A 144,179-nucleotide genomic window follows, 5' to 3' on the forward strand; every position below is an offset into this window, starting at 1 on the left:
TATGGGATTGGCAAGTTACTACAGGAGGTTCATCGGGAACATCTCACACATTGCATATCCTATCACATCATTGCAATATAAAGGTAAGAATTTAGAATGGACAGAAGAATGTGAAGCTAGTTTTGAGTAGCTTAAGTAGTTTTTGACACATGCACTAGTGCTAAAGATTGCAGATCCGGACAAGGAGTTTGTAGTGTGTACAGATTCTTGCAAGAGAGGATTTGGAGGAGTTCTCATGCAAGAAGGATAGGTAGTGTGCTATGAGTCATGAAAAATAAATGAGAACGAGCAAAACTATGAAACACGTGATCTTGAGCTAGCAACGATTATATATGAATTGAAGATGCGGAGGCACTATCTTCTTGGCAGAGGTTCTGCATTGATGAGCGATCACAGTGGGTTGAGGTATTTGTTTGATTAGCTAAATCTAAATTCCAGGAAAGATGGATGGTTGGCTACCCTTACTGAGTTCGACTTTGACATCAAATACATCAAAGGGAAGGAGAACCAGGTTGCGGATGCTCTTAGCAGGAAGGTATAGGTAAATCATATAGTAGATATGAGCTCTTATGGGACAGATTTATAGGATAGGATCTTGTAGGAAATACAACAGGATGACAAAAACATGGAGATTATGTACAGGTTACAACAGAGCATAGGTACAGGTATAGGTGAAGGTACAGGTACATGTGATCGGAATGCAGATTATCATCTCGTGAGAGATGGTTTGGTGAGATTTAGAGATAGGATCTATGTGCCAAATTGTAGTGAGCTCAAGAAGCTTATCTTGAGGGAGTTTCACACTAAGCCATACTCGGGTCATCCAAGATATCAGAATATGTTGACGACGATAAAGAAAAGTGGCAGAGTTCGTGGCTAGATGTTTAGATTGTCCACTGATCAGCGCTGAATGTAAGAATCCAGGTGGTTTACTATAACCTATAGCAATTCCAGAATGGAAATGGGAGGTCATTTCCATGGATTTCATTACAGGTCTTCCGAGGATGGTAAAGCAACATGATTTTATTATGGTCATGGTGGACAGGTTGAGCAAGGTAGCTCAATTCATTATAGTAAAGACTACATATTCATATAATGAGGTAGAATAATTCTTCATCACAATGATAATGAGACTGCATGGTGTTCCAAAGAATATTGTGTCTGACAGGGATGCAAAGTTCACTTCCAAGTTCTAGAAGGAGATATTTGCAGGCTTGGGAAGAGAGTTGGTCTTCAAGACAACTTATCATCAATAGATAGACAGATAGACAGAGAGGGTCATCAACAGATAGATAGATAGACAGAGAGGGTCAACAAGATCTTGGAGGATATGTTGATAATGTACATGATGCACCAACAAAAGAAATGGGAGGTGTATCTTCCATTGGTTGAGTTCCCATACAACAATGGTTATTAGGGGTCATTGAGGATGAGTCATTTCAAGGCATTGTATGGGCAGAGTTGTAACACTCCCATCAGCTGGAGTGATCCAGTGACCAAGGTACTTATTGGACCAGACATGTTGGAAAATTTGGAGCAAGAAATGTTGATTATAAAGAAGAATCTAAAGGTAGCACATGATAGACAAAAGTTCTATGTGGACCAGCATAGGGTGTTCAAGGAGTTTGAAGTTGAGTAGCCTGTGTATTTGCACATCAAGCCCAAGAAAATCTCGTTGAGGATTGGTTCATGTGCCAGGCTGGCACCACGGTATTGTGGGCCTTTTGATATCCTTGAGAGGATTGGACTAGTGGAATATTAACTTGCACTACCTCCAACAGTGAAAGTCCATGATTTTTTCCATATTTCATTGCTTAAGAAGTATATAAAGGATGTTGATCATGTTATTGATTGGTTTGTATTGCAGGTTGAGAAAGAAGGAGAGTTCTAGCTAGAGCCTCAACGAATATTGCAGGGGAAACAAATCATGCTCAGGAATAGAGCCATTTAGAAAGTTAAAGTACAGTGGAACCCCTCCAGGCTTGATGAAGCTACATGGGAGATGGAGGATCATATGCGAGCCCTATATCCTTCATTGATTACATGTTGAGCTAAAGTAGTTTTTGTTTGATGTTGGTATATGTTTGGCATATGTTTTTATGATGTTTTGTTATATGTATATATATATGTATATGGATGTAAATACTGCCATGAGCTAGGCTATAAAGCTCCAATAAGCGGTATGGTTGTTATATTGTCATGTTGTCATTATTTTTTTTTAACATGCGTTTCATTGTAAATACTGCAACAAGATAAGTTAAAAAGCTCCATGGGCAGTATGTTTTCATTTCAGCAGTTTTGCTAAGGCCATCGTGTGGTTTAACACTGAGGATGGTGTTGCCCAAGGGGAAGGGTTCTGTAATAGTTGTGCTGAAACTTTCGTGTAATAAAAGTTAATAAAGGAAAAATAAGACCATAGGTAAGGGACACTTATTTCAAGTTGAATGTTGGGAAAATATATCCTATTGGGCATCACTGGATGTGTGTTTTGGCCAAGGAAAATTGGGAAAGGCTAAGGCAAAGGCATTAAAAGGAAAAAGGGCATTTTTGGCACATTTATTTATGAAAATAAAGGAAATTAGCTAAAAGGTAACTCGTTGCATGTGAGGAGGACATTGAAGAAAAATAATGGAAAATGAAGAAAATAGAGACCTCATTCATAAAACTCTTATGAGGATAAGTGGGCAAGTTTTTTTGCTGACTTTTTTTCAGTTCAAGTATGGAGCCTCTCATTATTCTTTCTCTTTCTCACTCTTGGTCACTTAGAATTTTCTTGGAGCACTCTAGTTTTGGATCAAGGAAGAAAAAGAAAGAAAAGGGAAAGGGAGGAAAGCACAGATCAAGGAAAGGAAAGCAGGATCAAGAAACTTCAATAGTAATACTTGCAGGTAACCCTTCTCATGTGTTATTTCCTAGCTAGTTTGGACAGGCATGACTTTGCATGTTGGTGTATGGTTCTCTTATTGTCAATGGCATGGTTTTTATGGGTTGTGACAATGTTTTTGAACCTAACCTTGTCTTTTCCGGATGTCATGATATGTTGGGATGTTTATCTCGATTTTTCAGCTTTGGTTTTCCAAATGGATTTCGGAATATGGTGTGGAGGTGGTCTCAAGGTTCATTCCCAAAGGTCTAGGAATCTGTTGACCATTTTTGGTGGGATACATGGTAAAGCCTAAGGGAGAAGTCTCCATTTAAGGCGTAGTGATCCAGGTTTGGATTTTGGTAAATCCTAAGAGACTGGTATTGTTTTAGGGCCTAGTGATCTAAGATTGGATTGCGGTAAAGCCTGGGAGACAAGGAGATGGAAAATTCCTTAAGGATAGTGATGGATTCCGAATGGCATTCCAAGTTTGGTTTGGTTGTGATCAGAGCACTAGTTTTGGTGTGTTCACAGTTTGATGAGGATGGAGGTCTTTTAACCTCTGGATTCCCTTGATTTTTCTTGGATTGTTTTTTCTATGAGAGCCCACATTCATGCTTGGAATATGGCACAGGGGTGACTTGCTGAAAGAGAGATTTGGTTCAACCATGTCTATGTTTGGGTGGTACATGGAAGTCCTGAACTTGGTTGGATTTTCCTGTGATTAATCAAAGTCAATTTCTCTTAATTTAGCATTGATTTATAAGTGGATTTAATGGTTATCATACCTCTGATATTTATATGGTTTTGTGCTGGTTATATGACTGGTTCATGTCATGGTTATTTGATGTATTTACTTGTAATTGATGAATCGATGGATGAAAGACCTAATTGATGATATAATAGTTCAATGGAGAAGGAGTTGATCCTTCTGGTTATGTTTCATAAGATCTGTCAGTCATTTATGCTCTGTCTTATAACCTAGACCTATAGGTTGCATTGATGCCAAGTGTTTGACAGAATGTCAGTCTTGGTGGGGACACTCAGGGCTAGTCCTGAGGTTGATTGCTTATTTATCAACATTATTATCATGTGTTTGATGGATTATGAAGGTTGTAGCAAGTTATTGGAAGATTCATATATTCTGGGCTAGAAAAATGGCTGAAATCTCGAGGTCATTACTACAGGTTTGTTGAGAAAAGTCCACAATAATTGAAACATAGGCCTATGAGAGCACCTTTGGGTTGTTGGACATTTTCATGCCTATAACATGAGAGTGAATTTGAGTTAAAAGGCTTAAAACATCAATGGAACCCAGGGGCAGGATGTTTGAGTGGATGACATGTCTTCTAGGGGTGTTGTTACTGATGTGGATGGGTTTGTTTGATGTGTTTTGTTGATTCCATTTCCTTAAGGTTAACAAGGATATTGAATCCCTTATCGTGACCTCTCCCATCATGTGCTTTCCTCAGCTGGTTGGTTGCTTGGATGGACCTGGGAGGAGGGGGTGTTATAATGACAATGTGTGGTTTTCTGATGCTAAACAGATGAGTTACCAACATGAATCTTCTTATGATATTTAGTTATAATTAGAATTTCCATGTACCATTTATGAATAACACCATAGTTTAGAGAGAGTGTTGAAAACTCTGTAACTAGATTCAGTCTTCATAATTTTGATACTTGTAAATTTTAAAATGAAAGAAAATTATTATTATTATTTTTGGAGCATGGGTTTCATGCTTAAGCTATTTTATTTTATAGGTCAAGCACCCATCAAGTGATTCTAGGTTTTGTCCTAGGAGAAGAAGTCAAAAGAGTCATTTTCATAAGTTGAAAAACCCTTCAGACACATTGTAACTTGTAAATAATATTATCTTTGTCCTTAAACATGTAAAAATACCTTGCAATATCAAGTCATCCTGGCAACTGCCAAGTCAGCCTAATTTGAGTAGCCACATCCACCTTTGAGAAGCATATATAAAGGAGGAAATTACTTGACCTCCCTAGAGAAAATTCATCTCTCAATCATTCAAGTGAAAGAAGAAGAGGAATAAGGCCGCAAAGAAGGAAGGGGATGAAGAATAATTGGTTTTGGGCTATTTCTCTCTCACACATATGAAGGAAGGCTAGGGTTTGTACACTTGATCTAGGGTTTTCCTCTATAAGTTCGATCTTGAAGAATAGAAGAAAGAAGGTCAAGCGAAGGTCACAAGAAGCCTTCCTCAAGCTCCAAAAGTTAGAGAAAGCCAAGTGAAGGTCTAAGGAAGTCATATAAGGCTAAAAGAAGCTCACACGTGTGCAGGCAACAACTGCTGGAGGGGAGAAAATTTTAGGTCTATAGTGGAGGTCAAAATTCTACAACTGGAGGTCGAAGTTATGTTATTAGAAGAGATTTAACTGGGTTTGACATGGAAAAGAAAAGCACAACATCTAGAAAGTTTGGTCTTAGTCTTGGAGGGAATTGTTCTTGGTCTAAAGGTCTTGGAATTCATCAATTGAATAATCTATAAGGAAGAGAAGGGATTTGTGGGTTTTCCTCTCAAGTGGGGAGGTTTTGGCCCTGACTTGTAGCCAATGTTCTATGTTCTTGTTCTTCTTGTGTTTAGTAGTTGTTTTATGATACAGATACATAATAATAATAAGAGAATATTATAACTAAGATAGGTAAAAATACATCACAAGAAATTATCAAAGAAAGAGAAATCACTTTAATGATTTCCCTCTACATTTCTCAACACAACATTCTCCTACTTGTTGTTTTATTTCCACACCTAGGGTCACATGAGAACTTAGTCATTGGTCTAGGGATACAACAACCATTGTTTCTCTATGCAAAGAAAAATTCTTAGTGCTCACAAATTTTTTTAATGCATCAATAATTTTTTTTACAGTGCCCACCTTTACCAACAATACCTTTTTATCTTCAATCATATCTCTCACAAAGTGATCCTAAACATTAATGTGCTTTTTATTTGAATCATAATTATGGTTCTTTTCCAGGAAAATTGCACTTTTTCTATCACTATGTATCCATATAGTTTGTTGTGCCAACCCCTTACTTGAACAAAATCTCTACAACCAAACTACTTCCTTGCTTGCATGATTGGTTGCCATCCATTCAACCTGTGTTGTTAAAAGTACCACTATAGATTGTCTCTTGCTCATCCAACTAATTTCTCCTCCAAATAGGTTCAACACGTACCCACTTGTATATATTCTCCGATCGAAATATCCAACCTAGTTTGTATCCAAATCCATGTATATCCAAAACTATGTCTAATCCTAGTCTTCCTTGGTAGCACAAACCATAATCACTAGTGCCACACAAATATCTGAAGATCTGCTTCACTGTTTTCTAATGTTCCTTTCATGGTTTTGATGTAAACCTACTAAATACTCCCACTGTATGTGCAATGTCTGGTCTGGTGTAAACCATTGCTTACATCGGGCTACCAACTAGACTCGCATATGGAACATGGGACATGTCCTCTTCCTCTTCACGTGTCTTGGGACACTGTTGAGAAGATGACTTTATACCTATGGTAATAAGAACCTTGACCGATTTAATATCATGCATATTAAACCTCTATAATATTATCTTAAAATACTTTATCTGGTTTAACAAGAGCTTCCCATTTTTCTAATCTCATTTAATTTCCATGCCCAAGTTATAGTTTGCAGCACAAATATCCTTCATGTCGAATTCAAAAGACAATTGGGTCTTCAAATCCTGGATAATTTCTTTGTCATTTCCAATAAGAAACATACAATATTGTAGGTTTTAACCCTATATAGAAACTACCTGTAAATGAATTCTTAAAAAACATAAAATATATAATGGCGAGAAACACAAAACAAATACACAAATATTTTCCGCTGGATCCCAAAAGCGGGACTACTCGATTTTTTTTATTTATAATTATGTTCCTTTTAATGTTACAATAAATATATATACATGTTGAAGCATTCTTAAACCCCAATCCATTCACCATGGATTAGAAAATAACCATAGTTTCCTTGACCACATCTACAAAATACCATGGCCAAAAAACCATAATGCCCAAAACCATGTGAAAAATAGATGCAGAAAAACATTGGTAGGTCTGGCCACCAAATATAGGGTCCAAAAATTTTTTTTGAGGGTGTTTCCCCAGACTTCATACAAGGGGGGATGATGCCCCCCCTAAAACCCCCCCGCCCCGTGACAAAGACAATAATTAACATCGCCCCCAATTAATTTTAAGTACATACAGTGATCTTATTTTCTCTTGCTAAAGCCAAGTCCCCATATATATGTATGAAATTTTTTATACCACATCCTTAGTGACTTCTTTTACCAATACAAAGACATTTTTAACTTGCATGCCAGTTCTTTATTACCCTTCACTAGAAAACCTTTTGGTTTCTTCATGTAGATTTCTTCTTCGAGATCCTCATGAAGAAATGTTGTCTTCACATCCATCTATTCTACCTCAAAATCAAAAGTAGTAGAAATAGATAAAACTAATATAATAGAAGCTAACTTTGCAAGAAGAGAAAAAATATCTCCAAAATTAATTTCCGACACTTGGGAATAACGTTTTTTTTGCAACCTATCTTTGTATTTATCCACCTTACCTTTTTCATTCATCTTCTTCTTAAACGCCCATTTTCTTCCAATGGGTTTCCTTCTATCCAAAAAATGCATTAGAACCGAAGCCTCATTTTTTCCTAACGATGAAATTTCTTCAAACATAGCCTCCTTCCATAGTTTTCCATCCTCTGAATCTAATACCTCCCTGATAGTTCTCGGATCATCATTAGTAATGAATAAAGAAAAATTTGAATAGAAAATAGATGGATTATACCTCTCTGGTTGCCTTCTCCCTCGATCTAATCTCCTAAAAAATGGACTGCGTGGTTGTTCCTCGTTTGATTCTTGTTATTTTATATAGTATAATACCTCCTCCTTCAACTCAAACTCTATCTTCTCAGGTTCCTTTCGTAGGACTACATGTTTAATAAAAAATTTCACCTTTTTGACCTTCCTTGTTTATGGGTTCCAAATGTTATAACCTTTTAAACCATTGTTATACCCAATAAAGATGCATCTTTTATATTTTCTATCTGATTTGGTCCTTTTCTCCATTGGAACATGTACATATGCATCACAATCAAATACCTTGAGATGTGAGAGAGAGGATTTCTTACCAGTCCATACCTCATGTAGAGTCGTATCCTCCAACACTGATGAAGGAGATTCATTACATAGCTATCATGTAGTATCCACTACCTCTGCCCAGAATTCTTGTCCTAACCCAACACCACTAAGAATTCTTCTTGCATTTTCCATCAACGTCATGTTCATTCTTTATGTAAGTCCATTTTTTTAAGGTGTGTATCGAGTAGTTGGTTGTCATTATATACCACACTTATTCCATAAATATTCAAATTCCTTCTTGCAAAAATCTCCACCATTGTCTATCCTCAACACCCTAATCTTCTTCTTTGTCTCATTTTCCACTAGATCCTTAAATTCTTTAAACCTATCAAAGACTTTGGATTTTTTCCTGAGGAAATATATCCATGTATTCCTTGAGAAGTCATCTATAAATGAGACATAGTACACAGAATTCCCTAGTGATTGAACTTACACAAGTCCAAACACATCATTGTGCACAATCTCTAATATCCCTTTTGCCATCTTAGCACCAAAGGGGAAACTCACTCGATTCTTCTTCCCATATACACAATGTTCACATAAATCGAAATCTAGAGAGAAATTACACATACCTTCTACCGTACCATTACCATGTAGTATTGGAATGCCCCTCTCTCCAATATATCCAAGTATTTGATGCCAAAACATAGTCTTTTCTCTAGAGGCCACTAGATTCTCTACTCCACTTTCAGGAACCACATAACTGTTGCACCCATAAATAATAGTGCTACCAAAAACCTTGTACAAAGTTCCCATCTGAACTCCCCACATCAATATCAGTGCTCCTTGAACCCGATTGCGGGTATCTTCCTTGAGAACTATTCTTACACCTCCATAATCCATCTTGCTTAGAGAAATTAGATTTCTAGCTAATGAAGGAATATGTAGAACACCAAGAAGTGTTCTAATCCTTCCACCTTGCAACTTCATCTTGAATCTTCCACATCCCATGAGTTTGACCTTCATATCATCACTTAGGAAGACATCACCACGATCATATTTCTCCTACTCGTACAAACGCTCCCTATGGGGAGTGAAGTGAAAGCATGAACCCAAGTCAATTAACCATGCCTCGTGATTTACATGTGTACTTGAAGAAGAAGCCAAGTACACATCTCTGCCATCATCTAAGGTGGTTTTCGCCTCTACAGAAGTAGCGTCATCAGATCCCTTTCCTTTCTCATGAGCTTTATATCTAAAATCCTTTTTGTAGTTCCATTCTTTTTCCTGATTCCATCATACCTTTATAACTTTTCCTAGAGATTTATATATCCCTCTACATTTAGATATCCCACTTGAGGACTTATTTTTGTTTATTTTCTGGGATAGTCCTCTTACAGACAAGGCATCTCCATTTTGGATCTCCATATTTTTTCGTCTCATTTTCTTTGAAAACAAGGATGAAAATATTTCATCAAACTTCAATGTAGTTGTATTTCTACCTATGGAAACAACCAGACTATCCCATGAATCTGGTAGAGAACAAAAAAAATTGATGCACTTATCTTTGTCTTAAATTTTAATATCAATAGGTAACAACTAGATTACCACAGTATTAAAGGCATTCAGATGCTCTGTCATTGAGTCTCCATCCTTCATCCCCATGTTATACAACCTTTTCCACAAGAATAGTTTGTTCACTAGAGACTTAGATTGATATAAATCCCTAACATGTCCCATAAATCCTTTTTCGTAGATTCTCCTGATACATTCAACAATATTGAATTTGAGAGGCATAATTGTATTGTGGTTCTCACCTTCTGATCTAACTTCGCCCAGTCCTCTATAGACATTCTTGTTGGTTATGTTCCTGGATCTATAACAATCCACTCATCTAATTCCACCAATAGATCCTCCATATTTAGCTTCCACGACTCAAAACTATGACCATTAAGTATCTCGATCTCTATATTTACACTACTCACCATCTTCTTTCACTACAAGAATTGATCCCACAGATTTGCCACTGAACAAGGTCTACCACAAGCCCGAGAAAAACCCCTCAACAAAAATGGTGTGCCCTTAAATCCAAAACTTCTTTGGTACCCAATCAATGCTTTAACCCTATACACAAGTTACCTATAAATGAATTCTTAAGACATAAAATATACAATGGTGTGAACATAAAACAAACCCATAGGTGTTTTCCCCTAGATACCAAAAATGGGAATACCAGATTGATTTCTCAGTATGTTCCTTTCAATGTTACAATACATATATTTACATGTCGAAGAATTTATAAACCCCAATCCATTAACCCCAAATTATAACATAACCATAGTTCCCTTGACCAAATATACAAATACCGTGGGTAAAAACCATCATGCCCAAAAACAATGCACATAAACCATGACACGTGGAAAGAATATAATGCACACCCATCACAATATATTGATCCAGATTTTGATGTGAATTCCAATTATCTTTGTCTTTGTGAAAATCAAGGAGATTTTTTATTGTTAGAAGAATTATATGAGTTAAAAAAATTAAAATATCATAAACAAGTAGCCATATTTTTATAAGCCTTCAAGATTATTTAAATTTATTTTTGAAGAAAAATCATTCTTGACACTATAATGCAGCTTATTTTGTCTTCTCCCATTCTATGTTTAGCAAGATAAAAAATGAACATTTTTTGCTTAAAAAAATATCTAATAACATTAAATGAAATCTCAAAACCTTCTGAAAATATCCTATTACGTGGAATAACCTTGACACAGTTTGCTAGAGAAATTTATGGGCCTCCACATCTACAAAATTAACTAAAGTAGTTAGGGGATTGGAAGGCATGAGATGAGATGATCACTAGAATGAAATGGAAAAGGTTTGAAAACCAATCTAGAAAACCAATCTAGATAACCTTTACAACACCAAATGCAAAAAAAAATCATCATATAGGTTCCATGGATTATCTTGGTTATCATGTTTATAATCAACTAAAAATCTCCTTATATCTGAAGCTTTATGAATCCTTGAGATATAAATCTATGAATTCTTGCTCCAAGGAACCATATTTTAGTAGTGTTGTTACTTTTAAGGCAAATATTACCATTGTAGATGGATATTACATTACGAGGGTAATTTTTTAAAGACTCCTCCAATAAAGGAATCTTCCCCTAGGTTTCCATTAGAGGCCCCATAACCATTGAGTTGGATGAGGTCTTGAGAGGGGAAAGTGAAGAATCCAACCTAGACTGATGGAGATAACGATGTGGAGGTATGGAATGAGGGTGACATAGTGATGTTCCACTAAGTGATACTAATTGCTTCATTTTGGTCTCTTATTGAGTTGGAGATGGGAAATAATGAATCATCTAAGGTCTCCTTCATAATATTCCAAAGGGATTAATGAGAGAGATAAATAAGTTTGAATATTAAATGATTTAATTATTTACATAAGACAAAAGGGAGGGCTAGGAGGAGGGTCTAAAAAATGTTGAGAATCGGGTTTTGAAAGGGACTATATTTATAGTGCTTAATAATGAGAGGGCTAATTCTTGGATTATGATATGTGGAACACAATTTAATCCAATATGGTCCAAAATTATGAGGAATGAGGACAATGATTGAGGATATATCTAGAGTTCTCAACCTCATATTTTCAAAGAAAATACAAGGATGGTTGAATGCAATTGAATTTAAGGATATTTTCTTAAATTATATTTCTCCCTTACACAACTAGCCATAGGAGGAAGTAGACATTTGGTGAGATATTTTTTGTTCAATCCCCATATCAATTTCCATATGGATTCCCTGAGGTGATCCTAAGATCCAACTGCTAGATTGTAAACATCCTTTGTATAAAATATATTTTCACTTTATATCCTCATCTTATTTTATTAGGTTAGTTGAAACTGGAGATATTATGACCATGAATATCTCTCGAGAGAATGATAACCACACATCTTCATCTAGGTTGGGAATCCAATGGTCTTGAGCTAACTGTTGCATTTAATAATATCGAATGTTATTAGCTATGTGATATTCTACAACTTTTAGTTTATTAGTTTCTACCATATGAGTCTCCAGTGCTTCAATCCCCGACATTTTAATAAGTTTGCATGATTGTCACCATGAATCCTCCGATAGTAGAGTTGATTTTCCATGACATTATATGACTTTATAGAAAATTCCATAAATATATGGGTTGAAAGCGACTTCAGTAATCAACCTCACCATTTGGAATATTTTAAGGAATGACTGACATAAAGGGAAACCATTATTCCATCTAATCTTTTTCTCCCTTCCATGTAAGCCATTTTTTCCCGAGAGATAAAACTAGGTAAAATGGGTTTGAGGTGATTCTTGATGAACTTTGTTGTCACTTTATAAACCACATTGAATGAATCTATGGGTTGAACTTGAATTGAATATTCAACCTTGATTTTTCTAGGTGCTAACATGAAAAGGGTGGAATTTAAGGTTGGGAGATAGAGAGAGAACATTTGTTCTACTTAATAATTTTCTAGAGATCCTACTAGATGGTGGACCAATAGGCTTGGATTAAGTTTATGGTGAATGAACCATGACCTATAGCTTTGTTTTGGGAATAAATTTAATGGTATTTTCCACTTCTTCTTTTAATACACTACATAAAAGTGCCTCATTTTTGTTATCTAGTAATAGGAGATGTTATGTATTGAAAAGTACTTTGTTTTTTCTATTCTCTAGTTGTTCTAGGATTGGTCAGTAAATTTCAATAATAGTCAATTAAAAAAATTTCCATGTCATTGTGATCTTTAACTTTTTCACTTATACGTTCCTTGAGGAGGATATGAGATTATGACATTTGTGCTAGGGCATAGGTTTGTGAATTAAAGAGTTTTGTTCTCCTTCTTTTAGTGAGTGTATTCTATACTTCTATATAAACAAGACCTCCACATGCTTTTGTTTGTCTTCATTCGTTTGAGGGTTTTTTCTTCAACATGACTTAGTTCCTTGGATCTACCATTGTCAACATCTTCCAATTGTGTTATCGACTTAATACTACCATTCTTTTATTTTCACTTGGAATTGTGGATGACCTAACCAAAATATTTCAACTATAAATGTATTATTTTTTGGGCTAGATTGAATGATTATTTATAGATAAATGGGTTAGTAATTTTAGTCCCTTTATGGAAGAATGTTGGCTTCAAAAAAAATATCACAAACTTGAAGAATTTTCAAGATCAATAATTTCTTTAATCTAGGTGCAAGTTGTTGGGAACATCACCAATAGTTGTTCTAGATGAAAGTTTCATTAATAATGTTGAGATTGATTACCTATTTTGAAATCAAAATATCTTCAAATAGGTAATTTTTTGCTTATAATTTTTTAATAACCCTCTTTTTGTTTGGGAGATTTTTAATGACATTGAAGTGTCCCTCAAGGATCGAAGGAGAATATACAAGGAGTAAATTGAGCTGACTTATGGTTTTGAAAACATGTTCTTTAGTTTTATGAAATATAGGACCATAAAAATTTAGAAGGAAGTAAGTTTACATAGAGCATATGAGTTCAAATTTGACCGCAAAAACTCTTTAGTTTATGAACATATCTAAAACCAAAACTTCTTATTAACTCCAAAATATCGCAAGACCCCCTAGTTGTCCTTGTGCATAAATAGACATGTAGTGGAAATTACTTCCCCATTTTGAGGCTATCACTTCTATGGATTGACTCGAGCATCTATTTCTTCAATCATACTAAAATTTGATTTACCATAGATCCACTTCATTTTACAGAGACTTTGCTTCCTACTATATTTAAGTCCATGTATGTACTAGGAGATGGTTTTCAGTGGGTAGGTGGGTCAGTGGAGGGGAAGATCACTGAGGTCAACATAACTTGGCTATAGTTAACTAAAAGAATTTTCTCCACCAGTTCTATAATTTATTGATTGTTGTTCCTTCCCTTCTATTATTCCTCTTTGTGTGGTTTAGGGGAGACTTTAAGGGGATTCATCTAAAATGTTAGGTAATAACTTGATTTTTTAATACCTAAGGCTTCCTTCTAAGCTTGGAAATTATATTTCAAGAGGATTTTCTAAGAAATTATTCTCGATTTTTAGGGATGAAATTAAGATCCTTATATTTCCATTATTTTTTTATACCTTAGAGGTCTAGGGAGTCAAGGTTTTTATCCTCCATTTCCCCTTTGTCTTGATCCATTTCTTGACCAACCATAACAATTAATTGAAGGATATGTTCCTTAAAATATTTATTGTTAGAGTGGATTATGACTAATTCCAAAGGGGATATCGGGAGGAACACAAATCCTACATATCCAATTTAGAGGGACATACATGTTTATTCAAGGGGAGTGTTGTAGGATGTTATGTCCAAATGAGAGAGGAGGTCAAATTTGTTTATGAGTTTGAAAATTCTTCTAGGGTGTGGAGGTGAAAGTTTGGGCTAAAATGAACACTGATAAGGGGGGTTAATGAATCCCTTTGAATCTTTATTTCTAGATTGAGTTTCTAGGGGGGTATAGGTTAGGAGTGGGAAACTTCTGAAAATATGTTCATATTCATGATACCAACAACATCTAAAGGGGGTAAGCTCATAATTTACGGTTTTCTACCATATATCATCTTAGTAATAGATGTCAATAGATTTTGCATTAATAAGAGATATATTTATATTGCTTAGTGGCCTTAGATATTCTGATGACATTCCCCAAAGCATTACTGGTCGTTTCTAGGATTTATTCTTCCTAGAATTTGTTTGGAAACAAATACATGCATATACAAAATAGGGAAGTTTTGAAGTCCTCCTTTTTTGATAGAAATATTTCAGTCCAAAATAAAAAGTATAAACCAAAAAAATTGACAAAAGAGGATATGTCCTCAAATATACATGGTTGTTAGTCATAATTGACAAAGATGATGGTGAGGAAACCATTTGAACAAAATTCAAACTTGATTTATTTTCTATTCCTCCATTATTGTTGTATACACTATGTGAAACCTCTTTTAGTTGACTAAACTCCTAAGAATTTTCCAATAAGGGCATGATCTCTCATGTATTGAATATAAAGGTTGTTGCTAGGAGGGTGTCATCTAATTTAGGTATAAGTCATTGACATTATTGTATTATTTGTTTTTACAGGGTTTGTTGATGCATTAACGTTGGATGCACAAGTCCCTAAAATATTTTTATTCACTGAATTGGTTGTCGCATGAGACAACATAACTATGAGAAGGATTGAACCCATAATTGTAAGGAGGCACGAGATAGGGTTTTATAGCAATGATATTTTCTAAATTTCTCTTGGATATTTGATAGAGGTTAAATCACTTATATCCAATTATTAATTATTTTAAGGATGACCTATAAGATACTTACCTATATCGATAGGATTTGGTGTAATGACTTGCTGCCTATTTTCAATGTTATGGTATTTGTGTATGATCATTTTGGGTTCCCTGGCTTTATATGAGTATGACCTACCATTGACAATGAGCCCTATGCCGATCCTGTTATATTTTTTAGAATCATGCATCGATCTGGGCATTTTATCCTCAAATAAATAATGTGGCTAGTTGTTGTCAATACCATAGATATGTTCATTTACCAAGTTTACTTCTTGCTCACTTTACTTTCCTTTATGACCCAAAAGTTAATGTGTTAAGTTTTTATATGATTTCCCCTTTCATAATGCATCTAGCATTGTTCTATGCCACCTTTAGTCATCTCTGAAGAAACAAAATGCCTCTTTCCTTTTTGGTTCTTCATATGATCTATTGAATTGCCTTGCTTCATTCCTTGGAGTATACCGAAGAGAGTCATGTCTTCTTGCATTATGGTTCACTTCAGCTTGTGGAATAGACATACATTCCTTGTGTCTTTATTCCTTATAACTTCCTTCTCAAATTTCCATTGTTCTCTTTGGAAAAAGTTACTAAGTTGGTACAAAAAGGTCAAAGATGAAACTATAGCAAAAATAGATTTGTACAAGCCAAAGACAAAACTTGCACTAAGATGTAATGAAACTATATGCCATCATATTTATGTCTCATGCCTTTTGGAGGAATTACTTATCTTTTCAATTATGTATGACTAGAAATTTTTAATTCTATTTTAAGTTTTTTGGATCATCAATATTTCCCTCAATTAATGAGGTTGGTATATTTAGTTATAAACACTTACAAAAAAGGGGGAGGGAGGTTTATAAGGTTATGGTTGAATATATATATATATATATATATATATATATATATATATATATATATATATATATATATATATATATATATATATATGGTTTGAATTATTATGGTTAAATATTTATTGTTTTAATATTATTAAGTGAAAGAGTAAAGATTAGGCATAAATAATGGATTTTATTTAATGACAAGACAAACATAAATTCTCGAGAATCTACAGATTTAAAATAGTATTAAAATGAAAGATATGGTTTGAATTATTATGATTAAATATTTATTGTTTAAATATTATTAAGTGAAAGAATAAAGAGTAGACATAAATAGTGGATTTTCTTTACTGACAACACAAACATGGAAAATGATAGAGGGTATAGAAAGGCATAGTGAAGAGGGAAGAGAAAGGGATAGTGGGGGATATAGACGGATGAAGGAGAGAGGAAGACAACAATGAGGCATGTGTGCATGAGAGAGAAAGAGGGAGAGTGGTGAGATATAGAGGGAGAAAAAGAGAGAGAATGATGATGGTATAAAGAGATATAGAGGGGGGGAGGATATAGTTGAAGAGAGACAGTGAGTGAAAGAGACAAGAAATAGAAACAAGGGAAATTAGAGAGGGTAAAATGGAGGGAGAGGGGAAAGGAGGCACAAAGGGATATAAAAAGTAGGGCATTTTCGAGGAGGGACTTGCTGAAAATTGTAACTAGGTTCAGTCTTCATAATGACATGTAATTGTGACTTTTGTAAATGATGTAATAAACTTATTTTTGTAAGCCTTGCTTCAATGGTTTCATGAGAAAATGATTTTATTTTAGGTGGATCCCATTGAGAGCCTTAGGATTTGTTATTAAGGTCAATGAATTAATTTCATGTATGAAGAGCTCTTCTTGAGCATATGTAAAATATATGTGAGTCAATCTAGCATCTAGGAAGCTCTCTAAAAGACAAGCACAATCCTCTTGATGTCAGCCAACAAGATGAATTAAATAACACATGTTGGCTCACCTAATAAGACACATCCCTTCGCTATATGATATCTTGGCTCACGTAATAAGACACTTCCCTTCCCTATATGATATGTCACCTCACCTAATAAGACACATCCCTTTTCTATATGATATTTCATCTTATATGTATGACAAACTACTATATATAGGCATGTAAGGATTTGCATTACAGAAGTACAAAATTTCAATCATACCCTGAATTTGATGGGCAGTCATTGTATTCAATTCAGATAAGAGTGTAGAAGATAGTTCAGATAAGAAGCTCAGACTATGGTACAATAGTCAAGGAATTTTAGATGTCTCTGTAATTTTAGGTGAATAGAAGCAGTGAAGAAGATGACTATTTCAGAGATAAAGTTTTGGTATCCTAATAAGGAATCATGGTTCAATGAAGATGATATAGTTCAATGGAGTTAAGAGAATTTAGAATTATCTGCAATCACAATGATAAAAAGAGTATTTGTGTTACATAATTTGGACAAGTATAGATATATTATAGTTCGATGCTAAAAGGAAACTACAGTTCTGTTGTGGCCATCAACAACCCCCCTTTTTTATTAAGTGCTATTCCTAATACTAAATAAGAGGGGACCCTTAGTTAAAAATATAAAAAATTAAAATAGTGTTTAAATTTCCTTTTTTGAATAAAATTACCATCATAAGCTTAGGAAACCCTCTTGGAAAATCCAAAAAAGCTAAGTCTTATGATAAGGTAAGATAAAATCTTTCCTTAGGAAATATCGCATCGCATAAGATAGCAGGATGCCACCTTACAAGCACAATTCCAACATTTGCGAGATCGCGATATGCGATAATAAACAAATATCGCATCGCATTCACCACAACTCTCATTGAAACACTTCAATTTGTTGATATGCGATGACGCCGATCGCAAGATCGCATCTCACAGGAAACAAGTTAACAAAGATTGTCATACATAACATTTTTGCGATTTGCGATATTGTGATATTGCGATTTCGCGATGCAGCGATAATACTATAATGCGATGTCACGAGCGATCAATTTTGTGATGCAGCGATAATACTATAATGCGATGTCACAAGCGATCAATTTTGCGATGTTGCAATATTGCGATTTCGCAATGTTGCAATCTGCGATATTGCGAAGCAAATCGCAAAATCGCTTCATCGCAGATATTTTGGGCGCGTTATTCAAGAAAAGTATTTTCCTTAAGCTGACACCTAGTTATGCTCTTTAATGCTAATAAATGAGGTAGTTGCCAGTTATTATGGACTATGGGTGCATGTTTATCGAAAGAATCATTTCATGTAAGGTGGTATGCTTGATATGTCTGCAGCATTTAAAACTTTTCCCATCACCCTTCCTTGTCATTCATTTTCGCTTCACTTGTGAATTGCAGGAACGGACAATAGAAGCCGATACAAAGCATTACACGGGTTGAAATGGGAAAGAAAAGCAAAGCCCCGAGCTCAGAAGAGAAGGAAATGGCACCCTTATATACAGACACGGCCTGTAACAGAGACGCGGGAATAGCTATGTGGGAAGGCATGTATAATCTGCTCGAAGAGGAAAATCCGAGAGTAATGGAAGTAGTTGCTACCGCGAGTTCAAATGGTTCTTCAGAAGCATCCCTTTCGGAACTAGCCTGCTCATTCTTACACCGGATAGCAGTAAGGCAAAAAATCCTCCCATACACGGACATGGTCAAATGGATACTGGACAGCGCAGAAATCAGAAAAAAACAGTTTAAGACTCAAGGTCAAGAATTCACAGAAGTATTAGTTTTACAAATTTTTAACTTTATATCTGTTGGAAGGAAAAAGCGCAAAAGGCGAAAAACGTATCAAGGAAACCTGGATCGAGAAACAGAGGTAGTTTCCAATGCGCATCTCTGAGAAAAATTTTTAAAAAAGGAAAGTTGCTAGTTGCCCAGTCACCTGCAAGTCCCAAAAATCACAAGAAAGTAAAATTTCAGGCAGATTAGAAACAGAGAGCTCAAGAAAAGGCACAAGCAATTCAAGGATTAACCAGGTTGAACTGGGATTATTACTGGGCTTACTTGGCAAAGCCACATAGCCACTGGATGATTGTTAAGTCTATCATCAATTCGGTCGAAAAGATGGCGCCAGCGCTTGTCGATTCGGTTTTCTCATCTCAGCTAAAAGCGGAAGTCAGCCAGCCGACCCTGCTCAAACAGATGCTGCATGCATGTGATTTCAAGGACCAAATACAGAAGTAGTTTCATGTTAGATTTAATTTTAGCTTTAATTTTGTTTTATTTTCTTGAAAAGAGGACGGTCATTTAAACCACATCCTACATTTTTGTAATAATTTATTTTTAGAATTACTTTAGTAGTATTTAAACCCCTCTCATGCATTTAGAGAAAGGTCCTGAAATTTATCAAAAACTTAACCCCAGAACATGCACTTCTGTACCCTCTAAGGAATTCTTGATGAATGAATGGAGCATGATTTATTAATGTTTGCATTTGATATCTGCTACTGATGTTTCACTTTTGTACTCTTAGTAGATATTTGATCAAGGAGAGATAAATCATTATCACTTGAAGCTCATGAGTAGAACTAGTTATAAATGGTATTTCTATCTCTTAACTATTTCTACCTTGTGTTAGAGTGATTTCCAGTTCAGTTATTTATATATTAATGTATGAATGCCTGAGTTATCATTCGGCACTTTTGTATGTTGATAGCTATTTATTTATGCTTAGTGTACGAATAGCTCATTATGCGATATGTTTTGCACAACTGTTTCGTCTAACTTTTTATACGAAGTGGTTCATCTGTACTGAATTCTCTTCTCATAATGGTTGAATGATCTTTATTACCAGTTGTTGTTCGAAATCATTTTATATCGCATATAAGAAAAATCACACCCCAGGTTAGTGTAGATTTACATATTCCTGTTATTAGAATATAGTTTCCTTATTATTACACTAGAATTAGAGTAGAAGTATTCCATTTAGAAACTGTTAGAAACAGAAATATCAATCTTTCTCACACACACAAATTGGGAAACTAGTCCCATTATCCCCAGTCGGACCTGCTATACCAAATGGAAAAGGAGCTGCCAACCAAGGTCCGGACTGGGCGAGTATCCCCCTTGTTGTAGACCTGATTTTTGGGGCTTAAACATATTTGGCGCTAGAAGGAGGGCCCGAACTATGAATGGCAAGAAAATCCAAATCTAAATACCATTCTGAGAGTAAATCACCCTCACCATCTCCTCCGACTTCTCCATTGCATTCAGAAACCTTAAATCCAGAGTTAGAAGTCACTGGATCAACAGCCGATGCTACAAACCCTCACATTTCGGAACAATCTACTATTGAACCTCCTGAAGTTGAATCTTTGATTCACAAAATTTAGTGATTTTCTATATCTCCTCGGAAATCTGATAAATCTCAAGGCAGCGTGACTTCGCAATACAACCCTGCTCATCCTCTCACCAGGTTAAAGAGCGAAAAGTTTGGTGTTCAGCCAACTGAATTACCTCTACCTTCTAGGAAGAGAGCAAGGAAGTCTCCTAAAGGATCCGATAGTGAGACTCTTTCATCATCATCCATCTCAACTTCTTCACCGTGAAGTCAACCATCCACTCCTCCACTTCAGGTCATCGTCCATCAGTCTATTGCAACTTCCTCAACTCCTTCTCAAACATCTGGAGTTATAATATCCTCATCTTCTCAACCACAAGGATCATCTTCTGCACTTTCCTCTGTTAGTAGTTCAACAATGGCCCAATCTCCATGGAATAACCCAGGGGTAGTCCTAATGCCTGCACCCTTAAGTAAGATACCGGCCCATCCTCAAAAATGGCTACCGAAGTTTAACCCTGAGGTAGGTATGCTAGCAGAAGAACATATAAATAACTTTATGTTGTCCATAAATCTCAATGGAGTTACTAATGAGGATGATGTTGTTCAACTTTTCCCTTACACTTTGGAAGGGATAGCCAGATCATGGTATTTCTCATTACCATATGGATCTATTACTAGTTGGGACATCTTCCAAGAACAATTTTTGACCAAGTTTGGCGATGACAGGTCCACAGCGACACTGATCAATGACTTGTCTAATCTTAGAGCTGAGTCAAGAGAACCTATCAAAGATTTCAGTTTACATTTCAATAAAATTCTAAACAAAATACCTACTGCCTCTTAGCCTAGTGAAGAAGTGCGATGTGAATGGTATATTACTGCTTTACCATCAAACTTAGCACTCTTTGTTGATAGGGCTAACAAAACAACCTTAGTTGAAAATATGAAAGAATAAATAATAGTAGAGAAACATATTACGGCCTTAGAAAAGAAAAATGCGATGGAAGAACAAAAATCTAAGAAGGTCTCTTTCAAAGGAGATCCCAAGAAAAAACAACCGAAAGATCCATTCGATTTAGAAGGATTACAAAAATTTTTGAAGACCATGTCTAACGAAATGGTTGACGTCAAGAAACAGGTAGCAGAAACTTCTTCTAAAAAGCCATACATGTCTTTTAAAAGAAATCCTTCAGTTGATTCCAAACCCCCTAACGCTATTTCAAATGCTGAATCAGAAGAAGAAGAAGAGGAAAATGCTACTGAAGAGCATATCGATGAAGAAGAAGTTGTGGAATTACAAGGTATGTGGGATTTCATCCTCCCAAATGAAGAATATCAAGAGGTATTCCTGGTTAGTACTAGTAGCAGAAATCAACTTGGTCCTTCTCAACCTACACCTAAGCCAAAGAGCGCAAGTTTAATGACTAAGGATAAAGTTGCAGCCAAGAAAAAATCACCTAAAGCGACTCAAACCAGCCCAGTCCAAATAGACACATCTGCTCCATCAAAAACGCTAATTGTTTTGGATGAAATGGAGTATAACATTGTTGAAGACATGAAAAAGACTAGGGAAAATATTACTCTTCTTGAATTGAGCAAGTTAAAACACCAGCAAAAAGTAATTTTGAAAGAATTACATGCTGTGTCAGTTGCACCTTTACTAGCTGCTGTAATCTCTCAAGCTTCCCATGATATGGGAAGACCTCCAACTAATATGATAAATAAAGTTGATCCAAATGATATCGCATTAATTGGAGGAAGATCGAGATCTCATACTCCCCCATTTCTCCTTACTTATGAAATCTTCAATAAAAATGTGCATAATTGCTTAGTGGATTCTGGAGCTTCATCAAATATTTTACCGAGATCAATTTGTGCAAAATTGAATGTTCAACCACATAAATCCGTTGTGCGCATAGTTCAACTAGATTGATTGCAAGTCGAAGTGATTGGTGAATTAAATCAGGTTACCATAAGGCTGTCATCCAATCCAAAGGTATGTCAAGTTATCAACATTTTAGTTGCTGATATTCCTAAATTTTATGGCTTAATTCTTAGCAGAGATAGGTTAGAAAAACTTCATGGATACTTTGCAACTGACTGGTCACATATGTGGCTGCCTTATAATGGTAAACCAAAGCAAATAAAAGTTTAACGCGAATGACATCAAAAATACATAGTAACAGAACTCGAGGGAGAAAATGAACCAGTAGCATATAATTCTAACATTATTGGAAATTATTTAGTAGATTCTTTCTTAGGAAATTTTAATGCTCATACTTCACCTTACTTAGAACATTCTTTTTTGTCTCAAGTAGAATTTTTTTCTCAAACAGATAGTTCTAAATGCATTAATTTTATAGATAGTCCTGTAAATAAATCTTTGTTTTGGAAATTATTTTTTGATGGTTCTAAGTCTAACGAAGGAGCAGGAGCAGGATGTGTGTTAGTAAGCCCAGAGGGAGATAAAACCATGTTAACTTGCAGACTCAAATTTGAGTGCACCACCAATACTGCAGAATAGGAAGCTCTAGTCCAAGGCTTGTACAAGGCAATCGGATTAGGTGTCAAATACCTGCAAGTTTTCGGAGATTTTGAAATAATAATTAGACAGGTGCGCAATAATATACACTATTTATCAGGTCATTTAAAGTATTACCAATCTTTAGTTCAAGATCTGACTGAACATTTTATAGCATTTAATATCTCGTCAATCCCCAGACTCTAGAATGCTATCGCAGACCTCTTAGCCAACGTAGCTTCCAAGCTCATTCATTTAGAAGATTTTAGTCCTGACCAATTTTCAATTGAGTTAATTTTTAGACCATCTATCCCTAATAACATCACCAATTGGATAATTTTCAATGACGATCCTGATATCATGAGTTTTCTCACATCTGAAGGATCCTACACCAATCAAATAATTGACGAAGACCAGCATGACCAACAATTGCAACAGGATAGTACTAACAATGCTATACCTAAATCAGTAGTCAAATTAGAAGACCTTTATGATTTGAAATATCGATTCAAAAGGTCTACTAATTCAAAACTCCAAAGTTCAACTTTGAATTATGAATTAGTAAATCTAAGAACTGATGCCAAACCACAGAACATCAACTTAGGCCTTGGCCTAGTCCCTGAAGAGAAATTAGCATATATTCATCTCTTCAAACGATACAAAAGTGCCTTTGCTTGGAATTATGATGAACTCAAAACATACGACACCTCCATCATCCAACATACTATCCCAATGATTTATAATGAAAAACTTGTCCAACAGAAGTTGAGAAAGATACATCCAAATTTAGAAAATCAGATTAAAATTGAACTCAACAAGTTACTGAAAGCCAAGATAATCTTTCCCATTAGACATTCTAAATGGGTCTCCAATATGGTACGTGTTAGAAAGAAAAATGGAGATATTAGAATCTGCATTGACTTTCAAAACCTTAACAAGGCCTACCAAAAGAATAATTTTCCTTTACCTCCCATGGAACAAATACTGCAGGCAGTTGTGGGCTCAGAACTAATGTCATTCTTGGATGGATTCTCAGGATACAACCATGTATTGGTACATCCCGACAATGAGTTGAAAACTACATTCAGAACTAAATGGGGCACATACGCATATCAAAAGATGCCATTTGGTTTGATTAACGCGGGTGCCACATTTCAAAGAGCCATGGACATCACATTCAAAGGGTTAGTTAATAAGTCAGTAGTAATCTATTTGGATGATATTACTGTTTATTCCAAGAAACGAAACAACCATCTCAAGGATTTAAACAAATCTTCCAACGTTGTTTAAAGTATGGAATTTCGCTTAACCTGAAAAAATCCTTTTTCGCATTAAGTGAAGGAAAGCTTCTAGGATTCATAGTGTCAAAATCTAGAATTCACATTGATCCTAACGGAATCAAAGAAATTTCCGCAGTTCCCCTACCTCACAACAAGAAAGCCATGCAATCTTTCCTTGGCTAGATCAACTTTGTAAAGAGATTCGTCCCAGATTTTTCTAGAATCGTGTCTCCTCTACAAGCCATGATTAAAAAGAACGCAAACTTTAAATGGGGCCAAGAAGAACATGAGGCTTTCAATCTAATAAAACAAGCCATTATTAATGCTCCATCGTTAGCAACTCCAAATTTTTCCGATCCTTTTATTTTGTACACTTTTGCCTCAGATAAATCATATGCTGCGATACTCACTCAAGCAAATCAAGAGAAGGTGGAAGCCCCAATTGCGTTTTTCAGTTCCAATTTACAAGGTGTTGAACTGAATTATTCAGATGTGGAGAAACAAGCCTATGTTGTTTTCAAAGAAATTAAATATTTCAGACCTTTCTTACTCAAGACACATACCAAGATCATAGTACCATTTCCAGTGATGAGAAGTCTTCTAGTACAGAAGGATGTGGGTGAGAAAAGGGAAAATTGGGTTACTGCCTTACAAGAATATGACGTAGAAATCAAACCAGCAAACATTGTAAAAGGTCAAGGCTTTTGTAAATTGTTGGCAGGAGCATTGCTAATGCCCGGAAATCCATCTGAAGAGGTACAAGTATACAAGGTAAGCCTAAATGATGTTGAGTCACTATATGCTGATATTATTTATTATTTAAAGAATGGATATGCTCCTCCAAACCTTGATCACACCAAGAAAAGAGCCCTGAGGATAAAAGCCAAACAATATCAACTTGTAAAAGACGTTCTTTTTAGAATAAATTATGATTCTGTTCTACTTAGATGTCTTGAGAAAGCTGAAGTTGAAAAAGTTTTGCAGGAACTCCATGATGGTCCAGCAGGTGAACACTACACTGGAGATGCAACTGCTCACAAGATCTTACGCGTAGGCTATTACTGGCCCACATTGTTCAAAGATGCACATAACTACATAAGAAAAGGCCAAGTCTGTCAAACTGTTGTCGGAAGACAAAAGAAACCATCCTTGCCACTTCAACCAGTCACCATCGAACAGCCTCGATCAGTGGGGATTGGAAATAATAGGTGAGATCGTTCCTCACTCTTCTAAACAGCATAGATACATCCTCAAAGTGACAGATTACTTTACTAAATGGGTAGAAGCAGTTCCACTCAAGACGGCTAATGCTGAAAATATCATTGAATTCATAGATCAGTTCATAATCACCAGGTTTGGATTTCCTTCCGCTTTAATGTTTGATAATGCATCATACTTTTTTGGTAATACAATGACTGAATTTGCACTTAAAAGAGGTTTCAAACTTAAATACTCAGCCAATTATTATCCACAAGGGAATGGGTTAGCTGAATCCACAAATAAGAACTTGATTAGAATCATCAAGTGAACCATTGACCAAAATCATAAAAATTGGCATAAGTCTTTGATATATGCTTTATGGTCAGACCGAATAACACAGAAAGCCTCTATCGGCACTTCTCCCGTTAATTTAGTTTATGGGAAAGAAGTGGTTCTTCCAACGCATCTGGCAATCCCTTCTTTAGCCTTAGTTCAGTACATTGATGAAATACCAACTTCTTCTTTACAACTTAGGCAGTTGCAATTAATTAAATTAGAAGAACAACGAGAAAAGGCTAAGATTACGCACGCGCATCATCAAGCATTGGTGAAAGCCTCTTTTGATTCCAATATGGTATACAGAAAATATTTTCAGATAGGAGATTTAGTTTTAAAATGGGACAAGGCTCATGAAGAAAAGGGAAAACATACAAAGTTTCAAAGAATGTGGCTTGGTCCTTTTCAAATTGTAGAAATTATAGGTCCACCGACCTTCATGTTACAAGATTTAGCAGGGAAGAGGGATTCTCTACCTGTTAATGGTCAAATTCTCAAGAAATATTTTCCATAGAAGATCATGATTCTATTTTTGTAGAATAGTTGTTTTTCTTTTCATAATAAAATCAGTTGTGAATGGTTACGATAGGCATTTATGAAAAAGATACAAATTCTCTTTCAAATTTTGATCTTTCGCTTGTATAAATAGCAAATCTTTTGGAAAATTGATCTTTATTATTGAAAGATACAGTTAAAAACTCTGGCCTAGATATGATACTAGTTTCAACTTCATAAGATTTGATGAAAACAACCTGTAGTGAATTTTTTTTTTATATCAGTGCAACGAAAGGTATCAATAACAAAATAAAGATTCTCTGTAGAACAGCTATTTCCAAAAACTATACTATTGTCGTCCAGAGCTATCTTAAGGAAACAATGACTTCCTCCCTACTAAGGGAATCACAACTTTCAGAGGAACAATCCAAGGATATACTTTATCTTAAAGAGTGAGAGGTCTCATCACGAGCCGACTTATCATAATCACACATATTATAACTTGCTGACTTTGCCAATACTGCATACCACAACAGGGCAAAGACTTAAGATTGTTACAATCAAAAGGCAAGGGGTCTCATCACGAGCTAGCTTGTTTATCAAAGTTATAAATTAATGAATGACTGTGTCATAAATTGGCCATCAAACCAAGACATTGCTCTTTAAGAATAAAAAAGAAAATGAAAGTAATAAGTGTGGATATGGATTCTTCTTTGAGAATTGTGGGTTTCTTTAAGTAGGATACAGGATCATTGCTGGGTAACACGTAACCCTGTCGAGGCTATAAATGCCTGCTGGCAGCAGAGGCTCTACCTACGACAAATGAGCATATCTAAAACTGCTTTACATAGAAGACTTTATTTTATCTTTACAAACCAAGTAATGACTGTGTAAATACAAGGACTAGCTTGAGGCAGCAAATAATCAAAGTTGAAAATAGTTGAAACAAAATGTCATTGACATGTTAGAATATAATGTACTTTATCTTTCTATAATAAAGTTTAACTTTCTGGAAAATTTTCTGTTTTGGAAGTTTTGAAAATTCAGAAAGCAGCAGAGATAACTTGTTCTTCCAAGTGAATCGCCAATTGTTGTGGCCATCAACAACCCCCCTTTTTTATTGAGTGTTATTCTAATACTAAATAAGAGGGGACCCTTAGTTAAAAATCTAAAAAATTAAAATAGTGTTTAAATTTCCTTTTTTGAATAAAATTACCATCATGATCTTAGGAAACCCTCTTGGAAAATCCAAAAAAGCTAAGTCTTATGATAAGGTAAGATAAAATCTTTCCTTAGGAAATATTGCATCGCATAAGATAGCAGGATGCCACCTTACAAACATAATTCCAACATTTGCGAGATCACGATATGTGATAATAAACAAATATCGCATCGCATTCACCACAACTCTCATTGAAACACTTCAATTTGCCGATATGCGATGACGCCAATCGCAAGATCACACCTCACAAGAAACAAGTTAACAAAGATTGCCATACATAACATTTCTGCGATTTGCGATATTATGATTTCGCGATGTAGCAATAATACTATAATGCGATGTCACAAGCGATCGATTTTGCGATGTTGCGATATTGCGATTTCACGATGTTGCGATTTGCGATATTGAAAAGCAAATCGCAAAATCGCAAAATCGCAGATCTTTCGGGCGTGTTATTCAAGAAAAGTATTTTCCTTAAGCTGACACCTGTTTATGCCCTTTAATGCTAATAAATGAGGTAGTTGCCAGTTATTATGGATTATGGGTGTGTGCTTATCAAAAGAATCATTTCACATAAGGTGGTATGCTTGATATGTCTGCGGCATTTAAAAATTTTCCCATCACCCTTCCTTGTCATTCATTTTCGCTTCACTTGTGAATTGTAGGAACGGACAATAGAAGCCGATACAAAGCATTATGCAGGTTGAAATGGGAAAGAAAGGCAAAGCCCCAAGCTCAGAAGAGAAGGAAATGGCGCCCTTATATACAGACACGGCCTGTAACAAGACGCAGGAATAGCTACGTGGGAAGGCATGTATAATTTTCTCAAAGAGGAAAATCCCAGAGTAATGGAAGTAGTAGCTACCGCAGGTTCAAATGGTTCTTCAGAAGCATCCCTTTCAGAACTGGCCTGCTCATTCTTACACCAAATAGCAGCAAGGCCAAAAATCCTCCCATACACGGACATGGTCAAATGGATACTGGACAGTGCAGAAATAAGAAATGTTCAAACAGTTTAAGAATAAAGGTCAAGAGTTCACAGAAGTATTAGTTTTACAAATTTTGAACATTATATTTGTTGGAAGGAAAAAGCGCAAAAGGCGAAAAACGCATGAAGGAAACCCGGATCAAGAAACAGAGGCAGTTTCCGATGCGTGATCTAAAAAAGGAAAGCTGCTAGTTGCCCAGTCATCTACAAGTCCTGAAAATCACAAGAAAGTAAAATTTCAGGCAGATTAGAAACAGAGAGCTCAAGAAAAGGCACAAGCAATTCAAGGGTTAACCGGGTTGAACTGGGATTATTACTGGGCTTACTTAGTAAAGCCACATAGCCAATGGATGACTGTTAAGTGTATCATCAATTCGGCCAAAAATATGGCGCCCGCACTTGTCGATTCTGTTTTCTCAGCTCAGTTAAAAGCGGAAGTCAGCCAGCCGACCCTGCTCAAATAGATGCTGCATGCGTGTGATTTCAAGGACCAAATAGAGAAGTAGTTTAATGTTAGATTTAATTTTAGCTTTAATTTTGTTTTATTTTCCTAAAAAAAGGATGGTCATTTAAACCGCATCCTACATTTTTGTAATAATTTATTTTTAGAATTAGTGTAGTAGTATTTAAACCCCTCTCATGCATTTAGAGAAAGGTCCTGAAATTTATCAAAAATTTATCCCCAGAACATGCACTTTTGTACCCTTTGAGGAGGTTTTGATGAATGAATGAAACATGATTTATTAATGTTTGCATTTGATATCTACTATTGATGTTTCACTTTTGTACTCTTAGTAGATATTTGATCAAGGAGAGATAAATCGTTATCACTTGAAGCTCATGTGTAGAACTAGTTATAAATGGTATTTCTATCTCTTAACTATTTCTGCCTTGTGTTAGAGTGATTTCCAGATCAGTTATTTATATATTAATGTATGAATGCCTGAGTTATCATTTGGCACTTTTGTACGGGGATAGCTATTATTTATGCTTAGTGTATGAATAGCTCATTATGCGATATGTTTTGCACAACTATTTTGTTTAACTTTTTATACGAAGTGGTTCATCTGTACTGAATTCTCTTCTCATAACGGTTGAATGATCTTTATTACCAGTTGTTGTTTGAAATCATTTTAGATTGCATATAAGAAAAATCACACCCCGGGTTAGTGTAGATTTACATATTCCTGTTATTAGAATACAGTTTCCTTATTATTAGACTAGAATTAGAGTAGAAGTATTCCATTTAGAAACTGTTAGAAACAAAAATATCAATCTTTCTCACACACACACACAAATTGGGAAACTAGTCCCATTATCCCCAGTCGGACGCGCTATACCAAACGGAAAAGGAGCTGCCAACCAAGGTCTGGACCGGGCGGGTATCCCCCTTGTTGTAGACCCAATTTACATGGCTTCAACATATTTTGCGCTAGAAGGAGGGCCCGAACTATGAATGGCAAGCAAATCCAAATCTAAATACCTAAATCACCCTCACCATCTCCTCCGACTTCTCCATTGCATTCAGAAACCTTAAATCCAGGGTTAGAAGTCACTAGATCAACAGCCACTGCTACAAACCCTGACATTTTAGAACAATCTACTATTGAACCTCCTGAAGTTGAATCTTTGATTCACAAACTTCAGTGATTTTCTATATCTCCTTAGAAATCTGATAAATCTCAAGGTAGCGTGACTTCGCAATACAACCCTGCTCATCCTCCCACTAGGTTAAAGAGAGAAAAGTTTGGTGTTCAGCCAACTGAATTACCTCTACCTTCTAGGAATAGAGCAAGGAAGTCTCCTAAAGGATCCGATAATGAGACTCTTTCATCATCATCCATCTCAACTTCTTCACCGTGAAGTCAACCATCCACTCCTCCACTTCAGGTCATTGTCCATCAACCTATTACAACTTCCTCAACTCCTTCTTAAACATCTGTAGTTATAATATCCTCATCTTCTCAATCACAAGGATCATCTTCTGCACTTTCCTCTGTTAGTAGTTCAGCAATGGCCCAATCTTCATGGAATAACCCAGGGGCAGTCCTAATGCCTACACCCTTAAGTCAGATACCGATCCATCCTAAAAATGTCTGCCTAAGTTTAACCCTGAGGCAGGTATGCTAGCAGAAGAAGATATAAATAACTTTATGTTGTCCATAAATCTTAATGGAGTTACTAATGAGGATGCTGTTGTTCAACTTTTCCCTTACACTTTGCAAGGGACAGCCAGATCATGGTATTTCTCATTACCATCTGGATCTATTACTAGTTGGGACATCTTCCAAGAACAATTTTTTACCATGTTTGGCGATGACGGGTCCATAGCGACACTAATCAATGACTTGTCTAATCTTAGAGTTGAGTCAAGAGAGCCTATCAAAGATTTCAATTTACGTTTCAATAAAATCCTAAACAAAATACCTACTGCTTCTCAGCCTAGTGAAGAAGTGCGATGTGAATGGTATATTATTGCTTTACCATCAAACTTAGCACTCTTTGTTGATAGGGCTAACAAAACAACCTTAGTTGAAAATATGAAAGAAGTAATAACAGTAGAGAAACGTATTACGGCCTTAGAAAAGAAAAATGTGATGGAAGAACGAAAATCTAAGAAGGTCTCTTTCAAAGAAGATCCCAAGAAAAAACAACTGAAAGATCCATTCGATTTAGAAGGATTACAAAAAGTTTTGAAGAACATGTCTAACGAAATGGTCGACATCAAGAACGAGGTAGCAGAAACTTCTTCTAAAAAGCCATACAGGACTTTTAAAATAAATCCTTAAACTGATGCCAAACCCCCTAACGCTATTTCAAATGCTGAATGAGAAGAATTAGAAGAGGAAACCGCTACTGAAGAGCATACCGATGAAGAAGAAGTTGTGGAATTACAAGGTATTTGGGATTTTATCCTCCCAAATGAAGAAGATCAAGAGGTATTCTCGGTTAGTACTCGTAGTAGAAATCAACTTGATCCTCCTCAACCTACACCTAAGCCAAAGAGCGCAAGCTCAATGACTAAGGATAAAGTCGCAGCCAAGAAAACATCACCTAAAGCGAGTCAAACTAGCCCAGTCCAAACAGACACATCTACTCCATCAAAAACGCTAATCGTTTCAGATTAAATGGAGTATAACATTGTTGAAGACATGAAAAAGACTAGGGCAAATATTACTCTTTCTGAATTCAGCAAGTTAAAACACCAACATAAAATACTTTTAAGAGAATTACATGCTATGCCAGTTACACATTTACCAGCTGCGGTAATCTCTCAAGCTTCCCATGATATGGGAAGACCTCCAACTAATACGATAGATAAAGTTGATCCAAACGATATTGCATTAATTGGAGGAAGATCGAGATCAGATCGCATACTCCCCCATTTCTCCTTACTTATGAAATCTTCAATAAAAATGTGCATAATTGCTTAGTGGATTCTGGAGCTTCATCAAATATTTTTCTGAGATCAATTTGTGCAAAATTGAATGTTGAACCATAGAAATCCGTTGTGTGCATAGTTCAGCTAGATCGATCGCAAGTTGAAGTGATTGGTGAATTAAATCAGGTTACCATAAGGCTGTCATCCAATCCAAAGGTATGTGAAGTTATTGACATTTTAGTTGCTGATATTCCTAAATTTTATGGCTTAATTCTTAGCAGAGATTGGTCAGAAAAACTTCATGGATACTTTGCAACTGACTTCTCACATATGTGGCTGCCTTATAATGGTAAACCAAACCAAATAAAAGTTGAACATGAACGACATCAAAAATACATAGTAACAGAACTCGAGGGAGAAAATGAACCAATAGCATATGATTCTAACATTATTGGCAATTATTCAGTAGATTCTTTCTTAGGAAATTTTAATGCTCATACTTCACCTTACTTAGAAAATTCTTTTTTGTCTCAAGTAGAAATTTTTTCTCAAACAGATAGTTCTAAATGCATTAATTTTATAGATAGTCCTATAAATAAATCTTTGTTTTGGAAATTATTTTTTGATGGTTCTAAGTCTAACAAAGGAGCAGGAGCAGGATGTGTGTTAGTAAGCCCAGAGGGAGATAAAACCATGTTAACTTGTAAACTCAAATTCGAGTGCACCAACAATACCGCAGAATAGGAAGCTCTAGTCCAAGGCTTGTACAAGGCAATTGAATTAGGCGTCAAATACCTAGATGTTTTCGGAGATTCTGAAATAATAATAAGATAGGTACGCAATACTATACACTGTTTATCAGGTCATTTAAAGCATTACCAATCTTTAGTTCAAGATCTTATTCAACATTTTATAGCATTTAATATCTTGTCAATCCCTAGACTCTAGAATGTTATCGCAGACCTCTTAGCCAACGTAGCTTCCAAGCTCATTCCTTCAGAAGAATTTAGTCCTGACCAATTTTCAATTGAGTTAACTTTTAGATCATCTATCCCTGATAACATCACCAATTGGATAATTTTCAATGACGACCCTGATATCGTGAGTTTTCTCACATCTGAAGGATCCTACACCAATCAAATAATTGACGAAGACCAGCATGACCAACAATTACAACAAGATATTACTAACAATGCTATACCTAAATCAGTAGTCAAATTAGAAGACCTTTATGATTCGAAAGATTGATTCAAAAGGTCTACTAATTCAAAACTCTAAAGTTCAACTTTGAATTATGAATTAGTAAATCTAGGAACTGATGCCAAACCACAGAACATCAACTTAGGCCTTGGCCTAGCCCCTGAAGAGAAATTAGCATATATTCATCTCTTGAAACAATACAAAAGTGTCTTTGCTTGGAATTACAATGAACTCAAAACATACGACACCTCCATCATCCAACATACTATCCCAATGATTGATAATGAAAAACCTATCCAACAAAAGTTGAGAAAGATACATCCAAATTTAGAAAATCATATTAATACTGAACTCAACAAGTTACTGAAAGCCAAGATAATCTTTCCCGTTAGACATTCTAAATGGGTCTCCAATATGGTACCTGTTTGAAAGAAAAATGGAGATATTAGAATCTGCATTGACTTTCAAAACCTTAACAAGGCCTACCAAAAGGATAATTTTCCTTTACCTCCCATGGAGCAAATACTACAGGTAGTTGCGGGCTCAGAACTAATGTCATTCTTGGATGGATTCTCAGGATACAACGATGTACTGGTACATCCTGACGATCAGTTGAAAACTACATTCAAAAATAAATGGGCACATACGCATATCAAAAGATGCCATTTGGTTTGATTAACGCGGGTGCCACATATCAAATAGCCATGGACATCGCATTCAAAGGGTTAGTTAATAGGCCAGTAGTAATCTATTTAGATGATATTACTATTTATTCCAAGAAATGAAACAACCATATCAGGGATATAAAACAAATCTTCCAACGTTGTTTAAAGTATGGAATTTCGCTTAACCCAAAAAAATCCTTTTTCACATTAAGTGAAGGAAAGCTTCTAGGATTCATAGTGTCAAAATCTAGAATTCACATTGATCCTGACAGAATCAAAGAAATTTCCGTAGTTCCCATACCTCATAAGAAGAAATCCATGCAATATTTCCTTGGCCAGATCAACTTTGTAAAGAGATTCGTCCCAGATTTTTCATTATATGACAACAAGAAGGTCTCACAAAAGGAGATCACGATGTGAAGAAAGTGACAATACCTCAATGGTGACTACGTCTTGATGGTAAGAAGGTCAAAGAGAAAGAAGAGTCAATAAGAAGAAGGTTAATTGTCAAAGATAACATGTTTCTTAGTCTTGGAGCGGCAAATAGGTTAAGTGTCATGGTCTTGGTATTCATCAATTTGAATTTCTAGAAGAAGAATTTGTTTGGCTTCTCCATTGAAAGAGTGAGAGGTTTTGGGCCTGGATTATAGTCTACATGATGTGTCTCTTGTGTAATTATGTTCATTCATTCGTTATTGTATGATTAATAATGAAACTAATAATATAACGCCAAGAAGATCCTAATATAAAGAAGTAAAAAGCATTCACATTCAGTCACTAATGAAAGAGAAATCAACTAACACTAATGCCCTAGATTTCTCAACATGGTTTCAGAGCTAAGGTGCTAAAGTCAAAGGAAGGGCATATAATCAAAGATACATTCAAGGATTGAATGGAATCAAAGAAATTTGAAGGTTATCAAAAAAAGATATGAAGATCTACATTGAATAATCAAACCCTAGATCAAAGAAGCAGTCTACAACAACAATAGCTTTTGTTTCTATAGTTATCATCAAAAGGCCACAAACACCTATCAAGTTGTCTACAAGGAAATATATATATATATATATATATATATATATATATATATATATATATATATATATATATATATATATATATATATATATATATATATAGATATAGATATAGATATAGATATAGATATAGATATAGATATATATATATATATATATATATATATATATATATATATATATATATATATATATATATATATATATATATATATATATATATATATATATATATATATATATATATATATATATATATATTAGTGGGAAAATGGTTGTACGAACCCTTAATTAGATAGCTCATTTACAATCTATATTTTCCTTCATTGGAACAAGAATTCCTTTGGAGGAATCTCCCATTTAATTTTCATGAAATTAATTCCTCCTCCATATGAAAATATAGACTCTAAGATTTTGATTTTGTTCAATAATAATACAAATTGGTTTATTCCATGGGGATATTGGTTTAAGAAATGTTTGATCCTTCAATGGCGCAATAATCTTGGTGAGGGAAGCTTTTTCATTTTTTAAATTTGGATTCATCCTCTAATTTAAAACGATAAAACTATATATATATTTTAAATGTTTCTAAAAATAATATGGAGAGCTGTAATATGGGAGGATATTTTGTCAAGAATGGAAATAATAGAAGGAATATTGCTACTTGAGTAATCAAAAGGCTACCTTGTTATAGTCAAGTGTTATTTTCAATTCCGCGATGGATTGGCACTAAACTCATAGCGCAAGGAACTATTAGACTCCTTGAGTACTATAATGATGTGAAAAATATTGTGGATATTCCCCTTGAAAAAATCATCATAAAAAATATGACAAAACTATTAATTTATGCAAACTAATTTTTGTTAGATCTCAAATTAATTATTTACTATATTTTCTTGAATTTATGAAATAACTAAAATCTAGAAATGAAAGAATAGGAACAAGTATGCACCATCCACAAAAATCAAAATGAGATATATCTTGAGAAAAATATATGAGAAATAACCACACTACAAGATGAGGCTTATTCTCTTCTCTCCTTGTTTTAACTATAAAAGGCACATATATAGGAATGAGAACACATTACCGAGCCACCTTTTAAAATTATGGCCTAAATGGATGCTACATAATCCTACATTATTATGATGTCCAAATATGACTACCAAAATGTTTTCTTACATATGGAACAAGATAAAATTGAAAAAATGGAACCACTTCTCCCTTTAATAGCCTATATATAACATAACCTACTAAGAATCTAGGTTTAGGGTTTTGACTTGATCAAATTTCAATTAGTGATAATTTTATTTGGCTATATAGAATATACTTGAAAGTATACATATTGTTACTCATGTAGTCATCAGTAATGGGTATGTGGCATTCACCCATACCATGGTGGTCAATAAGGTAGGTCAAGTTTTGGGAGGCATAATTTTTGCATATGAGCTATGATTGAGCTAATTTTTGTACCATTTTAAATGTCTCCATGTGCATGTCAACTACAAGGATATGTGCATAATATTTGGAAATTTTGACTTCAAGAAACACCATTTGATGTCTCACAATGGATCTATAAGGTTCCACACCTTACATTCCAAATTAGAACATATGATCTATTGCTTATGGTTGCAATTTGTGTTTGGTTAGATACACAAATTCTTGGATTCAAAGAGTTACAGCACAATCATGGCCTTTGCAACTATTTGACCTCTTCACAAGATCCTTACAACACTGGTAATTTATACATAGAGTAATCAATATGGGGGGTTTAATCATCTCCCCTCTTCATAAAACATCAATCAAAAGTACAATATAAACACACAGTGAACAGAAAAGATAACTCATCAATATTGCATTATGCAGAACAAGAAATTACATAGATTTTATATTCCATTACATAGGCCTAACACTATTTAGGACAATAGGATTTCCTCTCTTTTGCTCTCTTCTCTCATCCTCCCTAGCTTAAAAAAATATCCAGATAAAAAATGGAGGTTGTAACAAACAACCCACTCATATTCCTACGTTTGTCCCTATTCCAGAAGTTAATTCCACACCACTAAATATAATATTTACATTTTTCCCAGATGGAAGCATCAACATAAGGTTTGAAAAAACATATGTTCTTGTAGGTAAATATCACTATTTACATTAATTACAAAAAGGAAAATTTTCCTCTGAGTACATTCTTTTTCTTTGTTAGGATGTTCATGCATCAAGCTCTTGGGGAAGAATAAATATCTCCATCAAGTCTTTATCATCTAAGGCTAAATTTAGAAATTTCTACTACTAGACCACCTAATTGACATCTTCTATTGTATGATTTTTCCATTTAGCCAACTACTCAAAATATTATTTTCATTTAGTCCTCTTAGTCATCCTCTTTTCTAGTACTTCTTTAATCTCCTTCTATTTCTTTTTTTGGTAATTTGTCATCCCATTGGTAGGTCTGTCCTTCATCATCTGTAGGTTGATTAGTTCTCTCCATAAAGGGATATAGATTTTACTCATTAAAAATGATTGAAATCCCAATATCTTCTGGAAGCTCTAGTTCATAAGCATTGGAGGAAAAAATCTGTAGGATTTTACATGGGCCAATTTTCTTAAATTGAAAATTTTTGTATGTTCCTCTAGGAAAAGTTTCCTTTACGAGATGAGCCATACTAATTTTCCAACATCAAATTTAGGTTATCTCCTTCTTGTATCTTCTTTTCATTTGTGTGTGTTGTTGGTTTCTTGTAGCTATTGTTTGACCCTATTTTGCATCTTTTGCATACTAGTTGCAAAATATTCACCTTCAACACTCTTAATATCATGTTTTCCCAAGTTCCTCAACTCATAAACTCATGTTGGGTAAATTCCATATATAATATAGAATGGAATCATAACAATACTTCTAATTGTAGAGTCTTTATAAGAAAATTTAGCTTGAGAAAGAAGTACTTGTGGTGTTCACTTACCAAACTTCTCAATATGTTTCCCAAAAATCTATTTACGACCTTTGTTTTCTCATCTATTTGGGGATAGTAAGCTAAATTTTAATTTTAATTGGTTCCTATTTTCTTCCATAAGATACTCCAAAAGTTACCAACAAACTTTATATCTCTATTTGAAACAATGGATCTAGGAAAACCATGCAATCTTACAATTTCATTAAAAAATAAATAAATTTGCAACACTGGTTGCATCAATATACTTTGTATATGGTATAAAATGATCCATTTTAGAAAACTTATCCATAAACACAAGACCAAAAACGTTACTTCTCTATGCTCAAGGTAATCCCAAATCAAAATCTATGCTAATAAAATCCTAAGGCCTACTTGGAATGGGTGGTGGCTAGTACAATATTGTATTTTTCCTTCTTCCTTTGCAATATTGGAGAAATTTACACTTTCCACAAATTTAAATGCTTGAACTTTCATACCTTTCCAATAATAAAAATGATTTAAGAAGGAAAAAGTCTTGTCACTCCGAAAATGTCCTAACAAACCTCCACTCTATTTCTCCTTTGTTAAATTATCTCTCATGGAACATTTTGGTATGAAACATTAGTTGTTTTCTAACAATAAGACATCGTGGATCATATGGATTAACCTCTATGTTTTATTGATGTTGGCTTGGTTTTCACAGGTTGGATATGCATCCATAAAATTGACATCATCCTTGTATATTTCTCTCAACTCATGAATTCCTAGAATATTAATTTACAATTCTTACATCACCAATTTGATCATTCTTAGAGTACCTTGTTTTTTGCACCACTCATATGCTTAATCACCAAAATGAACTATAGAGTATGGTTATCAATGCACAAAAAAATTCCTTTAGCATAAGGTACTATCTCCACTTCTTCAAAGCCTAAACTATAACATAGAACTCTTTATCATAAGAAGAAAGCCTATGTTTTTATAATTTATATTCTTGTCGAAATAAGAAAATAGTTGCCCTTCCTAACTCAAGAAACCTCTAATAGTAACCCCATGTGTGTCCCTTCAACTTGGAAAAACTTGTTGAAGTCTTATAGAGCCACAATAGACCGCTTTGTGACCTTTTACTTAAAAAAATTAAATTTTATATTGGACGCTATAGTCTAATTAAATGGTTGATTGATTTATTTGATGGTTTCTATAATAGATACACAAAGTCTGCTAATTTTTTTATTTAATTTTCTATATGAACTTGTAAGACCATGAAAATTCCTAATCCAAAAAAAGGTTCACAGGGTAGGCCACTCAATGATTTCTCTAACCTTTTCATGGTCCATCTTGAAATGAGCTTCAGAAAATAGGAAACTCAAATATACAAATTCTCTTTTCATAAGGATAAATTTCTTCAAATTAATCAATAATTTCTCCTCCTATAATTCCTTCAAAAGTGATATGAGGTGTCTCATATGCTCTGTTTTTGTTTCAATATATACTAAATCGTCAACCAAATAAATAGTGGAAAAATTACCCATAAACTCCTTTAATACTTGATTCATTAGTATTTTGAAAGTGTTAACCAAACGACATTACTAACCACTCATATAGTCCATCATTGGTGATCTGAGAGGATTTGAAAATGTCTAAAATTCATAATTCCAAAAACTTGATGGAAACAACACCATGTCAAAGAGTTGGATGAGATGATTCCAATGCAATGTGAATGGGAAAAAATGGATTTCGTACTTGAAAGTTATCACATTCTAAATTTTGCATGGAAAAGGCAAAAATGTTGGTAGGGCTAGAATGTTGTAGCAATAGGAATAACCACTTAACACTATATGATTTTTGATGTGGCAGGATTAGTTGTTGACACATGATAAGGGCCATATGTTGACATGGTGATATGCGCTGATGTGGCAGAATAGGCAGAACACTAAGGAGGTAGGTTGTTCATATAGACACATCAGAGCATAGGTGGTTGACATGGTAGCTATGGGTAGTGAAATGTGGCACCCTATTAGCTAGATGATATGGCATTGTAGTGGCACTTGTGTGGCATTCAATAGCTAGTGATGTGGCACCCAATTATTATATGATGTGGAGGAAGCTAATGTGGGCCAATTAGAGGTTGCCACATGCCAGCCTCCAAATTTCCAAATGGGTTACAAAAATTTCTAAAATCATTCTCAAAACAACTAGCTAGGGAGTTGAAAATGTAACCTATGAGATTGTATGTCTAGATTCCACCAATGAGCCATCAATGGAGGCTATTGATTATACATGTCAAAAGTTTTTAGATATGATTAAAAGGGGTGGGATACTTAGTCATGTATGAAAATATATTATGATAAGACTAACCTAAGTATGATAATGATTCAAATAGGATTTAAAAATGGTTTCTACAAAACGTATTAAAATCTATGGTTACTAATAGTAATAATATGGAATGATGGAGGTAGTACTATTGTTGTTTTTAATTTTTTTATTAATATAATTAAGAACATTATTACCTTTTTCTTATGAAATTTGGAGAGCACTTATCACTTCAATTTGACTGGAAATTAGTATGTTCATGCTAGTGGGTTGTTAGTTACAAGGGTATCAATACTACTCCAACGACCCGCAACATGTATCTTGGATTGTTGAATTAATAGGGAAATAAATTAATTGCAATTTATTGAATTCTTGTAGAGAGTCAATATATGAACAATGAACTTAAATTAAACTCCTTATTATTTAACTATATTTATCTTCATATAACCATTGTTAAACACTTCATAAACCATGTAAATGGCAAGACGATGAGTGGTGAACTTTCCCTTGAAATCCTTGAATTTGAATTCAAACAGGAAATCCAAGTCACCCACTTTGAATTGCCTTTTATCAATAAATATACCATGCCCACTTATCATTTCTTGTTGAATTAAAGTATTTTGTTGTAGAACATATTTTTGCATTTCATCTACCTCATTTAGTTGAACGATTCTTTGATTTTGTGCCTGAGTTAAGTCCATTCCTATTAAACTATAATTTTTAAAGTCTGAATTTGAAATTCAATAGCAAGCAGGATTTTCTTGTCATACTCAACTTCATAATGGGTGGAGGTAGTAGTATTCTTCCATGTTTTCCTAAAGACCCAAAAAAAAATTAGGCCCATATGTTTTTTTGAAGTCTATCTACACAATCCTTCAAATTAAGCAATATTGGGTTGCTTATTATTGGTTCTAGAACCTTATTTGTAGATTCCACTTTGACATTTTCTTATGGATGATAAGGAAAAAAAATTGGTGCCTTAGTTTGTATTTTTATAATAATTTCCCTTAAAATATTAGAAGTAAATTGTGCTCCCTGGTTAGTAACAACTACTATTGGAACTTCAAATCTAATAATAGTATCTTCAAACAAGAAATTTGTTATTCATTATTCATTTTCACATGCTAATTCTCTCACCTCCGCACATTTTGGTAACATAGAAGTGTAAACTAGTATGTATCTTTTTACTTTGTACATAGGATCAATATCCCCTATAAATTCTAAAGACAATAATATAAAAGGATCTAGAAGAACATGTTTTTGAAGAGGAATTCCATTTGCAACTATTGGTCACCCCATTTATTGATAACTTTCTCAACTTCTAAGATCCTTTCAAGGATGTTGAAAAGGAGTTGACCAATAGTATCATAGATGAAGCTCTTTGTAAGAAATCCTCTTGTCTACAAAATGACCATGTCATGGTTCACCATGACATTCTTTTTAAATATTAAATATTTCATATTATTAATATATGTAGAGTAATTATCAAATATGGAATTATGTAGAAATTTCCTTTGTGCCATAAGCATTCAGCACAATGCTTTATAACCTTCTTCTTCTCTCATGGTGAGAAGTGTATTAGTAACTTATTTATAGATAATTAATTAGCTACACCAAAAAATCATGGAAAATAAATAAATATAACATATAAATTATCATCTAAGGAGGTATCTTGGGGTAGAAAAACCTCACCATAACTATTAATGCAAGACAGCAAGTCTGCCACCATATTTTCCTCTCCAAATTTCTCTAGGATAATTATGTTAAATTTCTAAAATAATAAACTTGTCACCCTACCATTTGTTATAGATCTATTCATTTAGTAACTAATGGAAAATAGTCTATATGGACAAAGACTCCATAATCAGTGATATAATGTCAAAATGTATTAATGCCATGAATACTTTTAAATGTTTCCTTTTTAGTAATGGTGTGACTAAGCGCATCAAGATTTATGATTTAACTAATTAAATAAATAGAATGGGTTTGAATTTTTTGATTTTGACCTAAAAATTCTCCTACTAATATATTAGAGTCATATGTAGATATGTGAAATAAAATATTACAAGTTGGACCTCTCAATACTAGTGATGCTGAAAGTTTTTCCTTGAGTGTTTCACAAACAATTTGACAGCTTTTATTCCAATAAACTACAACATCCTTTAAGAGTAATTTAAAAAATGGTAGAGCTATTTTAATAAAATTTTATTCAATAATATCCCTCATAATTTTTATTTATTTTTAATGTTTTTATGTAATTGGTAATTTGATAAATCTTGCTTAGTTCTAGATGTCTCCATACAATAGACATGTGATGACCAAGATAAATTCCATTAGTTAGAAACATAAACCACTTTTCATTTCTAAGTTTTATATTTGTCTCTAAGCATCTTAGTAGAAAATGTTTTGAATTAATTAAATATTCATTAAAATAATCTCCATATACTAAAAAAGCAATCCATATAGACCTCTAACCATTCATCTATTAAATAAAAAAAATGGGATTTCCCTATGAAATGTCGTAGGTGCATAAAATATTCTAAAGGGAAGTGTTTTATAGGAATATTTCCCCCAAGGACATGTGAAGGTTGTATTTTCTTGGGCCTATAAAGATATTTTGATCTTATTGTATGCACTAAATCCATTGAGGAAAGAAAACTATTTGTTTTCTGCCAATGTGTCTAGGACTTGATCAATGAAAGGAAAAGGGAATCAATATTTTAGATTTTGTAATGCCCCACTTAAATCTTATCCTACAAATTTTGTTAATGTTTACATTATCTAAAAATATTGAGAAATATTGGTCTAATATAAAATTCATGATTTCCATTATTCAAATTCCCCACTTACCTTCTCAAATTGAATATTAGGTAGGATATGGTTTCCTTCCATTATTTCAAAATATATGTATTCATTTCACATTCCCCAATGTACCCTCACATTTACTAAGGGGAAGACATGGTCCTCTCCATGTAATTACATCCCACATTCCCCAATGTACCCTCACATTTACTTGGGAGAAGACATAGTCCTCTCCATCTTATTATAATATATATATATATATTTCACATTCCCCAATGTACCCTCACATTTACTTGGGAGAAGACATAGTCCTCTCCATTTAATTATCAATATATATATATATATATTCACCTCACATTCCCAAATGTACTTTTCAGATTTACTTGGGAGAAGACATGATCCTTTCCCATTAAATTCTCAATTTTATATTCATGTCACATTTCCAAATGTACCCCTAGCTTACTTGGGAGAAGAGAAGTCAATTGTAAGGATGGATGAGAAGTTAATGACATTAATGAGAGGTGGTTGAGATGGAGAAGGGAAGGAGGATATAAAAAGGGAAGGGGGAAGGAAGAAAAGGGGGGTGGGAGTCTTGCTTAGGATTGTGGGGGTTGGGTGTGATTGTTTGGCCTTGTCATGATTTTGGGAGACCTTGGAAACCTGTGGAGGTTTCTTGGGTTTGAGAGGAGGAAAGTATCATTATCTAGTTTGGCACATTCTTCTTGAGGACACACTGTATCTAGTTGGACTTGGACACAGAGGGCTAGGCAAATTGTGGAGGTTTCCTGGGCTAGGAATTTATTTCCTAGTTGGCTGGGAGGTAAATCCGGTTGGGTCGGTGAGAAGGAGCGTTCAGCAGGAGATATAAGACAAAGGTATCATCATCAACCGCCGGAACAGGTATTTTCCATAGACTACTCTTGTAAAGTTTATTAGAATGAAATATTCACCTTAATTTATGTTGATTGTAATGTAAATGATAAAATTTTATTTGTTTAAAAGTTGTCTAAGTAAGTAAGTTATCACCTCTTATCGCATTTAATTTCAGAAGAAATTAGATCTGTTAGCAGACCCTAGGATAAGGCTCTTACAGATTTGATTTGTTTAATTATTTATAGCATATACATATTCATCGTACTATATTATTTTTAGGGAGTATCACCAAGAGATAAGCCTCAGGTTTCACTCTAGATCTATTTGTTACATTGAACATTGTGGGTGTAGGTCAAAGATTGCATGTATTCAATTTTCACATTATTTCCATTGTCACTGCATTAATAGCTACACCTAAGTCAATTAAAGTTTTAGAAATAGAAATATTTTTCATGAGAATTTTAACCATTGGTAAAACCTAGATGAACATATTTTTGATCATATGATTTTTGCTTACATTAGATGAGTTAATTTTCCAACAACTTGCACTAATGGTGGATCTTTTCTTTTTTTTCCTAATTTTCTAAATCAACATTCCATAATTATCTTTGCATAGGTTGGAATGCATTATGTAGCTTATAATAAGGAAATTTTAACATAAATATTATTTAAATTATCTAAAAAATGATATTCAAGTGGGATGATTGGTTTTTCCAAAACAAATCTCCCTGAAAAATGAGGTAATTGGTTACCTATGATTGATGTTGTTGAGAATTATGTTTGATTGTTGTGCTAGTTTTACTTGGATTCACATTTTCTTCTTCTTATATCATTATCGAGGAATTTTTTTTGAACTATTCTTTAAAAACTTAAGTATATATCATATAGAAACAATTAAATAAGTAGGAAAAGTGTTTACACTAGCATTATAAATAGGTTTATCTAGTTTATTATTAGGATTTGCCACTAGTTGAGTTGGTAATGGGTAGGTCTACAATGTGGTTGGCTAGAAGGAAATTGTAGTTGCTAAGGTTTAGTTATTTTTTGTTCCTGGATTATAGGATATATGAGCTACATAAGTTGAGAATACTAAGTAAAAATAAATTATTAATGTTGAGGGTACTACTACTATTGATATGGTCAAGAGAAATCTTGTTGTTGGATTCGTTTTTTAGAGAAATCTTGACATTGGAACGACTGTTAATAAGGATTGGTATTATGTTTGAATATTATAAGGAGGCTAATTTGTGTAAGTACATCCTTACCAAGCTCATTAATGGGGTTGACTTTGGGCCTGATATGAAGCTCATGCGTACTAAGGGATAACAACATTCTATGTATTTTATCTAGGATTTGAATTATAACATTAAGGAAATTGCTAAGTAGTAATTAAAGTCATATATATTGTTTGAGGCTACTCAAAAATTTTAGGTGTAACATTATATAGATATTCCATCACTTGATTTTCTAATATGTAAGCTAAATTTAATTCTAGTAGCCTTGGAATTTTTTTGTTGTATGTTTTTTATGGAGAGATGTCACAAATTGTAAAGATATCTAATGGAAAGTCTCTTAAAAATGATTTTCCTACATTTAGGAGAAAATATTGGCAATGGTTCAATATTTTCTTCCTACGTATTCCTCACTTTTAATGTATCTATCTTTGAACAAATTTTACATAGGATACCATTTTCAAAAATCTCTAATAAATTGTCTAATTATACCCTTGTAATGCTTCCTCTAGATGAATGTTAGTTTTCTAAAACCCAACTAACTAATTTGTAAATTTTCTCTATGTAAAGAGCTTAAAATGAAATAGAAATTTAGTTCCCAAATATGTTTATCTTCCTCACAATCATTTAGTGTAAATAAGTAACAATTGAAGACAAATGCACAAGTGAAGAATACACAAAAAAGATTAACTAGGAAGCCCCAACTGAGTAAAACATGAAATCTTGGTGTTTTTTATATTATTCATATCAACAAATATTCAAAAATATATTACAATCATGAGGGAAAAACTTTTCTTTGCCTTTGCAAACCCTCTCTGCATTGGTATGCTCGCTTCTCACAAACGCGACCTCACTTATGTGCCCCTATACAAAATCATACGACCTGAATATCATCATATGTGTATTTATTGTAGCTTTTAAAGAAGTCTATAAATTATTGGAAATGATATGAGGCTAAATTGGCCTCTCTTCTCTCTCTAATTATCTAATATGAAAGCCTAGTTCTTAGTTGAATACTCCTCTTCTTTCTTCAGTTCAAAAAATATATCTTCTAGTGCGTAATGACCAAGTTCTATGCCCCTTTTTCCTCTTAGAAGTCATCTTAGTCCCAACACTGTCATGAATGGCTAATATTAAATCTCCTTGAAGGGTTAATATTGATCGAACTTTTTACTATAGAAAACTTTAAAAATTTCCTAAGTCATAATAAATAGAATGAGTATTTTTATGTCTTGGCCCCACTTGTGGGTCCTGATACCAATTTTAGTGCACCTATTAAATCTATACGAACCCTTCCTCCTATAACTTCCTTTAACACTCCCTCTTAGAGAGGAAGGTGTTCTAAACTACATCTACTTTTTCCCTAAAATAGACAAAGCCATGTTTATGCAAAGTCTTAGTTAATATGTTTGTTATCTTCCTTATTGTATGAATGTACTGAAGTCTAATCTTGTCCCTTTGAAAATAGCATATGGTATGATGGTATGTAATATCTATGTGCTTGGAGTGGTCATGCAACAATCAATTGTAAGAAATATTAATGCAACTCTAATTGCCACAATGTATGACTGTAGGCTCCAAGCTGTAACAAAAGAGTCCAACAAGAATATTCCTCAACTAGATGACCTCACGAAATTCCAGGATAGAAGACATGTATTTCACCTTTCTTGATCTTAGTGCCACTGATTTGTGCTTCCTACTGAATGAGGAAATAGATGTTGACCCAACACTAAAGGAGAAACCTTAATTACTTTTCCACTCTATGATTTGAGAATCCTTCCAACTTCACTCCATCAAACTATATATACATCAAACCATAATCCATTGTGCCTCTGAGGTATATAAGAATATGTTCAACAGTAACCCAGTGTACTCTAGTAAGCTATACCATGAACTAATTTAACTAGTTCACTGAATAGGAAATGTTTGGTCGTGTATTCACCAAACACATATATGACCCTATAAGTTTCTTATACAGAGTGGAATCAACTTTCTCTATTATGCTAGCATTTACCTTATTTGATTTTCTCACTAGAGGAATGAACATAAGTATACAATCATACATATGTAACCTCTTGAAAATCTCTAAAATGTGCATTCCCTATATTAAGAACATTTGTCCATCTCCCTTCCAAACCTCCAACCCAAGGAAATAGTGCATGAGCCTTATATCCTTAATGTCAAACTCTACTACAATATCCTTCATGTAGTCATAGATGAGCTTCTCGTCATGTGTCAATGTAATGTCATCTGTGTACAATGAAAGAAGTAGAGGTTTCCCCCCAACCATGATGTAGTAAGATTATGGTTAGCTTCACTGTTGATGAAGCCCAATCATAGAAGATAGTTTTTAATGCAAGAGAACCATGCTTATAGGGAATTCTTGATCCCACATAGATCTCTTTTGATCCTACTATGAATATCAAACCCCTCTAGCTACTCTATGTAAATCTCTTCCTCAACCAGACCATTGAGAAATGTAGTCTTCATGTTAATCTGATATATCTTCCACCCCATCTGAGTTGCAAGTTCTATGATGTTCCTAATGGATGAGTAACAAGCCTTGTGTCAAAAACTCTCATTATAGTCACTACCCCCCACCTAAGAAAACCCTTTCTCTAGGAATCTATCCATGTATTTCTCCATGCTCCCACTATATCTGTGCTTAATCTTATAAACCAACCTATATCTAATCATATATCTCCCCTCTGTTCTATGTGAAATATCCAAAACATCGTTCTACATGATGGAATAGTACTCTTCCTTGATAGCGTCACACCAAAACTATTAAGGGACTTCCTCCTTATAGCTAGAAGGTTATGTGTCTATGGAATCAGTCCTCAATGCCATAAAACTTGATTATCTCTAAGGCTATTTGATCTACATAAATGTGGATCTGAGTGCCCGAACCTTATCATAAGCTTCCTGAGTCAATTGATCATCCCACCTTAGCTTCCCTCTACTTGTGGTAGTTGTCACTTCTGGAGTGAGACTCACTCACTCACTCTTCTCTCTCCTCTAGTTCTTGTACAAACTCCCCATTTGGCTGTTACATGACCTACCCAACAACTAGTTGTAATGTGGCATGAGGGGTTGGTTGATCCTCCTAATTATGAGCTGCAATCTCCTCCACCTATGTCGTAGTCTACTTACAATCCAAGGACTTCATAAGAGCCCTTTCCTCTTCAAACTCAACACCACGCTTGATGATAGTTTGCCTATATGCTAGTATGTACACAATGTATTCCCTTGATGTCTCAATGTAGCCCATAAAAATACCTTCTTCTATTGTATCCTCCAACTTCTTTTGGCTCTCAAAGGACACATGACAATAAATGATACTACCAAAAATCTGAAAATGTCATACATTTAACTTGTTGGTAAAAGCATCCTCTAGTGTAACTCATTCAAGCACCTTATGTGGACTCTTAATTTGTAGATAGATTGTAATGTTGCATGCATCTACCCAAAGGAATAATGAAAGACCTTATTCATGCAACATGGAAAAGGCTACTCCAACAATGCCCCTATTTTTATGCTCTACTGCCCCATTCTATTGATGGTTATAGCGTGTGGTGATCTCTCTTCTAATGACCTCCTTGGAAGACAAATCCTTGAAGGAATTGGAGATATACTCCTCTTTGTTATCTAATCTCAGTGCTTTCACAGTCTATTATTTGAACTCCTCTAACTTCTAGAGCACTTCATCTACCTTCTTCATGAAGAAGATCCATGTCAACCCCAAATGGTCATTAATGAAGGTGATGTAGTACTTGTATCCCATGAGGGAAGTAAAAGAGAACAAACCCTTTCTTGGCTTAGCTTTCACTACTAGGAAAAGACGTCTTGTCATACTTTCCAAGTGTGCAACCCTTGCACACATCATCCTTGTCTTTGTTTCACTGACGTAATCCTATGGCTATATCCTTAAGGACTTTTAGTGCTCCATGTTGTAAATTTCCCATATTGTCATCACCCAAAAAATGATCATCTACCCATTTCATGTTAGGTGGATCCAAATACACCATGTAGGATCAATTTTACCATGGTAAATTCACTTTCACCATAGAAAATAATTTAGTAAACCAGTATTATTAAATTATTCCTCATTAAAATTCAAAAACCCCATTAGAATAATTGAATAAATCATTATTTATTTAGTTTTCTCTAGATATAATTACTAAATCATTATTTGATAATTATTTCTTAATCAATTTTGATCTAATCACCTTAGAATATCTAAATAAATCGCTATGTATTTATTATTCCTTGTTTATTGTATATTTTCCTTATGAGATAATTATTAAACTAGTATTTAATAATTATTTCTTTCTTAATTACTTCAAAAAATTTCTAAATAAATATATTTAACCCTTTTGAATATCTTTTTCCTCTCCAAAAAATATAATAAACTATTCCAAATGGCTAGATTTTGATTTTGTCAATAATATTTTATTATTTTCCAATTCCTAATATAGCATAATACTTTGTTATAAATAAGAAAGCTTTCGATTTATTCTTCATCATGATCATTATCATCGACAACACTTATCGCATTTAAGCTCCCACTTGGGTTCTATTTTGCTTTTTGTTTTTTCTGCATATTGAGAGAGAGAGAGAAACAAATTGCTAAAGCACAAGGACATCAAAAAAACCCATCCCACTAAGGGGGATATACATACCCGCATTGTAAATCTTCCTAACCAGGTGTTTTAATAAAATCAATATTCACATGATGTTGTTGGGAAAAGTATCCAATACGGAATGACCCTATCCCACTCTAAGGGTGATAGTACCTCAACAACAACTGAATGCAAAGCTATTCAAGATTACTTCTTTATGAGATGAGAGAGAGAAGAGAAGGATGATCTACTAACCGTTATCTTGTGCTAATAGTCGATCCAATCCTCACTCCTTGCTACTTGCTCCTAGCTCCTTGCTCTTTCACCGGCCCAGCTACCCAAAGATCCTGTAAAAGCACAAGAAAAGGAAACTACAAGAAGCATACATCCATAATCGATTCAAGGATTAGCATAAATCAAATATACAAGCATCAATTCACCATAAAGACACATGCATATAGAAGAACCTCAAATGCTTTATTAATGGAAGAAGCAAAGTTCTGAGAGAGTTACAACCATAATAGGCCCAATCCAGCAACACCTCCCAGCAGAAATAAATCTCCTCTTCACCTCCTTCAAAGAAATCACCCAATAGTTCTATACACAAACCAACAGCACTTCCTTAATTGCACAAAATTCCAGCCCTCCCTAGACCTCATGAGAGAGCTCTATATATAGGAGATTTGGAGAAAGGATGAGTCAGCTTGAGGCTGGCATGAAGCTGACTAGTGTCCTCTCCCACTTTAGTTAAACTTCAGTTCTTGAGTCCACTTGGAGATTCTTGCTTCCACTTGGAGATCAAGACCCTCTTACTCATCACAAGGCGAATTCCTTGACCCAAGTGTCAGTTTGGAAGCTTCCTGGGCAATTGACACCTTGCAGAATGACTGTGCCACTTGGCCAATCTCGCCCAGCGCAGGTAGCCTTCATTAGATTTGACATTCAGCGCAGGTACAGAGTGGAGCAGTTGACATTCAGCGCAGATGCTCAGTGGAGCAGCTGACATGATCCAGAAATAGCCTGTTTTTGAGTGTTTTCAGGTGGAGAACTGATTTTCAGTGCTGTGGTTTGCTGACCTTGTTCCTCTAAGGGTAAGAACAACATGTTTAGGGACTTTGGATCCCTCAGATTATTGACATTTCATGCTCCATGCTGTTAGGCACAAAAATGTCTATAACAGTTGCCCCCTAAAGTATGAGGTCGTTTATCGGGTGAAATGCTTTATCAGGAGGATCCGAAGTTCATTCAATCGCTGAGAGGTGCCCTGTAATAAAATACAATACAATACATTATTTTTCATTCTGCTTTCATGATCTAGCTGAGGCGGGCATTCCCATGCTCAGCTTTATAAATTCATTTTGGTACATAGAACAGACGATCGTCTGGTGGTAGACTGATAATTCTCTGCTGAAATTATCATCCTTTGAGTAGGATGATCATCTGTTGTAATGATGTACATAACAAACGTCTTTATATCCTGAATATATATCGCAGCCCAGATGGATGAAACTAGATCCGGGGTCTTCAAACTCGTTCGATCTTCACTCTAAGTACAAGTCGATCCATGTGAGAATTGCGCTGAAGTCGAACATGGAAAGACATCGCTTGATTACCGGTCAATAATGTAAATCGTTAACAAGCGCGAGAGGAATCACCAATAATGACAATGATCCTCAAGGTACTGCAGTACAATTCACGTGGTGTGAATAAAGGACTTGGCGTCGAACACCACGCAAAATCTTCTGGTTGAAGGTCATTGATGTATACCTGTCGCTGGAAGTGAGAAACTTGCCATTGAGGCATGCAAGCTTCAAAGTACTGGGGGGTTTGTTCCTAGATCAACTTCTTGGATAATGAGCTGAAGTCGACAAGAAGCGATCCATCAAAGGAGGGCCTTAATGAATCCCACATCAGTGACACGGAACGGAGTTAATGATTTTAGTGGAGGTGAAAACAATCTGTGAAATATGATTCAAGGTGGCGATCATGGGTGGATGAAGGATAATGTATGGCAGTGGATGGGACACGGTTGACTCTTTCTGAACACATCTCTTGAACATATAACGACACTTAATGTGATGGATCGGTAGCATTACCCCAAATGTGGATGGTTTGGCGAGGACCATGGTGATGAGACCGGTGAATGAAACAACCCAACTCGATGTGATACGGAGGACAAAGTGTCATGTTCAAGAGCGACTTGCTACCATTAAAGCTTTGAGGTTCTCCCAATTTTTCCCCAGTCATTTCTGACCAGTACCTCTTTATTTTTGTCAAGCTTGAGGAGGATAACATATGCTTGTTCTATAACCTGCCCTTCGGGCAAGCCCATCACTATGTTTTAACGAGCTTAGCGATAGGGAAACTCGTTCTCGTCTAAAGACAAGTTTGTCGCTATTTAATCATTTTAATGAGTCTAACTACAAGGAAAACTCGGTCCTTTTCATTTTTAGAGAGTCTGAAAAGGTACAAAAAGTTAACTCCAAAATTCCTTTTTCGTCATCTAATCCCTTAAGTCCGAAAAAGTATAAAACAATACAGAAGGGATGAGTTTTCGATAATTTTAACGAGCCGAATAAAACAAGCGCTCGACCTTTTTGTGCAATAATCCCTCAGGTCCAAAAAAGATTAAAATTTAGAGGAGGGATAGCTCTTCCGGTCACTTTAACGAGTTGGAAGGCCAAAACTCGGCAAACTTTTCATATTTTACGAGTCAGGAGAAAAGAGCTCAAAGAAGACTCATCTTTTGAGGAACGAGTGATAAACAGGGATAGCAGCAGATTCCAGGTACAGGTTGGAATTTTCCAATCATGGCAGTGTCACAAGGATGGCTAAGTGAAATCACTCTTCGCAGCTGTTCCTCAAAATGGGTAAACAATCATATGGAGGTGAACGATTGGCCAAATGAAATGGAGGTGGCGGGTGCAAAACACGACCAAGGCTTCTATGGCTAATAAATTTACGATCACAATGGTTATTTACCGGTACTGGGTTCATTTTTTAAAGAGTTTGAATGCGCCAAAACACTACTCAAAAGCTTATGTTTATTTTTTAACGAGCATGAACTATGACGCTAAAACTGCTCGGATCTCGCTTTTCTATTTTTAACGAGCATAAATTCCGCGGTAAAACTGCTCGATTATACCAGTCATAGGATAAGAAATGTCTTCCTGCAAGATTCCAATTTTTATAGAGCTTGCACCTCACATAAGCTATGCTCCAAATTTAGCAAATTTTGACCTTTGCCCCACATCCTTTCTTTATGCAAGTTCGGAAACGACTAATCCAAAAAGCAGATAAACAACCGCTCTTTACTTGCACTCCAAAAGGTTTGCATGCCCCCAGGTATAAAATACAATTTCAAGGCTGCCCCTACTTATCCTTCAAAACATTTGTTTTAATGGGTGAGGCTTGCCTCTTTCTGGTTACCCAAAGAAAGGTTTTATTTGCTGCCGCAAATGAAACTCTTTCTTCGGCGATGTCTATCATTAGGTTACTCAAAGATGGTTACAGTTTGTTGCAGCAAAGGAATCTCTTTCTTTGGAGGCTGCCCCTACTTATCCTTTAAAACATTTGTTTTAACGGGTGAGGCTTGCCTTTTTACCCAAAGATGGTTACAATTTGCTGCCGCAAAGGAATCTCCTTGGCATTGCCTACCTGTTTAGACAAAGTTGAATGACCTTTGTCAAACAAGTAACCTTGACAAAAGAATCCTGTTCTAGAACAACCCCTCTTCCTTCTTTCGGACGGGGTACGAACTAGTCATATTCTTTCGCGGAAATTCTACCTTATACCCAGGGTTTCTTCTGCCCGAAGCAGACCAGGATGCATGCCCCCTGGGTTCCAGTCCCATCTTTCCGAATCACTCACATTCATCGGGAAGGAGGACTGGGGGTGGAGACATTTCTTGGGTGAATAGACCATTCAGGGTTGGCATTTGACTATTTGCGATGCGTGATCCCGGAAATGAAAGTTGGTCTACGAGCTTGACCATTCTTCCTTCGTGTGGAAAACACACTACTCTAAAGAGTGAGGAGACTATAGCTCCCATGCAATATATATAGTTTCGTCCAAGGAGTAGGTTATAATCCAAGGGTCCTTGAACGACCATTACGTTCAATTGAACGGTCTTCCCTTTCAATGTAACAGGCACATTGGGGAGGATCCCTAATGGTCGACTGGTTCCTTTATCAAAACCCGAGAGATTTCTTATCTCAGGCAAAAGCTCTGGGGAACCCAGTGCTTTCCAAGCAATAGAGGAAAGGATACTCACAGATGCCCTTTCATCAATGATAGTTCCAGCCAATACCATTCTGTAGATTTGGACTATGATTCTGAATGGTATACTGGCTGGTAACTGGGGTCTGCCTAGTTGGTTCCAATCAAAGGACACAACCAGGTTGCTTGGTGGTGGGACCGAATACACGGCCGGATACGATCCTGACGATGTTCCTTCCTGCGATAAAGGAATGGGCGCATTGCCCTGATGCTCATCAGAATCTGTGTTGATGAAAAGAATCTGGATGGTGTCATCCTTATTCTCTTCAGTGAGGGTGTCATTTGAAGATGAATCTTCAGTGACGGTGTCATTTGAGGATGAAACCTCTGAAGGAAGAACTGGGTCAACTGCCGTATCGACCTTTAGACTTTCGTCTGGTCTGGATTCAGTAGGTTCATTTTCAATGACTGACGCTTCAGCTGACCACTTGAGCAGGCCAGCTGTATTTTCAACCAACGAAGGACTTGGCACGAGTTTTTTGTATCCAGGAGGAAGTATTACCGGTGAAACCGGACGATCTTCCAAAACTCTCTTCGCTTCGTCTAAGAAGGGACAACGGTGGATGGCGTGATCGCCTTCACACAGTCTGCAGGGGGATCTTGCTCCCCCTCTTTGTCTTGAACCTTCACTTTCGCTGGTTGACGGTATGCAATCAACATGGCTATCAGAGGTTGATGCTCCCGAATTGTGCAAACGAGGTGACCAGTCCCTTAGTATCCGGGGGATACAGGGACAATCTCTATGGAAGTGGTCTCCTCTACATATGACACATGGCGATTTAGGCCCGGTCTGTGTTGTGTGTGGGTTTTTGTCAGATGTCTTTTGCTTGTCCCCAGCCGCCTTAGGCTCTTTCTTCTTCTTCTCCTTCTTCTTCTTCTCCTTCTTCTCCATGGGAGCTTGGCTTTTGCCAGCTTTACCTTGCGAAGAAGAAGGATTAGAGGAAGAGTTATAAGAAGTAGAAGGCTGGTGGGCAGCTCTAGACTGATCTAACTGTTGACTCGACTGCTCAGGAACCATGGTGGTCTGAACTACATTAGTTGAGAATAGCCAAATAGGCAGGCCAATTGTCAGTCCTGGAAGCGACAATGTGGCCATGTGGGGCGCACCAACTTCTCCCCAAGAGGAGAATGGACTAGGATTTCCATCATGTGGAGTTCCTTGGTTGGGGCGTTCCATGTTCTCAACTTAAGATCAACGCGGGAATAGGAGGTGATTATGTTCCGTTTAAAATAAATTTTATAACGACACTTAGACACAACTTGCTTTTTCACTTTTTAAGAGTCGAGAAAAAGCTAAAGATGACTCTAGTCTCCTTCGATGTTTTAACGAGCCCGAAGTGACAAATGCTCGGATGGACTTTTTCAGTTATAGAGTTTGAAAAAGGCCAAAAGAAACTGCTCTAGAGTTCTAGGCAGAGGGTGTGCCAAACTTTTCGCAAAACCACAGAATACGTTTTACGGTACGAGTGATAGATCTTCGTGAATGCTGTGTTCACTGCATTGCGATCAGTAGGGCGGCCGACACGGTTTCCTATTGGATAAAGGCTTTGTTCCTATAGGGGTCTCCCAATATATACGTGACAGTACGTGGGAGCACAAGTCCGTATTGATACTTATCGCTTCACCGTGGAGGAATCACCCAACCACTCAACGCTAAGATATCACGTTTAACGACGCCGGAACACGTCTCTAGCTTAGACCTCTAGATGTTTGCGTTATGTTTCAATGCGTTGTTATGTAAATTCAATTTATTTTAAGGTTGATCTTGTTTAGTAGTTTGCCTTTATGGATCACCACGAGATGTATGATAACACTCCTAAATGCCGTCTAAGATGATAAGCAAGCTTTTCAATCTTTCAACTTTGAAAACCTTAACTACTGAGGGAAAAGAAAGATAACACCTTTTCACACAGATCATAGAGCACACACTAATGCATTTTTTCCTAAATCAACATGCAAGCTGTCATAATGCACATGCACAATGCAAGTATTTCTTTTCTCTTTCTTAATGTTGGTGAAATGCAAAAAGAAAGCTGTTGTATAATTTTGAATTCAATTTCAAGTGAAAGCAAACAAGCTTGTCCAAAATCAAAAGACACCTTAAGATTTACTTGTTTCGACACTAGAAATATATAAATTCAAACCATATGACGAAAGTAAAAGCTCAATCAGCTATGAACAGCAAATAAACTAACTCTTAAGATCAAAACGACACTTTATCACAGGTCTAGATCTAAGAGGCCACAGCAAGACTAGTTCAATTTCGTTATGGGAAACTATAAATGTATAAGAAATACACAAAGAACAAACACAGTTTCTTTATACAACTGAGGCGGAATCGTGACAAGGAAAGTTGGTTTCAGATAGGCCTACTGACTGGTAACAAACAGCAAAAATAAGAGTGAAAACAAGGCAAGACACAGCAGGAAACCGCAGCAGCACAAGGCAGGACTGGTCCAGCGCAGGTGGAACACTGCCTGTTTGACCTTCAGCGCAGGTAGCCCCTTCGGGAACTGCGCTGAAATGCAAACAGCCTTTGTACAGCCTGCACTGAAGAACGAAACTTTCGTTTCTGGTGGTTTCCGGGTCACAGATTGCTAAAAAATTCACATTTTTTGCTCAAATCAGAAGCTACCAGTCAAGGACACACTAAGGGATGACAAGGAGGATGAAAAGCTATCACTAAGAGCTTATTAGAGTCCTTGTGGATCAGCTCTTCAAATCATAAACTTGCCCAGAAACTGAGCTAGAGTAGCTGCCCTCTACTTTGTATTTGAAAGATTCAAACACAGTTCGATTCGGTACTCCCTTTGTTTATGAAATGAATAGCAAAAAACACAATCAACCAACAAGATACAATCCCCAGTGGAGTCGCCAATTTGTTGTTGGGAAAAGTATCCAATACGGAATGACCCTATCCCACTCTAAGGGTGATAGTACCTCAGCAACAACTGAATGCAAAGCTATTCAAGATTACTTCTTTATGAGATGAGAGAGAGAAGAGAAGGATGATCTACTAACCGTTATCTTGCGCTAATAGTCGATCCAATCCTCACTCCTTGCTGCTTGCTCCTAGCTCCTTGCTCTTTCACCGGCCCAGCTACACAAAGATCCTGTAAAAGCACAAGAAAAGGAAACTACAAGAAGCATACATCCATAATCGATTCAAGGATTAGCATAAATCAAATATAAAAGCATCAATTCACCATAAAGACACATGCATATAGAAGAACCTCAAATGCTTTATTAATGGAAGAAGCAAAGTTCTGAGAGAGTTACAACCATAATAGGCCCAATCCAGCAACACCTCCCAGCAGAAAGAAATCTCCTCTTCACCTCCTTCAAAGCAATCACCCAATAGTTCTATACACAAACCAATAGCACTTCCTTACTTGCACAAAATTCCAGCCCTCCCTAGACCTCATGAGAGAGCTCTATATATAGGAGATTTGGAGAAAGGATGAGTCAGCTTGAGGCTGGCATGAAGCTGACTAGTGTCCTCTCCCACTTTAGTTAAACTTCAGTTCTTAAGTCCACTTGGAGATTCTTGCTTCCACTTGGAGATCAAGACCCTCTTACTCATCACAAGGCGAATTCCTTGACCCAAGTGTCAGTTTGGAAGCTTCCTGGGCAATTGACACCTTGCAGAATGACTGTGCCACTTGGCCAATCTCGCCCAGCGCAGGTAGCCTTCATTAGATTTGACATTCAGCGCAGGTACAGAGTGGAGCAGTTGACATTCAGCGCAGATGCTCAGTGGAGCAGCTGACATGATCCAAAAATAGCCTGTTTTTGAGTGTTTTCAGGTGGAGAACTGATTTTCAGTGCTGTGGTTTGCTGACCTTGTTCCTCTAAGGGTAAGAACAACATGCTTAGGGACATTGGATCCCTCAGATTATTGACATTTCATGCTCCATGCTGTTAAGCACAAAAATGTCTATAACACATGAAGGCCTCCATGAGGTGCTACATATTTTATTTTCGCTATTATATTTTTTTGGTTGCATATGATCTTTTTTGTTGTAGTTTTTTTGTTGTTTTGTCATTGGAGATCTGAAGTGTAAACAACCATATTTTGGTGTTAGGTCACTTGTCACTGGTGACTTAAATGAAGTAGTTTTGGTACACTTTCTAAGAATTCCCACATTAAAAATGATGACTCCATCTTGGTGATTTTTGTTTCACCTATCTTCAATGTTTTTTCTAGCTATTTTTTGCCCTCTCAATTTATATTTTTAGATCTCCTTTGTTTTTTGATCATTTTCTATTTCTATTTGGGTTCCATATCTTTTCGTAGGTCATAGGTACCAGATGAGTAGTAGAAAACACATTTTGGGTTAGATCTACCAAGTGAGAGAAGCGAGAGAAGGGTGCACTTTTTAGCCCAATAACTACACCTAGAATGCACTTTTCTGCCCAAAAACTACACTAACACACTTTTCCGGTTAGTTTCTGCTCCCTGTCATTTTTTAGAAAAGTTTCCAAAAGTTTCCAGTTTTGCTAACAGTGTTGCATGTGTGTCGATAAGGGTTTTTTTTCTTTCCCGAGTCATCCCTAGGCCTATATTCCCTTAGTATTTTCTCACTGAGGAAGGAAATTCCCCTTAAGGTTTAGAGTACACCTCCACAATTTAGGAAGATATTTGTTGAGTTGAGTGTTGGGTGCAACATTTTCAACATCCGATTTTTAGGGTTTTTTCAACTATTTTACAACCATTTTGGATAGGTTACTCCATGAGTTTACTCCCTTTAGAGTTTAGCGTTTCCTCCCCCCTTAGGATCCCCTTGTGTATCTTGTCTTTTGGAGCTTCTTACCTATCCTTCTCCAGCATTTTCAATGGTGATTTTTGCTAGTTTTCTGCACCATTTTCAACAACCCTTTTCCTTTAAATCCTAGTCCATTAGACATTATATCTTCTGTCCATTTTATGTGTCTTTGAGTTGCTTATTTTCCATCTCTTCTTTAGTTCCTTGATAGCCTTCTTGGGTGGGGTGTTGTGTGATTGAATTTGTTGTTTATTTTATTATCCATTTTCAATATTATTTATAGTTTTAAATACTTTATTTTGAGCAACAAATGGCATCATAAAAGATTCTCAATGAACTCATCCACTTGACACATAATTCTCACACAATCATAACCTAAGAAAATGTGAGCTTGGTTAACACCGCCAAGCCTAGACTTGAAACATTGCACCTTAATAAATCAACTCACATAGATCAAGCCCACTTGGGAATCAAGGCCAAACAATCTTTGTATTTATGTGTAAGATAGTATTCCAATAACACACATTGATCACTCACATTAAGACATAGAAATTTGACATATTAGGGAGCTTAAAATCCTTCACCATCCCACGGTCCAAAGTGGGAGTGCATTAGGAACCCAATTAAGAGAAGATTAGGCTACATCACAGTGCAGGTAGTTCTCCCCCAGGCTACCCAACCCATGTTAGGGAATTCCATGCCATGTTTGATCACCAAGAAGCTCAAGAATTGACCACCCCAGGATGAAGGTAACCTTCGCAGCTAATGTTAGGAAAACACCCTATAGGACTAGATGTGTGCAAGCAGTTGGTCCTCTACCCCACCTTTCTCTAGATAGCTCTACTTGTGATGATACGATTATATCAAGTAAGAAGTCTTTTAGAATGCCATCTAAAATAGTATACCAAGGAATTTCTTGAGGATTTAGATCACCTTTAGGTGAGAGGTCATTTTTCTTTGATAGGACATGTTTTTCGAAAGTAGAGTGGCATATCATTATACTTAGTTTGCACTTGCACCAATACACTAGTGTCTTCTTGTTGTTTGTTACACTTTTCTCCTCTAATAACCCATTAGTATATTGATTCATCTTTATTTTGACACCATTGCTCCTCCTAGGTGTTTGTCACCCTTCAGTATCCTTTAGGACATATTACTCCTCATCAAGTTAGAGTTCATCCTCTGAGGCCTCGATTAAGTCCCTATACTAAGTATAGTTCTTATGATTCTTCCAATTATTCCTCTGATTCTGTTAGATACCTATACCAATAGGTTTCATATTTCATGATTGGCAAAGAAAGGTCCAAATATGCTCTGCTTTGATGATGCAAAGATCCCATATTTCCAAGAGAAGACAAGGTGTGCATATAGCTTGATGTGGACTCAATTTTGATGGATGATCCAACAGCCTAATCTGGATCATGCCATGTTTTAAATTTTCAGTTTTAGAATAGAGAAAGAAGTCTGTCCAAACTGATTAATCTTGGCAGACAAGTAGCTTAGGTAGAGAAGTAAGGCTCCCAACTGCTTAATCTGGGACCTTGGAAGCAATAAGGGTAGCATTAGATAGAAAATCAAAAGGAAAAAGCCAGAGAAAAGAAAAGGCAAATAAGGGTCTGCAAGTCTAAGTGCACCCTCCAAGAAGAAACAAAAAATGCTAGGCAAATAGATGGATAGGCAGATGGGGTTGCAGAACTGTCCTTCCTTACAATTGAAGGTGTGCTAATCTATTTCACAAAGCAAAATCAATGGATTGAGAAGATCTTCTTCTCCATCAGGTTGCAGCAAAACAAAGAAGCATGTCTAACCTCCCAATTTTCCCCTTTCCCATTCATTACTAACATCCCCTCATCAGTTGAGATTCATGGAAGAATTGGTGGTTTTATGGTGGTTCTTAGTCCTTTAAAAGCCACATTTCTTGTCTAAAATTCTTTTCATTTTGATATACTCCCTAAGCTAAGTGATTTTCAAATAAACTTAGTGTTATCACTCCCCATCCACCCTTTTCATCTATATTAACCCCTAACATCTATTATATAATTCCCCTATGTTACCCTTTCCCTACTATTATAACACCATGGTGTATAAACCCCAAACATGGTATAAATATCCCTCCCCTTGGCATTATAGCCATATGTTCTCTGTCAGGGATCAAATGGACATCTGGTCAGTTTGAGAAACCTAAGCCTAACCCCCTTCCCCCTTCTGAATCCATTTTGACCCATTACACCTTCATTTGCTAAGAAAAACATATGAAAAACCCTTTTTACCCATAACCCGCTTCATTTGCAAAAAGCGCACAAAAACCCACTTTTCCATTTTATCCAAAGTATCGGCGTGGTAATATTTTTATTTATATTTTACATTGAAAAACCATATAAACCCACCGAAACCCAAAGTCCCGTTGGGCACGCCGTTCAAAAGAAAATAATATTTTATTACCTCCCCGCTGCCGTATCGTCCGCACTGTTCAACGACCCGTCAACCGTCCGATCGGGTGCCTTTGATCGGACGACCATTATGCATATCGGGTTGGGCCCGATGTCCGAAGATTAGCGCCCGAGAAACTGTCAGAGGGTGACGTCAGGCCTTTGCCATGCGTCGCCCTCACAATTTCTCGGGTCACCCTCTGACAAAACCCTGACCGTATCTAAGGCGGACTGAGAAAAAACCATTACTGCTTATAATTTACAGCCGGTTTTGCTATGCCTGCGTCATCACCACGTCAGACCCACGTCAGTGCCACCTCGCCGTTGCGTCAGCACTCTTGTCCGCCCCTGCGCTGATATGTCTGCCACCTCATTATCCCCGTGGACCAATCACAGCTTGCCACATCACCCGGTGATGTCATGCTGACGTCATCCGACCTTGACCCCACCTGATGACGTCATGCTGACGTCATCCCAAAAACGCGCCATTATGCCAAAAATCCATATTTTAGCCAAAAAATGCGTGTTTTTTCCCACTTTTGCCAAAGCAACTAGTGATTTTCCTGCATGCATTTTACGACCAAAGCAGCCCCAACCTGCACAACTCAACTCTGAAACCGTGGGCGCCTCTGTCGTACCTGCATTTACAACTGTTATCGACAATTCGCAACGTATTTCTCAAAATCGTTCCCTGCACCTGGTTTTATCCATATTTCTGCAAGCAAACTGTTTAAGAGAGTGTAAAACACCGAAATCACCATTAAGCATCCAGTGACCTACACTCATTTCCAACTAGCAAGGCAACAAACCTTCTGCCAAGCTTGCATTTGACCAAATTGACCTGAATTCACAGGTAGTTCGCGCAATCGTGAACTAGAAACCTCCATTACATAAATTCACCATAGAAACACTCTAGTCACTCCTACTACTGTTTCTATCAGTCCTATAAACGGTATTTCAATTGTTGTTTGCTCAATTCGCCCTCTGTTCCCTACAATTCACAGTTACATTGTAAAGAAACTCCTCTGCGTTCTTCTGCTCACTCAAAACAGTTTACATACAATTCAGAAGCCTTACTAGCCATGGAAACACCAATAGCCTTGAATATCCAGCCTCTGAATGCCCCTCAAAGGGAGTTAGAATGGAAAGCCCTGGGAGATGTAGATTATCAGATGATAGACTGGTTCCCAATGGGTTCTAAGTTTAATATTCACATGCTAAATGAATTGAAAGCCCAACACCTTGGTGGAGCTGATATTTTAGGGATTTGGGACTCAAATTTGCCCATTTACAACCTTCCTCAAGTCAATGCCCTTCCAGACTTGATCCACAAGTGCCAGGAATGCTATGATCCATGCCAAAGAGCTATTCTCAGTCCTACAGGATCAATCTTGTTCCATATCACCCCAGAAACCATAAACGAGATGCTGCATTTCCACTCTGCAAGGCCATTGACCCCTCTCTCCATGCTGGACTTAGTAAAGAAGGGGAGTAATTTGTCAAGTGCCCAAATCATCAAAATTAATCAGTTATTCATACAGCCAAGCTCTGAAACTATGAGAACTCCTCCTATTGGATATCACTACCTGAATGACTTGGGCAGAATGCTGGTGGATTTGATCAGCTACGTTCTGGGGTACAGGGGAATTGAGGATGTTGATGACACTATAATGGCAACGCTGTCCATATTCTCTCCTGGAAAGCCTCTAGCTGTACACTATGACTATGCCACCTATATTGCAGAAAAGATCCATGAACAGCTAATGAATCTACAGAGGGAAAGGGTGTTTAGATACACCTCATACATCTACCACCTGTTCTTGTTTTATCAACCAGACAGTTTCTCCATTCCCCTCAAGAAACTTAATGCCCAGGGGAATCCAAGGTCAGTTGCATTTTGGACTTCAGTTTTCCATAATATTTCTCAATCACCATACACATACTGTGAATTTATAGACCTGTTCATTCACCCAGCTATGACATTGCTATATGGTGTCCCTCCTCCAAGGTTGACCGATGACATGCAGAGAGTTCTCCATCTCTCCAAGTCCTACAGCATTGGTGATTGGTATTTTTACCAACATCACACAGTAATCAGAATATATGGCTGTGAGTTGGACCCTTATAGGCTACCAAGGTATGTCCCTATGAGACTTTTTGCCCTAGAATACTTCAGGCAATTTGGAAATGCAGACTGCTTCCATTTCCAAAGTAGGAATAAGAAGGTGCAGCTGAAGGTAAGGAACCAGCTAGGCCCTTTTCTATACAATAAAAGAGAGGAGGGGTGGAAGGAGGCAGATATGATCTTAGAGCGCTTCAAATTGCAAACCAGCTTCAAATGGACACCTTATGACCCTAATCATTTTATCTCCCTCAGAAGGATAAAATACAAATTGGGTAACTATTCACATGTTAGGCTGCCTCATGTTGAAAAGTATGCAAATTCCTTGAGCTGGAAAGAGGGCACTCTAGAAGAGCCAACTACTAGAGAGCAGATGCTAGAAAGAGAGGCTAGGAATATGCAAAAAGAGGCTGACTTGGAAACTTGTGGACAGGTTCCCTTCTCTTATCAAAAGCAACTTGGAGCAGCTGCCTCTTCTTCAACTACACATCAGCAAGCTGCCATGGACACTCAACAGACATCCAGCAAAGGCAAAGAAAAGCAGGTGGAACAAGAGCAACCACCTCCCATGACTGAAGAGCAAACAAGAAAAGAGGTGGAACAGCAAGAAGGAGTGCAGCAGCAGAAAGTACATCAACAACAACAGCAACAACAAGAAGAACAAAGACAGGAGCAGCCTGTGCAGCAAGAGCAGACAGTGGAAGCCCCAAAATCCACTGAGCAACAGCCACAACAAACTGTGCCTCCAAGGCAAGAAACATCAGCTGAAGCATCAATCCTCCAAACTCCACAAAAGGAGGATACTAGCAGGAAAAGGGACAGAGAGACTCCCCTTACAACATCGACAACTTATGGGGAGAAAAGACAGAGAATAAATCCTTTCTCAGAGGAGGAAATGCCAATGGGACAGTCTTTTGGCATGGGCCCACCTAGCAGGGAAGCATCCGCAAGTTCCTTCCAACAGGAACAGGACAGAACAGTGGGAGGAGAAGTCAGCTCCTCAAGCCAGCAGAGAGAAGGTGAACTGAGCATCAAACAGCAGTTCATAGACATAAAGAGGAGGAATGAGCCAATAAAGATACAACTATACAATCATTTGTTGAAAATGGCTCCCACTAACCAGCAAAGACTGATGTCTGCGTATGATGTTAGTGAAGGAAAAATGATCATGAGTCATTTTTTGCCAGCTGTAGCACAGCCCCAGTCCCTTGCAGATTATATAAGGAACAATCTTGAGGTCCTTGCCAAGGACATGCACCCTATGGACAAAATTGAATTACACAAACAAACGGGTGAGATGGTGTATGCCTCCTTGGCAGACAAAACATTGGATAATTATAGGCTAGAGAATAGCCTTCATAATACAGCTGCCCAACTTGAGTTGGAGAGGGCATCCTCTCAAGCAAAGGACAACAGAATTAGGTCCTTAGAAGATATAATCATAGAAATTGGGCATGATCCCAAGGATATCAAGGGCATACAAGAGATATTGAAGTTGAGGGACACAGACATGGCAGCTTTGAGGAGAAAGATCAAAATTCCAGCCACAATTCACCCTCAAACAGATGAAATTGCCCAGCAGAGGCATGATCAAGATGCCACAGCCTTGCTGGTGTCTCTATATAAGCAGCTAATCCAGACTCAAGAAAATCTGGGAGAATAAGAGGCTGCACAGGCAGCATTGCAGGCAACTTTGAAGCAAAAAGAAGAAGGTCAAACCTCCCAGCCTCCTCCTGAAATAATTAACCTTGAGGAAGCTACTCCAACTACTGTTCCTCCTCCTCCTCAACAAACAGGACAGGCAGCACCATCCACCTCAGCACCACCACCACCAACAACAGAACAGGCCCCAAGCCTGCACATGCAAAAGCTGAGAAATGAGATCCAGGCCTTGGAAGCACAAATGACAGAATTAAACGAGGCCAGGGAGAAACTAGCCAAGGTAAATGAAAGATATGACAAGTCCAAGCAGACTGTGGCAGAAAAGGGCAGGGAAATAAAAGCCCTCAAAGACAGGATAAAGGAGCTAGAGAAGGAGCTCCAACTGGATAAGGTAGTGGCTGAGATCAAGACAGTGCTATGGGCCAATGTTGGCCAATCTATTACTGACCAATGGCAGTATATTGAGACAATTCATGAGGAGCTGGAGCTCATTGCAAAAGCACAGAAGGAGATTCAGAGATCAAGGGCAGCTCTAAGCAATATGCCTGAAGTTGCCACCAGGATGATAAATGTGCTCAATAATAGAACAAGTGCTCAGTTAGCAACTATGGGAATTTCTAACAGGACTGAGACTATTTTGTTGATAAAAAGGGTCCTCACACTGAGAAACTTAGTGCAGACATTGGAGAGAAGGACCCAAGACATGGAGACCGAGGTGAACAGATTTATGGACAAATTTGTGGTATTACAGAACAGAGGTCTCCCTAGCTTACTGAACAGTGCAGGAAGACTGCTTACCCATGAGCAGTATGCCAAGAGGGTCAATACATTCGCCACAAGTCAGATTACTGAAAGGCCCAGCACCTCAGAGGAAACAGGGCCAGCTACAGGGCAAAGTCTCTACAACAGAGTGGAGAATCTATTTTTTATAATGAATGAAATTACACACCTGTTTGAAGTGCCTCCTAACTTCTATAAATACACAGAGGCAGATGAGACTATGGATGCAATTCTTAGGCATCAACTGCCCACACAGGAATGGTGGACCAAAGCAATACAGATGATCTTATAGACCAGGAAGTCATTCTTCAAGTTTTTCATCAAAAATACAAGGTGGCATGCACACGAAAAGTAAATAAAATCAGCATGCATAAAAGGTGAAAGCTGAGCCAATTCAGCAGAACTTTCGGTCAGCAGGTCAAGATGGACAGCTACAGGTGACAGGGCCGAAAAGTTACACCAGAGCATCCACGAAAGCGCATTTTCTAGCATTTAAAGCGGATCATTCCAACCGACTCAGTGGCCTCCAAAGGCCAAAATATCTTCTGACTGATAGAAATGAACATTTATGATGTATTAAAGACAACAATAACTTTTTATCTGCTGTTATGAACAAATTTGGTGAAATATTTATTTCTCAGATGACTCAATGCCTTAGATATTTTGTATTACAGTTTGTATATATTTGCCCCTCGCATAAGCTTGCGGGGGTTGTTGTTGATTTCTTTTGAAGAAGTTCCTGTGCTGTAATCTTTGCAGAGTTTAATAACAGAAGTAATGGAATTTCTGAAATTCTGAGTTGTTTGAGTGCGTTCATGGTGTTTGTTGAAGTTGGCAGGATCCCTGTGCATCTCATATACAATAAGTTTTCTGTAACTCTCTTCGTTTTGTGTTTCAGTCTTTTGCAATCCATAAATATTTCTAAGTTCTAAGTATTTAGCAGCAAAGAAAAAGAATAGCCTTCAGGATTTATTCATGGAATACCCTGGGCTCAATCTATGTTGTTAATAAATGTTTTCCTCAGTTATAATCTTGATAAGTGTAATTCTTAATTGCTACACTTTCAGAATATATCTTTCACAGTGACCTTTGTTTCAGGAATTCAAGTTTGCTCCTGAGCAATATATTTCACTTTCACAGCATTAGCTTAATGGAGAATTCTTAATTGCTTTTCATTGGCTAAACATGCATCATCATACATCATCACTTAAGCTTTGAATTTTGTTTATTGAGATACCCAATAGGCCCTGCAGTCTGAACATTCCCACTGAAGCATTTCAAACATTTCACAGCTCTAGACTCCATTGCCCAATGAAATACAATTGTCTAAACATTACATCTTAGGTATTGAAAGACATCCTTCAACCAAAACATAAACAAAAACCTGAGCATAATAGCTAGCCTAAAATACTATCATAATATAGACAAATCATAAAGAGAGAGCCCTCTCTGATTACAGTTTGGCTAGAAACTGTAATCCAAAGATTGGTTAGTGGTTACCCCGGCCGTATTCCCTTGGGAGTCATAGGGAACAACCTGGGTGTTAACAGATTCCACATCTTCCCAACCCCATATTACCACCATGTCAGGAACCAACATGGATGGTGGAAACCTAGGTGGTAACCAGGGTAACCCCACAGGCAGAGCCTCTACTGGTATGGCCACTAACTCTCACTTTCTTCCTTATATGGTTGGTTTGAGCCTCCCTTATTTCAACCAACTCATCAATGACCCTCTTCTCCATAACCGAAATTTCCCTCCTATGTCTACCAAGCTTCCTTTTGATATTCCCAAGTTTGAAGGTAATCCTGGAGAAGACCCCACAATTCATGTTCACTCTTTTCACATGTCGTCTCATCAAATTCCATTACTGAAGACTCCATTTTTATTTGCCTTTTTCAACGCACCCTAACAGTAGTAACTGCCAAGTGGTATGTGGACCAACCGCATGCTTCCCATTCCACCTTTATGACTCTTGACAAATATTTCTTTTCCTATTTCCAATTACCTCTTCAATATGACACATGTACCAAACTCTTGACTTCTTTTTGTCAAAGTTTTCCACTCGCCTTTTTAACCATGTTCAAGAATGATGCAGAGTGAGGAACATGTGTAGAGCCCTTGAGTTTGAAAGCCATGTATATATGGATTAGTTTCTAAGAATTCTTTCTACCCCCGTATTTAAACATGTCACTTCTCACTTTTGTTGGACTAAGAAAGAAGATCTCCAAATAGCCTTAAAATATGATTTGATATATGCCCAATCAAGTTATTTCTACATTGTCCTCCTCGATTTTCCTTGGCCCAGTGCTGCTAATGCATCAGAGGCATGTCATGCTACTGACATTATCATTGGATCCATTTACCACCCTCAAACATCAACATATCATCATCCTTCTATGACTTACGACCAACTCTAGGGGGACTATTTTCCCTTACATCTCTCCCACTCCTAATCCTTCACGTGTCAACTCTTACAAAGATACGATAACATCATATGCATATCCCCGTCTGCATCAGGCGATGCCAGGGTTAGTTTTTTCTCAACCTAGTTATAAAAATGTTTCCACGAATCCTTACTAACCTTATGCACCGCCTAACACTCCAGCCCCACTGACATGAGCTCCTCAACCTCCCATGCCTCTACCTCCTCTTCCCCAAGAATAACCGCCTCGACAGAATCAATTGTATGCTCAACAAAGTACTACCAATCCCTATAACCCCAAGAGAAGGAAAAAGGGGAAAGGTAACTATAATCAACAACCTTAAGGTAACCATGGAAACCAAGGTTGATAAACCAATGCCCCTAAGGGTGATTCGCCTAATCCCACAATGCAACAATAAGGCAAACAACCCAAGAAAAAGAACACTCTTAGAAAAAATAAACCCTATGCATGTTATGGTTTTTTTTTCCCATTATACTCATGAATTTACCCTTTTACCTCAAATGCGGTAAGCATGACAAGCTCAAGTAACTGCTTCTTGAGGACCTCATCCCATTACTCCATCTCCTCCCCCTCTTGCTTCATCATAACTAAAAAATGCTTAGCAACCTTTTTCCTCATCAAAGAAATGTGGCCGCCTGTTAACAGTGCTTGACCTACCAACATTCAGGGGCTCTCCCATATATGAAGCCCCAATCATATGTCACATCATTTGGTGTAGGAGCCCCATCTAGAACTAGGCTTAGTTGTGGAAGAAGTGGGTTTTAATGATGTTCCATGGATGCAATAACAAATAGAGTGGTGTATTGGTGACTTTGGTGAAACAAGTGTGCGACTATGCAAAACGTCAAGTGTGATGTATGAAAGGTTCTAACACACAAAGGGAAAGTGAGTGAGCCCTTTACAGGCCTGTAATAGTACACATAATGAAAGGAACACGTGACCATAAAGACATCATCAGCTAGCCCGTGGAGTAGTTCATGCATTAACCATGATGGAATTAAATAATAACATGCATTCAACAAGATTCATACTAATGAAAATAAAATAGCTCATAAGAGTTAGCGTAAGTGAAATAATATATATTGCAAACATAACAAGAATAGTCATACTATATTCAGAACATATGCATGAAAACGTGTTGGCTCTGACCTTTTATTAAAGTGAAAGTTCTAGACATACATATACCTTTGATGAACCACTAGCCCCAATAGTGGGAAATGAATTATACACCTTCTCCTCCAAAGAAAGATACTCCCTCTATGCTACGCAGAAGAGAAGGCTCTCAACAAACTACCAAGCTTATGATTCTAAGATAAAATCCTAGCCAAAATATTGGCTCCCTAAAGCCCTTTACATGAGTTATGAGGACATATTTATAGAAAAAGAGGTGAGTATTTACTTTCCATTTGTGACTCTTATACTTCCCTCATGAATCTTCAACCTCTTTGTAAAATAACTCTTCAACTTCATTACAAAATGATTCTTCACATTCCACAGTTGACACTTGGAATTTCACTTACAAATTAATTACAAAATAATATTACAATGTACTCGTTCCCATATAGTACAAAATTGGGTAGAGCCAACTAGACAACCTAATAAGACAAAAATTCATGCTTGAGTTTGGGAAAACTCTAGCTCAACAACTTCAACTTGTAGGCTTTTAGACACATGATGGTTCCAAGCTTTGTATTGTGAGATGAATTCCCCAAATTATGCTACGGGATTAGGATGAAAGCGGACTCTACCCTCTATGGGACCCAGGTACACTGATTTGGAACCGTTTTAAATTTCCTTATTTAGCAAGAGCATCATAATATTTATTTGGATAGGGATACCGATGTACTTATGCATGTTCTGCCTATTCACTTCAAGATCTTCCTTCGTAGTGACCTGTCTGAACCATTCCAATTATTCTTGAACCTCCTTCCTGACCTGATTCCTGCGTTTGGCTTCAGTGAGTGAGCCAACTGATGTGAACTTGTGTGATTTCACCATGAAATAAATGTTATTGTACAATCATGTATATGAGGCCTGAATGTTGGTGATGAATGAAGTGAGTTGTTTGTTTCTTTGAATGATAATCCACACTTGTTCTTTCTCCAACTTTGCCTGTTTCCTTATTTTATTTGCCAAATTCGATGATGCCCCTCATGGAAAATTTTAGGGGCTAATGTTCGCCCAGTGGGCTAATTTTCCATGATTTTTCCAAAAAACGATTCGCCAATTTCCAATTTTTATAAAAGATGATTCGCTCAAATTTTAGAATATAAAATTATTTTACCTTAAAAATCACCAAGATTATATAGAGACCATATATAAAATCATTATAAATTTGAATAATTTTGCAAATATATCATTAAAAAATTTATAGTTTGCATATTAGGGATTAGTGAGATTCGCCAATGTTTTTAAACTTCAAGAAAATTTTCCATTCTTAAAATTTTCCTTGATGCCCCTTTATATTACATTGACCATGGTTATATGGATATCATTAAGAGCTTTAGGATTATCCTTCAACTTCTGCTGTATGTCATGCAAGTTCACAACTTCTTTATGCATGGTGACAATTTCTTCATACAATCTCCACATAGTTTCTACCATTGTTGATACTTCACCAAGTATGGTTGCCTTAAGTTCTTTAAGATAATCTTGTGTGGGAGATCCATTATGAACCTCTACTCAAATTTTTACAGCTTCTTTCCTTGCCACCTATAAGTTCTTTGCTGACTGTTTTTTCTTGGCCATCAGGTACTTTGTATTTGAATTTGTATCACCTATGAAGGCCAAGTTATCTTTGGCAATGGAATTCATATTTCTTTTGGTGTTTGTCATAATAACCCTTTATCTAATGAATATAGGAGATGTGAGATCATCTGGAAAATGTTTCTCCCTTTCTTGTAAAATCTTCTTTGAAAGTTTGTCATAAGTCAGATTGTACATGTCCATGATGAGACCACCATCAAGAATAACAATTTACTCTTCCTTTCTTGGATCTTTCCCTATTGTTAGAGAATGGGGAGACTAAATGGTGACCTGTTGCATGCTTGGCTTCATATCAACATTATAGTTCTCCAACTTCGATTATACCTCCATGTCTTGGATAATGATCAACTCCTCAATCCCTTGAGCAAGCTCCTTATGCTACATTTGTTTTCTCTCCTCTTCTAGTTTCTAGTTTTGGCCTTGTTCCTTGGCTTTTCTTCGTGTGACTTCCTCTTCTTCTACTCTTTGCCTCTCTTCTTCTTCCTTATTCTACCCTTTTTCATCAAATATCCCCTGCTCTTATTCTTCTCTCTACTTCTGTTCTTCTTCCTGCATCCTTTGTTTCCTCTTCTTCTGTGCTGCTATGGTTGTTCTGCTTTGAAGCTTCTCGCTGAGAATGCTTCATTCATTTTCTTCCATGTGATGCATAATTATTTATTTAAAAACAATTGAGTATCTGAGTAAACTGGCAAGTTCACTAGCACAATGTCAACTCCCTACCCAATTCTTATTTCAGTAGTATCCTTTGAATAATATCTATTTGGCACCATGATGTCTGTGACTAATGAAGAGATGTTCTCAAAAACTATAGTACTTGTTGGAGGAAAAACTGTCATGGCCGGCGTAAATTAATTTCAGGGAAATTACCCACAAAAAAATATCACAATAGTAATCACATGACTGAGGGGAAATATTTTGTAATTCTTAAGGTGAAGGGAAATGTATTGGCTCCCTGAACTATACATTTCACAATCTCAGCAACCAGGGAGAATTTTGTTAGAGCTGCAGATTATTGAAAGTTTTGTAGCTGTATTATTTCAAAATAGAAAAAGAGGGAATAAAACTAAAATGATAGTAGAATATGGAAAATAAAATCTAAGTTTCCAAGAATTCTTGGTTTTCAACTTGGATTTTCTGTACAATCATGCCAACAATGTTGGTTTTCATGTTTATACAAATTTATTTTTATTTATTATTATTATTATTATTATTATTATTATTATGATATATATATATATATATATATATATATATATATATATATATATATATATATATATATATATATATATATATATATATATATATATATATATATATATATATATATATGTATATATATATATAGAAAAATAAAAGATTAAGTTGGAGAGGAATAAGAGTCTTCCTTAATAAGCTTTAAATCAAAATTGCCTTGCAAATCCTTTATGAATTCCTCCTTTGTTAATGGTTTATGATATACTCGTAATCTATGACCATTTACAAGGAAGGTCACCTTCTCTTCATCAATCATTTTGATTGTAACCACTCCATTATCAAAGAGAGTTTCAATCTCAAATGTACCAAGCTAATGAGTCTGAAATTTGTCTTGAGAATATTTAAATTTTGAATAAAAAAGAAATGCTCAATTACCAAGTTGAAATTTCATTTCTTTGATAAACTTATCATGCCACATAGATCTTTGTTGTTGGATTATATTATTTCTTTGAATATAATCTTGTTGCATCTCATCAAGTTTATTGAATTGATGTATTCTTTGTGTTTGGGCTTCTGATAAATCAAGACCTAATTTGGTTGTTTTTTTAGAAGTCTTTATTTGGATCTCAATAGGAAATAGGATTTGTTTTCCATAAAAAAGTTCATAAGGAGTGTGGGTAGTTGTATTTCTCCATGTCAAATGATATGCCCACAAACCCTATGGAAACTTTTATGCCCAATCCCTTCGATTCAAATGCACAATTTTGTTAAGAATTGCTTCAATTACTTTTTTGGTAGATTCAGCTTGTTTGTTGGCTTGTGGATGGTATGGAGTTGACCTTTTATGTTTGGTTTTGTATTCCTCCATTATCTTTTGTACCATCTTGGATATAAATTAAGTGCCTTGATCTATCAAAATCTCCCTTGGGACGCCAAAATGAGTGAAAATATCCTCAAAAAGAAATGAAACTACAATGTTTTGAGTAGCAGAAGAATGTGCTTTAACTTCTACCCATTTTGTGACATAATCTATACAAACAAGAATATACCTTTTTTTTTCTTGATGGTGGATTGATTGAACCAAGAAAATGTAAAGCCCATTTTTCAAAGGGTTTAATAAGTATCTGAGGTTGTATAGGTATTTCATTTGAAGGAACACGTTTTCCCATTCTCTGACAACTGTCACATCTCTTAGCATATTCCTTGGCATCCTTAAAAAGGGAAGGCCAATAATATCCTAAGAGAAGCACTTTACAAGCAGTTATTTTATCAGCGAAATGTCCTCCACGTGGCTCATCATGACAAGCATTCAATATCTCTTGTACTTAATCTTCTCTAACACATTTTCGAATGATTAAATCATGTCCTATTTTGTACAATTCATTATTTATCCATGAATATGATGCACTAGTTTGAATAACCTTTCTTTTATCTTGAGGAGTCAAAAATGGTGGTAACTTCCTTATAGCCATGTAATTGGAAATATATGCAAACTAAGGATATTTAATAGATAATGCAAAAATATATTCATCAGGAAAATTATCTTCTACAAAAACATCGTTATTATCATTTTGAATCCTAGATAGAAAATCAACAACTGCATTTTATTTTCCAGGTCTATTCAAAATAGTAATATTGAATTCTTGTAACAATAATAACCATATTTTAATTATTCCATTAGGGATTGGTTTATTCATTAAATATATAATTGCATAATTATCTGTGTATTAAGGTTTCATAACTAGTGATCTAATGTCTGAATTTATTGATGGCATGGACAACATCTAAAAACTCCTTTTCTATTACAGTGTAATTTAACTATGTAGGAGTAAACTATTTATTGGTGTAGTAAATGGCATAAGGAGTTAAATCCTTTTGTCCTAATACAAATCTTAAATCTATATCAGAGCCACCAACTGAAATGTGACAAGGTAGTTTCTAATTTGGTCCTCTTAGAATGGGTGATTCAGAAATATTTTCTTTCAATGCTTCAAAATCTTTTTGGCAATAAAAATTCCAAATGAATTCACAATATTTTGTGAGTAATTTGAAAAGTGGAGATGCTAATTTTGTAAAAATTTCCATGAATCTTTTGTAATATCCAGTGAAACCAAGAAAAATTTTAACATCTTTTTGACAAGTTGGAATTGATAATTAGAAATAACTTCTACTTTAGATGTATCCACTCTAATTCCATTTTCTGAAATATGGTGTCCTAAAAGATTCCCTCAGTAAACATCATAAAAAAAATTCAATGACTTAATGAGAGATTTTCCTTTTTACATATAATGAGAACTTTTTCCAAAATTTTAAGAGCTTCTTCAAAATAATTTCCATAATTAGTAAAATCATCCATATGAACTTCTACACAATCATGAATTAGATCATAGAAAATGCCTAAAAATACCCTTTGGAATGTTGCAGGTGCATTACATAACCCAAAAGGAAGAACCCAATATGCATAGGTTCCCCATGGAAAGGTAAAACTGGTTTTATCTTGATCTTCTGGAGCTACTTAGATCTGGTTATATCCACTAAAACCATCCAAGATTGAAAAATATTCCTTTCCTACTAATGTATCTAAAACTTGATCTATAAAAGGAAGTGGAAAACGATATTTTAAAGTAGCTTTATTCAATTCCTTATACTCAATGCATACTCTCCATTTTCCCTTCTTTTTAGGAACAATTACCAATGTGAAACCCATTGGTTATCTAATATTGGATAAATGAAATTCACATTTAACAATTTTTTTAGTTCCTCTTTAACAATCTCTCCTAAATTTGCTTTCATTATTCTCTGAGGTTGTCAAATTGGTTTGGCATTTTATTCAATATATATATGATGTATAAAAATATTGGGATCAATTCCTTTCATTTCAGTGTATTCCCATGAATAAGACGAGGAATGTTCTTGTAATATCTTTATTAATTCTTTCTTTTGAAATTCTTCGAGATTATTACTGATGATGAAAGTTTTTTTGGAAAGATTTCTATTAAATAATTGTAAAAAATTTCCATATAATGTAAAGACAATTGAAGAGATGATAGATATTCAATATTACATTGTTCTTGAAAACTTTGATTAGATTCACAATATGAGGAAGATTCATTATTTTCTATTCAATTCAAAATATGATCTTCTTCACCTATTTGTGAAGTAACAAAGATTGGTTGTATATCAATATCAACATCTATCCATTATTCACTTTCTACCTCTATTGTTGTTTTTGCCGAAAGATAATGTAAATTTCTTTGTTTAACTTCCATCAGAAATAAACCTATCTCCAGATGTTCAACTTATAAAAGCATCAGTTGTAGCTAACCACGGTCTTCCTATAATAAATGGATGTCCTCCTAAATTATTCTTGCATGTGAAGATCATAAAGTCAATAGGATATTCCCAAGAATCTAAGGATACAAATATATATTCTAAAACATCACCAAGTTTGGTAATAGATCTATCTGCTAATTCCAATAATGTAGGTGTATATTGAAGATTAGGAACTTTCAATTGATTCATAGTTTGTTTACTAATGATTTTTATAGTTGCTCCTAGATAAATAAATGTATTTGGAATTTCGATACCATTGATGTGTATCTTCACAATGGGACTCCTTCGATAAATATATTTCTAAATTGTGGTTCTTCCCATCATGATATCTGCAATTTTTCCAACTAACTGAATTCTTTTGAATTCTTTCCTCTTTCTTCCTCATCTTTTAATACTTAACTCCCTAATTGTCTTTTCAAATATTGGTATTTATTTGATAGCTTGTAACAAATTATTTCATATGAAAATGTTCTTCAGTTCATCTATCATATTATAATCACGCAACATAATCTATTTTTCTACCCCTTTATCAATTTTCAATCTTTCAGGAAAATGGTGTTTGAATAGAGGCTAAAAGTTGTTCTATGATGGGAGTAGATTTTATTAGGATATCAATAGAATGTGCAAGGGTGGTTTGTTTTTGAGATTTCTCCTCTTGATGAAGAGATTTCTCTTCCTCAGAGAGATATTCTTTTTCAGATTCCCGAATAACAATTGATGGTGACTTATTTTCCAATACTCTACGAGATCTAAGTTGGAATTATTTAGATCTAATGGAGTTATCATGTAGGTTTGGAAACTTTTTCCTTCCGCATTGTAAACAGGTTCTGAATTTTTATTATTACCCGGGTTTGGAAGTGGTCAAGAAGGTAGTTGATTTTGTCTTTGAGGAAATGGTAATGAAAGTTGTGGACATGAATTTCGAGGTTGAGTTGTTTGAACAGGTTGAGGAAAATGTTGCGGTGGAAAAACAGGGTAGGGTTTTTGATATTGAGGATATTGAGGGTACTTTCCATAAGGATTTTTCCATCCTTGTGCCCAAGGTTGAGGCCAAGATTTTCAAGGCATGGATGCAGTCTAATTTCTTTGTGATGGTTGTGCAAATGTTTGAGCGTTAAAACCTTGGGTCATATTTGGTTATGAATTTTTCCATGGTCTCTTAGCAATAAAACATAGGGGTTCTACTTGATTTGATATTAGTTCATCTTCATAGACCACTTTAAGACCTAGTAATAAAGGGAATTCCTTTGTATCATTATTTTCTTCGCATATAACACAAGTTTCTACACTTTTTAAGTCAAGAGGGAATTGTCTCAAAGCATGATTCTTTCTACATATTGGACAAAAGATAGATAATGCAACATTTTAAACCTTTTTCTTGTTTTTACTTTAAGGATATCTATTAGTTCACTAAGACTCCCCAAAATATCTATTTTCAAATTATCAAGAAAATTTCCTAATTCAACCCTCCTTACCATCCCTACTGTAGATTTATTAATCCTAGACATGATAGGGTCTCTTGGATTTTTCCTAGTTCTTTCTTTACCTCTTGAAATGTGTATGAATAACTCACAAATATCTCCAAATGTTAACTGATAAATATCTCCCTTACCCATCAAATTGAGAAGATCAATCCACTCATCTCTGATGAATTTCAATAACAGATCTTTCAAATTTTCTTCATCTAGATTATGCATTTTATCCCTTTTAACATTATAAGAAAATCTTTCAATGAAATCTTCAAGTTTTTCATCTTCTTTTTTCATCATTTTAAATAATTCATGCTTAATATTATGGGGCATATAGTAATCCTTATATTTCTCTTGGAATATAGTTTTTATTTGTTCCCATGTTCTTATAGAATGTGCTTCTAAGCCCATGAAACATTTAATGATGCATCATTAAGGGTTTCTGGGAATAATTTCAAATTTTGAGTGTCAAGCAAGTAGTCATAACATCTACACAAGACTTCAAATTCAAAGAGAAGTGTTTCAGGATCTTCACTCCTTAATCCATGAAAATTTGGAAGGATGGAAGGTGAGATATTTTTCATTGTGGTTGTGGTATCTTCCTCAACGATGGGAAATCCAAAAGGTTTTAGATCTCCTCTACCACCTCCTCTTCCTCTTCCTCCACCACTTCCACCTACTCTATTTCATCCTATTCCACCTCTCATTCTAGGTTGTTCACTATTCAAATTATGTACCTCTCCTTCCCCTTCTCCATCCATTTTATATTCTTCATAACTATTGTAAGGTTCAAAAATTGGATTTTCTAGTTCCTCTTCTAGTTCATCCGGTTCTTCTATCAATGGAAGGTTAAAATAAGTTTCTTCCTCTTCTTCTCCGCTATGGATTTCTAGTTGTTATCCTAGAAGTTATTCTCCAGTTGATGATAGAAAAATTACTCCTTATGTTGGGGATGTAGGATACTCTTCTTCTATTATGGCTTCAGTTGATGAAGCTAGTGAATCTCTAAGTTGGATTTCAGATCTATGTACCTCAGGAACTTTGCGTTTTCTTGAAATAGATGAAATATGAGTTTGGGTGGATGGTGTGTCACTATGAGGCTATGGTGGGGTGAGTGATGATGTTGGAATCAAACTTATACCTCTACCTATACAAATCTACCTCTAGAATATCTTTCTGTATGAATCTTAGTTTTGCTTTTCTTTTTTTAATGGAAAAGAAAAAGACTCCTATAGACACTTCCCCGACAACGACATCAAAATGTTTGGTAATTTAATTGATGTTAAATTACATAAAATTATCAACTAGGGCTATTAAACTAATCAAATGTATGTGCTAGAAGTCTTTGTCACTTATTAAATGCTTAAATCAATTTGACTTATCAAGATGCACATGTTTCTCTATGGCTATATAAATAAAAAAAATTCCCATATCAAATGAAATCAATTTTTCTCTCCTTGATTAAATAACAATTTCATCCTACTTAAAAGAAACTTCAAAGTTTCTTCAGAAGATCACACCCACACTTATTTGAAACAAAATCACTCACACACTTGTTTAAAGTAAAATCACACCTACTATAATGAAAATCAAACACACTTGCTTAAAATGAAAATCATTCATGAAAATGACATTCATTCAAATGGAAATCATACTTTATTGAATAAGAATCATAATCCACACTTGTTTTAATGCGAAGAACACCTATACTGAAACAAAATCACTCTTGAAATCATACTCATAATTAAATCTATCTCTATGAAAACTATGCTTAAAAACTACTGCAATGTAAAGATTAAACTCCTACTTCTATTTTTAATTAAGCTCTATCCATATGAATCTCAGATTTATCCTTTCGTGATCAATAAAATGATTATTAAAACAATTTCAAATCTATATCTAAAAATCAAAACCTGAATACATGAATGAATTGACAAAACCTAAAATAAATCTATGTAGAAATACTAACTATAAATAAACAAAATCCTTACTATCTCGAGGGGACCCTCCTACGAGAAGTAGGTAACATTATAAAGCTTTCACAAAATTATTATTCACGCGTTAGAATGAACAACAATAAATGGAGTTGAAACAAAGTTTTTATATTGAAACAGAGTACTTAACAAATATAATTCTTGTCCTGTTTAGCTATGCTGAGAGGCATATTTATAAAACCCTTATGCAATAAATAATTTAAGAGCTCTATACCTATGCTAATCAACATTAGCTATAATTATCCTAAAAGATAAGATATTGTAATCTCATTTATGATTTTCTAACAATGTAGCAAATTAGGGAACGAAAAATATGCATCTCGCACGCTTGATTTGCACCTTCCATGTTGTTTGACTTATCCTTTGACCAGACTGATAAGGTGTCGTTTTCATCGATATAGCTTCCGCAAATAGGAATTAATCGTTTTCCTCATTATTTTCTAGTTACCCATGTTCCCTGTTTCTTGGATGGAGCTTCGTAACCTATCGAACCTTGGATATAGCTGCAAAAACTTTTATCAGCTGTAGAATCGCTATAATTCTGTAGGTTAGGTAGATATTAAGTCAAATAATAAAGAAAAATAACACTTATGAATTAGATGATGATTATATACCTGTTATTCTTCAACCTTGTAAATTGATACCTAGATTGTAACTTATGAAGGTCAAAAAGGAAGGATTAAGGTGGAAAAAGGAGTCTAAAAAAGAAGCAGTTCTGGGGTTCAATAGAGAGATCCATAATGTTTCTTCTTTGAGTTTGTTTACCTCATTGATGTGCATTATAGAGATAAATAATTTTATTCCAAAATACTTTAGGGAATCCCAGGAGTTGTTGATAGTAATGGCTGGTTCTCTAACTCTCTTTTTAGTATTGATTTGCTAAGTATCTTAGACAAAGATGAGAAGGGAGAGATCCAGGATAATATCTAATTGGTAGAAGGATTCCTAACAATCGCATCCCTTGAGATGGAAAGGAAAGATGGGAAACTTTGGAGAGAGATTTGGAACAACATAAGGCTTAGTTGGATCCTTGTGAATAGAACGGAAAACAAACAATCAACCTTTTAAGTTGGATTTATTTAGGGAAACAAAAGTGTTGTCCTACTGACATTGATTTCCCTTTGTTATTTGGTTCCATACTTCATACTCATAATATTCTCCCTTTTGGGGTTTTTCAGGCTACCCTTGTGATGAAATGCATAATTACAGATGATGGTGTTGGAGATGTTATCATACAACTTTGAAGTTAATTAAGCTTGCCATATGGTTGGAAGATGTGGGAGGTGCACATATTAATGGAAGGAACAACCTGATCATCCTTAAAAGAGCTCTGAGCTACCACAAAATGATGATTAAGAACAAAGTTCTAGCATATTATCATATATTTTTGAAATCATAGAGTGAGTTGAAGGTTGAGAAGATGAATAAAGAAAGATTGATTAATATAGTTTCTGTTTTAAGTCGATTCACTGCATTTTACATTGTTTGTTTCATTGTTCTTTAAGAACGAAATGGTTGATTCTAGTGTTCTATGACCTATTTCAAATCCAAAGAGAATTGTAGATTCTTTGTGCCTTAACAATTCATCTATATTGTGAAACATCTTAGTTAAAATTACTAAATTTGAAAGAGCTTGGTATAATAGGGTAAATGGCTTACATTCATTCGAACATTTTTTCTCTCCTTTTCACGTGTCTTGTGGGTTCAACTTTCAACTTGTGCTCTTCTGCATGTCCTCTTTCTCAAAGAGTCCAAACAACTCACATTTTGATACAAGCTTATGCATTCGTAATATGAAAGCATCCACATTAAAAGGGGGATTGACATCTTATAAGGCTTGATAAAAGGTATATTGACACATCTTATAAGATATAATAAAAGGGTTATTAACAACTTATAATATTTTCTTTGAATAAGGAAAAAAAGTTCCAAATTTAATTTTCAAGATTTTTTTTTTAATGGAATTCCAACTTCGTAGGAATCTCGAAATATATAGAACCATTCCATCCCACAAGTGATTCAAATTCCACAAACTGGGGGGATTTTACTCCACCCATAATACTTCAGATTCGACATGGTCAATATCAATAAAATATAATGCCCGAAAATATTTGAAAAATTACAGCTTTTAATTACATTCCAATGAAGGGAATATAGTAATAGACCCTAGACAAATGATAAAAAATGATGAAAATCAAAGAAAATACGCACCAAACTTCTCTATATTATAAGTGTTAGGTCCCTGTCATTGCCTCAAGTTGGGGCTAATCTTACCTTTTTTCCACTGACATTTATGACATTTCTCAAATGGCATGTGTGCACCAGACATTATCAACAACCAGTTCCCATTCAACAATCGTTATCCATGGGTGACATTCAACAATAGCAATTATATTTCATATTTGAATTTTCTAAACCAGAAAACTTAAGACTCATTCAAAATGATGTTACATGTCCAAGTTTGTTTAAAAACTTCTACAACAAAGGTTTTGTTATAAAACAATAATTTGTGATGCAAACCAAATAAGAAACATCAAGCAAAATCTATTGAAATGGTTTATGGTGTTAACATCATTTTAAAAGAAAACAAGATTTAGGTGGTTTGATTGGTAGTTAAAAATCCAAGGCTTTCAACTTCGGCACATTGAAGCAAGAAAAAATAAATAGCATACCAAATAAATAAGAGGGAGGAAGAATGATCATTTAAGATGAAAATATACTAACATATTTGGATATGACATGAACATTGTAAATATTTTGAAACACTATATTATTCTCTCACCATTTCTTTCTATTTCTTTGTCTTGTATGGTGTATTATTGTATTCTTGATGCCATCACTTTTTGACATTTTCAGAAAATATGGTTTCCATAATATGTTTAGAGATAGACTCCATCAAATTTTATGGTCTCCCAATCAAGGGGAGAGACATTTAGCCAATGACCAAAGTTTCGAACTGCATTTATCATAAACTATAAATAATCTTAATCCTTGCTACTAGTGCAAGGCCACGGAAAAGTCATTGGAATTATTTTTATATAAGCCTATGCTTTTAGATTGGTTCATTTAGTGTCATAAATCCAAGGCAATGTTATAGGGTTATTAAAATAGAATATCAAGTAATCCCCACCATAAATCTATCCATCCTTTAAATAATGTTAATGATCGACATCTCTGGAAAGAATTTCTTATTTAACTATCTGGAAGATGAAGTTGGTTCCAGAACTACAACCACCATGCACATTAATGTTCTTGATGACTTACAAATCTCTTCTCCATAACTTATTTAACACTTCTAACTCATTACTATGGTTCCAAATAATTTTCCACTCATTATTCGGCACAAATTTCAGCATGATACCATACTACATTTACCTCCCAAGATAAATTATTCAAGTTTACATTGATCATTTATATTTCCCGGTGTGGCTTTTATCTTATACAGAAAGAAAGGATATGTTTATTGATTTCAATCCAATTGCATCCAAGAGTCCTTTTTACTTCTTTGTATTTCATCAATTTTTTTTATCTTTTCAATGCCATCCCACCTTTTAGTGATAACATATATTTTTTAAAAAAAGGATATAAGGTGAACACATGCCATTTGCACCTTGGAAACATGCACACATGGTGTTTCCACTAGCATTTTTTTATTTCTATTTCTATTGGTGCAAACATACCATTCCTCAACTACCTGTTTTCTATTTCCCTTTCCATTGTAAATGGTCCAGTCAATTTTACAGAGATAATGTTGTGTGGGTAGTCATCATATGCTTTTTCCAATCATAGAAATCAATATTGCATTGCATCAACAAAATCCATCCATGTGATAGAATACCCATGTATTAATAAGTCCTTACTTCTCTTTAGACTTCTAAAGGCCTATAATTTATGATCACACCTTTGTAGTTTCTCCTCCTTCCATATTTTACTCCCTTGTCCTATTATGAAACCAGCTCACAAAAAGATAGAAAATATAGATCAACACCTTAGAATTCAGCCTCTTCGAGGGGGCAACCTCCTTTACATTACACAAATGAACAATTCTTCCATGATACAAATGAAACAATATCATTTCTATATATAGGAGTCTAAGGGGTAATAATATAACCAAGTCGACCTAACAATAATAATATAAAGGAACAAAAAAAATAATAGTGGGATTCTATTGGGCACAATAATAACAATAAGGGATACAACGACAATAGTAATAGGGGAATCACTAGTATTATAGGGACCTTACATGCCCCTCTCCTTCAAAAAAGTATTGTGCTCAACGCTTGAGTAGTTTTGAATGCTTCTGTATAAAATTATCATCCTCCCATGTGGAATCTTCAACGGGTAATTTCTTCCACTTTATGAGATACTCTGAAATTGATCGATTTTGTAGCTGTCGAGTTCTTGTTTCTTTGAATACTTCAGGTTCCAATATGATTTTTCCTTCCTCATCAAGCTTTGACAATATTGTTCGAACTAGAATCTTGTCACCTATAACCTTCTTTAAGCATGAAATATGGAAAACTGGGTGCACTCGAGAATCTATAGGAAGCTCCAATTTGTATGCCATAGTACCTATCTTTTGCAACACCTTGTATGGACCATAATACTTTGGTGATAATTTATTATCCTTCCTAGCTTGCTTGAGGGACATTTGTTTATATGGTTGTAGCCATAGGAATACCCAATCACCTACATCAAAACTTCTTTCATTGTGATGTTGATTTGCCTACTATTTCATTCTATTATGCGCCGAGGTGAGGTTCTCCTTTAAGAGTTGGAGAACTTGTTGTTGATGCTCGATGTGATCTTCCACTGCTTCAACCTTAGAATTTTCTATTAAATATGATGTGATGGATGGTGGATGACATCCATAAAGTGCCATAAATGGGATCATTTTTGTTGTAGTATGGAAGGAAGTGTTATATCACCATTAAGCTAGAGGCAACCATTTGACCCATTGTGTTAGTGTATCATATACAAAGCAACGAAGATATCCTTCCAAACATGTGTTTACTATCTCAGTTTGTCCATCAAATTCAGGATGATAAGATGATCTATGAGCTAATTGAGTACCAAGATAAGAAAGTAATTCTGTCCAAAAATTTCTAGTGAAAATGGGATCTTTGTCACTTACAATAATCTTTTGGTTTCCATGTAGCTTTTGAATTGTTTCCATAAATTCAGTAGAAATTGTACTCACTTTAAATGGATGAGATAATGCACAAAAGTGTGGATACTTGGTAAGTCTGTCAACTACCACCATGATAACACTCTTTCCATCGGACTTGGTTAATCCTGTGATAAAATCTGTTGAAACCTCCTCCCAATGTTCGCTTGGAATCGATAAAGGTTGTAATAGTCCCGGGGTATTAATTTTTTCAACTTTATTTTGTTGGCAAACCAGAAATTCCACCACAAACTTTTGAATATCCAATTTAAGGCCATCCCAAAAAAATTCCTTCTTAACCTTGAGGTAGGTTTTTAGAAATCCTGAGTGCCCTCCTAAGGGAGATGTGTGAAATTCCCTAAGAATCTTTTGTTTGAGTTGGAAATTCTTACATGGGTATAACCGATCCTTGTACCATAAAGAATCATTTTTCCAGCTAAATGTATCAGATGTATTGGGATCTTGTTGTATCTTTTGAATTAGTGCCCACACTTCCTCGTCATTCTTTCATTCATCCCTTTCTTTGTTTATCCAATCCAGTTGGATAATAGAAATGGCACAAAGAAATACTTCCACATCCTCATCCTTTCTTGAGAGTGCATCTACCACAACATTTTGCTTCCCTTTTTTGTAGATTATTTCAAAGTCATAGCCCAACATCTTTGCGACCCATTTTTGCTACTCTTCTAAAGATAATCTTTGTTCTAAAACATATTTAAGACTATCATGATTTGTTTTTACCTTAAGTGTCTTCCCATTAGGTAGGGACACCATTTCTTAAGTGCATGTAGTATTGCCAACATTTCCTTATCATAAATAGCTTTCTGTAAATACTTTCCTTTGATTGGACAACTTTCGAAAGTCTTTCTTCTTGCATTAAAATAGCACCAATTCCATTTCCATAGGCATCACATTCCACAATAAAGGATTTTGTGAAGTCTGGTGTAGCTAAGGCTAGTGCTTGGCACATTGCCTCTCTAAGATGTTCAAAGGCCTTTATTGCTTCTGGAGTCCATGAGAATGCATCTTTCTTCAATAATGTTGTTAGAGGTGTAGCTATTCTCCCATAATTCTTAACAAACTTGCAATAATACCCTGTCAACCGGAGAAATCCTCGTAGATGCTCTATGGATGTGGGAATTTTCCATTCCTTAATTGTTTTAATTTTGCTAGGGTCTACCTTAACACCCTCATGAGATACAATATGATCCAGATATTCCACCTCTTGTACTCCAAAGAAACATTTGGAGATTTTTGCATATAATTATTTCTCCTCCAATAGTTTCAGCACCGTGTCAACATGTTGGACATGATCCTTCCAAGACTTTTCATATATTAGTATGTCATCAAAAAATAGTAACATAAATTTTCTAAGGAAGGGTTTGAAAATGGAATTCAGCAAACCTTGAAGTGTAGAGGGTGCATTAGTAAGGCCAAAAGGCATGACCAAAAATTCAAAATGACCCTCATGAGTTCTAAATGCTATTTTTGGAATGTCTTCTATCTTCATTCTAATTTGATGATATCCTGAATGAAGATCCAACTTGGTGAAGTAAATTGATCCATGCAATTCATCCAATAATTCATCAATGACATGAATGGGAAATTTATCCTTAATAGTGAGCTTATTGAGCTCCCTATAATTTGGACACATGTGCCATGTTCCATCCTTCTTGTGAACCAATACTACGGGAGTAGAGAAAGAATTTTGAATAGGTTGAATTATACCAGCCACTAGCATTTCTGAAACCATACGTTCAATTTCACTCTTTTGGACATAGGGATATCTGTCAGGCCTCATGTTTGGAGGAACAATTCCTAGAATCAAATTGATAGCACGATCATGATCAAGAATAGGTGGGAGGCCATTGGGAGTCTCAAATACCTTGGAATGATTGTCCAAGGCTTTTTGGAGATCTCAAGAAATGGATCATTTCGATGTGGTAACCCCTAGTGAACATAATTGTGCAATTATGCCTCATAGTTCTTTCTTTAGAATCTTTGTCATTCCGTTAGAGCTGATTATCTTTCCTAGTTTCCATGTGATACCCCTAAATTCAACTTCCTTTCCTTCTGCAGAGAATTTCATGAAATGTTCTTGAAAATTAAAAGCTATTGTACCCAAGGATTGTAGACATTCGACTCCTAGTACAACATCAACACCACCCATTGGAATGGAAATAATTGGGCTATTCAATACATATTCTCCCATCGATAGCTTGATATTATGGCACTTTTCTGAGAAATTTATGGTTCCTCCACTTGCAACCATCACTTGACAGTCTGGTGCTGGATATAGGAAGCAATTCAATTCCTTGGCTATATTACAATGAATAAAATTATGGGTACTTCCCAAATTAGTCAACACTATTACCTTTTTCTTCTTGATATGCCCTTCTATCTTGATAGTTTGAGGAATGGTAATTCCAGCCAATGCATTACAAGATATGACGAGATTCATTTCTTCTTTTTATAGGGTTTTTTTTCCTGGTGTATATCCTCTTCTTTTGATGTTTCTTGTTACTTTTCTTGCTCCTCTTCACAATATATGTAAAATAATTTCTTCTCGGCACACTTATGACCTTTAGTGTATTTGCTATCACAACTGTAGCAAAGCCCTTTTTCTCTCTTTTCTTCCAATTGTTGTGGTGTCAACGTTGTAGATTGTGGATGGCTAGGGGCAGCAACACTTCCTCCTTTATGATTGTGAGTGGTAGGCTTCCTTGTTTCCATAATTTTTCTTTCCATTATTCTTGCCAACTTGAATTCGTTCTCTAATTAATCTGGTTCCCAAAGGTGAACCTCATGTTGGATGTTATCTTTTAAATTCCCTATGAACACATCAATCCTATGCTCCTATCAAATATCTTTTACCCTTATATTCAATTTTTGGAAGTCCTCAATGTGCTCCATCAATCAACCCTTTTGTTTGAGATTTATTAATTGGCTAAAAAAAGTGTTGCTTTTTGTATCCTCATAATGTGCTATCATTTCATCCATAAAAATAGCCCAAGTGATAATTTGTTTACGAAAGCAAAGCCATCGATACCATACAAACTGATTTGGTTCCAAATATAAAGTTGCAATGCATACCTTTTGTGTGTTTTGCACATTATGGAGATCGAAAAATTGCTCCATCTGTAGTATCCATGTTTTGAGATCCTTGCCATCAAACTTCCTCATATCGATCTTTGAAACATGGTGGTTCTTCGATCCAATTTTAGAGTCTATGAAATCATGATTAACATTTATTTTGTTCTCATCATAAGTTTCCTTCGCTACCCTTTCGCCATTAGTAAGCATTTCTTGTAGAAACTTTGTCAAATCTATCTTCAAATCTTCCATGCTTGTCTTCAAATCTGTCTTCAAATCATCCATCTTAGCTTCCACACCATCCATCTTAGCTTCCACGTCATTCATCTTAGCTTCTATGCCTTTCTTTAAACCATCCATCTTAGCTTCCATGCCTTTCTTTAAACCATCCATATTAGCTTCCATGCCATACATCTTAGCTTCTACATATTTCTTTAAACCATCCATCTTAGATTCTATTACATTTTGTGTGAGTGACATTTGTTTCACTTGGTCTCATAATTTTGATATATCATATTGCATTTCTTCCTCTTCTTCATGAGTCATGCTAGAGCTTTCAGGTTGCTTACTAGGTGTTTCCACTTTCTTTTTTCAGGGTATCAATTATTGATAATAATGCTTCACTATGCCCTTTGAATTCCTTTAGACCAATCTTATGCAAAAATTTTAGAAAAACTACACACATTTTTTTCACTTTGTAGGAGACTGATATTGAATCTGATATATTTCTGTAATTTTGGATCTCCAAGATCTGAAATTTATTTTTGTGGTAACCCTTTGAGTAATATTTCTAACTCCACAAGTTTGATCAAGATTGGATTCCCTAATGAAGAGTTATGCCAAATGTCCCACGATGACCTCAGAATAGACTTATTCAGTAGAGCAAACTTGTAAGACGTACTGTGGGTCCCTATTTAAACCTTAGATTCTTAAAATGGTACCCAGAAAACTACAGTTCGTCCTCTTTCTGCAACTTCTTATGAAAATTCAAACTTATGCTCAGAGAGAAAGTTATGACGATTTTCCCAAGGTGACCTGTTTGGAATGTAATTCGGGGGTTTGCAAAAACAATAACTTAGAATATATCTCTGAAAATATAGCGAGATAGGATCTGGAATTCAGAGTCAAGGTTCAGAATGATTTCTTATCATTTTTTTTTATTTTTTTTAGCTTTTGAAACTTTGTAGAGAAAGCATTATAGCGAACATTCCACGGTGACCTCTTTCAGATGAAATTCTAGACCTTGCAAAAACCCTAACTTCCTCATATCATATCTCTGAAAATATAGCGAGACAAGATATAAAATTCGGACTAGAGTTCAGCAATATTTCATCTCAAATGGGTTTTTTTATGCTTCTGAAATGTCGTGGAAAAAAAGTTATAACAAAAATTCCACGATGACCTATTTGGAGCAACGAAACCCTAGAATCCAAAGCTCTCATACCAAATGTTATGAAACAAGCTCACAAAAAGATAGAAAAGATAGATCAACGCCTTAGAATTCAGCCTCTTCAAGGAGGAAACCTCCTTTAAATTACAAAAATGAACAATTCTTCCATGATACAAATGACAAAACCTCATTTCTATATATAGGAGTCTAAGGGGTCACAATATAACCAAGGCGACCTAAGAACAATAATATAAAGGCACAAAAATAACAATAGTGGGATTCTATGGGGCACAATAATAACAATAAGGGATACAATGACAATAGTAATGGGGGAATCACTAATATTATAGGGACCTTACATGTCCACTATTAATGGCCATTGCAATTTTCACATAGATAATGAAGTTTATATAACCAATTTTTGGTTTTTGTTCTTATTTTTCAAATTATATCCTTCTATGATCCAAGTCTGTGCAATTCATAGGTAGTCATATATCATTTCCACCAAAAGGGGTAGGTTTCTACTATATCTGGTTCACCTATATTTATTACGGGCTTGTTGATATTCATAAAAATTCCTAGTATTCTACAGGGTTCATGACATACAAATTAAATCTAGGAGAAACAAACTACACAAGTGGTGAGAGATCATGTAGCCAATCACTCCAGTTCCATGATGAAAGTATTGTAGGAATATCCCATAAAATGAGCACAAATTCTAGAATAAAACTTACAACTACACTAGATATCTAAACCACCACTGAACACAACACAATATATCCCTAGCCGACTACCTGAGACTAGGCGACAATGTCCGTAAAATACATAGTGATAGATATTGTGTACTATATATATATATATATATATATATATATATATATATATATATATATATATATATATATATATATATATATATATATATATATATATATATATATATATATATATATATATATATATATATATATATATATATATATATATATATATATATATATATATATATATATATATATATCTATATCTATATATATATGTATATATTTAGTCATAAAAAAATTTCAAGAGAAGAGTAACCAGTATATTAAAATAATGCTCTGATTAGTAGAAAAACAATGGCAAAAAAGAAATCCTTACAAAGTCATGAATAAATAAAACAAATGCCTAAGACTTTGGAAGGCCATATAACTACAATTATGAATACAACTTAATGTTATGATTAGAAGAAAAATATGGCACAACAAATGCCGAAGAATATGGTAGGCCATATAACTGCAATTAAGCATAAAACTCAATCTAAATCCCAATATCTAGAGCAAGATGGCATTCAACATGAACACATAAATTTAAGTCACAACCAACCATGGCCTATTCTCCATGCTAGAAAAAGGTGCATCAAGTTACAAGTCTTAGGCCCCTGCCATTAGCTCAAGTTGGGGATATTCTTACCTTTTTTCCAGTAGCATTTCTAACATTTCTCAAATGGAATGTGTGCACCACACATTGTCACTTACTAACTCCCATTCAATAATCATTGTCCTCAGGTGATAGTCAACAATAGCTATTTTATTTCATATTTGAAATTTCTAAACTAAAAAACTTAAGACTCATTCAAAATGATGTTACATGCCAAAGTTTCCTTAAAAACTTCTGCAATAAATGGTTTGTGATAAAATAATCCTATGTGATGTAGAACAGACAAGAAACATTGAGCATAGTCTATTGAAATAGTTTATGGCATTAACATCATTTAAAAAAAAACAAGATTTAGGTCATTTGATTGGCATTTATAAATCCAAGGCTTTCAACTTTGACACATTGAAGAAAGAAAAAATATATAGCATATCAAATCAATATGAGGGAGGAAGAATGATCAATTAAGATGAAAACATACAAACCAATTTATATATCGTGTGGACATGGTATATCTTTCAAAAAATTATATTGTTTTCTCACCATTTCTTCCAATCTTTTTTGGATTGTATGGTGTATTATTGTATTTTTTATGCCATCACTTTTTGATATTGTGTAATATATAAAACCTATTACTCATAAAAAGTTTTCAAGTGAAGAGTAACCAATATATTAAAATAATGCTCCAATTAGTTAAAAAAAATGGAAAAAAAATCCTTACAAAGTCATGAATAAATACAAAAAGTTCCCAAGACTTCCGTAGGCCATATAGCTACAAATATGCATACAAATCAATGCTCTGATTAGTATAAAAACAATGGCAAAAAAGAAATCCTTACAAAGTCATGAATAAATACAACAAATGCCTAAGAATTTGGTAGGCCATATAGCTACAATTATGCATACAACTCAATCTAAATCCTAGTATCTGGAGCAAGATGGCATCACACATGAATGAATACATTAATTTACAACCAACCATTTGCATAAATTAATTGACAACCAACCATGACCTATCCGCCATGCCAAAAAAAGGAACATCAAAAAGTCCTCACAAGTCCCAAGATGGATTCAATTGTAATTTCTTCAAATTTCCTTTCCTCTTTAAATGAATCATAGTAGTTTTTGCTACATATTTGAAATTTTAATATCAATGCCCTATCTTCACACACAAGAAATAATGTGTTGTGGAATGAGCAACTCCATCCAATTTGTCACAATTTCCTCTGTTGTATTCCGTCGAATCTCCATGGTCCATCCTGCAAGAAGTGTTTCCTCTTAGATTGGTAGGAATCCTCCTATGTTATTCCAGTGAATATGTGTGGGTGATCATTTATAAAAGAAAATACCAGACAAGATAAGAGGCAGAGTCATCCATGTGATAACTTTGTATAATTGTATAGTTGTATCATTATTCTATAGAATGAGACCAATGAGCTTGAGTGGAGTTGTGGGACCTTGATATGAGATCCCATTCAACATGCAATGTCATCTTCCATTGACTTTCTCATATTTAAAAGACCCTTGTTGTGCTATGGAACGAGCAAATCCATCCCATTTGTTGTAAGTTTCATCCCATTTGTTGTAAATTCCTCTCCTGTCTTTGGTCAAATTTCCATAGTCTATCCTATAAGAAGTGTTAGGAAATGTGAATAAGGTGAAATTATATGCAAGCATATCACCAAGAAATCTATTGTTTTTTATAATTAGAATTTCCTACAAAAAAACCCATTCACCTCATCATCACAACCAACATTTGTGCCTTTAGTGCTTATCTATTCCAAAATTTCTAAGATGGACTAATGTTTCATACCCGATTGGAATTTTGGGATCTGATGCAGAAATGGGAATAAGTTGCAATTATTTGCAAGAATATCACCAAGCAATCTAATTTCTTTTATAATTAGAATTTCCTACAAAAACACCTATTCACCTCATCATCACAACCAACATTTGAGCCTTTTGTGCTTATCTATTCCACAATTTTTAAAATGGACTAATGTTTTATACTCGGTTGGAATATTGGGATCTAGTGCACTACCTAAGACCAAAGGTTCATGACATAGAAATTAAATCTAGCAAATATTTAAAGAATTGCAAGTTTAAAACCTTTTAATATGAACAATGTGATTCATAAAAAATATCTTACTAAAGTAAAATATTTCAATGTCAATTATGTATATATTAAATATGGTTTCGAAATAACTATGTATATACTATATAAAGTAACTAAAAGAATAAATTCTTTACTTTTTTCTAAAATCCAATAAATACATATTTGTTAGAATTGCAAATTTAAAATATGTAGATCTTGCCTTCAACCTATTTTTGTATATTAAAAACTACAATTAAACAATGTTTGTACATTTCTCTTAAACATAAATATATGAAATGTTTTAAAAGCAAATATACGAAGTGACTTAAACACAAATATATGAAGTGGTGAGATAGACAAAATCTCTTAAAGTGGTCTATTTTTCAAGTTTTGCACTCTAAAAAGATGTTTACACCTCAAAAGATTTAATCCCTGTAAGCCTTTGCTAAATCGATGGTTAAAATGAATCTATACTAATGATCAATACAATATAGTAAATGTCCAAATACATATGCTTACCTTAAGGCCATAAAGGAGACTTAAAGTTTGAACCATGTTGTAATGATATCTTCCTATTTCTTTATATAGGATATTGTTTGAACTTATATATCAATTCTAATTCATAATTAGCATGTATGATTGTTATTATCCTTTTCTAAGGTAATGTTGCAATTCATGAATAGTTTGTTGTGAGAAAAAAAGAGTTAATGCAAGAAAATAGAAAATGAATTGAACATCTTGAATATTTTGCCTAACATTTCTTCCTAGAAAAATATGATTTATAAGTTTTTAATTATAATATAAAAATATCATTGAAACATAATGTATGAAAGCAAGGTTTATGAAAAATTTGCATGTCAAATGCTAATAAGAATTGTTTTACATTTTTATTACTTTATCTTTTTGTTTTTTCAGTTTGCTACTTGGTTTACCTGGTGTAGCCATATTTCATTATACAATAGATCGACGTGACATAATTAGAGTGTATCCCAACATAATAAATGGATTAAACAACTTCATATGCCCCCGCCAGGTAGCCCTTCCATCCCCTTTCCGCCATGGTGTTGGTTCCAGGTTTACTTGTATCCTGCGTGCCTTCTGCCTATCATTCCTTGACTCGGTTGATTATGTTCCCTTCCCTTCTGGTTACCAATACTGCATTCCTTGTTCCCGCATTGATTAGTACTTCTAGTTACAGGCTTCTCTTGGGGGACCAGTTCACTCTGGCGACTTCCAATGCAAAGTATAAGAAGGATATAACCCATTGAAGATCAAAGGTGACTAGTGGATGGAAAGACAAATTAAAAAGGTCGATACCAAGCTACTTCAAATCCCATGTGAACTATAATATAATGGGAAGGCAATTCAACCCTATATGGAATCCTTGATTCAACAACCTACCTAACTCCTTACTCATATTGACTCATTTACCCACTCTAAGATCTACATACCTTTTTTCCCACCTGTAACTTTATCTTCGTGATAATTCGAGGGCTGGTTTACAAGTTACAACCATTCCTTCCATCCATATAGGGGGCAAGAACTAGTACGTCCCTTTCGAGCTAATCTTAAAGCCCAATTACTACTCTAATTCACCCTGTGGAATATCCGAAAACAAAAGCGCAGTTACTGCTCTAATTTATGCAGGTTTGAATCTGACCTATGGAATATCCGAAAACACAAGTGCATATTGTTGTGGTGTCAATGGAGCAAAGGTCTGGACGCAATTGGATTCAGGGCTTAGATACGCAGGTTTGTTGGAGGTACTATACACCTACATGCGAACACTTAGTTAGAGCATGGGACTACATGCAAGATTCCTTCTACATGATTTACTCCTTGATTTGCTCCTTATTTAACTCCACAACTGGCTAGTTCTTCTGCATAATCTACTCCATTATTTGCTCCTTATTTAACTCCGCAACTGGCTAGTTCTTCTGCATGATTTACTCCCTGGTTTGCTCCTCATTTCACTCCGCAACTGGCTAGTTCTCTCTGGAACTTGTTGTAGGTGTTGAGTCCTCTCATTGATCACCACTATGGTGCATTACCCTGGGATCTTCACCCAGTAATGCTATATCATGAGCATTGTAACCTATTTTCTAATGAATCATTCTTTTGTTCTTTCGATTTTCTTTTAGTGTTTTTGCTCTGCAAAGCTATGTGTTCAACCTTTACTAGCTAGATTCATCTATGTAGGTTTTCTAACACATTTACATGGTATCAGAGCCCACAGGTTGCTAGATAAAAGGTGCACCAGTACTTTATTTTGCAGGTATTATAGCTTGGAGATTGAAGATCGATAGAAAAAATAGAGTTTCCCAAAGCGTCAATCCTAACACTGTACAACTATCATGAATGGAAGGACCAAATGGCTCGATACCTTCATCAAAAAGGGTTGTACAGGATTACCATGGCTGCAAGAGTGGAACCCACTTCAGCCATAGATAAATCCAAGTACCTCAACCGCATGGGTGAGGCCCATGGATCCATATGCATGTGCATCTCTCCAAAGTTGAAATTTCATCTAACTACCTGCAATACTCCCAATGAGATTTAGAAAAAGGTTGAAGAACTCTACGGGAAATAGGATGAGATGAAAGGACATCTGCTCGAAGTGGAGCTGCTATCATTGGATCCACAGAACTATGAAAGAATTCAAGACTTCTTCACCAAATATAATGATCTATTGTTGCAACTCAAGGGTTGTGGAATTGACAAATCGAAGGAGGAGAGTCCCCAAGTTCTCTCTATTATGTCAAAGCTTGGACCGGAATACTCCGTGTTTGTGTCTAAATTTCATTCAGTAAGGCTCACAACAGGTAAATCTTACACTATGCCTTCTCTCAAAGAGTTCATGGAGTCCCTTACTTTTGAGCAAGATAAACTCACTGGCATGGGGAAAATCAAACCTCCAAAAGCACATGCACTTGTTGTGCATGATGGCAGCCACAATAAAAATCATAGATCTGATTCAAATCAGAAAAATTAGCAGCAAAAATACAAGGTAAAAGCACATTCCCATCCAAAGAGGGGAGGGTACACCAAGCCCTTCAATGACTCCTCCGGCTTGAGAAATGAGAAAGGGAAGAAAGGAAACAAATGCACCTTCTGTCAAAGGGGATTCCATCCAGAATCCTCTTGCATGAAGAAACAAATTTACCAAATGGCAGAAATCCTTCAGAAGCATAACCTTGGGGACCACATCCCTCAGGGTTCCAAGAAGAAAACTAAGGATCCACCACATAGGAAAGGCAACAATTTTCATGCTTTAGTTGCAATTAATTCTTCCCCTGATGCATGGATTATAGATTCTGGTGCATCACATCATATGGTTGTTGCAAAGGAAGTCTATTCCTCTTTGGATGCATGCAAAGGAATTCTCATCCTCATGGGAGATGACTCACCTATTGAGGTCACCAGAAAAGGTAGAGTGGAACTTTTACACGGACACTTTAAGGATGTGCTTCATGTTCCAAAACTTTCGGTAAACCTGCTTTCAGTTTATCAGATCACTCATTTCGACACCAGAAAGAGAGTGGAATTCACTATAGATGCAGTGAACATATATGACCTACATAGCAGCTCCAAAATTGCAATTGGTGAGGTAAACAATGGAGCCAGACTGTATACATTTTCTAAACTTAATGAATCTGAATCCTCCTTATTGCTTACACATGCTGATGATAGTAGTAGGCTTTGGCACGAGAGGTTTGGTCACTTAAATTATAGGTATATGGAGCAGCTAAGCAAGAATGAGATGGTGGAAGGCTTGCCAAATATCAGTTTCTCCAAAGGAGTTTGTGAAGGGTGTGTCCTTGGCAAACATCCTAGAGAAAAGTTTGACACTAGTAAGACTCATAAAGCATCCTCTCCTCTAGATCTGATCCATAGTGATGTCATGGGGCCTTTTCCTCATCCTTCCATCAACAAAGCAAGGTATGTTCTTACATTTATTGATGATTTCTCATGGTATACTTGGGTGTATCTTCTCAGGGCCAAATTTGAATTTTTTGCACACTTTGAAGATTTCAAAGCACTAGTTGAGACACAATCAGAGAGAAATATCAAAGCCCTCCATACAGACAATGGGGGGCAATATGTTAACACATCACTTCAGAACCTTTGCCTTGAGTCCAACATACAGTTGCAACACACAATTCCATACACTCTGCAGTAGAATGGAGTTGCTAAGAGAAAGAACCAATCTCTCAAAGAGATGGATTCCTGCATGTTGCATGCTAAGTCACTGCCTCATAAGCTATGGGCTAAAGCACTTAATTTTTCTAACTACATCCAGAATACATCTCCTCATAGGTTTGTCAAGGATCAAACCCCCTTTGAGGCTTGGAGCGGCACTAAACCAGAGGTCACCCACTTCCGTGTTTTCAGCTCCCAAGCATGGGCCAGGATCCCCTCTAAAAAGAGGAAAGCTCTTGATCCATAGAACATTGAGTGCATATTTATTGGATACCCCGATGGTGTGAAGGGATATCGACTCTTGACTTCCTCTACAGACAAGCTCATCATTGAGCGAAGTGTCAAATTTGAGGAAAGTCTCTTGCATGCACCTCAATCGCTGCATGTAGACACCTTTTATCTACCTCATGTCCGAGATGATGACTCAGTACACTCAGATGCAGATACAGAGCATGTAGATGCCACAGTAGAGCATGCAGATGCAGAGACAAAGTCTTCAGATACAAATCTAGTGCATGCATATGATGATCCACATCCAAGCATAGATCGGGCTTCCTGCAGTGAATCAACTTCCCCTGTCATAAATCAGAGAAGGATCTTACGTGAGATATATGCACAAGACCACCCAGCTGCTAGAAATGGTTTTATGGGAGATAATTCTGATCTGTAGAGGACTAGCTCAGAGTTTATTGAGCCTCCTCTTGCCCTCACTGCCACTGAACCATCAGCATCATGGAATTGTCATTTGGTTCAGTCTTCTGATCCAGTCTTATGCTGAGGCTACTGGGCATCCATATTGGGAGTCCGCCATGGAGGAGGAGTATATCTCCCTCCTCGAGAACTAGACCTGGGATCTGGTCCCCCTTCCTTCAGGAAGGAAACTTGTCCGATGCAAATGGGTCTACAGGAGCAAGAGTGCTGCAAATGGGCAAATCAGTACACATAAAGCTAGGCTAGTAGCCAAAGGCTTCCAGCAAGTGCATGGCATTGATTATGATGAGACCTTTGATCTAGTATCAAAGATGGATTCCATACGCCTTGCACTTGCCATTGCGGCTACCCAGGGGTGGGAAGTACATCAGATGGATGTGAAGAATGCCTTTCTTCACAGAGACCTATTTGAGGAGATCTACATGGAGCAGCCACATGGTTTCATTCAGGATTCATCTTTGGTCTACAGACTGAAGAAATCTCTCTACGGCCTTAAGTAGGCCCTGAGAGCTTGGTATGCGAAGATGGATTGTTTTCTCTTATCAAAAAACTTTGAAAGATGTAAGTCTAATCCAAATGTCTACATGCTCAGGACACATGATTCTCTTCTTATCTTAGTTTTGTATGTGGATGATCTCCTCATCACCGGCAGCTCGACTTCATCCATTACTGCAGTCAAGAGGGTCTTGCATGATAGGTTCTTGATGACGGACATGGGTCCATTACACTTCTTTCTTGGTCTTGAGATTGGCTATGCCACAGGCATCAAACTCTCTCAGGCTAAGTATGCACAAGATCTCCTCGAGAGATTTCACATGACTAACTACAAGCCAGCACTGACTCCTTTTCTATCTGGGGTCTGACTTGAGGATTGAGGTGACACTCCGTTAGTTGACAGTACTCTCTACCGATAGCTAGTGGGGAGCTTATTGTACCTGACCCACTCCAGACTAGATCTCTCATATGCAATAGGGGCAGTTTCCAGATACATGCATGAGCCACATGAGCTACACTGGAATGCTGCCAAGCGCATTCTCCGATATGTGTAGGGCACCATCACCTTCGGGATTCACTATGCAGCAGGCAATGCATTAAATCTCCTTGGCTTCACTGATTCTGATTGGGCGGGCGACAATATCGATTCAAGGTCCACCTCCGGATATTCACTCAGTCTAGGGTCTAGCCCTATCTATTGGTTGAGCAAGAAGCAGGTTGCTATTGCTCTCTTTTCAACTGAGGCCAAGTACAGAGGAGTAGTCAACATCACCATTCAGGCTCTGTGGCTACAACACTTCCTCACTGAGTTGGGCGTCCAGTTCCACTAGCCCATTGTCATCTGGTGTGACAACCAGAGCACTCTCAAATTTTGTAAGGATCTAGTACAACGCCAACAGACGAAGCACATAAAGATCCATATGCACTACATTAGAGACTTAGCACATGATCGGGTCATTGATTTGTAGTTCCATCCTTCAGCAGAACAGACTGCAAACATCTTCACCAAAACATTCACTGAGCAGAAGTGTCACTCTCTGCGTGATCATCTTGGAGTGAAGGACACAGTTTCTTAGCAACTATCTTTTCTTCCTCTTTTATTTTGATTACATTGTATTTTGAGAGGGGGGGGGTTCCCATTAGGTTTTCCCTCTTTCCTCAATTTTAGTACAAGTTGCACTGTATTTTGGGTGACCTTTGGCCTTAGTTTCTAGGGCCCATTTTCTACTTTTCCTCATAGTGGTGTTCAGGGGAGGTGTTGGAGGTACTACACACCTACATGCAGACACTTAGTTAGAGCATGGGACTACATGCAAGATTCCTTCTGCATGATTTACTCCATGATTTTCTCCTTCTTTAACTTCGTAACTAGCTAGTTCTTTTGCATGATCTACTCCTAGATCTGCTCCTTATTTAACTCCACAACTGGCTAGTTCTTCTGCATGATTTACTCCCTAATTTGCTCCTCCTTTCACTCCGCAACTGGCTAGTTCTCTTCGGAACTTGTTGTAGGTGTTGAGTCCTCTCATTGATTACCACTATGGTGCATTACCTTGGGATCTTCACCCAGTAATGCTATATCATGAGCATTGTAACCTAATTTCTAATGAATCATTCTTTTGTTCTTTCGATTTTCTTTTAGTGTTTTTGCTTTGCAAAGCTATGTGTTCAACCTTTATTAGCTAGATTCATCTGTGCAGGTTTTCTAACACATTTACAAGGTTTGAATCTCATCTATGGAATATCTGGAAACACAAATGCATCTTGTTGTGATGTCAATGGAACAGAGCTCTGGATGCAATCGGATTTAGGGCTTAGATTGGTTGTTGTAGGGGCAGTTACGTGTGAAGGTGAGCACCAGTGGCGTACCTTTCAAAACAAAGAGAAAATGGTTAGGGTTTAATCTTTCTTTTCAACTAACTTTCCCTTGATGATCGAACGATTGGACATCTTATCACTGAACGATTCGACATCTTTTTATCATCTAACATATTGGACATCTTATCATCTAATGTACAATCTAATGATCCAGAGTGATGATAGGTGGGTTGGAGGGAATGTTTTTCAAAGAAAAGATCTTACAACTTAATTATTATTTTTATTTGTTATAATATAGTGGATATTAAAAATGTTGATATATATTATATCGAATATCTACACATCTACTTTATACTAGATTGTACAGTCTAACACTAAATAATAAAGCAAAATTAAAAATAAAAAAATGATATAAAATAGATCATCATATTTAACTATTTATAAAAAATATAAAATATGATGAATTATAATATGGTGAACGAAAAATATAAGTAAATACAAATTATAAAATTTAATAAATGAAAACTATTATGAAACTGGATTTTGAAAAATATATAAAATATACTGTGTAAGGGTAACCTATAAGTTAATAATTAAAAGAATAAAATAAATCTCTTCTTGCAAGTACTACAGCAAGCACTACAGCACAACGTATCAATTAATAGAAAGAGAAGCATGAAGATAAATTTAAGAATAACAATGCGAGCAGTAGAGGAGCATCCTGAAAGCAGCGGCCAGGGAAGTGGGTTAAGTGGCGCAGAAGCAGAGGAGAATTATAATGAAAGCGGTGATGAGGATTGTGGAGAAATTGACAGGGTAGGCAGAGATGAACAAATTGTGTTTCCTCGACGAGCAGAAGAGAATGATAACGCAAGGCCGAATCCGCAAGATATCTCTACGGAAGGAGGTTCTTGTTCCCTTTCTCTTGGCTGGACACAACCGAAGAGAAACAAATTGATGGCTGTCCTCCGGAGAAGAAGAAGCGTCGTCTCAGCTTGCTGGATAATGACATTGAGACTGAAAACGCAGATGATCAAAGTGTGCTTCCTCAACTGATTCCAATAAAAGAAAAGAGTCAGTCAAAGGGAATAACTAAGGCAGCAAACTAGCCCCAGAGTTAGTTCAATTCGTCAAGGCAGGGCCTCGCAGTTTGGGAGGTCACAGGGTTAATTCCTGAAAGCTCTCGGCTCAAGTCTTGCATATAGACAAAGGGGCGTTTCGCTCTAGATTTTTCCGGTAACCCACCCTCCAGTGAACCACGCCAAAAAACAAAAAAACTGAGGCTGCAAAGAAGATGCATCGTTCCAGGTTTGTGGGTAATGTAATGACATTGAGACTGAAAGCACATGTGATCAAATTGTGTTTCCTCAACAGTTTCCAAGAAACGAAAGCAGTCAATTGGAGCGAATATTTAAATCCATGGAACCCGAAATAATTACATACAGAATACGTACCGATGAAAATCTCCACCAGAGCAGTGCATTGAATCCCTGTGATAAAGGGAAGCAGCCTATGAGCGGCCCTTCCAGAGAAAAATACAGTTCTGTACCACACTTTCAGCAGGAACTCGAGAATCTAACGGTTGGCGGTTTTGGGATCAGTGAGCGGGTCGAAGGATCAGTACTTGGCGGAAGGGAGAAGTTGCCAGAGATGCCTCAGGAATTGGGTTCTCATTCACGCGCTCCTAGTACAAAAGAAATCTATGAGAAATCAGTTATTGTTCTTGATAGTGACAACTCAGTTTCATCCCTGCGCCATTACCCTTCTGCTGAGAAATTCAGTGTGCGGGATGTTGACACGAAGGACTTAATTTCTTTTTTACGGTGTATAACCTTCTCGTCTATTCATTTGATGGATAACTCAAAAGAGAAAGGGTTCGTCGAGTCTTTTACATATGGTCCTTTGAATCTTCTTGCGTCTCAGGTTATTATTCAAGGCTGAAGGTGTCAAAAGGAGGAGGAGTATTTGACTAGAAGATATTCGTCTGTAAATCATGTGAGTAGTCTTTCTCGGTTAGTCACAAAAGCATCAATTATTTAATAAAGAAGTAATAAGCAGAAAAGAGTAAAGGAGGTTTTGATTGTATGGTTCTTAAGCTATGATATTTTTTTTTAAGGTTTTGAGCCAGGGATAACAGGTCAAGGAAAATTTTATATTTAATTATGTTTGAGTTAGAGTAAGCTTTGGTACTTTTTTGAGGTTTTGTCCTTGCGATAATAAGGTAAGGAAATTTTTATATTTAATTATGTTTGAGTTAGGGTATGTGGATCGTCTTGCGAAATTATATAGCAAGCTTAAATTTGCGAAGTAGCTATTGATATTTGTTATTCAGTTTGGAATTGCTTTATCTCTTTAAATATTGATAGATTATTTAAAATTATGAGAAATTATATATATATATATATATATATATATATATATATATATATATATATATATATTATTTTATAAGTAATTTTCAATATATTTAAATATAATAAAAAATAAAAATAAAATGTAATTTAATCTAATAAAAATGATACTTTCAATAATATAACTACTATTTTTTTAAGGGAATAAAGAAAAATGTGCCATACAAATATTTTGCATCAAATTTGATCAATTTCTCTTCGGAGCTAAGTTATGGAAAGTCTTTTTTATTTTTTTTAATGTTATATGCAATTGAAATTTTGATTATTGATAACTAAAAGCCCACTTTGATGAAAAATGTGCTATACAATATTTTGCATCAAATTCTATCAATCTCTTCGTATCTAAGTTATGGAAAGTCTCTTTTTTAATATTATATGCAATTGAAATTTTGATTATTGATAACTAAATGCCCACTTTGAATTTAGCAGGTTGTAATTCAAACGAGCTTTTAAAAGTAGGAAAGCATTTTTTTGGCCTGAACATTCAAATTCTTATATTTTCTTGGAAGCTCGGTGAATTTTGAATGAATTTATGTTGAAGTTAATAGTTGTGAAGCCCTTAGTGAATGCTACTTCTAACAAGTAAATTTGAAATGGTATGCATAATATCAAGTTACAGTGGAAAGACTTATGTTAATCAAATATTTTTATAATGAATAGTTATATTAGTAATTATATTTAAATTCTGGAAAATCTAAAAAAATAAATAAATCAACAAAATATTTTCTTTTCATTTTTTAATCAAGATCAAAATTTCACTAACAGAGAGGCAATAATTTTAATAAAAAATAGTAATAAATATAAAACCATAAACAAACATTTGAAATATTAAAAAGAAACATATAAAATGTAGGAGACAAATGTCATAATTAAACATTTTTACGGACAACTATTTTTCGAGCACGAGGATTGCTTTTTGGACTCATATATTGCGAATTTAAAAATTATATTTAACCATGGAAATCATATTTTAAAAAAAATATCATATTCTAAAAAAATAAAAAACCTTCAGGAGCTGTGGAGAGAGAACCTTGAAAATTTTATTAAAGAGTGATAATTAATTAAATTAGCGGAGAGTAGGTGTTGACGAATTTTTTTAAGAGTAATAATTATATCAAAAGAGCTTTGGAGAAAGAATGTTTTGTTCATAATATTTTAGGAAACGTAAATATAGCATGATTACATTCATTTCTCATTATATAGGATAATGTGTCTATGCCTGGGAGTTTGTTAAGATTCATATAAACAAAATGCTATGTAAAATTATTGATCAATCCAATCAAGTGGTATGAAACCAGTTTACGAAAGGATAGAAAATATAGATCAATGACTTAAAAATCAACCTCTTCAAGGGCACAACTTCCTTTACATTACACAAATGAATAATTCTTGGATGAAACAAGTGAAAAAACCTCATTTATATATAGGAGTCTAAGGGGTCATAATATAATCAGAGCCGACATAACAATAATAATGTAAGTGCACAACCATAACAATAGTGGGCTTCTTTAGGCCACAATAATAACAATATGGGGACTACATGGGCACAACAATATAGTAATGAGGTTGCACTAATAAAAATAGCTGGTTACACTAGTAGTATAGGGACCTAACATGCCCCTTTCCTTCAAAAAGTGTTGATCTCAATGCTTGAGTAGTTCTAAATGCTTCTGTATAAAATTATCATCCTCCCATGTGGAATCTTCATCAGGTAAGTTCTTTCACTTGATGAGATACTCTGAAATTGATCTATTTTGTAGTTGTTTGGTTCTTGTTTCCATGACTGTTTCAGGTTCCAATATGAATTTTCATTCCTCATCAAGTTCAGACGATATTGTTTGAACTAGCATCCTATCACCTATAGCCTTCTTTAAGCATGAAACATGGAAAACTGGGGGCATTCGGGAAGATACAGGAAGCTCCAATTTGTATGCCATAATACTAATATTTTGCAGCACCTTGTAAGGACCATAGTAGTTTGGTGATAATTTATTATCCTTCTTAGCTTGCTTGAGGTACATTTGTTTGTATTCTTGTATTCGTAAAAATACCGAGTTGCCTATATCAAAACTTCATTCGTTGCGATGTTGATCTGCCCGTTGTTAAGTTCAATTCTACCTGAAAGTGAGGTTATCGTTTTTCTTCTTTATATGTCCTTCTATATTGAAAGTTTTAGGAGTCGTAATTCATGCCAATGCATTACAAGATATGGTCGAATTCATTTCTTCTTTCTTTATGGTTGGTTATTGGTGTATATCCTCTTCTTTTGAATTTCTTCCTCCTCTTCACAATGAATGTAAAATAATTTCTTCTTAGCACACTTATGACCTTTACTGTGTTTTCTATCACAACTATAACAAAAGGCCATTTTCTCCTTTTTCTTCCAATTGTTTTGGTGTCAACCTTGTAGGTGTTGAAAGGCTACGAGCAACAACAATTCCATCTTTATAGTTATGATTGGTAGGGTTCTTTGTTGATATAATCTTGCTTTCAATTTTTATTGCCGACTTGTATGCCTTCTCCAATGAATCAAGTTCCCAAAGGCAAACCTCATGTTGGATGTTATCATTTAATGTCCCTATGAAGACTTCAATCCTATGCATCTCTGGAATATCATTTACCCTTATATTAAATTTTTTGAAGTTCTCAATGTGCTCTACTATGAAACCATTTTGTTTGATATTTGTCAATTGGATAAAGAAGGTGTTTCTCTCTGTATTCTCATAATCTTCTATCATTTCCTCTGTGAAAATTGACTAGGTGACAAGCTGTTTTCGAGAACAAATCCATGTATACCATACAAACTGATTCGGTTCTAAATATAAAGATGCAATACGTACCTTTTATGTGTTTTTCATATTGTGTAGATCAAAATATTTCTCCATCTGTAGTATCCATGTTACGGGATCCTTGCCATCAAACTTTCTCATATCTATCTTTGGAATATGTTGGGTCTTCAATCCAACATTAGATTCTATGAAATCATGATTAAAATTACTTTTGTTCTCATCATGAATTTCTTCTACTACCTTTTCGCCATTAGGAGGCCTTTGTTGTAACAACTTTATCCTACCTTCCTTTAAAACTTCAATTTCTCTCTTCAAATCCTCCATTTATTTTTTCCAATATGATTTCATATCATCGATATCAGCTTCCATGACATAGATAAAACTATTTATCTTAGCTTCGATCACATTCCTCAAATCATCCATTCAATTTTGATTACTAGGTGTTTCTATTTTCTTGATTTGAGTCATTATTTTTCTTGCTTTTAGCAGCTTGATCTTGAATCTGTTATATCTCTAATTTTGGATCTGTAAGATCTAAAATTGTGACCTGTAGTAGCCCTCTACATCCTATTTCCAATGCCACTAGGCTCATCAAAATTGGGTTCTCCAAGAAAGAGTTATGCCCAATCTCCAAATATGACCTGCTTATATATGTTTTCAATAGAGAAAACTTATACAAAGTTCCATGTGTTACTGTTTCGATCTTAGAACCTAAAAACAATACACAGAAAAGTACAGTCCATCCTCTTTCTGTAGCTTTTGACGAAATTTAAATATAACACTCCGAGAGAAAGTTATGATGATTTTCCCCAGGTCACCTATTTGGGATGTAATTCAGGAGCCCGCAAAAACCCTAAATTTATTGGACTATATCTCTGAAAATATAGACATACAAGATCTTAAATTTAGACCCGACCTTTACCACAATTTTAGCTCAAATGGGTTTTAATTTTAGAGTCTAAACCTTCGTGCAAAAGCAATTATAGTGAAAATTCCACGATGACTTGTTTGAGAGGGAATTTTGGAGCTTGCAAACACCCTAACTTCCATAGATCATGTATCCAAAAATATGGTGATACAGAATATGAAATTCAGACTCGAGGATAAGAACGATTTCGGCTCAAATGAGTTTTCTTTTACCTTCTGAAACTTGTAGTGAAAATTTTATAGGGAAGATGCCACGATGTCCTATTTGGAGCAGTGAAACCCTAGAATCAAAAGCTTTGATACCAAATGTTATGAAACTAGCTCACAAAAAGATAGAAAATATAGATCAACGACTTAAAAACTAGCCTCTTCGATGAGGAAGCCTCCTTTACATTACACAAATGAATAATTCTTGGATGATACAAATGACAAGATCTCCTTTTTATATATAGGAGTCTAAGGGGTCGTAATATAATCAAAGCCGACATAACAATAATAATGTAAGTGATCAACAATAAAAATAGTGGGCTTCTATGGGGAACAATAATAATAATATGGGGACTACATGGGCACAAAAATATAATAAGGGGGTTGCACTAATAACAATAAGGGTTTACACTAGTAATATAAGGACCTAACACCAAGTGTGTTGTTTTCATATAGGATATTGATTGTATACATTATACTTAAAATTAAGAAAAATATCATTTAATAATGTGTATATTAGAGAATAATATTTTCTGCATAACTATGATTAGAAAATCATGTTAGCTTCTTTTTAGTTTTCTTATCAATCCTAGCCAAGAAATAATAATGTTTCTCCAAGTGTTAATGTTGCAGAGGATGCATCTCATTATTCATGGGCTTGGAATGAGATAGACGGAAAGATTTGTATTTGGAACTCATAGAATATTTGACTCAAATCATATCATGTTTCAAAATTCCCATTATCCATATCAATGTTTGAATATTTTTCCAACTTCTTTTCATTGGTTTTTGAATCAATGTTTGCAACTAAGCTGATGTGTTCCATTAGTAAGATGAATAATGGAGAGAATTGCATGGTATAGTTAGATCATATTATCTTCATTATTCGTCATGATGATGAACATTATTCTGGTTCAAAACATTATTAAAAAAAAAATGACATGAGTCTAAACATGATTCTGAACACACAAAGTATTATGGAATTCATGTGAATTTTAGTTGAAATAAAATGAAAAGGTGGAACTTTTAGATAGATAAAGATGCAAATAATTAAGAAAAGGGGAATGATCATTCTACTCAATAGAGGAGTAAAATATTGTTGATGGGAGAAATTAAATGGAAAAAATCACAATTCTCATTATTGTAATCCCATTTTAGGTTTTGTGATGTTGACAACTTCCAACTATGAAAGTTCAAACATAAACTTAAAAAAAATATATACAATTTAGAAAATTTCATTGGGTTTAATGGTGTTTTTCACCGAAGAAATTTCACCATCATAATTTCTTTTGAAATAAATAAAAAATGTGTATTAAAGTTGCAACAAAATAATTGCGCATCAACATAGTATATGCCAATGTATAAATGAAATATGATACCATGAAGAAAGGGAGATGAAATCAATTCATTATTTTTGTTATCTCTTTGAAATATTCATTGAGATACATATTTGTAGTTAATATTTCTTATACATTTCCAATGTCATTGTAATTTTGATCCATAACACATGGCTAACTATTTGTGTGTTCTTTAAATTCAATAGTGGAGATAAGGATAGTTGAGGAAATGACATATTGGATACTATGGAAATCAAATACAATAATTATGGAAACTAAATTCCATGTGAATCCTTATGGTCTCGTATGCATTTTGAATCTTAAAGAAGTGCATATGGAGATAACTTTAGGATTTATTTCACAATGACAAGTCTCTTAGGTAGTAGTGAATTATTCCCATAAGTCATTCTTACTTATTACTTCTTCCTTATCTCTTAATGGGATTGTCACCAACCTTTATGGATTGGTGGATTTGCAAAATTGATTGTCTTATCATCAATGATATAAATTTCTCTTAATTTCTATAAATTGAGGAAATTATCCCTAAATAGATAATTATGGAGAATGACTTATCATATGAATGATTAACATGGAGCTTAGGGACAATTAAGCTAGAGCACCAATATGCTTGATATTTGAATGGATATCAAACAAAATTTCTAAATGTGGGTGACCAAGGTAATGTAACTATGGGAGTTTTGAAAAAATGAAGTCCCAAATTCCATGGATATTTTTCCACCTTAGGGTTTTACCATATAAATTTTTTTGTATCCTCCCTCTTATTTAAGATATTTACTTTTTCTTGTTTGAAACCTTTCATGGTAATTTGGATAGGGAAAATGTTGGTAGTATGTTTGTACGTACTGTTCCTAGTTTGTCAATATAGTGATATAATTATCTAGACATGAGCTACATGTGGAATTAATGTTTCTAATGAATCCACAATCTCAAGGAACATATACAACCAAAGAGAATAGTGATGATTACTCAATTAGGTGTATCCCTATTGGGAGCCATATTTTAAACCTTTTCATAATTACATATTCTAGTCAAATGATTAAAAGTGTCATGAACCTCTTCACAACCTCTTCACTACTGTCAACAAATTTTAATTTTTTATACTTAACTTATCCATTGTCATTAGTAACAAAATACACTAACTGGGGTTACTTTCCTATTACATCAATACTCATTTCTTACTTACTCTATAGGTTATTTTCTTTTATTTGGTTATGGTAATATTTATAAAAGGATAAAGCGCTTTTACTCATAGTGAACATGAATTTATGATGTAATTTCCTTGTGTTGAAGAACACATTACTCAAGATATTTTATAGATATACAAATCCTATATGCTACCACTAACCTCAATTATGTGTTATGACTTTAGAGATGTTTCTTATAATTAGTTGATTTCATTTTCCATGTTAAATTCTCCATAATGTTGTTAATATAATTCATAGTTTAATACTTGAGGCCAGGGCAAGATTGTGACTTGTGTTAGCTTAATAAATCTCTTTGTATGATGGTGGTTAGATGACAACGTTTATAGAATGAGTGATCCTCCAAATTTTCGCACCTCTCCCTAACCCTCTTGGTGTTATTATTCAAAAAATGTGATAGTTGGGTTGTGTAATATAAGTATTGTATACATTGGTTAAATTTCATCATTACACATGACCTTAACCCCCTTTTGTGTGACAACTATATGGTGTACCCAATGATGTATCTAGGGAAATGAGCGTCCAAGAATTTTAATCCAGCTCAACAAACTCCATATGCTCGTCACATGGATTTGTAGTCCTTGATTGTCGTGAATGGTTTGGATGAAATGAGGTGATCCAATGGTACACCACACAACTATCCAAACAATTAACTGTCTAAATGATTACCCTTTGTATTTTTTTTGTTTATGCTCCTATCTGCACAATGCCAAGAGGCTAACCTTGAAGCTAAATAGTTGTTTGGTAAATCTCACTTCCATGTTGTGCTTATAGTTTACCCAAGTGTGAGTACTAGTTAGATGGCTTTCATTCATGGCTCATAGCATTTCTATGAATGCCCAACCCTTGATTACTATGCCACGGGAGATGGTGTGGTTTGGAGTTGAACTCGCAAACTATAAACCCGAGGGCACTCAACAATTGACCCTTCTATAGAGAGGTCACCTACGTACCAGAGGTAAAAAGAAATCTATGTTCAATTTGGTTTTCATTACCCTATCTCCACCCTGTTCTTTTTTCATTACGGTTATCATATCGAACATTTTGTTTTTGTTGACAATGGCTGTAGGGAAAAGGTGTATCAGATGGCCCAGTCTCCTGGGTTCTCTATCTTGAATATTTATTCAGCCCTCAACCCACCGATTTCTGTATCAGGTAGTAAAACTCGGTTAGCACTTTACGTTATATTTACCATTCACTCGCAATCTAAAAATTTCCTTGTTTTTTGCTCAATGAAGGCAAGTTTAAAATTGGTGTTCTTCAGTTAACCCTTCCTCATATGGAAAATGGGAAGACCTCAACATTTTCGCATGTAATAGATAAGTCTTTGGGTTAGCTTAATTGAAGTTATCCCCTATTGCTCTTTAGGAAACCTGTCTCATTGGGTTTAGTAAATCTATTTCCCCTATTGTTGTCCCTTTCTTGTAGAAATTTTGAATAATAAACACTTATTCACAGAGATTATCCCGATTATACTATTGCGGAATACATGCATAATACATAACCTCCTCTACATTGATCATCAATTTTGCGAAATTAAAAACAATGAAACATCAATTGCATGCACATTAACACAATATGTAACCCGGGGAAAGCATACAGTTGAAAACCCCACACTATCTGTATATTATAATGATTGAGAACATGTAACAATACATAGTACAATACTCCTCACAAGTACTCAGTACTATCTCCACCTGTTACACACAAACTAGCTCAGATCTGATGCCTCAAATCTCCTCCACTGCACAGTCCTGCAAGAGAATCACGTGAGCACAAGCTACAATTGCCTTGATATTGGCCCACACTGTGCAATCCTCATTGGCATTACTCAATCCATGCATGTGAAAATCTCATGCACAACTGATAGTCACAACTCACCCTTTCACTTACCTCTAACACCTGTCTCTATTGAACTGTCCATGCACTGAGTTAATTGATGTATTCTTTAGTTTCGTTATGAGTTAATAATTAGTGAATTAATTAATAATCAATTCACACAACTCATCACTAGTGTATTCTTTAGTTAGACTAAATACAACTAGTTCAACTAAGTTAAACTGAACACAACTCCATCAACTTCACATCCAACTCCACAGAACTCACATGCATGAGTTCTAACTGAAGTCCTCCATGCAATAGCTCAACTAACACATAAGAAACCACATGATTCCTTTTGTCAACTACATGTGCCACATTCGTAGCTCGAATTGAAGTGCTCCAAGAGGATAAGATAATGTTTATAGTCCAAATATTATTAAGAGCTAATAATATTCAACTTTTCTATTTTTAACCTGGCAGTCTAAAATAGACTCCGCCCATATGTCTAAAAATAGAAGTCCATCTATTTTTACCAACATGACCAATCATCCACAAATAGCATCCTGCAACTCATAGACCATGATCCATATGTCTAAAAATAGACATAGTCTAAAAATAGACATTGCGCCAAAATAGCCTGTGGACCCACTTAGTGAAGGTGACTCCTTTCCACTAAGCTCCATCATCTTGTTGCATTTTCAACACTCCCACTCAATAAGATATGGATTATCTGCAACCCCTATTCTGCAACTCTGGAATGTTCTGCATGCAACACATTTGCCCGGTTCACTTGCTCCAACAACACTTGGAACAAAAACACTCCCAACTAACCACTCTGTTGGGCTAGGAACATACTCTGATGCTGAAGCTCTACCTGCTGCTGACAAGTGATCCCTCTCTGACATCTGTGCTACTGCAACATCTCTATGCATCTCGCATCATTGCACACTTCTCTGTGCCACCTAGCACTGTGCAAAACACTTGTGCCTCTCGCATTGTTGTAGCCTGCTAGCTATGCGCTGTCCTGGGATTCCCTACACTGTCGCTCTCTTTGCCGCTCCATCCGCATCTGTCTCTACCCAATCAGTCAGTTCCTGCTACTCCACCCATAGCAAGGTCTCATCCAAGAGGTTGGGTACCTCAAGGATCCTACCCCTCCTCCTTGGGACGATCAATCCACATCACCCCACCTCCTACCTAGAGGTATGGCTGCATGTGATCCCTCAGCCCACTTGGCTCGAAGTTTCCCCCTACTGGAGGTCTCTGCATGAGTAGATGTCTCTACTTGATCTCCTCTCAACTTCCCTTGTTGTGGCTGCTCCACAACCTCTTGAAGCTGCTACACCAATCGTGGCTCCTCCACAATCGTCTGAGACTTCTTCTGGCTCTGCATGTTGAGCGGTAATATACTCTCCCTCTCAACCACCAAATCTCCATCAGTTGCCTTGCCGCTGAAGGCTTTGCATGCATCTACATGCAACTGATAAAGGTTCCTCACTCGAACCCCTATCTTCTGGGTTTCTCGAGTTGTCTTGCTGCGCAGGAAAACCTTTCCCTCACTAAAAACAACATCATATCCCTTGTCTTCTAACATCACCATAGAGATAAGATTCTTCTTCAATCCTGGAACATGCATCACTTCCTTCAATCTGAAGGGTTTACCAGACTCCCTCTCAAAGGAAATGGTACCGATACTGGTCGCACAGTATCTACCATCATCGCTCATCTCGATGTGCACTCCAAGATCTTTCTCATCAAGATCAGAAAACGAATCTCGATCTCCTGTCATGTGAGAAGACACACCATTGTCCAAGAACCATACCGATCCCATCACACTTGATACCAATCATGCGATCAGCAAAAAATCCAGCTCAAACTGCGAGGCTAAGGCCTCTCCCGCTGCAGATCCAGCAGCTTGCTTATTTTTCTTCTTCTACGGACAATCTGTGGCATCTCCATTCTCAGCTTTGATGTTTCTGAGTTTATCCTTGAGAGCCATTCCACCAGCTCAAAACTCAACCGCTTCTGATCTAAAATTCCTGAGAACAAAGTATTTCTCGTACATAGATTAACTGTATGGGTTTTTACCGGATATCTCACCTTCCAAAAGAAGGATGAATCCAGAGGCTACCTGGCCCGATTACAGACTCTTCCTGAAGAAATAAAATGTAAACACTTTCTGAATAATAGATCTGATGATCAATACTGCTTTGATATCCTGTAGAACTTTTTCTACAAATTAAAGAGCTCCGATACCATGTAGAAATTTTGAATAATAAACACTTATTCACAGAGATTATCATGATTATACACTATTGCGGAATACATGCATAATACATAACCTCCTCTATGTTGATCATTTGCGGAATTAAAAACAATGAAACATTAATCGCATGCACACATTAACACAGTATGTAACCCAAGGAAAGCATACAGCTGAAAACCCCACACTATCTGTATATTATAATGATTGAGAACATGTAACAATACATAGTACAATACTCCTCACAAGTACTCAGTACTATCTCCACCTGTTACACACAAACTAGCTCAGATCTGATGCCTCAAATCTCCTCCACTGTTTGCCTGCCTCCACTGCACAATCCTGCAAGAGAATCACGTGAGCACAAGCTACAATTGCCTTGATATTGGCCCACACTACGCAATCCTCATTGGAATTACTCAATCCATGCATGTGCAAATCTCATGCACAACTGATAGTCACAACTCACCCTTTCACTTACCTCTAACACCTGTCTCTGTTGAACTGTCCATGCACTGAGTTAACTGATGTATTATTTAGTTTCTTTATGAGTTAATAATTAGTGAATTAATTAATAATCAATTCACACAACTCATCACTAGTGTATTCTTTAGTTAGACTAAATACAACTAGTTCAACGAAGTCAAACTGAACACAACTCCATCAACTTCACATCCAACTCCACAGAACTCACATGCATGAGTTCTAACTAAAGTCCTCCATGCAATAGCTCAACTAACACATAAAAAACCACGTGATTCCTTTTTTCAGCTGCATGTGCCACATCCGTAGCTCGAACTAAAGTGCTCCAAGAGGATAAGATAATGTTTATAGTCCAAATATTATTAAGAGCTAATAATATTCGAATTTTCTATTTTTAGCCTGGTAGTCTAAAAATAGACTCTGCCCATATGTCTAAAAATAGAAGTCCATCTATTTTTACCAACATGACCAATCATACACAAATAGCATCCTGCAACTCATAGACCATGATCGACATGTCTAAAAATAGACTTTGCGCCAAAATAACCTGCAGGCCCACTTAGTGAAGGTGACTCCTTTCCACTAAGCTCCATCATCTTGTTGCATTTTCAACATTTCCTAGGTATGGAGTTCATTTTAACACCTATATTGTTATGATTATTACGCTGTGAACATAGGTTTGTTAACTGACAACACTCACATTGCTACAGGGTGGTTCGATGTGTCTACTCCAATGTTGGGTTGATGTAAAATTTTCCAGATGGAACTTTTCACCATCTTGATCTTGCAGTCCTTAGGCTTAGAGTCACGCATGTTTTCTGTTTACCCAAAATTTTTCTATAAGTCCTATTAAAGGATAATTGTATGATTTAATGATTTGGGTTGATACCATTGAAGGGTTTTGTTCTACTTTCTGGAAATTTATTTGAACAATATTTTTATTGTCAAACATACTCTATTATATTGAATCTCTCATTTATAGTTTCCACTCCAATGCTGGTTGTTCTGGTTTATTATATTTTGTTTTCCTTTTTCGGGTAATATGGTAGATTTACGAAACAAAAATCTCAATATGGCATGAGACCAGTAAGCACAGTTGACTTATTACAAATCGATGTGTTCTGGTTATATATGTATATTCACTACCAATGCTGCTTTCACACTTTTTCTTTTTTGTTTGTAGATGTTATTTAATTCATGCATAACTAAATAATGGTTAAGCTTGTTGTTCAGTTTCAAGATTTTCTTGCATGCATTTTAGAGGTCGTAAATAGACATAGCTATTCCTAAGAATATACTAATATAACAGTTCACTACATGTGTGTTAATGTGTTTGATATTTAAGAGAACTGTTGAGAATCAAAGAATTTTTTTATGTTCGTTTAGTGCGTAGTATTCAGCTTATTCTATTTCCTTTCTAGATGTTTACTTCCTCATGCAATAATACACAGACGATTTGAAAAGCATAATTTCTCTATGTAATTTAGCTATCATAATATATATATCGATCATGTTAATCTACCGAAATTTGGTTTACATTTTTTCTATATTGGGTCGAATTTCCACTTGACGATAACTTGATTTCAGATTTTGTTACTTGTCTCCTACAATAACATCTACTAGGATTGTTCCATCCTTTGAATCTAGATTGGGTGAACCTCTAATAGTTTTGTCCCTGAGTCTTCTTAATTTCCTTGCAATTTTAAAAGTTCAATACTAAGGATTTCATATAGTCATTCTAAGCATGTGAATTTGTTTATTTAAAAGTGAATGTTGTTGTTTCCTACATAAATGAAATATCTTTGACTATGAATTTTTCTACCTAGTGCATACCAAGGTACACTTTCATCTTACCCCTTACATAAACCGCACAGTTTTTTGAGGTTGTAGGCATAAATATTTTACCTGGATCTAGTTTAACTAAAACACATAATAATTTTTTTCCATGTCCTCAATACGTTCGAATTTCTCTCAAACTCCTTTTCTTCAGACTTAGTTAACCCCTAAAATTTAAAATCGATGATAAAATATTCCTCCCTTACTTGTCAATTCTAGTTAGTACATCTAATCGCAGGAAAAATTAATTAGTGTTATCGATTAACTTTCATGCCTATACATATATAGAGATTCACCAATTAATTACCTACTAACTCACATGTAATACATCTAATAATTAAATAACATTTATAATTTCCATGGTTGCAAATGACCGAAGTGTAAAATCTTATATATATATATATATATATATATATATATAGAGAGAGAGAGAGAGAGAGAGAGAGAGAGAGAGAGATATGATGTATCAAATTGTATACAACTTATTTAAGCTGCCATTATTCGTGTTGTAACTTGTTCTATAGTTTAGTGTGTAACCAAATTTTAGTTATACACATGCATATAACATGCAACATAATTACTCAGTATAAACATACTTATATTACACAACAAAATATTCAATTTCAAATCACCTAATGCATAGGGTAAAAAAAATATTTTAAATAAACAATAACCAAAAATATAACTGTAACCAACTGGATCTGCTTGGGATGAAAAACTTTCCACCCAACCATGAACCTTTCACCATAGGTTCTCCCTCAAGATGAGATATTCTTTCCCCAAGAATAAACAACCTTTTTTTATTCTAGATAAGGTATTTTTATGCGTTGCTGCGCTAGTAGACTTTCCTTAGCGACATCCCACTTTCTAGGGTCTACCAACCCAATAGCCTAGGATTTTTTCCTATTTTTTTGAAAAGTAACCTCTCATTTCCATTAAAGCCCACCCTTTTCTCCCGCAGTGCTTTATTCACCCTTACTTAATGTTATTTCCACACTTGACTGATTTGATATATCTTTCCTTCCAATCATATTAAATCTCATCAAGCAACCCCTAGGGATTTTTAGGAGTAATTTGAGGGACGTTTGTATTCATCTTATCCATCCATATTACTTTCCAGATTTGGGTAATGATCTCATTAACTCAAGTGTTCTTTCCCAAGAAAATATCAAGTTTATTTTTATTATTAAAAGTTATTACATCACCATACTTATTTCAAATTGAGTTCACGATGGCCTTCTAGCCATCACAACTAAAAAGCATAGAAATATTTACATAAGCATAGAGGGGTATTACATCTTCCCCCTCTTAAAAATAACACCGCCCTCGGTGTTTATTACTCAGCTAAATCCCTTTTGGAGCAATGGGTAGTCTTCTTTCATAATATCCTCCTGCTCCCAAGTAGCCTCCTCAGGTGTAAAGTGCTCCCACCATTGCACCTTAAATCAGGCGATGACTTGATTTCGGAGAACGATATCTTTTCGATCTAGGATACGAAGTGGCTCAGGCATAAATTCTCCTTCAGGTTCCACCTGTATCAAATTCCAATCAATTACATGAGAGTTGTCATGGATATATATTTTTAATAAGGACACATGAAAAACATTATGAACTTTAATATGAATTGGGAGTGCCAAGTTGTATGCTACTGGACCAACTATGTCTAATATTTGAAATCTCCCACCGAACCATGGTGCCAATTTTACACAATCCCCAGTCATGAGATTACTTTTCCTGGGTTTTACTTGTAGGTAGACATTGTCCCAAATGCTAAATTATTTATGAGTCCTCTTCGAGTTTGCATAAATCATCCAGGAGGATATTGGTTTCCACTTGCCTATTCCACTTGGAACCCCACCATTGTTTCTTTATGTTTTTCAATTTCCTTAATTGCAGTACAATTTACTATTTTTGGTAGTTTTTCGGGTCCTGAAGTTCCTAGGCCCTAAACAACGTTTTTTAAGGAAAATCACCAATGGATCATATCAATTTTCTACTCAATATTCCCATTTAGTAATTGTATTCCTTGGATAGATATTTCTATTGAGGTATCATGTGCATCAAACAGATATCGTACACCAAAGTTACAACCCTGAGAAGTTGATGTACCAATTTACCCCAATGAGGCCCATAGTTTGGCATTTCATCTCCTAGGGATAGGTTCTGGTATGTTTGGAGTTTTCCATTGTTTCTTAATAATAAATAGGCCCTCAAGCCTCATTGTAACATAGTTCAGAGGCATGTAGCTGCCACATCTCTTCTCAGAGATAACCTACCATCGCCCGAGCTAGTCTTATTTCCATTTGTTTGTAAGAAAATTTTAGTATATGATATTAATGAAATGAAGTGTTATTTCTACTACATCTCTATATTTATGGTCATATATGTAATTTGTTGTGTTCCTATTTAAATTCGGATCAACGGTGTTAGAGGGGTCTACTCTTTCACTATTTTTTTCATGTCCCCAACGAGGTCAAGATATAAGGAGTTAGGGCTTGAACTCATCAAACCTTTACAAGACTAGCCTCAAAAATCCTCACAGCCTCCCATGGCAGAAGAAAATAAAGATGAGGGGGTAGGAGTTCCTTTCAAAATATTGCTCGAATAAAGACCTCAAGCAATAAATGAATGTGATGATGGACAACTTCACCCAAATCCTTGAGTGGCTACCCAAGGGCGATGCATCTACTTCTATCGGCTACCCTCGAAGCACCACACCCTTTAAGGTACAACTTAACTTTGAAATTCCCATATTTGAGGGTCAAAAAGATGAAAACACTATAGCTAAATGGTTAAATATGTTACAAGGTTATTTTTCTGTTCATGAATTTTCTAGTCAGGAAAATATTACTTTTTCTCTGCTCAAAGTCACCCCCAACGTCAAGGACTAGTGGGAAACCTACTGTGAGAAGAAGGATGAAAGTATGCCATAACTATTTTCAGCTACACCCACTTGGGATTCATTTTGAGATGCCATTAAGGAGCAGTACTACCTTGTTAGGAGCTATGAGGATAAATCATCAGGGGAATTTTGAGGTATAAAATGAGCCTTCTAAGGACATTATAAAATAATAGTAGAAACAATAAAATAAGATTTAATTACATCATCAAAGTTTAGAGAGAAAAAAGAAAAAGCTATTTTTTCAACTTGTATTTTCAACTTATCTCCCTATGGGTTTACTCAAATTTTGAGTGGAAACACTTGTTGGATGCATAATTTGATTCTTCATCTAAGGAGTACCCACATTGCACACTTTTGATGAACCATGCTACGCAAAAAATGAGAAATACATGAAAAATGTGATTGCAATCACGTTTTTTCATGTATTGTTCATTTTTCATGTAGCAGGGTCCATCGAAAGTATGCAACATGCATACTCCTTGGATGAGGAATTAAATTTTGCATCCAATGAGTACTCCCACTCGAAATTTGAGTAAAACCTTAGGGCGATAAGTTGAAAATACGAGTTGAAAAAGTAGTTTTACTATTTTAATTATTTTTTAATATTTTTATTTTTTTACTCCAAAAATGGTGACTCATCCCCCATGGTTGACATCATCATGTTGAATCCTCTTGGTTCTTATAAAGTTTATTTTGGTTGTACATTTTTCTTAGGAGGCCCATTTTAGACCTCAAAAGTCCCCTAATGACTTAAAGTGGACAACACTACACCAGGAAAGGGACGAAGATATGCTAGAGTTTACAAATGTTTTTCATACCCTTCGTGTGAAGTTGGGTATGAGATATTCTAAGAAACATTTGGTACTCAATTACCATGACTGCCTACATAGGTACATCCAAGATGATATGGAGTTCCTGGACATCTCCTCGCTCGACACGACATATCAATACACTGGCAAGATCGAGTAGAAGTTTAAATAGAAAAAGCGATACTTTGGATCTATGAATCCGAAGCAAGGGAAAGACGCCCCCAAACCATAGAGAAAAGGGTAGATCCAAGGCGGGGTGACCTAGGATAACCCAAGAAAGTGGTGTAAATTTCATAATAGTCACACTCACAACACAAGTGAGTGTCTGTCCAAGCAGTTGCTAGTGGTCGAGATGAAGGCTTCTAAGTCTGACGCATGTTCTAACTCAGAGTCAGAACCCAACATGGGGAATCACAAAGGGAAGAATATCATTGATGCAAAGCCCAATGCTACTATGGCAACCACCAATATCCAAAATATCAAGCTTGAATATCCAGAAGAGGGAGAACGCCTATTCCACTCACATATGTGGGTGAAGAGTTCTCCACTCTAGTTCATTGTCAACAACAGGAGCTAAAAGAACCTCATTTTAGTAGAGGTCATGAAGCGGCTAAGCCTACCGACTACAAAACATAGATATTCATACACCATTGGGTGGCTTAACGAAGGACGTGGTCTCCGTTAGCAAATAGTTTCTCCTTCCCAGCAACATCAAGCCCTTCACGAATGAGGTATTGTGTGATGTTTCTTCTCTTGAAGTGTGTGATGTATTGTTAGGTCAACCATACTTATGGAAGTGAAATGTTGTATATGAGTCTATACCCAACTCTATTATTATTTCTTTGGGTACTAAGTTATACAGGATATCGAAGGTAGCCTCACCTACAACCATCTCTTTGATCTATGCTAAGATATATAGTAAGGTCATCTCCCTAACAGGGAAATTTGTTTTCCTTTTTATTCTCTCTCAGAGTAAGGGGGAGGTCATATTCGTATCCATGGCCCCTGGTAGAGGTTCCTCCAAGCAACAAAAGCAGGTGGATGCGGTCTTGGAAGAATATAGGTACATCTTATCCTCACTCATAGGGGTATCCTTGCATTGTTATGTTAAGCATCCAATTGATCTAACTCCCAAAGCGCCACTACCCAATAGGCCAATATATTGTCGCTCAATTCTAGAAAAATAAGAGAACAAGTGGAAAATCCAAGAATTGTTGCAAAAAAGGCACATCTAACCAAGTTCCTCACCTTGTGGGAGCCTGATTGTACTTGTAAAGAAGGATGGGACTTGGAGGCTCTCCATCCATTATCAGACGCTAAACAAAATCACTGTCAAGAATAGGTGTCTAATCCCATGGATTGATGACTTGCTAGACCAACTCAAGGGGGCCAAGTATTTTAGTAAGATCAATCTAAATTTTGGTTATCACCAGGTTCCAATCAAGCCCACAGATGTATGGAAGACCGCTTTTAAATCTAAAGAAGGCATTTTTGAATGGTTGGTTATGCCCTTCGGATTGAAAAATGTCTCTCCCACTTTTATGAGGCTAATGGATGACATCATGCATCCCTTTACCAACTCTTTCATTGTGGTCTATTTGGATGAAATCTTCACCTTCAACAAGAGTTTGGAAGAACACTTATAACACATTCAGTAGGTCCCTCAAACCATTTGACAACACAAACTCTGTGCCAACTTGGAGAAATGCACCTTTTCCATGAGAGAAGTAAAATACTTGGGTTACATCATAGATGAGAATTGCATGCATGTGGACCCAACCAAGATCTAAGTCATTCGGGTTTGGAGAGCCCCAACCACTCTAATGGAGCTTCGCAACTTTTTTGGTGTTGCAAATTTTTATGGGAGGTTCGTGTTGGGATTCTCCCTTATCACTTGGTCATTGGTTTAGATTACTAAGGGTAGGAAGAAATAAAAATTCTCCTGGTACGAGTCTCAATGGAAGGAGTTCATTAAGTTGAAGCACTGCCTCTGTTGTACATTAGTACTCACATTGCCAAACCTGCAGTAGCCATTTGAAATCGAGACAGATTCCACAGACTATGCTATTGGTGCAGTCCTCACCCAACACAGGCATCTTCAGGCCTATCATAATGAGACACTTCCCGATATAACTAGGAAGTACCCCACCTATGATAAAAAGACGTATTCCATCATGCAGGATTACCGACAGTGGAAGCACTACATTTTGGGAAAGATGACAATCATCGACACTAATCACCTACCTCTTCCATTTATATAGACACAGGACAAGTTGTAGAATGATCTCCATAAAAAATGGTGTACATATCTGCAATAATTCCACTTAAAAATTAAATAAAAAATGAGCAACACCAATCATGTTACATACTTCTTCAATTGGCCCCGACTTGCAGCAGTGACTATTATTCTCAATGCTTGTGGTCAAGAGACCTCTAGATGGCCGCAACTATACAAAAATGATCCAGAGTTTACCTCCACATACCATATGCTAGTAGATCTAAAGAAAGTTACTGATTTCCACCTCGAGGATGCATTATTATGCTACCTAGACCACATTTGTGTTCCTTCAAGCAAGTGTACCAAGTTGATTCGGGACATGCACTACAGTCAAGTAGAAGGACACTTTGGTGTGGAGAAAATATGGCAGTATTACAAAAGTACTTTTATTAGCCCAAACTCCAACTAGATGTTGGGAAATATATCAGATCCTGCAGTGGCAATTCGATGATCTCCAAGCCAACAATCAAGAAGCAAGGCATCTACACTCCTCTGCCTATTCCGAGCTAGACATGAAAATCCACTTACATGGACTATATGTTGGGCCTCCCTTCTACCAAGCATGGTAGTGACTGTGTCTTTATGGTCATGGACAAAATTTGTAAGGTGGCTATATTGGCAGCCTACAAGAAGAGTATCACAGCAGAGGTCACTGTCAAACTCTTATTTGAATGAGTATGGGTACATTTTGGGATCCTGTAGGCCATTATATCAAATCAGGATAGCAGGTTCCTAAGCACATTCTGGTAAACCCTATAGACATGATTGGACAACAAGCTCACAAAATCGACTGCCTTCCATCCTTAGACTGATGGCTAGACGGAGGTTGTCAATAGGATGATAATGCACATACTCCGCATGTACAACTCCAATTAGCCTTGAACCTGGGATGAGATCCTTCCATATGTGAAACATAGTTATAATAGAGCTCTCCATAGCTTGATTGGTTGCAGTCCCTCTCAAGTGCGTCTCATATTTCAACCATTGTCTCTGATTGACGTTTTCATGCATCATACGAATATGTAGACTGAATCCATACATGTACTATATGAGGATGATAAAGAGACAATATTTATTGAAGGCATTCAACACATCTATTAGCAGCCTCATGAAATTCTGGAGAAATCATATTCCAAGTACAAGAACCAACATGATCAACATCAGGTGCCACACAAGTTTCAGGTGGGTGACAAAGTCTGGTTGGATTTGCAGAAGGAACACCTTACCAGAGCCTATCAGAAACTCAAACCACTCTGATGTGTTCCTTACGCCATTACCAAGGTTGTGGGAGACAATGAATTTGAGCTCAACATTACCCCATTCCTTGGCCTGTACCCAACGTTCAATGTGGACCACCTTTGACCATACTTCCCACCATTGTTGGACACATTAGACATTGTAGAACAACTCACACCTACAAAGCTAAATCCACAGTACATGGAACAAGACACAACTGATTGGATCATGGACACATAGATCAAGAACACCTAATAACAAAGGATCCAACTATATCAAGTTGTCAAAGTAGGCCAACTCCTTCATGAGGGAAAGTGTCTCACCAAGGACCAAGTTCAACAGAAGTTTCCTCATTTCATGGAGGAACTCAACACAATGGGGACCATTGCTTCCTAAGGGGGGAGGAATGATCTAGGTGGATATTGGCGGCCACCTATCTATTCCACTTGAACTAGCACAATTTACTATTTTTGGCAGTTTTTCAGGTCGTGAGCTTCAGAAGATGTTTTGAGGCCCTAAACAACATTTTTTGGAAAAATCACTGGTACCTTATATTATATTTCAATTCTTCATTTTATGAAATAATTTGAAGTCCTTGTAGTCTACCCTATTTCTAATAAATAAATAAAAATATATGTTGTGCTGGTGGGCCACCACCCCCACCGCCCCCAAAACCACATTAACAAAATTTTTAATCAAAAGGTGTCAACGGGCCATGACCCTCGCCAACCCAACCGCACCTCGAAACCCCATTAACCATATTAATATTATTACGGGGTGGGCGCAGGCCACCTTCGGTGGGAGAGCCAGCCATGCCCATTGGTGGGCTCCAGTATTGTAGCAATAATGCTACAACTCCTGGAGCTTCCTATCTCTAATTTTATCAACCCGGTAGTTCGTACAAACTTGGAAGCGACGGTGCTGTATGCACAAGTACTAGCTCTTGTCGCAGCTGTCACTTGGTCAGCTGGCACAAGTCCGCTAGGGCTCAAGCCAACTTCTATAGGCTCACAGAAGAAGCTTTATGAATGATGGACGAAAGCTAACTCAAAGGAGACTAATTTATTTGCAGAAAGAAACTGAAAGCCAACAAAGCATGAAAACCCTAGTAAACCCTAATTTGACTAGCTAGGCCCTTACAATGCAAAACTGTGAATGAAACTACTACCAATAATGCCATTACTTGTAGTGAGCTGAAATACATGCATCTAAGCTACTTGCATCTGAAAAGACATGTTTTTGTATTTTTTCATTAAATGGTTGGATTTATTGTGATGATGCTTTTGATTAGGGTTTGGTTGTGCAGGAGCGGTTTGGATGGAAGGAAAGCATGGGCAAGGTCAGGATGGCTAGGGGAGGTCCCAGAGGGTCTCTAGCATCAGTCCACAGAAGTCTACCACGTTCGGATGCTCAGAAACCGAGTTTGCAGGCTTCTACAGGAAGTCTGCAGGGGATCCTACAGGAAACTCAGGGATTCTACAGGAAGTCTGTGCAATTCTACAGGATGTTCGACCGTGGGAGTTTTGGGAGATGGTGAAGTGTTGGAGTGGTGTGGGAGGATAGGTGAGATGGAGATGGAACTGGTGATGGCTCAGGAGCAGAGAAGTCAGATGGAGGAAGAGTGCATGCAGTGGGTTGATGGCTGGAAGGATGGGATCAACGAAAGGTTAAGTAAATGGAGCTATGTGAGTAATGGGAGAGCTGGAAGGTAAACGAGCTGAGCAGAGGTCGGTTGAGTGGCTTTAGGTGTGGTTGAAAAGACGAGGAAGGTAATGGAATGGTGTGGAGCAGTGTAGATGAAACAAATTGTCTATGAATGTCACCAAAAACGAGAACTCTTTAACCTATGTTAACTGTGCTATTTTGAACCAATGAACATCAGTGAAAGAAACTCGTGCATGGAAGTGGAATGGAGAAGTAATGATCAAGACCAAAGTGCATGGATGGATCTACGACTAAAGTAACTATTGCAGCTTGCATGAACGTGAGAAGAACTGCGTTTCTTTTTGGTGGTTGATATGGACTGCACCCCAATCCCTAAGCAGAGATGGAAGTGATCTCTAACAACCTTTTTCTGGAGCTCCTGTGTATTACAAACCTCCTATCGAATCTAAGCAACTGAAAGCAAAGTAACCATAAGCTAATCCTACTCAATCACACAAAAACTAAATCAGCAGACTGTAAATTCAAATTGCATGTCAAAGTAAATAATCAAAGTGCTGGAACGAAAGGCAAATAACATTGCAACACCGAGGAGATCTATTGCTCTCAGGTTGGGCCCTAACCTGAGAGCTATAGCTCCCTTAGAAACTCAGAATGAGATCAAAATCTGCCTGCCTTTATTCATAACCAAAAATCTGATGTCATGCCAAAACTGGCTTACAAAAAGAACCAACACCGAGCTGTAGCTCGTACTTCCAAATTACAAGAGTAATGCAAAAGTTCAAAAAGCTTCTCTCTAAGGCTACGGCCTCAGTATTTATGCAAAATGATAGTCCAATAGGTTTCCTTGATTTGTGGAGCTCGGCTGTCCAACTGAAGGCTAAACTGTTGATCCTGTAGAACAGTTGTAACTGCTGTTCCTGTAGAACAGTTGGCTGCCTCTAAACTCGGTGGGGAGATTGGTTGGAGCTCGGAGCTATGGTGGGAATCACGAGGAAGGTCCCCAAGACTGTGGACATCCTCTCCTAAAAACCAGCAGTGCCACCTTACTGTCTCCTTGTCTCCTTTCTCGTGGTCTTTGCTCCCTTTTAATGCCAAAAACCTGAAATCATCATGTATTAGTCACATAGATAGAATGCCTACCCTTCTTCCTACAAACAACACGAATAAACCAAGAAATGAATGCATAAGCAATAAAAAATGAATGGTTTGAGCAGAGCAAGTAGGCCAAATGAGCCCAAATTGTACCAAAAATTGGGGCTCATCATCACCCCCCAGCTAAACTATTTGCTCATCCTTGAGCAACTTTGCTCTGGCTCCTCGTCTTTGGCCGAGAACTAGAGCCCGGAGCATGCTTTTCCTTTCCTGTTTTTGGCGGCCCTGCCTTTTCTGCCGAGGGTGGCGCTTCTTCCTTTCCTGTTTTTGGCGGCCCTGCCTTTGCTGCCCCTGGTGGTGACGAAGGTGGTGCTTCTTCCCCCTTTCCTATTTCCTTGAGCCGGGCTTCGGAAGGCGATTGGCCTATTTTTCGTGTCCAGGAAGTTATTTTTGGGCTTCCCTTCTCGGGGGTGGCTGATGTTTTAGAGGGGGTTCTTGCACTGGGTGAAGTAGGGACATCCCCTAAAATGGTTTGGCTGCTGGGTGGAGGCTGTGGCTTGCCCGTGGTTATCCTCTTGCTTCTCCTGGCTTCAGATGGTAGAGGGGTCTCCCTCTCTCTCTTCTCCTTCGGCTTTGGAGGTGTACTGAGGGCGGCCAGCGTCGCTGCTGCCTCCTTTTCGAGAATACCAGCCTTCTCTTTCTTGCATTTTGCTCTTTCAGAGCTCCTTGTAGAGGGCCCCTCCTTTTCAGATTTCGGGCTTCCTGTAGAAGACCCTGCTTTGCCCACTTCCGGGCCTCCTGTAGAAGATTCTTTCTTTCCCGATTTTGGGCTTCCTGTAGAAGACCCGGTTTTAGCCACTCTCGGGCTTCCTGTAGAAGCCCCTACTTTGGTAATCTTCGGGCTTCCTGTAGAAGACCCTTTCTCTGTCTTCAGGCTTCCTGTAGGAGCCTGTTTCTCAATGACTTTCAGGCTTCCTGTAGAATCCCTTGTCTCTGTCTTCGGGCTTCCTGTGGAAGCCTGTTTTTGCAATTTCGGGCTTCCTGTAGAAGCCTTTGTCTCTGTTTTTGGGCTTCCTGTAGAAGCATGTTTCTGCTTTCCTGTAGACACGGGTGTCTCCACCTTTGCTTGCTTGCCTGTCTGAGTTTTGCTTTTTGCTTTGGTTGCAGGTGCTGTTGAGGTACTTGGGCTGACGTGGACCTCCTCAGCTTTGTCCATTCTGCTCTTCATCCTCTTTTCTCTTGCTGACAAGATAGGTGTGCCACCTTTTTCTTTGTCCTCCTTTTCCTCATGCTTCTTCCTTTGTTCTTTCTTCTGTACTGTGGTCGGGGTCTTCTGGCCTTCTTCTCTCTGTCCCTCGGCCACTGCTTCTTGTTCCTCACCGCTGGAGGAACCCGTTTCTTCGATCAACATTTTAATGTCCCCATCTTTTGTCAAATTCCGGAAGGATTCCCATGAGAGGGGAACCTTATATGAATGCAGCGCATCCTCCACAAGAAGCTTGATCAACCCATGGTGGGCTATCTGATCTGGTATGCCCTCTTTTAGCTTTGTGGCACACTCCATTAGAGACTGCAATAGGAAATAAGGGATGCTCAGTTTTTGTTCTACAGGAAGATCAATTCGGTGCCTCAATTCAGTGAGCAACCGAAAGTGATATGCATACACGATGCTAAAACGGCCTTCACAAGTGATATATTTCATGATTTGCAAACTGACTTCATTCCATGGTGGCAACAGGCTCGTTCTGCGCACCCCATTTTTGTCCTCCGAGAATTCTTCCTCAGGTGGAAGAATTCTTTCTTTGCCTGCTGGCTCAACTTTCTTTCTTCCTTATCCCACGACAAACCCATAGGAAGTTCTGTGATCCGACTGATATGTTGCGGGGTGAGCTTGAGGCTTAGGCCTCTGAAGTTCACTGTGGCCAGTGTCTGGGATTTCAGCTTCAGAGCCTGCAAGAATTCTTCGGCCACTTCATCATCGTAACCCTGCAGCTTATCACAAAAAGACATCCATTGTGCTCGTGTGAAGAGCTCTACCACCGCCTGGTTTTCCCTTAATTTGGTTGAATCAGTGGGTTCCCGTCTTATAAACCCACCCGGCATGATGAACACGGTTGTTTTAACTAAAGGTGGCAAATGTGAAAGAGATTTGGTCTATTGAGACAGAGCATGCACATAATCCACAAAATTCAACACAGTCTACTTATACTGACATCCTGTAGAACGACAGTATAGGCACATCAAACAACAATTTCACCGATATCTTTATGACCAGACTGTGGACGAGGATCTTGCCACTCTTACTAACCAGTTGCATGAAGAGTTCAGGGTTACCTCTTTAATTGGCCACCTTTTTTCGTGAGGCACCCGCTTCCCTGTAGAAGACTGCGTTCCTGTAGAGACTGCATTCCTGTAGAAACTGTGTTCCTGTAGGAGCAGTGCGCAATTTTCGGGGAGGACTGTAGTTGGCCTGCGCTCGAGGTGTGCTTCACCGGCGTTCTGGTAGCCAAAAGCTCGGCGTATCAAAGTGCAGAGGAGATCAGAATAGCCACTCGAGTTTGAAGTGGTGGTTGATAAATGCATGCGCATAATCTAGCCGATTAGATTTTGAATCGGCGCAATCCGTGGCGCGGGGGTGAGCTGTCCCCGCCGGACCGTTGGGCGACGTCATCCATCATTCGCCTGCGTATTCACTTGTTGCTGCATCCATTCCCACAGATCTGCCGCCGCCTTTTTCTGTTAAACTCATTGCTTCCGACGGGAGTGTTCTCACGTGCGTGCGGCTCATTCTCTTTGTCGTGGCCGCCACCCAATCATCCAATTACACCATAACTAGTCGACGTGGCCAGTCGACTGGCCATACGGTCGCTCAACCATTCACTTTTACGCTGTGAAAATAATTCAAGGTAAAATTCATGCGATTTGATGGAAGGAAGGGTCGAGACACTTACCTGCGTGGCTGCACACGATTTTTCCAGTTTTTGGATGATGGTGAGTGGATCTACCTGCTGCATGCGAACTTACACAGACCCGGAGGCTCGTGGTTACAGGCTGCCGACGATGGAGTGGATGCTTGGGTTGCATGCGCCCGCGTTTCATTGCAGATGGCGGTTCTGTGAATGGTATCCACTCTAGCAGGTTTAACTGTTACAGGATCCCCGCGGGGTGTCTCGTAACAGTTCTTCCTCCTTGGGTGCATGCTGCACGACGGAGGATCTGGCCTTTCGATCACGTTCCCGGAGCTTCTGATGCCTGTGGTATGAGATCTCAGCACTTGTTCATCTTTGAAAATGGCTTTTCCCGCGAGAACTCATCGAATGCTTTGTTGGTGCAGGGAACTTGGTTGCATGTCGACAAGGATGGTGGAGCAAGGTGACAACAATGTGCAAGGGTGCCAACAGAGGCTTGCATGCATCCAAACCAATCCGTAGTCGCTAAATCTCCTTTTAAGATGAATTCTGGGCCGTCCCAAACTTCTACAGGAAGTTTCCTGTAGAACACAGAGCTTCCTGTAGAAAGTTCGGCCTTCCTGTAGAAAGTCTGCACTTTCCTGTAGAAAATCCGCGTCTTCCTGTAGAAAGACTGCATCTTCCTGTAGAAAGACTGCATCTTCCTGTAGAGGACTCAAACCATGATAAAATTGCACATACCTTGAAAAAACATGGGTACCCTTGGAGGAGGTGCTGGTGAGGTCTCTTGACAGCATGATAAGGACCCTTGGCTTTGAGTTGAAGGGCTTCCTCTCCTCCATAGAACATATGCAACCTGCATGCAATTTTACCATATTTTGCTTATTGTTTTTTTCTTTTTTCTTTTTTTTTTTTTTTTTTGAAAGATAACAGGGGCGCCTCAAAGAGGTTTTCACCCGTGGGCCGTGCCATCTGCCCTGAGCGCCTCAGAGAGGTTTTCACTCAAGGATCTTTTTCAAACTTTTTCTCTTTTTTTTTTTTTGAAAGACAATAGGGGCGCCTCAATGAGGTTTTCACCCCTATCACCTGCCTTGGGCGCCTCAGAGAGGTTTTCACCCAAGGATCTTTATTATTATTATTATTATTTTTTTTTTTTTTATATATATATATATACCTCAGGGTATGCCAAAAGCAGAGGCAGAACCCCTCTCTAGGACCAATGCAGATTTCTCCATAGTTTTGATGAACTTTTGTCTTGAGAGAGGTCTCCTGTAGATCTTCAATCGATGCCCATTGACAAGCATGGGAATGGCTTTCTCATCAATGGTTCGAATGAGGACAGATCCATTGTCATGGCATTTCTCCACTGCATATGGTCCTAGCCATCTGGTTCTCAGCTTCCCCTTGAAATCTTTGTATCTGGAGTCATACAACAAAGCCCAATCTCCCGGCTGAAATTGCTTGTCATGGAGATGTTGGTCATGCCACACCTTTCTCTGAAGTTGAACCACTTCTGAGTGAAGGAGGGCCTGCATTCGGTGCTCATCCAGGCCATTCAGCTGCAGTAGCCTTTCTTGTTGTGCATGGCTGAGATCTAGGTCCAGCTGAGCTGCCATCCTCAAAGTGTTGTATTCAAACTCAATGGACAGCAAAGCTTTCTTCCCATAGACCAGCTCGTACGGTGTGAAGCCGGTGGTGGTCTTCCAAGTGGTGTTGTAAGCCCATGTGGCTTCAACCAGGCGATCTGCCCAGTCCTTTCTGCTGCTGCTCACCACCTTAGTCAAGATCCCTTCTAATGCTCTATTGGTGACTTCCACCTGCCCATTTCCTTGAGGGTGATAAGGGGTGGAAGTCCTATGCTTGATCTTGTGATGAGCTAGTAGATCTTCAACCAGGTTGGAGGTGAACTGGCTCCCTTGATCGGTGACCAGCTCTCTTGGATAGCCAAACTTATAGAAGATGTTTTCTCTTAGGAACTCGGCCACCTTTTCTTCTATTGCTGCTTTGATTGCTTTGGTCTCTGCCCACTTTGTCAAATAGTCAGTACACACAATGATGTAAGTCCTTTGCCTCGAAGAGGGGTTGATTGGGCCCACAAAGTCCATGCCCCACTTCTCAAATGGCTCAAGAGTCACTTGAGGTTGGAGAGGCATCTCATCCCTTTGGGTCGGTTTCCCCATTCTTTGGCATTGGTCACACTGACTGACATATCTTCTGACATCTTGATGAAGTGTGGGCCAATAGTAGCCTGCCTGCAGGATTTTGAAGGCAGTTCTCTTTGCTGCAAAATGTCCTCCACAAGGCCCATCATGACAAGTGAGGAGGATATCAAAGACTTCCTCCTCCCTTACACAACGCCTTAAGATCTGATCGGGGCCAAGCTTGAACAGATTGCCCCCGATCCAAGTAAATGAGGCACTTTTTCTGATGATTCTGCTCTTCTCTCTGGAAGATAGGTGTGGAGGGAACTGTGCTGAAACAAGATAGTTTGCTATATCAGCAAACCATGGAGAGAGTACTGAAATAGCAAACAGATGTTCATCGGGCATCTGGTCATCCACTGTTCCATCCTCATCTGCAGACAAATCCAATCTAGATAAAAAGTCAGCAACAACATTTTCTCTACCTGGTTTGTCAACAATGGTCAAATCAAACTGCTGCAATAAAAGTAACCATCTAATAATACGAGCATTCACATCTGGTTTATTCATTAAATATCTAATTGCAGCATGGTCAGTATGTACAAAGGTCTGGTAACCAGTAATATAATGTTGGAACTTGTTCAGTGCATGGACCACAGCCAAGAATTCTTTCTCGGTTACAGTGTAATTCAGCTCAGCTTTGGACAAGTTTTTGCTAACAAAGTAAATGGCATATGGAAGTTTTTGCTCAACTTGTCCTAAAGCTGCACCTATGGCTTTGTTCGAGGCATCAGTGTGGATGTGGAAAGGTAGGGCCCAGTTTGGACCTCTCAGGATTGGGGCTGACACCAACTTGTCCTTCAATTCATTTAAAGCCCTCTGACAATCGTCAGTCCAATTAAACTCCACATCTTTTGCCAACAGGCCAAACAATGGCGAGGCTAGCTTGCTGAAATCTTTAATGAATCTCCGGTAGTATCCTGCTAATCCCAAGAAACTCCGGACATCCCTTACCTTTTGAGGAGGTGGAACCCTCTTGATGAGAGCAATTTTGTTAGGATCCACCTGCAACCCTTGGCAAGAAATGGTATGGCCTAGCACGGTCCCTTCAGTCATTAGGAATTCACATTTTTCAGGACTAAGGGACAAGTTCATCTCGATGCATTTGGTTAGGACTTTTCCCAGGTTGGACAATGCTTCTTGGAAGTTGGCCCCATAAGGAGTAAAGTCATCCATATAGATTTCTACCGCATCATGGACCAGCTCCGAGAAGATGCTCAAGACAGCTCTCTGGAAGGTAGCAGGAGCATTGCATAGCCCAAAGGGAAGGACTCGGTAGGCAAAGGTACCCCAAGGACAAGTGAAGGTGGTCTTATCTTGGTCTTCCGGGCTGATTTGGATTTGGTTGTACCCGCTAAACCCATCCAGGAAAGAGAAGAACTTCTTTCCTGCCAGTCCATCCAACACTTGATCTATGAAAGGTAGAGGGAAATGGTCCTTCTTGGTAGCTTTGTTCAGTTCTCGGTAGTCCACACAGATTCTCCATTTCCCATTTTTCTTGGGAACCAACACTAGAGGGGACACCCATTCACTATCTGAGATGGGGTAGATGAACCCGGCATCCAACAGTTTTTGCAATTCTTCCTTGACAATGTCCTTAAGGGCTGGATTCATTCTCCTCTGAGGTTGCCTAACCGGTTTACAATCCTCTTTGATGTATATATGATGGGTACAGACCGAAGGATGGACTCCTTTCATTTCCTTATAGCTCCAAGCAAAAGCATCTAGGTGGTTGGCCAACAGACTACACAGCTCCTTTTCCTGGGAAGGAGATAGGGAGGAGCTGATCTTCAATGCTTTCTCAGGGCCGAACTCCACATTCTTGACTCTGGGAGTAACAGGGTTGGTTGTACAAAGATCCACTAAGGTGCTAGCTTGGGCATCCTCCACCAATTTCTCTAAGGGTAGTGCACTGGAAGGTGGATTCTGGATCAAGGTCTCGATCAAGTCATCCTCGGTTGGGGGGTCTCTTCTAGTGGTATCTAAGGTGCACAGAGGTGCTGAGTACACCTCGTCTTCTTCTCCTTCTTCCAACCAGAGTGGTAAGTCATGCTCTAAGGAGGGTTGGGCAGGAGGGTATAGGACTAGCTGCTTGGACATGGGACCATTTTTGATGGTCATGTTTCCTGCACGACAACTTATGTAAGCATCTGCAGTAGCTAACCAAGGCCTTCCCAAAATGAGAGGATATCCAGTAAGCTTTGCCTTTGGTTGCAGAACCAGGAAGTCTGCAGGGTATTCCCAAGAGTCTATAGAGACCAAGACATCCTCCACAATCCCTTCGGGAGTCACGGTGGAGCGATCTGCTAATTGCAGTACTGTCGAGGTCTTCCTCAAGGAACCCTGAAGATTAAGTTTAAGCATGGTATCCCTGGTCATCACATTAATGGCAGCCCCCAGATCAATCAAGGTGTGAGGTATAATGGTGCCATTGATGTGAACATCTACTACAGGACTTCCAGGATCTAGGTACTTTGGGCAGATGACTTGTCCTAACATAAGGTCAGACAGTTGTCCTATGACATTGATAGTTGAAGCATCTTTCTTCCGTCTGCCTGGGTGTTTGAAACACTTCTCCTTAACCAGTTTGTTGTATATTGGCACATCCTTGATGGCTTGGAGAAGTGGTATTTTTACACACAACTGCTTGAGCTCACCCAGAAGCTCATCCTCCTCTGGGTTGGGTTGTGTGGTGGCTGTTAGTCTCTCAGGAAAGGGTGGAATAGCCTTTGGTTCACTTTCCTGTTTATCTTCCTCATCCTCTGGGGGAGGAGGTTGGCGATCTGGTAGAGTCTTTCCAGATCGAAGATTGATCTCCTGGATCTCCACAGCATAGGTAGGGCATGAGGTTTCCCCAGTGTATACCTGTTGGGCCTGTCTATTGTTGAGGTTCGGGTTCGGTTGAGCAGGCATTTGAGGTTGCCTTGGAGGAGCAGGAGGTAATGGCTGAGGTTGAACTGGTGGTGGAGGCAAGATGGCAGGAAGAGTGTTGTATTGGGGCCTCCACCCCGACTGAGGTGCATTCCATTGAGGCTGTGGCTGGGCATGTGAGTGATATGAATGAGAAGTAGGTTGAGTGGGGTACTGAGGTGGATAAGACCATGGAGGAGGCATGGACCATGAAGGATGAGCAGGGGGACCCCAGGAAGGCATAGGAGTCGATTGGTTGGGGCTGTAATAAGCTTGAGATGCCCCTTGCATCCCCTGCTGATAAGGTCTAGATCCTTGTGGCCTCCTTTGGTTGAGGTAATAGAGAGGTTCAGTGGGGGCTTCTGTCCCTTGGTACATGGCTTTAAACCCAGGTAAGGTTGGACACTGATTTGTGGGATGGTCCTCCTCACAAACGAAACACACTTCAACCGAATGCAATGGACATTCGTTCTTAGGGTGTCTCCTTGTGCACCTAGGGCAGAAGACAGCCAAGGCTCTCTCAGCTTCTTCTTTCTTTTGCTGAATCCTGAATGTGTCAAGCTGCATGGCAATGGTCTGTCTCACCTCACTCTTAAGATCTTCTAATTGATTTGCAAGCTCATGTTTGGAGAAAGGGACACTAGTTGAGAGGTGGTTTCCTCTACCTCGTTTCCGAGCTGCCCTGGAGTGGTTTCTAAACACAGTATTGATGTCCTCATAAGGCAGTTGGTAAATGTCCCCCCCAGCTAACATATGAAGGGTATCTAAGAGGTCTTCAGGGACTCCTCGGAGCAGGACCAACTTGAGGGATTCAGGGTCAGGTGTGCACCTGGCCCGCTTATAGCTTAGTTGGAACCTCTCCTCATAATCCTCTAAGGACTCATCATTTCCCATGGTCATCCGGAAGATTTCCCCCTTTGTTTCCTTGGACCTACAGTAATCCCGGTACTTGGTATTGAAAGCTTGCTGCATCTGAGCCCAAGTGGTGATACTATTCCCAGGTAAGCCCATGAACCAGCGTAATGCTGCATCCTTAAGAGTGGAAGGGAAAAGTTTCAGCTTTTGCTCATCTTCAGTGTAGTCATAGGTTCTACAAAGGACAGCAAACTCAAACAGGAAGGTATCCGGATCTTCAGTAGTCAGCCCATGGAAGTGAGGTAAGGCGGAGGGGCTAATGTTCTTCATTTTCATCTCTCCATTGGTCTCTCGGATGGGGAAGGCACCTTCTATTCTCTCATCTTCTCTTCTATTGTCAGCCATAGCTTCAGATGGAGTGGTCTCTAACTCTTCTTCTACTATAGGATCTTTGTATATCTCAGGATGTTCACCTATAGGTTCCTCTGGGTCACTGTCACCAAAGAAGAGAGAAGGGTGACTCAGTGATGTGGTGGGGGTGTTTGGTAGGAATTTGCCTGATCTATCTCGGTTCCTACGAGGCATGAAATGGAAAAGACTTTCTTTTTCTTTTGATTGTTTTTGCTTTTCTCTTTTGGTACCTGCAAAACTGAAACAGATTGATCTACAACTAACTATGAAAGATGCAAAATTAAACTGAAAGCAGGAAAGAACTAATCTACTTTGCTCAAATGAAATTGCAAGAATGGAAATGCTAGTCTACGCTTGCAGAAAGGAAATGCTAATCTATGAAAGCAGGAAATGCTAATCTATGAAAGCAGGAAATGTCTATGCTACTTTTGCAGAATGGAAATGAAGTAAACTACTTAGCAGAAGGCAAGAGTAAGAAAGTAGAAGAAAAGCAACAATTACTAATACTCTGACGCTTCCCCGGCAACGACGCCAAAAAGATGGTGGGCTCCAGTATTGTAGCAATAATGCTACAACTCCTGGAGCTTCCTATCTCTAATTTTATCAACCCGGTAGTTCGTACAAACTTGGAAGCGACGGTGCTGTATGCACAAGTACTAGCTCTTGTCGCAGCTGTCACTTGGTCAGCTGGCACAAGTCCGCTAGGGCTCAAGCCAACTTCTATAGGCTCACAGAAGAAGATTTATGAATGATGGACGAAAGCTAACTCAAAGGAGACTAATCTATTTGCAGAAAGAAACTGAAAGCCAACAAAGCATGAAAACCCTAGTAAACCCTAATTTGACTAGCTAGGCCCTTACAATGCAAAACTGTGAATGAAACTACTACCAATAATGCCATTACTTGTAGTGAGCTGAAATACATGCATCTAAGCTACTTGCATCTGAAAAGACATGTTTTTGTATTTTTTCATTAAATGGTTGGATTTATTGTGATGATGCTTTTGATTAGGGTTTGGTTGTGCAGGAGCGGTTTGAATGGAAGGAAAGCATGGGCAAGGTCAGGATGGCTAGGGGAGGTCCCAGAGGGTCTCTAGCATCAGTCCACAGAAGTCTACCACGTTCGGATGCTCAGCAACCGAGTTTGCAGGCTTCTACAGGAAGTCTGCAGGGGATCCTACAGGAAACTCAGGGATTCTACAGGAAGTCTGTGCAATTCTACAGGATGTTCGACCGTGGGAGTTTTGGGAGATGGTGAAGTGTTGGAGTGGTGTGGGAGGATAGGTGAGATGGAGATGGAACTGGTGATGGCTCAGGAGCAGAGAAGTCAGATGGAGGAAGAGTGCATGCAGTGGGTTGATGGCTGGAAGGATGGGATCAACGAAAGGTTAAGTAAATGGAGCTATGTGAGTAATGGGAGAGCTGGAAGGTAAACGAGCTGAGCAGAGGTCGGTTGAGTGGCTTCAGGTGTGGTTGAAAAGATGAGGAAGGTAATGGAATGGTGTGGAGCAGTGTAGATGAAACAAATTGTCTATGAATGTCACCAAAAACGAGAACTCTTTAACCTATGTTAACTGTGCTATTTTGAACCAATGAACAGCAGTGAAAGAAACTCGTGCATGGAAGTGGAATGGAGAAGTAATGATCAAGACCAAAGTGCATGGATGGATCTACGACTAAAGTAACTGTTGCAGCTTGCATGAACGTGAGAAGAACTGCGTTTCTTTTTGGTGGTTGATATGGACTGCACCCCAATCCCTAAGCAGAGATGGCAGTGATCTCTAACAACCTTTTTCTGGAGCTCCTGTGTATTACAAACCTCCTATCGAATCTAAGCAACTGAAAGCAAAGTAACCATAAGCTAATCCTACTCAATCACACAAAAACTAAATCAGCAGACTGTAAATTCGAATTGCATGTCAAAGTAAAGAATCAAAGTGCTGGAACGAAAGGCAAATAACATTACAACACCGAGGAGATCTATTGCTCTCAGGTTGGGCCCTAACCTGAGAGCTATAGCTCCCTTAGAAACTCAGAATGAGATCAAAATCTGCCTGCCTTTATTCATAACCAAAAATCTGATGTCATGCCAAAACTGGCTTACAAAAAGAACCAACACCGAGCTGTAGCTCGTACTTCCAAATTACAAGAGTAATGCAAAAGTTCAAAAAGCTTCTCTCCAAGGCTACGGCCTCAGTATTTATGAAAAATGATAGTCCAACAGGTTTCCTTGATTTGTGGAGCTCGGCTGTCCAACTGAAGGTTAAACTGCTGATCCTGTAGAACAGTTGTAACTGCTGTTCCTGTAGAACAGTTGGCTGCCTCTAAACTCGGTGGGGAGATTGGTTGGAGCTCGGAGCTATGGTGGGAATCACGAGGAAGGTCCCCAAGACTGTGGACATCCTCTCCTAAAAACCAGCAGTGCAACCTTACTGTCTCCTTGTCTCCTTTCTCGTGGTCTTTGCTCCCTTTTAATGCCAAAAACCTGAAATCATCATGTATTAGTCACGTAGATAGAATGCCTACCCTTCTTCCTACAAACAACACGAATAAACCAAGAAATGAATGCATAAGCAATAAAAAATGAATGGTTTGAGCAGAGCAAGTAGGCCAAATGAGCCCAAATTGTACCAAAAATTGGGGCTCATCACCCATGCGGCGACTCCATCACAAACTCCCCTACATTTGAATGCCATGCAATGTACCATGTTCCATCCAAAACAAGGCACCTCCCAAACCAATAAAATATGTGCCCTTGTACCATTTACTGCATACAGAATTATAGAGGTAAGGGGTAGGCTACCCAATGCAGACCCGACTCCCCGAGACATGTGGGTTTGCTTTTTTAGAAACAATAATGTATTAAAATGGGAGGGGCAGGGTTTGACCACCCGACCCCTCCTCAACAAATCTCTTTATTAATCAATGTGCCAAACGAATTCTTTGGGTAATTCGCCAAAGAATTTATATAAAAACTCATTTCCATAGTGCGCTAAGGCAGATGGAGGAACTAGGTGCGGGCATGGAAAACAAGGTACAGTAAATTTTTTTAATTAATTTTTAATGTAGGTGGAACCATGACTGAGCAAAATTTCTAGGAGGGTGAAATTTTTGTAGTGTCCAAATTGTACAAACTTTATGTCAATCTTACACCTGTTAGTGACATGAACTTGATGGTGCAGTCAAAATTTCAATCTGAGCAGTTGATTTACAGAGGACCCGGAGAAGGGTATCTTTGAGGAATCTAGGGGGAATTTAAAAGATTCCTTGAGCCCCAGATTTTCACTTTCTAATAATTCAGAAATTTGACAATCAATTTAGCACTATTCGATGCCACAAACCTGACAGTGTGTTCAGATTTTCCATTTTCTCATTTCATTTTCCGACCACTTTTCTAAGTGGAGTGCAGGTGTCAGCATGCATGTGCGAGCAACCATTTCCATGAGTTTTGACGCAGTGAGATTGATGGTGTGACCAACTTCAGTTGTTTGACATCCTTTTCTATAGATGGCCCCGGGATGTGAGGTATATGTAGTGTGTTCATGTACCTCTTTTGCTATGCATTGTGCTGCACAGATCCATGTTTGATGTTTGATGTGGGATCTTGTTTTCTTCCTTGCTTCATGATTCTTGCTTGATGTGATGAGGAATCATTTGTGGGATGTACTTGTTGTCATGATTCGTCATGTTTTATTTGAGACCCCTTTGTTGTATATTGATGGGATACTCATGTTGTCACCATGTATGTTTTCATTAAGATCGCTTTTATGCCATGTTGGCAGGATGATCATCATGCATGAGTTTTGTGTCATACTGATAGGAGTCTTTTGACTGAGAGTTCTTGTAGTGGAACATCTCTTGGGGCCACTCTTGCGTGAGGTCATTTCCCTTTTATGATAGCGACATCATCTCTTATGTACATCAACACTATTGGCAGTACTTAATGTAGCAGCCTACACCATCTTGACACTGGGGCCCAGAGACATAGTCTCTCCTCGACAACCTCTGTTATCAATGACCTGTTTTTATGTTGCTGATGATTGTCATGTTCCTCTTCTTTATAGCATGCAGATGTATTCATTTATGTTATTTTAAAAATGCAATTTAACACATCACGAAAGTAAAAGGCCTTGGAAGGGTCCTTTGTCACACCCAGACCTGGATTAAGTGGTATCAAAGTGGTCTTTGCGCGGATGTGAATTACAAGCATGAACAATGGAATGTGCAGCGAGAGAGGATGAAAAAGTGATGTACGAAAACATGCTCAAAATTTCCAAAAGGTTGGAAATAATGAATGAAACTCTACAAAAAGAGATAGAGGAAAAGGAGTGATTGCAGCTTCAGTTGCAAGCCATGAAAGAGGTCCAGGAAGAATTGAAGCATAACAACCAAAATCTTCAAACAGAGAACGTTGAATTGAAGATTCTTCTACATGAAGAGAAAGAGGAAAAACAAAGTTTGCTATGATAGCTACAAACTAAGGATGAGGCCTTAGAAAAGCTACAGCGTGACCCATGTGAGGTAAAAACTAGTTCTCCATCTTCATGTATGTGTCCTAATGATGATTTCGTTGTTTTTGAAAATCATACCACATGAATTTTCTTGAAACTATTGAAGAGAATGGTGTATGAAGGAAAAGGCTTGGCCGCTAATGGCCAAGGCATTTTCAAACTCCATCAAAGTACAAGAATTACCTTGTCAGGCAAGACTTGGGTATGTGATAACAGAAGTTGGGGAATGCACTGAGACAACAAGTGAATCACCACCAACAAATGATGAGAAGCCCTCTTCAATTCTTTCCAAATTGACAAATGAGGTAAAAGATGTTGATTTCGTTTCAGTTTCATTTTCACATAGTATGATTTCTATTGGAGATTTGGAGATCCCAATTACAAGGACAAACATGAGGCTCTTTACCAAGATGAGGCATGAGGAGGAAAAAGAACTTGATGTTAATAACCAAGGCATAACTCCACCATTAGAGGTTGTGCAAAGACCTGAATTTGCAGGCTTGAGATACACCAAAGGAGAATGCTTGAAGGTTTCATATTATTCTGATACATCATTGAAATCGTCAAGGAAAGAGAAAGAAGGGAACACATCCCCATCATCCCATGGAAGTTTCCATGGCAAGGAAAGAGATGAGGCAATCTCTCATCGCCGTAATGAAATCAGAGACAACAAGGGAAGGTATAACCACTCTCGACATACGAATGTTCATTTTGATTATAATCATGTTTTTAACGATGGACATAAATCAAGACATCGAAAAGCATGTACCTTTCATGTATTACATAACCATACATTTTCTAAGTGTTGGAAAAGAATGGCAGCACACAAAAGGATGAGGTGTGAAAGACCCTCCCAATAGCAAGTTAAACAAATATGGAGAAAGAAGATGTATTGCAGTCATTGCGGAAGAATTGGCCATCAAAGAGCCACTTGTTTCAGGCTCCATCTAGAACAATGCCTTAAAGATAGAGTGTCAGAGCATGAACGAGGAGAAACGATTATTCGACAAGAAAAACCGCCACAAGGGGGCGACCCATTCATATTGATAAGTGAAAAGTGGTTTCTAGATATGTTGTCTTGTCATGGTCATGCTTTTGTAAATCATTTGTTGCATTTTAAAATGTAAAAGTGATGATGTGTTTTCCATCACGTGTTAGGCAACAATGATGTCTGGTCTTATTTTGAGTTGCATTTTTAACTCTAAAAGTGATGTCGTGTTTCCATCACTTATCAAAGCAAATAGTGTTTGCTCTTATCTTTGTAAATCATGTGTTTTAGTGATGATGTGTTTTCCATCACTTGTTGAAGCAACAATGATATGTTGGCCCTGTCTTCGTAGCTGGGGTATTGTGTCCATTTTGATGTAAACTTGACCACCGAGTATGGGTTATAAACTCATGGCAAGTCTGGGATGCTTGGGTCATTAGTTGGTCATGAAAGTCAATTTAACATGTAATTCAAAAAACAATGTACTACATGTTGCAGAGGTTGCAGGTTTCATCTCATCGCTTAAGGCTCCAAAGAATAAAGGTGAAGGAGATTGAAGTGAGACCTTTCAGGATGCTTCTGATACAGACAAGGTATAAAGAAGTTGCATATTATTTTTCATGCTTTTGGAGGACCAAAAGCTCCTCAGTGGTGAGGATTGATATAGGTGGTTGTAGAGACACAGACAGGACAGAGGACTTATGAAAGCTCAAAAATCAAAGTGATCAGAATGATTTCATAATATGATGAGAGCATAGATCTCATCATCATGATCGTGGTAGTGCAAACGATTCGTCAATCCGAGGTTGTATGAGGGAGAATGAGCGAGTCAAAGTTCTGGTCACAGTTAGGCTATGGGCCAGGTTTAATTGTCCTACAATTTGACTGACCCCGGGGCATGAAACCTAGCTCCCACAATCAGTCGAAATTGTGGCCTCCTTAATTTGCCCAATATTCCTTATTCTCTAAAGGTTGAAAAATCTCCTCTATTTCTAATAAAATAAAAAAAATATATGTTGTGGTGGCAGGCCCCCGCCATCGCCACCCCCAAAATCACATTAACAAAAATTTTGTTAAAAGGGTCCAAAGGGCCATGACCCCCGCTGGCCCAACCGCACCTCCAAACCCCGTTAACCATATTAATATTATTATGGGGTGGGTGTGAGCCACCTCCGGTGGACCCAACCGACACCCCCCCAAAACTCCATCACATGTTGTAAAGACTGGAGTCAGTGGGAGTTAAACCCACGACTGACAGGAGGGCCACTATAGCCCCCGCAACAGCTCCATCACACACTCCCCCACGTTTGAACACCATGCAACGTACCATATTCTGCCCAAAACAGGGCACCTCCCAAACCAATAAAATATGTGCCCTCGTACCATTCACTGCATGCAGAATTACGGAGGTAAGGGACATGCCGCTCAATGTGGACCCGACCCCTCGAATCATGTAGGTTTTTTTTCTAAAAACAATAATGTATTAAAATTGGAGGGGTGGGGTTTGACCACCCCACCCCTCCTCAACACATTTCTTTATTAACCAATGTGCCAAAGGAATTCTTTAGGTAATCCACCCAAGAATTTATATAAACCCTCATTTACACAGTGCACTAAGGCAGATCGAGGAACTAGGAGCGGGCATGGAAAATGAGGCAGAGTTAATTTTCTTAATTAGATTTTAATGCAGGTGGAACCATGACTGAGCAAAATTTCCACGAGGGTGAAATTTTTGTAGTGTCCAAATTGGACAAAATATATGTTGATCTTACACCTCTCAGTGACACGAACCTGATGACGCAATCATAATTTCGATTTGAGCAGCCGATTTGCAGAGGACCCAGAGGAGAGAATCTTTGAGGAATCTAAGGGGAATCTAAAAGATTCCTTGAGCCCTAGATTTTCACTTTCTCAAAAGTCAGAAATTTGATAGTCGATTTTTCACTATTTGACGCCACAAATCTGATGGCGTGCTCATATTTTCCATTTTCTCATTTCATTTTTTAGCCACTTTTCTAAGTGGAGTGTTGGTGTGAGAATTCATGTGCGAGAAGCCACTTCGATGAGGTTTGATGCCACAAGATTAATGGTGCTACTAGCTTTAGTTGTTTGAAATCCTTTTCTGCAGATGCCCCCACGATGTGAGGTATATGAAGTGTGACCATGTGCTTCTTTTTGTATGCATTGTGGTACATAGATCCCTGTTTGATGTTTGATGTGGGATCTTGTTTTCTTCCTTGCTTCATGATTCTTGCTTGATGTGACATAGAATCAATTATTGGATGTACTTGTCATGATTCGTCATGTTTTATTTGAGATCCTTTGTTGTATGTTGATGGGATACTCACGTTGTCGTTATAAATGTTTCCATTGAGATCCTTTTTATGCCATGTCGGTGAGATGATCATCATGCATGAGTTTTTTTCATATTGATAGGAGTCTTTTGACTGAAATTTCTTGTAGTGGAACATCTCTTGGAGCCACTCCTACATGAGGGCATTTTCCTTGTATGATAGTGACATCATCTCTTATGTACATAATCACTATTGAAAACACTTAATGCAGCGGCCTACACTATCTTGACATTGGGGCCTGAAGACGTAGTCCCTCTTGGATGAACTCCATTATCAATGGCTTGTTTTTATGTTGTGGATGATTGTCATGTTCCTCTTCCTTACAGCATGAAGATGTATTCATTTAAAAATGAAATTTAACACATCACGAAAGTAAAAGGTCTTGGAAGGTTCCTTTGTCAAACTCGGACCTGGATCACCCCAAAAAGAAATTTCCAAAAAGTTGGACATAAATTTAGCATCGACCTTTGACACTATCATTTTCTTTATACCATGCAGTCAAAATATTTCCTTCATGAAAATATTGGATATTTGAGTGGTTCCAAAAGTAGTTTGCATCGGTGTAAAATGTGTTGCTTTAGTCAAGGTGTCTACTACCACCATGATGGAATCATGTTGGTACTTTTTTCTTTGTAATCCTGTAATAAAATCCATTGAAATTACCTTCCAATTTCATTTAGAATTGGGTAATGGATTTAGAAAATTGGTAGCATGTTGTTTTTGCACCTTTACTTGTTGACATTCTATGCATTTGGCTAAATATTCTGCCACATAACCTTTCATACCCGGCCAAAACAAGGTTTTTCTTAATGTTGTTATCATATTTTGGTATCCTAGATGACCAACATATGGTTTCTTGTGGTACTCATCCAGTATCATTTGTTTTAGCTCGACCACATTAGTAATATACAATATGTTGTGGTAGGTTAAAAATCCTTTTGAATTTTCAGTATACCTCAAAATTTCTTTTCGTTGTAATTTCTTCAAAATTTTTCGATATTGAGGATATTGTTGCATTGAATTTTTATCTGTTCCTTGATATTTGTACTATAGCCTCTCACAAGCCTCCAATTACTGCATGAACATGCCTACTTAAAGCATCTGTGTTATGCAATCAGCTCACAAATAGATATGTCAATGACTTAATAATTATCCTCTTCGAGGGGGAAACCTCCTTTACATTACGCAAATGAACAATTCTTGGATGATACAAATGAAATACCTCCTTTTTACATATAGAAGTCTAAGGGGTCACAATATAATCAGAGCCTACAGAACAATAATAATGTAAGGGAACAAAAATAAAAATAATGGGCTTCTATGGGGCACAACAATAACAATATGGGGGCTACACGGGTGCAACAATAACAATAAGGGGGATACAATAGTATTATAGGGACCTAACATGCCTGTGTCCTTCAAAAAAGTTTTGTCTTCAACACTTGAGTAGTTATGGATGTTTCTATATAAAATTCTCATCCTCCCATGTGGAATCTTCAGCGGATAAGTTCTTCCACTTAATGAGGTACTCTAAAATTGATCAATATTGTAGCTATCAAGTTCTTGTTTCCGTGACTGCACTAGGCTCAAATATGATTTTTCCTTATTCATCAAGTTTTGGAAAAAATGTTTGACTTGGAAGCTCATTACCGATAACCTTCTTTAAGCATAAAATATGGAAAATTGGGTGTACTTTGGAAGATGTAGGAAGCTCCAATTTGTGTGCCATAGTACTAATATTTTGCAACACCTTGTAAGGACCATAGTACTTGGGTGATAGTTTATTATCCTTCGTAGCTTTCTTGAGGGACATTTTCTTGTATGGTTGTATCCGTAAAAATACCAGTCGCCTACCTCAAAACTCCTTTCACTATGATGTTGATCTCCCTGTTGTTTCATTTGATTTTGTACCAGAGTGAGGTTGTCCTTTAAGAGTTGAAGAACTTGTTGTTGATGCTTTATGTGATCCTCCACTGCCTGAACCTTAGAATTTTCTCTTAAATATGATGTGATGGAAGGTGGATGAAATCCACAAAGTACCATAAATGGGGTTAGTGATATACCACCATTCAACTAGACATAAGCACCTGACCCATTGTGTTTGTTTATGTGATATAAAACAACAAAGATATCCTTCCAAAAAATTGTTCATTATCTCATTTTCCCCATCAAATCGAGGATGATAAGATGAGCTATGAGCTAATTGAGTAACAAGAGAAGAAAATAATTTCTTCCAAAAATTTAAAATGAAAATGGGATATCTATCACTTACAATAATATTTGAGTTTCCATGAAGCTTTTGAATTGTTTCCATAAATACAGTATAAATTGTATTGTCTTTAAAAGGATGAGATAATTCACAAAAGTGTGCATACTTGGTAAGTCTATCAACTACCACCATGATGACACTCTTAACTTCAAACTTGGGTCAACCTATTATAAAATCCATTGATACATCCTCCCAATGCTGACTTGGAATGGCTAACAGTTGTAATA

The 144,179-nt window shown here is 36.8% G+C and overlaps 1 pseudogene; it reads left to right on the forward strand.

Annotated features, from left to right (window-relative positions):
* Positions 1 to 18,902: 18,902 nt before the first annotated feature.
* Positions 18,903 to 80,280, forward strand: LOC149217300 (putative F-box protein At2g36090; annotated as a pseudogene).
* The last annotated feature ends 63,899 nt before the right edge of the window (positions 80,281 to 144,179 follow it).

The sequence above is a fragment of the Pinus tabuliformis genome, chromosome 1_1, assembly GCF_031772625.1.
Source record: "Pinus tabuliformis cultivar Carrire ecotype Pingquan chromosome 1_1, CPIR1, whole genome shotgun sequence".
In the NCBI taxonomy this organism is placed as follows: domain Eukaryota; kingdom Viridiplantae; phylum Streptophyta; class Pinopsida; order Pinales; family Pinaceae; genus Pinus; species Pinus tabuliformis.